General features: G+C 36.1%; 4 protein-coding genes across 8 annotated transcripts in view; 3 read left to right on the top strand and 1 right to left on the bottom strand.

The window, feature by feature from the left end:
- The window catches only part of ap1g1 (adaptor related protein complex 1 subunit gamma 1), a 25,951-nt gene extending 25,224 nt beyond the window's left edge, over window positions 1-727 (top strand). For all 3 annotated transcript variants that reach the window (XM_058781807.1, XM_058781805.1, XM_058781806.1), the window contains exon 23: window positions 1-727. This exon is cut by the window's left edge and continues 1,618 nt beyond it. The gene's annotated coding sequence lies outside the window, so the exon portion shown is untranslated.
- Window positions 728-4,826: 4,099 nt separating this feature from the next.
- Window positions 4,827-78,311, top strand: phlpp2 (PH domain and leucine rich repeat protein phosphatase 2). Its single transcript, XM_058783075.1, has 19 exons — window positions 4,827-5,134; window positions 11,019-11,296; window positions 20,191-20,324; window positions 44,187-44,377; window positions 46,451-46,576; window positions 48,311-48,465; window positions 51,955-52,101; window positions 53,556-53,786; window positions 57,232-57,434; window positions 57,523-57,583; window positions 60,050-60,145; window positions 62,516-62,671; window positions 65,412-65,612; window positions 66,201-66,363; window positions 67,525-67,655; window positions 67,820-67,933; window positions 69,828-70,022; window positions 71,101-71,332; window positions 71,728-78,311. Exons 1-19 carry the CDS (start codon window positions 4,970-4,972, stop codon window positions 72,988-72,990), a joined length of 4,242 nt encoding a protein of 1,413 aa, XP_058639058.1. The 5' UTR covers window positions 4,827-4,969; the 3' UTR covers window positions 72,991-78,311.
- A 198-nt stretch (window positions 78,312-78,509) lies between these two features.
- On the bottom strand, window positions 78,510-87,571 carry marveld3 (MARVEL domain containing 3). 2 transcript variants are annotated; one of them, XM_058783080.1, is made up of 4 exons: window positions 87,491-87,571; window positions 82,408-82,616; window positions 82,201-82,295; window positions 78,510-80,192 (listed from the first exon to the last, which is right to left on the bottom strand). In XM_058783080.1, exons 2-4 carry the CDS (start codon window positions 82,611-82,613, stop codon window positions 79,585-79,587), a joined length of 909 nt encoding a protein of 302 aa, XP_058639063.1. In that variant the 5' UTR covers window positions 82,614-82,616; window positions 87,491-87,571; the 3' UTR covers window positions 78,510-79,584. The 2 variants fall into 2 exon arrangements, with proteins under 2 accessions (XP_058639063.1, XP_058639062.1); XM_058783079.1 differs by lacking the exon at window positions 87,491-87,571 and adding an exon at window positions 82,949-83,570.
- usp10 (ubiquitin specific peptidase 10) lies at window positions 86,995-118,772 on the top strand. 2 transcript variants are annotated; one of them, XM_058783077.1, is made up of 15 exons: window positions 86,995-87,288; window positions 98,175-98,243; window positions 99,049-99,094; window positions 99,460-99,519; window positions 100,384-101,592; window positions 104,562-104,653; window positions 104,765-104,874; window positions 105,583-105,641; window positions 105,729-105,832; window positions 106,608-106,707; window positions 106,837-107,017; window positions 109,843-110,008; window positions 110,410-110,554; window positions 112,306-112,371; window positions 115,250-118,772. In XM_058783077.1, the coding sequence occupies exons 1-15, from the start codon at window positions 87,268-87,270 to the stop codon at window positions 115,435-115,437; spliced, it is 2,616 nt and encodes an 871-aa protein (XP_058639060.1). In that variant the 5' UTR covers window positions 86,995-87,267; the 3' UTR covers window positions 115,438-118,772. The 2 variants fall into 2 exon arrangements, with proteins under 2 accessions (XP_058639060.1, XP_058639061.1); XM_058783078.1 differs by lacking the exon at window positions 99,460-99,519.
- The last annotated feature ends 8,891 nt before the right edge of the window (window positions 118,773-127,663 follow it).

Below are 127,663 nucleotides of genomic sequence, written 5' to 3' on the forward strand. Positions count from 1 at the left end.
CCTTTTTGTTTTGCTGTCATTTCACTCGAGTTCTCGTTCAGAGGGCGTACTGTCGGTGTGCGTTAGTCTCTCTTCTTGCAGCTTCCAAAGGCAGTTCGCAACATTAACCTGAATATACCTCACATTGTCGTCTTGTTTTGTCTTTGTTGGCTCGGAAGAGCACTATGATTGTTTCATCAAGTCATGGAAATGCTCACTTCGTGTCCGTACCCTCACGTCATCTCTCGCTGCTCTGTTTCCTTCATCACTTTGCGTAATTACATTGGCTATGCCGCACTGAAGTCTGGTGACCAAATCAAGAGATGTTCTTTGGGCTTGGAAATTTTTTTTTTAGCAATGTTATGTATATGGAGAAAAAAAAAAAAAAGACTTCTCATTCTTTTGGCCTCTTTGTCTTTTGTTGCGATTTCTTTCGATTTCTTGGCTTTTTCTGTACATACGGAGGGCTTTTAAGATGCATCAGCTGTTTCTTTTCATCCCTTTTTAAGATCCTGTTTTCTAAGAGTTCCTTCCAGTACTGCACAGTGTATAATGTTTGAAGCTCTCCCTCAGAAAATAGTCTAATTTAACAACTTACCTGTTTGATTGATTGTTTATTGGAAAGAAAATGTACTATGTGCTGCCTGTATATTGTATATAATTGTAAAACGCATCAAACGGATCAAATCAAATAAAAATCCCATTTGAAGACCCATGACGTTCAGTTAAGGGTGTAATGTGCACATGATCTTGAGTTGGCTTTGTTTTGATTAGATGTGCGGTGGATCGCAGTCATGTACTACTGAAAGAATGAAATGCTGCATATGGACACAGATATAACTTCTCCTTTCAATTTGATGGCCTGCAGCTGATTTTTTTTTTTTCTTGCCTAATGTACCTCCCAGTTTTATATAATGCAATTTAAAGGGATAGTTCACCCCTAAAAAAAAATAAAACTGTCATTTACTCGCCCTCATGCCACTTCAAACCTATATAAATGACTTTCTTCTGTGGAACACAAAAGAATATATTTTGAAGAATGTGTCAACTGTCCAAATCAAGACTAGACTCCATTGATTTTCATTATATGGCGACGTTTTTTAGTTTCATCATCATTTGTGTTCCACAGAAGAAAGTCGTACAGGTTTGAAGTGACATGAGCTATGCTCTTAAAAATAAAGGTGCTTCAAGATGCCATTTTTGTCTAAATGGTTCCATAAAGAACCTTTAACATCTGAAGAACCTTTCCGTTTCACAAAAGGTTGTTTGTGGCGAAAGAAGGTTCTTAAGATTATAAGAAGATAAGAAAGAGATGATTCTTTGAAGAACCTTTGACTGAATGGTTCTTCTATGGCATCGGTATTTTTAAGAGTGTATCTTCAGACCTCTTTATAGTAACATTGCTACATTGAGGAAAGCTTAAAAACCAAAGTTTATAGTTACAGTTTTCCCCAAAACCATCTTTGCTGATACTTCCATGCAGTTTAGGCTCATGCATATTCCTAAACGGTCTCTTTTTTTTTTTTTTTTGAAGCACGTGGAGTTGAGGCACAACTTCATATAAAATGCTGTCGGGAAAAGCGAAATATCCCTGGTGTGAGAACATGGTCCCTGAACGTTTTTTGCCTCTTGAGTGAACTTGCATTACATTAACCGGCAGCCTGTGGTTGAGAGGTGCGTAACAATAGTAAATGGCACTGCGTGACAGCCGTTTCAAAATCGGACTTTCTGAATCTGCTGCTTTTTACACTAAGACGTTTGCGCGTTGAAGAGGGCGAAACAGCCATCTGTGAACTTGCAGAGTCTCTCAGCACCAAACGATGATTTTTTTTTTTCAGCCGCATGTGAAAAGAGCAATGTAAATATTGTCATTTCTACTCTTTATGTAAACATCCTGAAGTAATGCAAGCTAAGTTTGATTTCTCAAGTCACCACTATTCACTATATCTTGCGATACATGCACAGACCTTTGTACATTTGGAAATATACTGTTGATTCTTCAATTAATATTCATTAAGAAGCAGGTTTTCTTTCGGTCAGTCAGGGGGACTGGGTGTAACTGCTTGACCAGCTGGACTTTGTATCACATGCTTGGACGATTGCCTTCTCCATCAGAATCCCTTTGTAATCTGTAAAGGTATCGGTTGTTTTTTTTTTTGAGTGTATCTATACATGTGCCCCCTTCTCAGATATTTTACACTTGCTATTCAACACATCTGAACTTGTGCAGGAGGGGAGGACGACCCCATTGAGTCTTGACATGCTGAACTGACTCACAGTCCCATGTCCTCGAGGAACGAGGAGTGTTGGACTGAGTTCATGATGATGGATAAAAATGACATGGGATATTTTAGACTTATGCTGTGTGTTATTGTCTTTGGGTTGGAGAAAATGATCAAATGAAATAATAAAACAGTCAAACTTGATGTTTGTTGTGTTGTGTTTTGGAAATAACTAGTTTTCTTCATTTATAGCTGAACAGAATCTGGGAAACACTGTACAAAATGATCTAGACTGAGTTTTATTTCAGCGCACACTGTAGTCTGCTGTCACCCTCTTGTGTTAAACTTTGAAACTGCAATAGTATGGCAGAAGCCAATGTCTGAATTATGCAATAACTCTTCATATCCTATACTATTACTTTTCATCTTAACCCTCTGTTCGGTTCAGTTGACTCCAGTGTTGTATTTGTAAAAAAAAAAAAATCAACCTGTTATTTTCCCCTTTAAATTCTTTTTAAATGTCCTCCAACCAAAATCAAAACCCATCAGACAGTAATTATCGAAGCGATTAATAGTTCACCCCAAAATGAAAATTAGCTGAAAATGTGCTCACCCTCAGGCCATCCGAGATGTAGATGAGTTTGTTTCTTCATTGGAACAGATTTGGCGAAATGTAGCATTGCATCACTTGCTCACCAATGGATCCTCTGCAGTGAATGGGTGCCGTCAGAAAGAGAGTCCAAACAGCTGATAAAAACACCACAATAATCCACACGACTCCAGTCCATCAGTTAACGTCTTGTGAAGTATAAGCTGTGTTTGTAAAACAAATCCATCATTAAGGCATTTAACTTTAAACTGTCGCTTCTGGCGACCATAGTAATGATGCTAATTAATTGCATTTATTCATGTTTTATATCATGGGTCTGATCAGAGTACGAATAAAACCTGATTGTAGTTTTAAACTATTAAGGTCTCTACGGGGCCTCAAACAGATTGTGAAAGTTAATAAAATTGTCTTTGAGACCACAGTGAAAACCTTCTTTATCTGCAAGGATGAGATCAGGAAATGTTCTATCAATTTTATTTAGTTTCATCAACTAACAACTAAATCTGTCCACTACACTTAAAAATAATAGTTCCAAATGGAAGCCATGGAAGAATAATTTTCAGTGAAAAATTCTTAAAAGAACCTTTTTTTTTTTTTTTTTAACGTGAACATTTAAAAAATTTAAAGAGCCTTTGTCCACTATAAAGAATCTTTTGTCCGTTGAAAAGGTTCCATGGACATTAAAGGTTCCAAGAATGTAGCGATGTCCAACATGTGGGTATAAGATTATATTACATTGGGTTTTTTCACACATGACATGTCTCATGTCATCTAAAGCTCTAACATTTGATCAAATTTAGTTAGTGAGAAAATAGCTGGTTGTGGTGGAAATGACGCTAAAAAACAGACAGCTATTAGTAAATCAAAAGTATCAATTTGTGTTTTAGAGATTAAATAGCACTTCTATATGATTTTTCATATTAAAAGATTGAATTGTTCCCAAGATCAGTTTTGACAGTTTTAGATAGCCTAGTTTTAATGTGACTGTCATATAACTAAAATAGACGTCAGTCCTCGGAATATAAAAGTGGTTACAGCTGAGAAAACGGCTATGAATTCATAACCTGTTTTATGTCATTTGTTGTCAGACTGGTAAGTCCTCATTTCTTCCTCATCTTCCTGCTCAGCTACCTTGACATGTTTACAGTCACGGACTTTCTGCTTTATGCTTGCTAAAACTTCAAATTTATTTCAATATGCCTGTGATTTATAGCCTGCTAGAAAATGTATGTTCAGTTTAAAGTTTAACTGCTTCAAAACACATTGCACAAGAAGAGCTAATCATTCCAGTTTGGGTGACAGAGGTCAGTGATTCTTGATAAGAGCGAATGACTCCAAATCTCTCTAGATTTACAGACCTGATGTTCTTTTAACAGTACAGACTGATGGAGGAAGTGTCATTTATAAGAAACCCTTGAAAAATGTTTTGCACTCTAGTGTTTGCATTGCATTTACACAAATAACTACTTCTGACTGGTCCATCTCTGATGATTGTGCCAATGTAGTTTACAATCAGTGATTAAAAAAAAGAAAACTTTAGATATAATATTTTTGTTTTATATTGACATCTGTTTGGGGATATATTACATGTTACAAATGTCAATATTTTTTGGACCAGTCTTAAAGATTTAATACTTTTTTTGTTTTTTTTGTTGCTGGGATCAGAATAATCCAGTTTTTTTGTTTTTGTTTGTTTTTTTGGATCAAATGTATCCCAATCTTACAAAAACGTTTTGAACAACACAAACTGAAAATTTAATCCAGTTCAAAACCAAGATTGGATTTTGTGATCTAATCCGAATTCAGAATCCTTATTTTTTTCTTCTTTTGAACAAACCATTTTCAAGATTTGATCCAATTCGATGGCCAAAATCCTATCAGATTGCTTTTGAACAACTGGTTCCAGGTTTAAGTATTCTCATGAATAATTCAGCAGCGGAAGTGCAGGAATGGGCGGAGTTCTATGAATAATAATGAGCGCCGCCCCCTTATGTTTATTGATTGGGTTTATTTGACAGCCGTGCGCTTCAGTCCCACTATGGCGTCTCATCAAATCAGGATGGGCTTTTTCTACCGCCTTCTGTACTGGAATTTATCTGTCGCCGATTGGTATCTTACATCTGGATTTCTGTGCTGAAAGACGTCAGATGTAGGCGAAATGAAGGACGAGAAAAGCACAGCGCGGTCGCTCCTGAGCGCCGACACGGAGCGGAGAAATGCAGCCGATGTGGAGGATGGCCAGGCGGGCAGCGGAGCGCCGCTGATCCCGGTGCTGCATGAAGCACCGACAGCCCGAGCGGGAACGGGAATACGCGTTTTAAAGGTACAGATCCACCTCCGTTTAGGTCTCAACGTTGCTGTTAAGTAGCAGGGCCAAAGTACGTGTGAATCCGTGAACTGCATCGGCAATTATCTGTTTAACACTTCCACACGCCACCGCGTCTCAAAGCCTAGCGAGCTCCCTAGCTAGACAGCATCGCGCCCCGCGTCTCGAAACGCGCCTATGGTCCCGGTTTTGCTGTCTGTGTAGGCGGTTCACTGGGTTTTGTGACACGTCCTGTGATAGTAGATGGTCTAGATCTCAATGCCATCTCGATTGAAAGAGATGGTTCTCACTTTATGTCGCTTCTCCTTTTTAGTTTATTGGCTGTATCGGAATAGTTCCAGTGTAACGCCTGTAACCTGTTAGGGGGCGTCTGGCTATTTTGTAATTGCTATTTCTGTCTCTGTACACCGGCGTCAGATGGACGTCTGTGGTCATTGCGTCTCGTCTCGCTGTTTTTTAGAAACTGGCTCCCTGAGCACTGTTGACATGATGACATGATGACATTGTCAACTGAAAAAGTAGTTTAGTTACAGTTTTAAAAACGCGTCTTGAGTATGGCAAGCTGTTTTAACATGCATTACTTAAAACTATAGACCTACATTTAAAACCTCTCGGATTCTGAGTCATTCAAACCGCAAACTGGTGAATTACTACTTTTAAAGCTGTACTTGCAGATAATATAATATTGATGAAATAAAAGGCCACATAATGTATGACCCAAAAAAAAAAAAAAAGTAAAATGCAAAGACAAAATAACAAATTTTTATTAAATTGAGGCTCTGCACCCCGACATATTTATATTAAAAAAAAAAAAAAAAAAAGAGCTGATCACATGGCTGAAAACTGAAAATGAAAAAAGATATTAGTCACGATTAGATTGCTTATAACTATAGGCCTACATTTAAAACCGCTCTGATTCTGAGTCATTCATTCAACCGCAAACTGGTGCATTACTACTTTTAAAACTGTACTTGCAGATTATATATTATTGATGAAATAAAAGGCCACATAAGTGTACTTGGAGCACAGGTTCGTGACTTTGTTTCTTAAAGTCCCCCTGTGGTCAGAAATTTTATCCCTTAAAACTCATCTTTGATCATCAAAATTACATGTTTTTTTCTTGTGAAAATAATTTTCTCATGCCTTAAAATAGCTTGATTGTAACCAAACCCTTTCCTCATGTACTATACTCGGATCTATGAATATGCAAATTAACCCCGCCTCCACTCAGTTGCACCAGCCAGCGCCTCCTGATCCATGGATAATGACTGATAAAACTGTTTTTACTAGCGGACAACTACAGTGGAGACTGTAACACTCGTTAAAGTTACTTACTTGACGATGTTGTGTCCTCAACATGCCTTGAAGACTCGAATGCAGCCAAGTTTGTGATTCTTAATTGGTGCCCGTGAGCATATGCGAGGAGAGGTGGGTCTGACTCCGGGCTACTTTTACACTGTTGCTGCGGGTTATTATTCAAGTTAGTCTAAATTCACGTTAAACCACGGCTTCATGGGTTTTTTGCTCTTTTATTTTTGGTTTTGTGCTGGTAATCCGATTGGCATATTTTGCATGCAATCTCTATGCACGCCGTGTTTGTATAAATGGAGAAAGGGATATGCTAATGGTAGGAATCTATCCCTTGATGTGATTGGTTATTGAGTTTTGTGACGTAGCAAACCGAAGGCTGTTTCAAATGGCGTTTCTGGGACTGCCTTTCGGAATTTACAGAAAGAAATGTTATTTGATTCAGCATAAAATTTATTACACAAACGTTTAGGCTACAACAGCCTAACATAACTAAAAACTAAACTATGGAACATAAAAGATAATTTGAGAAGCATCTCAGTATTTTTTTTGTTCATGCAATGAAAGTAACTGGTAACCAAAACGGCTTTGTTACCAACAGTCTTCAAAATATCTTCTTTTATGTTGCGCAAAAGAAAGTAAGTCATTCAGGTTTGAAACGAAAATGAGTGTAAATGACAGATTTAAAAAAAAAAAAAAGATTTTTGGTGAACTATCCCTTTAATGTTGTTTAAAAAAAATAATAATAATAATTGTATAGCCTAAATGAAATGATACTCTAAAGAAGAAACTAAAATTGCCAGCAGGTGGCAGTAAATGTCTTTGAGTCATTCATTCATTCGATTTGTTCAAAAGGCTGATTCATTCAGGAATGAAATAAACGGCTCTCTCTGTGAATAGGCCAGTGAATCATTGGTTCACACGATTCGTTCATAATGAGGATTCATTCAGAAAGTAAACACCGCTATTGCTCACAGACGCACAACAGTTTTGCAGTGGCCTTATAGGTAATATTTTCGTTGGCAAAATTGAGCAAAAATACACAATATTGTGTTTAAAATATAACACAATATTAACTTTTTATTTACTGAACTGTTAATCACATTTGCACTTGTGCTCTTCGTGACAAAATCAGCACTTGTGTTCTCGCTGCTGTGTGATATCACTTATCATATGATATAAAAATGAGACTCGTACAGGGACTCATACATTTTTTTTTTTTTTGCCCCAATGTCTTGAATTTTAGGTAGCCTATTTTACATTTAAAGCCACAATATGTTAATTTTTTTTTTTTATTGAAATATCCAAAAACCACTAGAACAGTGTTATATATTGTGCTGACTTGTGTACTTGTATTATCCCAAATGTTTCGAAGAATGTTTAAATCCAGATAAATAAGCTATTTTAACTAGTCAAATGTATCTAGTATGATAAAACAGCACTGTTTTACCCCACATATGCATGACTGGAAGAAGCGGAAGCGGTCGACTGTGGCATAATAAAAGCTTTGCTGCTCTCGAGCCGTGTATCGCGCTCATCCTTCATTAGCAATCGCTCCAGCATCCTTGTTTCACTTCCAAGACTTTCAGCCCCACACTGCTTCATGCTACAGTGACCTTAAGTCTTTAATACGTTAGCTCATCCATGGACATGATTGCATCGGCTGTGGGGATGAAGACAACAACTCCCATGATTCCACACTCCATCACGGCGTCATCAATCTACGCCTTCATTTCTCTGTTTGTTTTGAATATGTGCCTTCTTGCATATTTTGCCTTTAAAGTTAGTATTTTAAATGTACAAATTTTTTTTCATTACAAATATATTTAAAAATACATGACAAACAAGTTTCAATGGAAATTACATTAAAATATATTTTAGTTTACCATAAAAGCGGGTTAGTACATCGGGAAGTAGCTACACTTTAACCATATTTCAAAGACAATAGAAATAATTAATATTAATTAGTTAAAAAGTGCTTGTGCCCCCCTTAAGGGGTGCTGGCGTAACAGTAATACGTTTTTTATTGACTTGTTTAATTTACATAATAGTATAATTCTGAGTCTTATAGTTTAAAAGAATGAAAATACACTTTTTTTTTTTTTTTTTTAATTTATAAATGCATTTTATTTATTTTAACTTTACTTTTATTATTCACTATATATATATGTATATACATTTTAACAATATATGACCAAAAAAAACACAATATAAAGACAAAATAACTAGAGATGCACGGTCAGTCTGCCGGTTCCGAGCCGGTCTGTTCTGACGTCACACTTATGGCGACTGATAATGTATTCATGTCGTGCCAGATGATTTTGCAGAAATAAAACAAATGAGCGCAACAGCACTCACAGAAAGTTATAGATGCATACTGCAGTATTATAAAAAAAAACAAAAAACAAAAAAAAAAAAACAGAAATTTGTAATAAAAAAAAAAAAAAATCGGAATCGAATTGTAATTGGTGCATCTCTAAAAATAACAATATGATTTAATGTTTTTGGTAATTTGAGGCTCTGCACCTCCACATATTTCAAAAAAAGAGCTGATCACATGGCTGAAAACTGAAATTGAAAAAAGATATTAGTCACGATTAGATTGCTTAGTAGTAATACAAAAATAAATACTAAAAACATACGTTAAATTCGATAGTTCTTTTAATTAAATGCATATTAAAACAGCTTGCCATATCTTGAAACACCTGCGTTCTGTTCCATTCCGCTGCATCTAGCTGTTTATGAACGCAGGAATGTGTTGTGAGTGATATGATAATGCCACGGCCATTATCTTCACAATACACCTCACATAATACGCCTACAGGAAATATGCCCGTCATTATATTCGGGCATCGTAATAGATTATCTGAACAAATTTAGATGTCAGTTGCTTCCTCCTGCCTGTGAGTGAATAAGCAGAGTTACCTTGTTGAGCTTGCAATGCTTTCCCCCCCATATAATTAGATCACTGTGTTCTTACAGTCATGCTGTCTTATCTAGTTGCTCTTATCTATTTAAAAAAAAAAAAAAACTTTTCATTATTCACAGCATTAGAATCCAATGCAATGTTCTCATTCATCAGTATTAATACATGTCAAATATGTCATTATTATTAATGTCACACTTACAGTAAACCTAACTTGACAGATGAGTGCAGATAGAAAGGATTTGATTGGAAAGAAGATTGATGGTAAGTTAGCTGTGAAATACTGCTCATTTTTATTATTACCACATTATTTAAATGAGTAGAACAAACGTAGACATAGAAGACGGCATGTATGAGAAATTGATCAAATCTGATCAGAAATCAGAGGTGATTTAGCAGTGACCTTTTATGGATGGATATTATTCCAAAATATTATTCAAAAATAGGTAAACAAATGCACAAAAAGGTTTATAAATAGAAATGGGTCACAAAAAAAGTTCTCTATTCAGTTGAGTATGTGATTAGAAAGGTTAATAATGATGAGTCATTATATATTATATTATGCTTCACTGAAGAAAGAATCAGGTTTGGAACAACTTATTATTATTATTATTATAATTATAATACATTTATTTTTTATGGTTCTTGTTCTTGTTCTTCTTTTTCTTGTTGTTGTTGTTGTTGTTATTATATTGGTTGTTCCAAACCAATATGACCTTTCTTTCTTTCTATATAAATAAATAAATAAATAAATCATTATTATTATTATTATTATTATTGTTGTTATTAATAATAATATATTTTTATGGTTTTTATTATTATTAAACCGGTTCTTCCAAACCATGTCTGTCTTTCTTTCTTTCTTTTCTTCTTTCTATATAAATAAGTGTTTTATTATTATTATTATTATTATTATTATTAATAATAATAATAATGTGTTTTTATGGTTTTTATTATTAATTTTAAACCGGTTCTTCCAAACCAATATGTCTTTCTTTCTTTCTTTTTTCTTTTTCTTTTTCTTTGTCCTCCTTCCTTTCTTTCTATATAAATAAATAAATAAATAATAATAAGTGTTTTTATTATTAATCTTTCTTTCTTTAAATAAATAAATAAATATTTATTCTGTGGAATGTAGTAGTAATTATTATTGTCATTATCATTATCATTATTATTATTTAACAGGTTGTTCTAAACCTGTATGACTTGCTTCTGTTGAACCCAAAAGAAGTTCAATATTTAGATTTTTTTGTCCTTACAACGAAAGGTCCACTGTTATTTTAGACACTCAGAGCTGTTGATGCCAGTGTGTAGTGGTTCGAGCATCATCAGAAAATGATTTCACCAGCCTTATTAATGACATGTCGTCTCCGAAGTGGTCTCGACTCACACATCTCTGCAGGGTGTTTGTGCCCTGGATAAATATTTGCGCCAGCGTCGTTTTCTGCAAGCGAAAACAAAGCCTGGTGTCTCTCAAACAGGCTCTGTGTTGCAGGGTGGAGTCCCGACAGCCACCAACTTGTGGTTACCAAGGCATGATTTCCTACGACTGATTTGGACTCAAACACTTTATTTGGCCTTATTTCTAGAAGGCCATAATTTCTCTAAAGAACGCAAGCATCATCTAATCTAGACTCTTCTCCACAGCGAAACATGAAGAGGAATGGCAGTCGAGGCTGTGTGACGAGGAAGACACGCTTCGGCTCTCGCGAGCGGGACTGGCTGAAGGGCGACGCTCAGCGAGGCTGTGTGTGTCTCTACGGGGCCTCGGAGCCTCAGCCTCCAGCCTCGGGGCCCCAGACCTCCAGCAGCGCCCAGCCGGACCTGAAGCTGGTGCTCTGCTCCACCAACACCACCGCCGAGGAGCTGTGCGCTCAGAGAGACGTGCAGGGCCTCTACTTGCAGCTGCACGGAGACTTAATCAGGTAACGCAGATGCTCAGTCACCCAGCTGTAATTTTCTGGCTAGACGAGGTCTTGTTTTGATAATAATCCTTATCAGACTCGCGCTGTGGAGCAGTCGGGCCGCACACACACACACAGGTCGGGGTGTTTATCAGAAATGATAAGGTGTATATCAGACGCTTATTGGTTATAAATGACTGGTTATGCGAGTTGTAGGGTTGGTCCTTCATTTGCACCTCATGATATGTGATCCTGGACCACAAAACCAATCATATAAGGGTCCATTTTTTAAAATTGAGATTTATACATTATCTGAAAGCTAAATAAGTAAATAAGCTCTCCATTGATGTATGGTTTGTTAGGATCGGACAATATTTGGCCGAGATACAACTATTTGAAAATCTTGAATCTGAGGGTGCAACAAAATCTAAATATTGAGAAAATTGCCTTTGAAGTTGTCCAAAATAAGTTCTTAGCAATGCATATTACTAATCAAAAATGAAGTTTTGAGATATTTACGGTAGGAAATTTACAAAATATCTTCATGGAACATGATCTTTACTTAATATCCTAATGATTTTTGGCATAAAAGAGAAATCGATCATTTTGACCCATACAATGTATTGTAGGCTATTGCTACAAATATACCCGGGCTACTTATATGACAAACAAAAACAAAACCAGTCATATTTTAAATGTTAATGATCCTCCAGGATATCGTCATCATGAACATGCTCGTCTTATCTCAGGGTTCGACAGTAAGGATGGAGTGTGAGAAGTGCACGTAATTGTATTGAACATGCATTTGCAGTGTACTTCAAATCAAAGTATATTTTTAACAAGCCACTTTTGCAGGTAATGTAATATTTATGGCATAAAAGCCTACTTGAGTGTACTTAAGAAATACACTTTCATGACTTAAGCGTTGCTTAACATGCTCAAGTGGTGCACTTTGTAATAATGTCAAATTAAAAGTTTTAAGTCATTGTTTTAAAAATCTTATGCTTTAAAATTATTTTGATGTGTGAACATACTAAAGCACATGTAAAGCGTTTTAATTTTATTATTGCTTATTTTGTAGTTATATAATATGTAATGTTATAATATAACATTATATTATAATTTTAACTGTTGTGTGTTCAATATTGTATTTATAATGTACTAAATTAAAACTTCATCATTACAAATGAGTGATTGCAAATGTATTTAAATGCATGGCGAACAAGTTTCAATAACGTTAAAGTTTATCATAAGTCCTACGTTAATATTTCTTAAGTCCTGCTTAAGAGGGTTAAAACACTCTAAGGTTCTAACCACATTTAATAGAGATATAAATTCTTATATTTCATTAAATTGCAGTTACGATGCAATAAAGTGTCTGAATTTTTTTTTTAAATTTAGTTTAGTTCAAATTTAATAAGTACTCTTTTTAAAAGAATGCTAAAGTGTGCTTTTTTCACGTGTGTTTGTTTATAAATGTTTTTGTACCATGCAAACTTTAACACTTGGTTTTCTGTGACGTTTTGAATTGTTGTTGTGGATTGATATACCTGCGACTAATACACTGATGAGATTTGTCGAAATTGTGTGAATGATTTGTGAATATTGGAAGTATTGGTTAGAACGTGAAAATTATAAACACAAGAAAAAATGTTTTATTTTCTATTTATGTGTTGCTGATAGTTTATTTGTGAAGCCTGACTCATCTCTGTGTTTATGAAACAGAAACGGTAAAAAAATTATACAGTGAATGAATTATAGTAACTCTTCTAAAGAATATTTAAAATGACAAAAAATAAATAAATAAAAATTACACGATTGTCTGAGATGCTTGATTCTGATTGGTCTACTGCTACTTCTGTGCTCAAATATTTTCATTCGATGACCGCTAACTTATTTTTGCCAATGGCAGTTTATTTACTACTTAGCTGTAAATATATAAATAATATAAATTGTATAATGTTGATATAACTACAGTGTGTACAGAATTATTAGGCAAGTTGATATTCTGGTCATATTTTTTTTCCAAGAACATTTTACCAATTCCAAACCACATCAATCTTAATAACTACTATTGATTTTGTATTTAATAATTTATAAGTGATATATAATTGTCCGTGAAGGCTGATAGTCAGAAACTTTTTATTTCAGGTGTGCAGAATTATTAGACAGGTTTTCCTTTACAGATAAAATGAGCCAAAAAAGAGATTGAACTCAAGAATAGAAGTTTAAAAAATTATTAAATGCCCATGAGAAGGATGCAATAATAGAATTAGCAAAGTTAAGGCATGACTCTTGAAGGACCAGCATCACATCCTCTTGTGCCACTGTTTGAAGAATTTATCTTCCAGAATCTGGCAGTAAGTTTTAGGAGCTGATTTTAGTTCATCTCCTATCCTGAAAAGTCTGTCTTGCAGGATTGATTAAAAATGAGCTCCTAAAACTTTCTGCCAGATTCTGGAAGATAAATTCTTCAAACAGTGGCACAAGAGGATGTGATGCTGGTCCTTCAAGAGTCACTCTCAACTTATCTGTCCATAAAGCCTATACAAAATCAGTCTTCATGTATTTCACAACACTTCAGCATGTTATTCTTATGTGAGGGCCATTTTAAAGAATTTTTTACCCAAGCAAAGTCTCTGAGAACCTGACACCTTGTAATTCTGGAGACTCCAGGAAGGTTGCAGTTCTGGAAAATGATGGTGCTGGAGACTAAATGGTTCCTGATGGTTTCTCACCTAATTCTTCACCTTAATTCTTAATTCTTTTGCAGTTAACGTGTCTTTTCCTCTCCACCTGTTTTTTCTGACCTTGCTGACCCAACGAGCATTTCGCTGCCCAATGGTCATGCCTTAACTTTGCTAATTCTATTATTGCATCCTTCTCATGGGCATTTAATAATTTTTTTAACTTCTATTCTTGAGTTCAATCTCTTTTTTGGCTCATTTTATCTGTAAAGGAAAACCTGTCTAATAATTCTGCACACCTGAAATAAAAAGTTTCTGACTATCAGCCTTCACGGACAATTATATATCACTTATAAATTATTAAATACAAAATCAATAGTAGTTATTAAGATTGATGTGGTTTGGAATTGGTAAAATGTTCTTGGAAAAAATATGACCAGAATATCAACTTGCCTAATAATTCTGCACACACTGTATATATTTATATAAAATATTTTTAAGTCTAAAATTTTCAAATTATTTCAATGTAAATTTTTTTTTTTTTAATCAATTTAAAAATGTTTTATTTTTACAGTGCAACTGTAATACGGTCTTAACTTCACTTTTGAACATTTTCAAAACGAATGATGACAATTTTAATTTGAGTGACCTGTCCCTTTAAAATCATGACTTCCAGAATTTGAAAAAAAAACAAATTTTGAAAACAGTATGAACATTAGTATTAGTGTCTTAGCAACCGCTAACGATAAGTGCACAAGAGCAAAACACCAGAATATGCAGGCGTTTGCAACACTCCCTGTGCTCTCGAGGCAGGTTTGTGCTTTCCTGTGTGTGTGTGTGTGTGTGTGTGTGTGTGTGTGTGTGTGTGTGTGTGTGTCCGCCGTCTGCAGTGTCTGTGGTGGTTTTGAAGGTGTGTCTGACAAAGAGAGAGAAGCAAGTCATGCTTTCCCCTCTCTCTGCCCTTCTGGGAATGACTGGGCTGCGGCTGAGATGGCTGAAATCACATTATTTTGCAGGAAGCAGTCCAGCCCTGAGCTGAGGTAAAGCCAGTCAGCTAAGCTGAATTAGCTGTGAGGAGGCTGCACATTAGAGCAGCTCACAGGGACATCTGCTGATGTGTGTGTGTGCGCGCTTTCTGTCCTCGTCTACTATTTATTTCACTTCAGGTAAGGAGCAAGAAACCATTAAATCCCTAAAGTGTCCTTGTCAGTTGCACTCTGCCTCTCAAAGCAAAGAGCAAAGCTGGGGCGACTGCAGAGTCGGGCTGCATGATTAGTCAAAATAAAAACAAAAGCACAATATGGCTTAATGCAATTATTAGCTACAAAGGCAACAAATAAATAAATGCACTGCGTTGTTTCGCAGTAAATGTCTGCTCTGAGTAGCATTAAAGGGGTTGTTGATATTTTTTTTTCTAGGCTTGATTGTGTTTTTGGGGTGCAGTCTAATGCGTTTATGCTTTGTTTTTTAAAAAAATACGCATTATTTTTCACATAATTTACCTTTATTCCACACCGCTCTGTCCCTTCTCTGATAAACGCCCCGATTAGTTCCTGGTTTTATGAAGCCCCTCCCTCAGAAATACACGATGGACTTTGATTGGTTAGCTGGCCCAGTGTGTTGTGATTGGCTAAACTGCCTCTAGTGCACCTTTAAACATCCCGCCCCTCAGCTCAGCATGTGCTCTGGTTGTATTGTAAACAATGGCGTCGTCAATATTGCTTATCAATTAGAGCCCGATTGAGACCCAGAGAATATTAGTGAAGAGGACCATGCAGAACCTGTGCAAGCCAAGCATGGCTCTCAATGGTATGTTTCTTTGTTTGTTGTTGTCTCATACTTTTAGATACACTGTTATTTGTAAATGCTACCACTTATGTTAGCTTCTAATATACGGTTTTACCCTGATTAAAGCTGTAATACAGCAGAATACTGGGGGGTTGGGGTTATGTCAATTTCCGGGAAGTAATTTGTTGTATTTCTAGGCATTAAACTGCCATAATTTTAAAAGACAATATCTCCGTTTGCATTGAACTTTCAGCATCATAACTTTGCAGATATTGTTTATGCTCAAAGAGCAACATTACACACTAACTAAAGTTAAAAAAAGTGAAATCACAATCAACCACCCCTTTAATGTGCATTTGGGAATTTACCATGCACTAACAATCTTCCCATACTTTTAATGAGAAGCGCTCATCAACAAAAGAGAAGCTTTTAGGGCAAAATAAAAGTTGAGTGGTTTAACATTTTTATACAGTGTTTCTCCTGCCGTTATATTAGGGGGGCCCCCTAATTTAATTTAATTAATTTAATTTTATTTTATTTTCTCTGTGGCGCCAGATCACAACAGAGGTCATTTAAAGTTACCTTTCCTATAGAACAGGTCTATACCTTGTTCTTTTATTATCTTATTTACACGATGGCATGTCATTTCTGTCTTTTATGTTGCATGGTCGCGCTCTCTGTATCGCACACAGCGGAGTTCTGCCCGATCACACACACACACACACACACACACACACACACACACACACACACACACACACACACACACACACACACACACACACACACACACACACACACACACAAACATGCGCGCACACTCCTACTCCCACAAGTATTTGTAAATATTAAGCCGCAAAACGACTATTTAAATATGAATTCTGCGTGTCTCTGTGTTAATGAATGGCGCAGATGCACGGTTTTGTTTACCACTCGTACTGAAGCGCGCATGACGCTTCCGGTGATGTTAACGTCTGCCGTCTCACTAAAAGAGGATATAAATACATGAATAATCTCTCCAGAACTGCTCTGAGAGTCACTTCATGAGCATTTAACAGTTTCATTTGAGTAAAACTATCCTCATATCATATACACACAGAAATATAAAGGTATTCACGGCAACCCGTCAAAATAAAAGTTCAGTTTAACTTGAAGGCATTGCGGCAGAAATATATTACTACTGTTCAGTAGAATGTACGTAATAGGCTACTACTATTAGTAAAATTATTAAAACCTTATAATCATACAATATTTCTTCAATGTTTTAATTGTAATATTAAATCCCCTTTATTTTCCAAAAAATAAAATTTGTTTAATTTTCATTAACTAAAAGATAAATTTAATGAATGTTTTATGCCTTAAATGTAAATACACAACACAGAATTGAGGGGGGGAAAAAAATCATAAGGCTATTATAAGAATAAATGAATTTTGTTTTTATGCTTTCAAATAATTATATATTCAAATAATAATTGCATAGCCATAAACCTAGGGGAAACACTGTTATAGTTTCAATATGCAATAAAATTGTTGTTGTTTTATTCTTAGTATTTCTTATGTTTTATTTAGTAGATTTTATTTGTATAAATAAAAATATATTATGTTGTAATTAGTGTTATTATTGTATTATGTATCTTAAATACTATTTGGAGAAATTATAAAATATTTCTCATTGTTTCTATTCAGTAATTTTTTTTTTATATTAACACAATTTTTTTTATTATACAGCAAAATTACAATAATTCTTTAGTTTTATTTATTTTTAGTATTAATACAAAAATAATTATACAGTTTTTTTTAATGCAAAATTATAATCTATTTTTATTTATTTTGAGTTCCTCATAATAATAATAATAATAATAATAATAATAATAATAATAATAATAATAATAATAATAATAATAATAATAATAATAATAATAATAATAATAATAATTATTATTATTATTATTAAATACTGATATTTTTTCTTTTACAGTAAAATTACAAAATTAATTGTTTTATTTTTTTTTATTGTTTAATTTTTGTTTTTGGTAACACTTTAGAGTAGGGAACACTTATTCACTATTAACTACGACTTTTCCCTCAATAAATTCCTAATTTGCTGCTTATTAATAGTTAGTAAGGTAGTTGTTAAATTTAGGTATAATGGGTAGGATTAGGGATGTAGAATAAGGCATTAATATGTGCTTAATTACTACTAATAAATGGCTAATATTCTAGTAATATGCATGCTAATAAGCAAATAGTTAAGAGACCCTAAAATAGTGTTTCCTTGTTTTTATTTAGTATTTGTTATATTTTTATGCATTTAATTTATAATAATAATAATAATAGTTGTGCAGCAAACCTTAAATTGCAATTTCAGGTTTTTATTGGCAAAATTGCAATATTATTATTATTATTATTTATTTTTTACCCCCAAATCCTGCAGACCATCAGCAAATCTCCGTCTGCTGATTTGGGCTTCTGCTGTGAAGGTGCGGTGCGGCCGACCCCTGCCCCGCTTTAACACGAGGACACCTGACAGGTCTGCCTGTGAGCATGTGATCGGAGCAGCTGCCAGGCTGTGGGTCACGGATTGCAGCGTTCTCCGGCCTATCTGCTTCAGAGCGCCGCGAGGATCCGTTAACAGGATTAGAGCAGTGGAATGAGATGACGATTTAATCAGGGAGAGAAAGGCGGCGGCGCTGCGCGAGGTGGACGATTATGAGGCTGGACAGTTTTAATAAAAAGCAGGATGCCGTCATGTCACGAACAGATGATCAAGTCAGATCAACACACTGATTATTTGCTTTGTTTGAAGGGAATATTGTCAGACGTCATGAGCTCGGTGTGCTTTTGCTTTCAGCGCTTTAATGAATGTTGAGATATTGAGTTGGACGAGACGTGATCCCTGTGGATTGGGATATATTATCTGTCCGGCGTGCTGGGAAAACACCCAACTCTGAGGGAGAGGCACTGCTGGAAGATGTTAGGACAGAGTCTGATCTTAAATCGAAACACCTGTGTGTTTTCACGCTTGTTCAGAGCTGTGATACTTGCATAGGGTTGTGTGTAGACCCACATTTTCACCTAAAAATTTTACTTTCTCTCTCTTCCAGGAAAATTGACCAAAACTATGAATGACTTATTGTTTGTATACAAATATATTATGGGGACCAAATGTCCCCACAAGTATAGTAATAATAGTCAATTTTGACCTTGTGCGGGCATTTGTTTTGGTCCCCATGAGGAAATGGATTATAAGTACATTGCAAGGGCACATTCAATACATGTAAGTGTATTTCACAAGAGTTTCATGAGGATTGGTAGCTGAAATAAAAAATTAATAGTAGTATTTATTTATGAAATGTCATTATAAATCCCTGATTGCTCAATGTGCCCCAGTCAGTCAAAAATATACAAATATACAGATTTTGAAAGTGAGCATTACCATGTTGTACTCATTTGGTTATTTGGTAAAAACAAACACGCATGGCAACAATTTAAAGTATATTTCCTGTTCATATAATCTTTCATCTTAAGACATTTAGAAATTTCTTAAAAGCATAGTTCACCCAAAAATGAAAATTAGCTGAAAATGTACTCACCCTCAGGCTGTCCAAGATGTAGATGAGTTTCTTTCTTCATCAGATTTGGAGAAATTTATCATTAAATCACTTGCTCATCAATGTATCCTCTACAGTGAATGGGTGCCGTCAGAATGAGAGTCCAAACACAGCTGATTAAAAACATCACAATAATACACAGGTAATCTAGTCCAGCTGCCTGTTTGTATTAAACGAACCCATCAAGACGTTTTAACTTCTTACCAAAATATGCATTCATAATTCATAATAACGCTTCCTCCAGTGAAAAAGTCAATCCCTGTTGTCCTTTCACATCAAAATCCACCCACAAATTGGTTTAGAACAGTTTTGGACCATTTTCAGTCGTGATCTGTACAGATTTCTCTCCTGATTCAGACGAGACTACTTTTGTTTTTACTGGAGAATGCAGTATTAATAATAAAGGACTTGTATTTTAGCTAGAAAGCAGCGGTTTGAAGTTAAAAACGTCTTGATGAATTTGTTTCTTATAAACATGCAGGTTTTCTCTTCTCAAGATATTAATTGGGCTGGAGTCGTGTGGATTTTGATGTTTTTGTCAGCTGTTTGGACTCTCATTCTGACGGCACCCATTCACCGGAGAGGATCCATTGGTGAACAAGTGATGCAATGCTACGTTTCTCCAAATCTGTTCTACATCTTGATCTGAGGGAGAATGAATTTTCAGCAATTTCATTTGAGTGAACTGTTCCTTTACAATGTTTTGTGAATCTGGTCCCTGGTTTTGTAAGACATCAGTTTCTGAAGTGTATTTGTCATTGGTTTATGATTTAGAGCGCTGTATTTCAGTTTGTTCTCAGCTCTGACTCTGGTCTCCTTCTGTTTGTAGGAGGCTGGACCCCTCCGAGCATCCTCTTCAGATGGTCTATGATTACCTGACTGCTATGGGCTATGAAGACCCGCTCCGTGTCCAGCAGGAAGCCGCCAACTCAGACCTCAGCTGCATGATCCGCTTCTACAGTGGTGAGTTGTGGGCCGTGGGAGGCCGCTTTCTGCTCTACTGACTGGGCCAAAATCTCAGAGCTCTGTGAACACTTTGCTGGCTTTACAGAGCAAACTCTTTGAGTCCACCAGAGCTTTTTAGTTGTTTCGTGTATGCTCGAGAGGGAAGCTTGTGCACCATTTCTGCGATTGGGTGTAGTCAAATACTACTGCACAGGTGCAAATCTGTGTTTTTTTTGTATACAACGCCTTTTCCCTGTTCTCTCTTTGGCCTGACAGCTGTGGAATGAATAATGGGCTTTTTCTCGAGTCCGGCATCAGTGTGTGTCAACATCAGTGTTGAGGGGATTGTGTCTGATTCTGGCTCTTTCTCTTCAGTCACACAAAGGATGCCAATTAAGCTTTTGTTCCAGCATCCATCATGTACAAACCTCTTCCTGATGATGTGGTTTTTTTGGAGATTGAAAAAAAAAAAAAAAGCATCAGCAAAATGGGTTTTCCTCCTTCCAACAAAAAAGTACTGTGGCAGTGCTACAACGCAGTTGTATTGGAAGGTAATACTACTGGTATTAAATGATGCCATGGCATGTACAAAACAAAGTATTGCAGTTACCATAGTATCATATCTAGATAACCATGGGTATACCGTCATGCTTTTTTCGCTGGCCATTTCTGTCAAAGAAAATCTGAGTAATGAATCAGTCCATATAAATACTGTTGCAATTTACCATTATTTTCTTTATAATTACACACGCACATATGGGTCAATGAAGTATAAAAGGAAGGCAAGTTCTTAGAAATACCAAAGACTATATAAATACCGAGACGATTATTTTTACAATGAATGGGAGAAAATGCAAAAAATGTTGTCTAAATATGCAATGTTATAAATATAAAATTAAATTTTACATTTGAAGTACTAAAATGACTAAGTACTAAATTACGAAGTAGAAATATATATTAAAAAGACAAACACTTTCCTTGAAACAGACTTTGGAAATATACTCTTTGTATTCATGTTGGTTTTATAAGGTTTTGAAAAATTTGTATACCATTTTTAAGAAATGTTTTAATTTATTGACTCAAAAAATCACGTGGTGGGACCATAATGGGAAAAAAAGTAATTTATTTTTTTAAAATATTTATTTATTTATTTATTTGAGTTTTTAGAGTTGCACCACGTAAAAATTTACTTAGCTTGCCTTGTCATAAATTGGCCAATATATGATGCATGTAGGAGGCTTATTGAACATGAGACAAAATCATGTGGGTCAAAGAGTCCTCTCTATCATGCCATTTCCTGTGACTTTAATGTGACGTTCACTATGCATTGAATGGCAAATGAGTAAGCAAGTGAGCGGTTTTGGCCACAGCTTCTGCATAAATGTGTAAATCCTAAAGCAATGTCTGAGGCATGATGAATTCAGCTCAGTGTCGATATGAATGGACTTGATTACATACAGTTTTGTTATAAATTTAAATATTGCGCAGTGTGAACATAACCAAAGGTATTCTGGTCCCCTAGATAGGTTTAAAACTAAAACTATTATGAAGCATTTTCAGTAATTGAAATAAAAGCTGAAATAAAATATAAATATTGGAAGAAAACCTTCAACTTTAAAAGCTCACACTATAAAACGATAGATAGATAGATGGATAGAAATTGGAAATGTATTCCTTTACCTTCTCTGGGTATTAACAGCTCCTTTGAATCACATTCATTTCTTTTAAAATCCATTTTGTAGTTGTTTATCGACCTCCAGGACCACTAGGTAACTTCTTGGATGAATTAGATGTGTTTGTACTTCCTCTAGTTATACTTGGAGACTTCAACATCCACCTAGATAAACCTCAGGCTGCAGACTTCCACACTCTGCTTGCCTCTTTTGATCTCAAGAGTGTTAACTAGGGCTACTCACAAATCAGGCAACCAACTGGACCTTATTTACACACGACACTGCTCCACTGATCATGTGCCGGTTACTCCACTGCACACCTAGGATCACTTCCTTCTCACTCTCTTCCTTCTCTGCTAATGTCTCCACTGCTAAAAGGATATACTATCATAATAAAATTAACAATTCGTCTAACTCTCACATGCTCTTTAAAACATTTTCCTTGCTTCTTTGTTCTCCTCCCCTGCCTTCATCAACTCTAACAACTTTGCCACATTCTTCATTAATAAAATTAAAACCATCAGTGCACAATTTTCCACACCACAATCTGTCTAGCACATCTTGCCAGCAAACATACACTCGTTCACATCCTTCTCTTCACTCTCTGAGGCAGAAGTCTCCAAATTCATCCTTTCTAATCATCCTACTAGTCCACTCGATCCTTTTCCATCTCATCTCCTTCAAGCCTTTTCTCCTGCAGTTGTACCTTCACTCACTCACATCATTAACACAGTTTAGAGAACTACAGTTTCCTTTACAGTTACGGTTACCCTTCTTCCTTTCATTGCGGAGACATGATATGTTATCAGCATGGTCCATTATGCTATATATCGAGCGAGAATAAAAGGCGTTGTTATTGTAATATTATGTGCGTTGTACTGTAATGTTTTCTCACCGGGAATGAGACATGAGGTAATCTGACAGTGTTGATGCCGTCTCTCATTGCGTTGCTGGTTAGCCTCTGTGCATTCATGTGTTTTGGAGGAGGCGTGGCTTTGGAGAGTGATTTTCAGGGAGAATGGGATCTTATGCTTTCAAAGCTAGCTTGCTATTGCTAGCCTCTCCGAATTCGCCTACCCTACCTTGCACATGTGCCACAATAACCATGGATTATTACATAATGGAAAGCTTTCATGAACTGCAATAAAATTCCCTGCGTATGGATGCATCCTCCATACTGTCCTTCCTGAGTGTATTTAAGCAGCGGCTGTTAGACACAGACTATCTCTGGGCCTGAGTAACCCACGGCTCCCCTTGGTCCGTGGCAGTGAGTAAATGCCCATCTGTCAGGGCCTCAGGGGAACGGAGACATACCATTCCTCATCCTCAGGTCCTGTCAGGGCCGTGGTGGTGAGGTACAGTCCCGCATGTCCACCTGATATATGGCCACGGAGTCTGAACGGATGACCTGCATCCTCCTCATTTGTACACTGTGACTGTGGGGACAGGTGAGACTTAGTGGAATAGAGTGCTGTGTGTTCGCTGTCCTAAAACCGTCCCAACATCTCAGAGGTGAGGAAGACAATCAATATCATATAGTTTGGTAATGGTACTTTATGACAATGTTGCATTGATCTACCGACGTCAACTATTGATATTCAGTTGTTCTTATTTTACATTGCAAGGCTTTATAGTTTCTTGGGTATCACAAAACACACAGCTTTTGAAATAGGGCTGATAATGCAGTGGATGAGAATAAATCAAACTCTATTTGTGATGATGATGATAATAGTAATAATAATGTCAGCACACCCCCAGGTGCTGAATGCTGTACTCACACATTTGTGTCTCATTCACTAGTGTTATTATTTAATAATGATATTTAAGGCCCTGTAATTTACACATTTCAGGCCCGGATGAAATTTATGGATGCATTTTCTCAGCTGGTTTGGTTGAAAATCTGTGGAAATCTGGTGCAGGTTGGATTTGAACTGGTACGATATGTACTGCAGTGTTATCAGTAGCTGAAAAGAAACAAAATATTAATAAACGATGACAAGGAAAGACTGACAGTATGTGAGAATGTAAGTTTACATCATTTGTATCAAAAATACTTTTTAACTTCTTTTAGATGTAAAACAATTACTTGAGTATGATATCACTTGTGAAAAAAGAAGTGTGTTTAATTGGGTTAAATGTGCACTTGTAGTGTACTTAAGTTTTTTTTTTTTTTTTTTGAAACTATACTTGCAGGTAATATAAGACCACTTAAGTGTACTTTATTTAGTGTATACATTCATGGGCGGTTCTTAACTAATTTAAGTATACTTTTATATGATAGTAATTAAATAAATTGCAACTTAAGTGTACTTAAAGAGAGTGCACTTTCGTGATTGTTTAACACACTTAGGTACACAAGTGTGATTTCAGTATTACTTTTAAAGTTTTTAAATGAACTAAATTACAATTTGATCATTATAAATGTGTAACTATAAAAAGTTTAATTAATGATGTATCAATTAAAGACATTAAGTATATTTTATTTTACCATAAATGCCTGTCAGTACATTCAGCAGTACACTTTAACTGTATTTCAAAGACAATAGAAGTCCTACTTATGTATATGTAACTATAATACATTTTCATTTAATTGCAATTAACATGCACTTAGTCATCATGAAATCAAAAATTACAATTGTAATATTTTTACACAGTTAAAATATTTATTATAAATGATTTATCCATGCACATAATTATTTAAAATCTGTCACCTTAAAGGCCTCAAAATATTTATTGTTAGAATTTCTTTAAAAATGACAATTTAAAAGCTGAGACTTTAATACAAAAAGTAACCTGCTCTGTCTTGTCTGTCAGCTCGTTGTCACTGTCCTCTTTGATCTGTGATGTATTTTTCACTGAGTGTAGCTTTAGAGCGCAATCACCTCAGTTCAAGCAGCACGTGAACAGATCATCTCTTCCTCTTTACTACTAGTTATAGCATGAAATAAACATGAATGAACATTAGAGTTATGTTGTCTCAACCGCAGAAAACCGACAAGACACCATAGTCCACCGACGTTAATCTAACTCCCCTGTTTGGGTTGCTTGTCGGACAAAATGTCGGATTTGGCATTATGATTGGTCAGGTCGCCTGTCGATCAAACTCCCAGCGAAGGTTGAAATCCCGCACTACATTCCAGAAGCCATTTCATTCGGATATACTTCACAATAAGGAAGAAAAGTCTATCGCAATCTCTGTTTCATGCCGAATTTAAAGGGATAGTTCACCACTGACATCCATAGTATGGAAAAAATACTATGGAAGTCAATGGGGACCAGCAAGTGTTTGGTTACCAATTTTAAAATATCATCTTTTGTGTTCACCAGAAACAAGAAATTCATACAGGTTTGGAACAACATGAGGGTGAATAAATGAAAAAAAAAAAAAAAAGTGTTATTTATATGTATATGTATATGTGTGTGTGTATGTATGTGTATATATGTGTGTGAATTATCCCTTTAAGTCCAAAAACTTTACATTCAATTCACACTTAAGTATATTCTATAAAAAAAAAATATATAATTTCCACAAGTACTCTCTTTAAGTGCACCATTTCACAAGGGATTTAAGGGACTGTATCTTTTCACAAGGAAGTGTGCCTGCAGAAGAGGGAGCAATTACAATTGAAGAGGCCATTGTGTTGAATGTGATTTGTATCATATTATGTACCAGAATAAATAGTGAGTGAACAGATGAGAGCTGCAGCCTAGACGAAACCTTTTGTGTTTCTGTTTGTTTTTATGCCTCCAAATCTCATCTTGTAAGATGATAGACAATCAAAGATGCAGAGCAGAGTGAATTTGAGGTGTCAGTCATGATCCAGCCTAACCAGTTTCATAAAAGGGTCATAAATGCTAATTTTATCTTTGTTTAGGCAACAACGTAAAATAGATGTTAGTATGTTGATGTTAACAACAAATTAGTGTATGTTTTGCGTTCATCTCTTTTACTGTGTCATGGTGAACACTGTGTTTTTATCTTTGTAAGGTGTGTTATTGTGTAATTGTTCCCAGCAGATGGTTCAAGGTACAGTGCAGCTGCAAAGAAATGGAAAGCTCCTTACAATATATTAATGTTGTTGATGTTTTTAATGCATGCTGGGATCAGTTATGATTTCTTCTAATACACCAGACAGCTTCAGGGCTTTATTTAAAATGATATAGTGACATGTTATATATGCATGCATATTTTGTGTTAATTGGGAGAGTGAGCAAGTGTGTGTGTATGTGCTCATAAACGCGTTCGTATCCCTTTTGAATCAATTTGAGAGTGCCAGAAGACTGTTGGAGAGAAATGAGTTAATAGTAGTGTAAGCCCTTAGCTGTAAAGCGTTTCAGTCCTGATCACGTCACATCCTATCTGTACACTATGCCTTACTGTAGATGATGACATAAGTTTTCCCTTTATCTAGGGAATATCTGATTTCAGGAATGGGGTTTGATGGCTTGTTAAAGGAAACAACAGTTGAGTGGCTGCTGTATTCTGTGCACTTTTGGACTAAATTTTGCCAAGAAAGATCAATGAAGAGTGAGAGATTGCTGTCCTCACAATGAGTTAAATGCTGGCCAGAGCCTGTGAGATTTGGCAGCTCGTTTTGTTAACTTGTGGGAAAAACACACGTCCAGAGTCGGAGCCAGCTCGGAGTGTGTGAAGAGCTACGGACAAACACTCAGTCAGTGGACTCTGATAATCTGGACAAAAGTTGCTCAAAATAAAGCTTCAGAAAGAGTTTTTCACAGCAATGTCATAGAAGAACCATTTGGGGTTCCACAAAAAATTAGCAAGTTCTTAAAAGAACCTATTTTTTTTTTTTTTTTTAGCTTGAACTTTTAATCTGAAGAACCTTTTTCCAATATAAAGAATCTTTTGCATGTCTCCATGGACTTTAAAAATCATCATGGAACCACAGATGCCAATAAGGAAGCTTTATTTTTAAGAGAGTACAGGGCTGGGTGGAAAATATCCACCCGGATCTCACAAGAAAACATTAACTAAGATGTGGCGATTTCACATCAGTCTGTACAGTTTGATTACTTTGAAAACATACTTAAACATATCTATCAGTGGGGCGTTACCCACCAATTTGCAAAAATTTTAAATGGTTACGAATTGTCAAGTGTGTTGAAATATTGATCTGCTTGTTTTAATCAATCTCCATTTTAAAGAGTACATTGGTTTAAATATTCACTTTTTTTAAAACTTTTTTTGCATTTTAGTTTCTGGCATGTCTGCCAGCTCAGAAAAGCTGTATTAAAAACAGTTTGTTATGGACTGTCTGAGTCTGAAACTGTCATCCAGCGAGCTGTTTCAGTTTAAAGCTTGTTGCTATGTAGATAGCCTTATTCAAATAGCCAACTATTTCGATAATCGCAATAAGCTTTGTGCTTTGTTACTTTTGATAAGAAACCGTCTCAGATTTCAAATTTTGTCAGTTTTGTCACAAATGTCAAACAATACATGTTGTTTTGATGCTTTTTAAAGTGATGTGACAGATCACTGTAGTGCCTCAGTTCAAGCGACACGTGAACCGATAATTTCTTTCTCTTTACTACTAGTTATAGTGCGAAATAAACATGAATGAACATCAGAAGGTATGTTGAAAGATAAAGTTTAGCCTACTGAAGTTATCTCATCGTGTTTTAATAGTTAGGGTCACAGAATGTTACATTTTCCTCGCAAGTCATTTCAAAGAACTCTTAGAGAAGAGATTTTGGCAAAAAATATATTCTCTAATATATATGATTTATATTTTTACCTGTTAATGATGCCGAAATGCATGTTTGAATTGATCTGTCCGGAAAGAAGTTATGACAGACACATTTAAACATTTATATTTGAACACCATATTAGATTTGGAAACCTAATGACATCTTTAGAATGAAAGATGTAAAATTAAATTTACAGTTTAAATGTTTGTATACAACTTGAGTGTTTATACACTGTAAAAAAAAAAAAAAATTATATGATCAAGTCATGGCAACTGTATGTTTTTACATTTTACCTCATCAAAACCTTTTAAGTCCAGTTTTATTTTTCAGTTTTTTTTATAACCAAGTTGATTATACTTTAAAAAAAAAAAAAAAAAAAATTTAAGGCAGCAACTGAACTTAAGTTTTAAGTTGAAATAGGATTTTTTTTTTTTTTTTTTTTTTTTTAACAGTGATCATCAGTTGAATTTAATATTTTACGTTGTTAATTTTAACCTTTAATATTAGTAATGTACCAACTGGTTTACCTGTATAATTTACGGGGTTTTTTTAAAAGAAAAATTCACATGAACCGGAAATATTTCTGAATGAATCAGTATCATATTGATTAAAATTGAGAGCTTTTGAATCAGAATCGAATCATGAAATGTCCCCATACCCAGCCCTTGCTCATTATATGCATATACTAGCATCTGCACTGTTTCATTCTTATTACTTCACTATGAATGGACAGAAAGTTACTTCAGAAAGTTACTTGACCTCAAACTTGAAGATTAATTCAAACTCAAAAATGATACTTTTCACCTTTTTAAAATGCTGTATTCTTCTGCATAGATGTTCTTAAAATTCCTCTCAAGAGCTTATTTATAGAGTGTTTGATTACAGTATATTTTTCCTCGTCAAAACACATTAGCCAGTTTCCTCAGTCCTCTCCCTCTTTTAAGAAATCCTGCTGTGGTCATGGAACAATCTGAGGGAGTGAACATCGCTACATGCTGACTCAAGAGACACTGAAGGCAAAAACAGGCCCTGAGGTCTGGACTGGTCCTGCATGCTCGGGTGTTTCTGTGCAGTCGTTACTGCTTTTTTTTGCTCTAAAGTCCCTCTTGAAATGGAATCCACTGGCTGTTGCTGTGGCTTTGCAAAAATAAATCATCTGCGGTGCTGGATTTAGCCACTAATGAGGTATTGATCTGCGAGGAGCCTTAACTTTTCAGGGGGAAGTAGATGGAGAAACTGAGCTGAGACCAGCTGAGACCTGTCTGGAGGACACGCAAACATATTCAGTGCTTTGCTGAATTAAGACTTGACATTTGTTTGAAATGGAAAATATTGAGATGAATAAATACTGAAACTGTCTGCACAGTTATGATCTGTAAAATCAAGAGAGCTGGTTGGGAATCTGAAAACGTTTGGCAAGGTGACAAGAACTTGAGAGTAATTATATTCCAATCACAGATGTGAAACTCTGTGTTTGTCATTTCAATAACACATCATCCACACATGGGAGTCTTATAGATTCTTTAATGTATCTGTATAGGCAAGAGGAGATGTGGGAAGATTTGAGCATAGCAGATCCCATAATGCTTGTACACTCAGGCGTTTCCTGCAGGAGCTCTGTGGTACAGTGATGGTATTGCAACATAATACTGTGGCAATTTGAGATTTTGATATCAAGATATCACTTAGCATAATCATTTATTATTATTATTACTACTGTTAAATTGGTCATTCTTAGAGTGATTTACTTTTAAACTAAAATAATCAATACTGTGGGTGAAAGTTATTTATTTTTTGTTTATATATATACTATTAAAATATTTGTAAATATTTTGAATGAGCTTCTTTTGTTTAGTTTCTATTTAGCTTAATTTTATGTGCATTGCCTTTTTTTTTTGCTTTTAATTTATTTACTTTCAGCTTTAATAAATTGTAATATTTAGCCTTTAATTTATTCAGCTTTATTTCAGTTAACAAAAACAATAGTTTATATTAGTGCTGTCAAACAATTAATCGTGATTAATCGCATACAAAATAAGTTTGTTTGCATAATGTGTGTGTGTTCTGTGTATATTTGTGTATATATATATATATATATATGCACATACATACAGTATATTTTGAAAATATTTACATGCCTATATTCATATAAATTATATTTAAAATATAAGCGTAACACATTAGTCTGAAATGTATTTATGCGTGTGTGTATATGTATACGTGTATATGTATGTGTGTGTGTGTATATATATGTATATGTGTGTGTATATATACGTGTATATGTATATATGTGTACATGCATACATACATGCATGCATACATATTATGAAAACAATTTATATTTTTTTGAATGCGATTTAATCGTTTGACAGCACTAGTTTATAGATAGATAATAGTTTATAGATAGTAAACAATAACAAAAAAAAAATCTCCTGGTAGTTTGATGTTGGTTTGATTGGAGGAGACATTTGATAGAATAAAAATTAAGGAAATGTCTTTCTTGAAAAGTAATTGTAATGGTTAAACTGTTACTTACTGTACCAAAATTATTTTTTAACGTTGCTGTTTTAATAAAGCAAAATGGAAATCTTTCAGAATAAAATGCATGTACCACATATTACTATATTCATGATATTTTCACGATGTACTGTATGTGGAAAAACCTATAATGATGGTATATAATGGCACTTTTTGTTGGTTGAATCTGTGGTCTGATGAGTGATCTGAGGCAAATCATAGAGGGCATACAACCCATTTGGCAACAAACGTGCTTGTTAATAATGTAGCTGTTCTCTCTTTATTGAGATCAGTCTTTTGCAGTGAATTAATACATTGAAATTTAATGCATTTGCAGGAAATAGGAAGTAACAGCAACACCTACTAGTGTTAACGCATGTATTTTTAACTTGAGACATTATAGTAATGGCTGCTAGTATTTGTCACGATTTGGTTGCATGGATTGCATCATGGCATTAATTAGCTGGATAACTCATAAAAAGGGGAAAAAAGACATGGTTGTGTCCCATTATTCATAACTAGAGTGGGGGTTCGAGTCCCTCAGGAAGGCAGTTGTACAGTCTTTACCCTTGACGTGTACTATTAGTTTGAGTCTTCTTATTCAAGATCACTGTGCTTTTCTGCTTAAACAGGGTTGGTGTTCATTTTCCTCTCTGTCCCGATGAAAATGCCTCAAAGTCCATCACTTGTGTTACAGTTTATGTTTATGTTTATTATTAGTGGGGCTTCACGCTGAGTCCTGAGTAAACCTGTACTTCCGCCTCTACTGGTCTCCCTGTGAGCCGGCTCAATCTATGCTATGTTATATGGGTTAAACAAGCGCACCTATTCATCTTTGCTCTATATGGGGGATGTTATTTCTGAACTCTGCAGGAGTCTGATCATTTCAAGACTTTGTTCTTTGATGGAGGCCAAACTCTTTGAAGCTGGTCCATGCTGAACCTCAAGGAAGAAAGTGGTACAATTTTACAATGAGAATGTGAGTTAAAGATTGATTTGCTTCATTAAAGGGTTACAAAACATAAAGCACAATTTTTGAGGTGATAACACGTATGCTTTGTTTTGTACATAATGGAAGACAAAATATTAGCATGTATTATTTTTCATTTTAAGGTGTAATTTATTTAATTTTGGTCTTTATTTTATACTTATTATGGGTTGGAATGTGTTAGATTCACACTAGATTTCAACATGTTGTTCATGAAATGTAACTTTTTCTGCCAATCAGAAGTGTTGATTGATTGCGAATAATAATTAATAAAAGATCTGAAAGCAGGAGTTTCATTTGTCCCCTGGTGTCATGCTTGCAATAAAATGCTATGCAATAATGTAAAATATATATTTTTTTAAATAAAAAAATATTAATCTTTTTTTTTTTTTTTTAAAGTGATAACATATGATCCTGTTGCACATAATGGAAGACAATAATAGGACACATTATTTTTCATTTCATTAATATTTTTATTTCTGTCTATTTTGTACTTTTTGAAATCAAGCGAATAGTGAATTAAGTGACGTAGATGTGTCAGATTCACATTGGGCTATTATTTATAATTAAAGCTAAAACCAAAGCCATAAAAAGCATTTTTGTTACTTGAAATTTTATTTACTGAAATAAAAGGAAATATAAAAAATACATTTATTTTATTTTAACTAGTTACCAAGTCAGCAATTCTTGTTCTTGTTAGTTGAAGTACTAAAATAACTAAAACTAAATGCACAAAAAAACTAAACACTCAAACTCAAAACTATATTGACATTAACAAAACTAATAAAAATGACAAAAAGCGCACAGAAAACTTACTTAAAATAAACTTAAAAGAAATCTAAATCAAAATATTAGATTAGAATAGTAGGTATGTCAATGATGCTAAAATAACACTGATTTCAACACATTTTGTATGTCTGCAGTAGGGATGCAGCGATTAACCGGTTTTACGATTAACCGCGCTTTAAAACGTCACGGTTAATTAATTGTAAAGGCTCCGCTACACCGAGTGTTTCTGTTGCACGGAATGGAACTGTTGAAACTTGCGCAAAACAAAAACAAAGTTACACTAGCGGTGCACCATCTTAAAATGCCGTGCTTATCAGAGACACAGAGGCTACTAGATTAACTATGACAGAGGAACCAAACAGCGATCCTTTATTTCCACCAGAGAAATGACTGAAGTCGATTAGTGTGGGACCATTTCGGGTACACCAAGAATGACCAGGGCGTCATTTAAATAGTGCTGTAAAAATTGCTAAAGAGCGAATACATAAGGGATAATGCACAGCTTGCCAACCTGTTCTCGCTATGCAATAAACTATTTTAATGCACGACGTGAAGAAATAGTGCGGTGAGAGAGAGAGAGCGTGTGAATTAGCCTACCTGCATCTGCGCGTTAGTTATTTAAACAGTCATTTTACCCCCTCTTTGCTGATTAATATAATGTAGCGATCCAGTCTCTATAAGCTATTTTATTAATGAAAGTCGCTGGGCAGCGTTGACAACACGTTTCTGTCCTCCTAAATGTTTGTGTGGGCAGCTAGATCTCGATCTCACAAACCAAAATAATAGATATTTTCTCAGGCCATATGTGAAATCAGATGAATAAAGATTATTAAAATGAATAAGTATGGATGACAGTTGATTACAATAATAGTTTAGTTTATTCCCCTCATTAGTAACAGTGTCCTCTGTGGGATAAAGTTAATATTAGTCTTATATTAATAATACTTAATTAATATTGTGATTTATCATCCCTGTTATAGTATTATTCATAAGTCAATTTATTTTTCACCATCTTTCCAAGTTCTGTACCTCAGGTCCAAAAGAAATGTAGAAAGAATATACAAAATGAAAACACCAAATACATTTGTGATCTATTTCCATTTGTTATTTTCAAAAGGGAAATACTGACATGGATGTTTACAGAGCAGAGGTCACGTTTTTTAATTCCAGTAGGAGAGATGTACTTTTTTTTTGTGCTGTATTATTGGTTACTGTGTTATTTCTGTTTCAAAAGGCAGCAATCAATAACACTTTAATATCTAAAGAGTGTTTATGTGATTTTATGTTGTGAAATGAATACATGCATAATAATCGTAATAATCGTGTAACCGTGATTATTCCTCAGACTATAATCGTACCAACAAAATCTATAATCGTTGCATCCCTAGTCTGCAGGTGATTCTCTGGACTCTAAGGCTATGTTTACACGACAACTATGTAGTCAAAAACAGACAAGTTTTTCCCTTACGTTTTTAAAAGTTTCACATATACACGACAACGTTTTCAAAACGATTTGTGTTTACGCATGTGCGAAAACGGCCAAAAACACTGTATTGCGGATGCCAGGCCAGTAGTTGGCGCTGTCACCTTGTTAGTAAACGGTACCTGTAGGGAAGTGACGATTATATGATGTACAGTCATGGCCAAAAATATCAGCACCCTTGGTAAATATGATCAAAGAAGGCTGTGAAAATTAATCTGCATTGTTAATCCTTTTGATCTTTTTATTAAAAAAAAAAAAAATCTAACCTTTCATTGGATAATAAAAATTTAAAATGGGGGGAAATATCATTATGAAATAAATGTTTTTCTCTAATACACATTGGCCACAATTAACAGCACCCTTTTATTCAATACTTTTTGAAACCTCCATTTGCCAGTTTAACAACTCTAACCTTATCAGGCATTATAGGAGAAAATTTAGAGAACATCCTTCATCCAGAATCACTCCAGACCCTTTAGATTCACAGCTCCATGTTGGTGCTTCTTCTCTTCAGTTCACCACTCATTTTCTACAGGGTTCAGGTCAGAGGACTGGAATGGCCAGCAGAAGCTTGGTTTTGTGCTCAGTGACCCATTTTGTGTTGTTTTTGAGGTTTGTGTTTGGATTAATGTATGGTTGGAAGATCCAAACATGGCCCATTATAAGATTCCTAACAGCGTCAGTCACTTATTGATTTTTTTTTTTATCTGTTGGTATTTGATAGAATCCATGATGCCATGTGTCTAAACAAGATGTCCAGGACCTCCAGCAGAAATATAGGTCCACAACATCAAAAATACAGCAGTATATTTCATTGTACACATGGGGTACTTTTTATCTCTGTGTTCACCAAACCCATCTTGAGTGTTTGCTGCTAAAAGCTCATTTTTAGTTTCATCTGACCATAGAAGCCAGTCCCATTTGAAGTTCCAGTCGTGTCTGATAACTGAATATGCTGGAGATTGTTTTTGGATAAGCTTGGAGAATTTTTCTTGAAACCCTCCCAAACAACATGTGCTGATGTAGGTGCTGTTTGACAATTTTTCTGGTTTTCTGACTCCGAGACTCAACTATTTTCTGCATTTCTCCAGCTGTGGTCCTTGAAGAGTCTTTAGCCACTCAAACTCTCCTCCTCACCGTGCATTAGGACGATATAGACACACGTCCTCTTCCAGACAGTTTCCTAACATTTTATGTTGATTGGAAATTCTTAATTATTGCCCTGATGGTGGAAATGGGAATTTTCACTGCTCTCGCTCTTTTCTTAAAGCCGCTTCACTAATTTGTGAAGCTCAATTATCTTTTGCTGCTCATCAGAAATATATTCTTTGTTTTTTCTCATTGTGATGGATGATTAAGGGAATTCGGGCTTTGTTTTCCCTCCTATTTATATTTCTATGAAACAGGAAGCCATGGCTGGATAATTGCATGTTCATAATCACCCTGGAGTGCTCAAAATTGTGAATATGAATGGGAATATACTTCAGAGATATTTTATTCATAAGAATTTCTAGGGGTGCCAATAATTGTGTCCAAAGTGTATTTGAGAAAAACATTAATTTCATAATGAGATTTCCCCCCATTTTAAATTCTTATTATCCAGTGAAAGGTTGACTGTATTATCCATGACTGTATAACGGTGGCATTTTTCAAAAACTTGCACTTTGAAATCCGTTTTCAAAAATATCCGTTTTCAGTCCCCAAAACGCTATTGTCGTGTAAACGAACAGGCAAAACGCATAAGTTTCGAAAATGTTGAAAAAGTTTAGAAAATGTTGTTGTGTAAACGGCCCCTAAAGGTCTTTGCACACAAAGTATGAAATTTTTGCACGTTAAAAAATAAATTCAACCTCATGTTTTGTCAATCACATTTATCAATCACACTGCCTCCGAAACTTTCGTCCGTCATAAAAAAAAAATTTGGATCAGGTTCCATTTTCTGCGTTTCGCATCCATAGCAAGCATTCTGATAGGAAAGGATGACGAATACAAAAGAAAAAAAAAAAAAAAACTGAAAAACGCATGCACAAATTTCAGATTCGGTGTGCAAGGACCTTAAAAGTTTTCCATTTGGGAGGACTAAAGTTTGCAAATGTGGCTTGAACATTCAGACGCATCTGCACTTGGCGACGCATCTGAATTGAAGGGTTTCGTGGCTCTCTCACTCTCTCTCTCATGGCAGGACTAGTAACAGCATCATCAAGTGTAATATCTGCTGGAGGTATGAAGGCCAGGACTAGATGAATGGGTTTACCGTGGGCTTTTCTAGTGTGGGCGAGCCACATCTTTGCTGTCTGGCAGCCACTGTACAGCTGAAGATTGACTTCCAGGATTGCCTGATTGGAGGACATTTAGGCGTCCTCCACTACCGAAGGCTTTCATCTGCTCTCAGACAGGCTCTTCTCCTGCAATTACGGAGAATTCCTGTGTGTAATTGAGCGCTGGCTTGTTTACCATGTGGAAAGCGTATCGTGTTGGCCTCTAATGCATCTCAGTGCATTATCACTCAGTCACAGTATTGTTCTATTAGTGGAGATTCAGGAGGAAAGTGTATTTCGTTTCTGCGGTCTTGTGGCTTGTACAGTTTTAGTCTCTCTGTTTGTGTTTTTCCAGATTGCTCACTATGATGTCCGACAGCTGAGCTCACTGAGATTTAGCACGCTAGGATAGACTCATCTTTGTACAGTCACTCGTATGTCATGGGTCATGTGATTTTCTAGCACCTCTGGTTGAATGATGGGAATGCAATCATATGAGGTTACAATTATTGTCAGGTGAAATATGTCCATCCTTGCATATCTACGTTAGATTTCCATGATAATACAGAAGTAAATGCACCCTGCATATTCAGAAGTGCTTGCTGACACCCTTCTGAATAGACAAAATGTTGGATTTGATATTCTGTTTTGATTTGAATTTCTTTATTCAGGTCAAGTTTCATTAAAAAAAAAATTAAAAGCTATTATATTTAGAAATATTTTTTTATATTTATATATATTATGTTTTTTATTTATTTATTATTTTATTTATTTTTGGACATTGTCAATTGTCTTTTTTTCAAATTTGTCATGAAAATCTGTTAATTTAGTATGACTTATTTTATAAGAAATATACTTATTTTAGTTTAAGTAATAGTAATTTTGTCAATTTTGGTGTTTCTATTTAGTTTTTTAGTTTTGAATTTCAGTCTTAGTAATTTTAGTACTATAAATAATATAATGATAAATATCTAATATTAGATGTGTTTCTCATTATTTTTTCATTTCACCTCCATTTCAGTTACTTTTAATTTTATTCCAGTTTTAAATTAAATTTCTGTTAATTAAATTAAATTAATAGTTATATAATAAATTAACAATTTTTTAATTTTATTTTCAGTTATCAATAATAGCGCACTTCACAATGCAACATAAATCAATAAATGAATAAATAATTATTTCTTTGATAGGCTATTTTCTGTGATGGATATGTTCACGTTTACCCTAGAAAGAGTAAGCTGCCATTTCAGCCTTTACTTTTGTTTCTTCAGTCATTTGAAAGCATGGTTTGCCCACAAAGCTGTTTTTAACGTCTAGATTCAGCCCAGCCACAATCAGCTGTCTTTTCACAGAGTATTTAAAGTTAGCACTTTTAGCTGTCTTTCTCCAAGCAGCGACCCTATTCCTGAATGAATCCATTGTGAGCTCACTCTGTGTCTGTTTTGGACTAGATCTTGTGTTGGTCATCCAGTGTCTTCTCCCATAGGCCGGGCCGGGCTGACGGTTATTGGTTGGTTCGTGTGGTGTGTGTTTTGTGGTGTGTTTCGTTTGGCATCAGCACTTTGGCATTGCTGTGTGATGAGCTCTCGTGTCACTGATTCCCATGACTCATTGAGGTGGTCATCCAGCAGAATGAGCAGAGACGTGCGGTCAGATCTCTGCTGACTAGGCAGGCTTTTACTTTTCTTAGATTTTTGATGGAAATGGGTTTGGTGACGTAGTGTTCATTTAGTGCCATTGCACGTGTATGTGTCGGTGCATGTGAGGACAGTAAGCTGGAAAGGCTATCTCAGTATTTTTTTCAAGGCTTTTGCTAAAATTTAATAACTGTTTATTTATGCATTTGCTTTGAAAAAGGGTTTTTAAGGAATCTTAAACTTGACAGCCATGTTCCCAAAGTAAATTGTTTAAAGCAAGAAATACTGGAAAATACAGTGTAAAATAATCAAGACTTTTTTTTCTTCTTTTTTTTTCCAATAAATTAACAAGGAAACTTTTAGTAAAACAAAAGTTAAACTTAAAACTAAAACACTTTTTAGGGATGCAGCAATATTAAAAATATGGCTGATACAATAAGCAGACTATAATTTAAAATGTTTAAAGCAAGATTAAATGTTCAGTCAAAATCTAGTGTAAAATAATAAAGGTGTGTTTTTTTTTTTTTTTTTAAATAAAGGAGGACAATTATATTTAAAAATATAAAAGGTAAAAATTGCATGTATTTTTTTCATTTATATGCAATTTTAAGTATTTATATTTTTACTAAGACTTTTTTATATATATATTTGGGGATGCAGCAATAAATGGGTGACATTTATGCATCACAAAATTCTATACAGTAATATACAGTATGAAAAATGGATATTCATTTAAAAGTTCTAAGTGTTATTAAATGATAGATTTTTCCATTAGGTGACAAAAAAGGTTATCGTTATGTAAACTTATGTAAATTACGATAAAACACCATTAAAAAATACGGTAGCCACATTTTCCTTTTTTTTTTTTTTTTTTTTTTTTTAGACTGATCTTAAATTTACAGTAAATAGTGTACATATTTCATTAGCTAAAATAATGCTAATATACCAAATTACTGAAGTTATTATTTTTTTAACCAGACAACAACCTTAAAACACAATTAAAATTCCTATGAGATCATTACAATTTCCCACTGTATACAGTGAACTTACTGTTAACCAATTATCAGTTTTTTACTGTAGCATTTTTATGTTTTGTGTTTTTTACCATTAACATTATGATAATTTTTTACAATGTAGGAGAAATAAACTTTCACAAATAAATATTTATTATTGACCAATAATGCTAAAAATGTCTCATTTTATCCTAATAACTGATATGGAGAAAATACATTGTGCATCCCTAAAATCAAGCGCATATCGCCAACAAAAATTGTTACAAATGTATCATAAATAGCCGGTCCTAATGTTTGATTTGTCCTTCAGAGGTGCAGAAGAGGAGCCGCGTGCTTTGTAATGAGATGGAGCAAAGCAAGTATAATGTGACACAAGCCTGACTCGTTCATCAGGCTAACTGCTGCATCCACAGCATAGTCCTATGAGGTGTGCAACTAGTGTCAACTTCATTTCTGAAGCATTTCTGTACAGTTTCATTGTTCATTCTTGTGGGTTTCTACCACATTGTGCTGTTTTCTTTCACAGTGCTCCACAAAATATTGCAAGGACAGCACATGTCTTTGAGATGTCATTGCAGGCTGCAGACAAAAACAAAGATGCAGTGCGACTACTGTAGTCTGATTCACAAGCAAATGAGTCTTCAGAGCCTGATCTCAAAACAAACGATTGATTGATTGAGTCAGTCAGTGTTGTTATTTTTAACTAAAACAATTAAAATAAATCTAATTGTGTATGTAATTGAAAAAATCTGAAATAAAGTAAAATATAAATATTAGATGAAAATGTAAACTAATGCAGAAAATGTACACTAAAATAACTTAAATGAAAATTTGTCAACTTAACAAATTAAAATAGTAATGAAAAAAATCTATATAAAAAAATAAATGACAAAAGCACAAAATATGACTGCAGCTTAAAAATAAATTTAAATATTAAGATTAAAAACTAACTCAAAATTGTAATGATTAGGATACTATATATATAATAGTGTATAAATAATACTAAAACTACTCTTGAGTGCTTCATTTAATGTTCTCTCTAAGTACTGATTGTTTGATGTCAGTAAAGTTACTCATTTACAATTTTTGTAATTTAATGTAATACATTTTGGTTATATTTTAATCAAAAAAGAAAACATTAAATGCTAATTTTAAACATTATTATTATTATTATTATTATTGCCAAAATTGTCTAGTGTAACATTGAAACAAACATTTTCTGTACAAGCTGCTTTTAATCAGCACAATACAAAAAAATGCATTGTGATAGCGCTATACAAATAAACATAAATTGGATTTATGTAGTGTATGTGGCAGATTTACCATATATAAACCTTCCAAAGGTTATGACCTTTTTTTTTTTTTTTTTAATGTAAAATAAATATATAATATATATATATTTCTTAGATGATTACTTGGATGATATAACATGCAGTGTAAGCAGGTCATGTGACACATTATTCTTTAAAAGGTTAAAGCATGTAGAATACCATATCACATACTGTTTTCGAAGAAATTAGGAAGTACACAATGCGCAATGTGCAGAGTATGTATTAAGCGTCTAGTTCCTCCTCTAAGTGGTTTATTACAGGCGTTCCCACCCAAACTCACGCCAGCGCTCGAGTCAGAAGTTGACATGTCGGAAAACTCAAACAAACAGAAGAGTGTTTTGAAAGCAGCACTGTGTCAAAGCGTTTACATTCTTCAGAAGGTCAACCTACACGTGCTTTACTTACAGCCGTTCTCTGCATATTAGGCTAGAATATTTTAACATCCAGAATATTGCATACTTCACCAATAAATCCAAAGATTGGTGAAGCTTCCACTCAGTTTAAGATATACTCTTATTGGTTAATAATTATTGCAAAATGCATGTTGTTTGTAATGCTCTGAAATTCTCCAGCCTTTGAGCTGCTCTACAATTACAAGCTATATTGGTTAATGATTGAGCTGTACGATGCATGACATTACTTTGTTTCTGTTCCATACTTGCTGCTGCCTATATAGAGGGTGCGTGCGTGTGTGCGTATGTATCACCATGAGCTGACCAATACATGTGACATGGTTTACTGGCAGCCCTATTCACCCGTTTCCACGTCCCACTGTGAGCTCACACTTCACACTACATATGGACTTCATTAGCACATCAGTCTCTGTGTGTGTGTGTGTGTGTGTGTGTGTGTGTGTGTGTGTGTGTGTGCGCGTGAATGCGACGTACAGACAGTTGTTCCTTAGGGAGCTCTGTCCTCTCCATACACTAGCATGCACGAGAATCCATAAAACACATTTTTAATATGAATATTAGTTAAATATGGATGTGTGTGTATATATACATTTTATTTATTTATATATATATATATAAATATATATAAATAATATATATATATATATTATTTATATATATATATATATATATATATATATATATATATATATATATATATATATATATATATATATATATATATATATATATATAAAATAAATAAATAAAAAATACAAAATTATTTATTTTTTTTTTTTAATAATCAAAAGCATCTCCAATTGATTTTTTTTTTTTTAACGTTTATTTATGACATTATGGTAGTGGTGGTGGTAGTAGTAGTAGTAGTAGTGATGATGGTAGTGGTGGTGGTGGTAGTAGTAGTGATGATGATAGTAGTAGTAGTGGTGGTGGTGGTTGTAGTAGTGATGATAGTAGTAGTAGTGATAGTAGTAGTGATGATGATGATGATAGTAGTAGTGGTGGTGGTGGTGGTAGTAGTAGTTGTGATGATAGTAGTAGTAGTGATAGTAGTAGTGATGATGATGATGATAGTAGTAGTGGTGGTGGTAGTAGTAGTTGTGATGATAGTAGTAGTAGTGATAGTAGTAGTGATGATGATGATGATGATAGTAGTGGTGGTGGTGGTGGTAGTAGTAGTTGTGATGATAGTAGTAGTGATGATGATGATGATAGTAGTGGTGGTAGTAGTAGTTGTGATGATAGTAGTAGTAGTGATAGTAGTAGTGATGATGATGATGATGATGATGATGATGATAGTAGTGGTGGTAGTGGTAGTAGTAGTTGTGGTGATAGTAGTGGTGGTGGTGGTAGTAGTGATAGTAGTAGTAGTGGTGGTAGTAGTAGTAGTAGTAGTAGTAGTAGTAGTAGTAGTAGTAGTGATGATGGTAGTAGTAGTGATGATGATAGTAGTGGTGGTGGTAGTAGTAGGTTAGGAAAAACCTTCTTGACTGTGTGAGGTTGTCAAGGCTCTTGAAACATTTATATAATTTGCCCTTTTTACTAGAGGTCGACCGATTCGTCGGTTTTGCCGATTATTCGGCACCGATAGTTGATTGCCACAACTATTGGTTATCGGCAAAAATCCATGCCGATAGTTTTCCGGTTTGCAACCGTTGCTGGAGTGGCTGAGAAGGGTCCGCTGGCATTATACAGTACGAGAGCGGCCTCTAGAGGCGGAAATCACTGACAGCACGTGTTTATTTTGACACGTGACACTGCGCGCTGCACAGAGCAGGAAACTCCAGACGCGCATTTAAATACAGCCGACAGAAAAGCCTGCCGCGGAACAGAACGCCATTCACATAGTTTTCTATTAAATTACATTATATTTGTCCCAAATCATTGTGAATGTATATAATAACTTCACCCTAGGCTATAAATTATGTATTGTGCATTTTTCAGCAAAATGTTTGTCTTTCTGTGGCTCTAATAAAGTCGGTATGCTTCATGTAGAGAGCTGTAATAGATTGCGCGTTCTCTTTCCACTTGCTCTGTTTTTTTAAACACCGAACTTCAAACTCATTTATGCCACATTGTTCATTCTTGAAGCAAACTTATGTCCGTTTGGTGATTTAAATAAATTGTTTTAGACCGCCACTTGATCTGAACGCAAAGCGTCTGGTGTGTGTGTGTGTGTGTGTGTGTGTGATACCTCTGAGTTCTCCTAGACGCAGCGCTGCGCGACTAACTTTTTTTTTTTCTTTTTTTTTTGATTAGATAATTATCAAGTGTTAAAAAATAAAGCAAATAAAGTGTGTGAGTACACATACAATATCCATATGTATGTAATTTTAATGCTATGGCCTTGTGTAGATATTTAAACAAGGCCATCTTTAAGCATGACTGTTGAAATTAAATGGTAACATTTAACAATAAAAGTCCATTCGTAGCATTAATGAAAACTGTAGAAGTATTGTTCCTTGTTCGAGTGTTTTCATTTCAACATTCACTATTAGCTACTAATAGGCTATATTTTTACATTTTAAAGTTTCTTCTTTTAACATTAGCAAATTATGAAATAACTTTAATGATCAGTATAGTAAATAATATTAATATTTTTATTCATTTACAAAGTATGATTCAGTACTGTTGCTGTTTTTTTTTTTTTTTAAATAGTAAAGCACTAGCTCTCTTTTAGTATCCATTTTGAAAACTATTGGTTGATTTAATCGGTATCGGCCAGTGTGGTCCAACCTAGCTATCGGTATCGGTAAAATCCACTTATCGGTCGACCTCTACTTTTTACTATAGGTTAGTTTAGGTCATCAAATATAATGGCATGACTCTCCAAAACATAATTCATAAAATTAATAATACTTTTAATCGTTTTAAAAGCATTTTGGTTACACTTACGATAAGGACACATTAGATAACATTAGTTATTGCATTAACTAACATTAACTATCACTAAGCAATACATTTGTTACAGTATTTATTAATCTTTTAACTATTCATTGTTCGTTAGTTAACTCACGTTAAGTAAGGTTGGCAGATACAACTTGATTTTATTAATGTATTAGTAAATGTTGAAATTAACTAAGATTAATAAATGCTTTAGAAGTATTTTTCATTGTCGGTTCATGTTAACTAATGCAGTTAACTAATCTTAACTAATGTGGCCTTATTATAAAGTGTCACCGCTATTTTAATAACATTTTAAGCAAGGATGCATTCAAGATGCAAGGAAATATGTTGTCACATTTGACTTTATGGTTACACCACTGCATTTTTGGAATTGAAACTTTACATTAAACTTTGGTATAACAGTTTTCCAAAACTATACAAAACTAACATGAATACAAAGAGTACTTGACAAAGAACTTGTCACTTGTCACGTGTGTTTTAAACCCTTTTTTTTTTTTTTTTTCATAAAGGACACTTTTGACCCATTGACCTCTACATCATTGACCCAAGATACAAAACTCTGTAGCAATTGCACAGAAACAAAAGCGTTGACAGAACACCTTTGCATTGTGGGTTCGACTTCTGTGTGGGAAAATATACCTGTTTAGTTTGATAAATGATATCTGTACTCTGACATGTGTACATGTGACACATGTGACCCTGGACCACAAAACCAGTCATAAGGGTCAATTTTTTTGAAATTGAGATTTATACATCTGAATAAATAAAGCTTTCCATTGATGTATAGTATGATAGGACAATATTTGGCTGAGATACAACTATTTGAATATCTGTAATCTGAGGGTGCAAAAAAATCTAAATATTGGGAAAATCGCCAGTTGTCCAAATGAAGTTCTTAGCAATGCATATTACTAATCATAAATTAAGTTTTGATATATTTACAGTAGGAAATTTACAAAATATCTTCATGGAACATGATCTTTACTTAATATCCTAATGATTTTTGGCATAAAAGAAAAATCTATCATTTTGACCCATACAATGTATTGTTGGCTATTGCTACAAATACACCTTTGCTACTTATGACTGGTTTTGTGCTCCAGGGTCACATATATACTGTATATGGCAGTTGGTGGACTTTTGTGTGTGTGTGTTTGCACAGAGAAACCGGTGAACGCAGACCAGCAGGAGCGGACTCTTCTGAAGGGTGTGTTCAGCGTCAGGAAGGGAAAGACGCAGCTCCATAAATGGGCCGAGCGGCAGGTCATCCTGTGCGGGACGAGTCTCATCGTTGCCTCTGTCAAGGACAGCCTGACCGGCAAGATGCACATCCTACCCCTGGTCGGGGGGAAGGTAGGGGTCCACACACACACACACACACACACACACGCCCGGGCTCCAGGAACAGATAACAGAGAGCAGATGCATCAACACAGCTGTGAATGAATGAGGATGAGGAGGGAAGGGAGGGAGACACACGACAATCAGACCTTTCTCTCCAGCATGTGTTAAAGGAACATTCTGGGTTGTTTTCCACTTTATGTCTGTGGACAGTATGAGTGGCATGCTGTCGATTACCACACACAATACTTTCAGCCCCGAATCATTTCAGCTTCAATTTATAGTAATACACTTCACGTGGACGTCGAGCGGCCCAGAGGGTTTAAAAGGAGAAATGTGTGGAGTTTTTTTTTTTTTTAGTTTTGTTTTTGTTGAAGCACTTGCATGAATTCTTCAGTTGTGATGGAGAAAGGAAATGTACTAGCAGATAAGCTAAAAAAAAAAAGCACTATATTACATTTAATTTTAATTGCAATTAACATGAAATCAAGTTTCAAAGCGTATTACATTCAGCTCACACACTTAAAGGAATAGTTCACCCAAAAATGAACATTTTTACTCACCCTCAGTTCATTCAAGATGTAGATGAGTTTGTTTCTTCATCAGAACAGATTTGGAGATATTTATCATTAAATCACTTGTTCACCAGTGGATCCTCTGCAGTGAATGGGTGCCGTCAGAATGAGAGTCCAAACAGCTGATAAAAACATCACAATAATCCACAAGTAATCCACACCGCTCCAGTCCACCAATAAATGTCTTGTGAAGTGAAAAGCTGCAAATCCATGTTTCTTAAGCTAGAGAACATGCTAGTTTCGCAAGATCCAAGCTTTGTTTACAGCAAAGGAAAACCAATCTCCTCTTGGCTAATATCGAAATCCTCCATTTTTCTTTCTAAATCTTTGGTTTGTATTTCTAATTCGTGACCGGTGTTTTGTTTTTGTCACTTATCACCGGAGCTTATGCTACATCTACGTCCTGCGTCATCCGCTGGAACGCCACTCTCTCGTGAACACGTGTACGACTAAATTTTTCTTAGACAAACGCATTGCTTCAGAAGGCCTTTATTAAGCTCCCAGAACCGTTTGGAACTCTTTTTATGATGGATGGATGCATTTTTTTTTTTTTTTTTTTTTTGGGCTTCAAAACCTCAACCACCATTCACTGCCATTATAAAGCTTGGAAGACAGCAACTTTTTTTGATATAACTCCGATTGTATTTGCCTGAAAGAAGAAAGTCAAATACCCTTAGGATGGCTTGAGGGTGAGTAAATCATGGGGTAATTTTCATTTTTGGGTGAACTTTGATGTGAGAGGACAACAGAGGATGGACTTTTTCATTGGAGGAAGTGGACTCATATGTGACCCTGGACCACAAAACCAGTCATAAGGGTCACATTTTTTTAAATTGAGATTTATACATCATCTGAAAGCTGAATAAATAAGCTTTCCATTGATGTATGGTATGATTGGACAATATTTGGCCGAGATGCAACTATTTGAAAATCTGGAATCTGAGGGTACAAAAAAATCTAAATATTGAGAAAATCGCCTTTAAAGTTGTCCAAATGAAGTCAAGTGCAATGCATATTACTAATCCAAAATTATGTTTTAATATATTTACAGTAGGAAATTTTGCCAAATATCTTCATGGAACACTATCTTTACTTAATAACCTAATGATTTTTGGCATAAAAGAAAAATCAATAATTTTGACCTATACAATGTATTGTTGGCTATTGCTACAAATATACCTGTGCTACTTATGACTGCTTTTGTGGTCCAGGGTCACATTCTATGGACTCGTATTTTAGTCAGAATCGATTGGTTTAAAATTAAAACATCTTAATGATGGGTTTGTTTCTTACAAACACTCAGCTTTTCACTTCACAAGAAGTTAATTGGATGGACTGGAGTCGTGTGGATTACTTTATTCCTTTAAATATATTTTTGAAAGCATGTGATTTCCATAATATCTGAATCAACACATATTTAGGCAGAATAGCTGCTTCTGAGGAAGAACTAAAAGTTTTTCCAAAGCATGTAGTGTCTGCATTACCAACAGTTTCAGCTTTCTTGGCTCAGGTGGAGGAGGTGAAGCGGAGGCAGCACTGTCTGATGTTCAGCTCCGCCGGACCGCAGGCTCAGACCTACTACGTTAACTTTGACACGCTGGCCGACTACCAGCGCTGGCATCGGCAGGCTTCTAAAGTGAGTGAATGTGCTTTATCTAATCTAGACATGCATTAAGATTTCATTAGCAGACCCACAGTGATTCAACAGCCGATTAGTGTTTTCTCTTCTGTCAGTTTTTCAATAAAAAACCCCTCACAGACTGTACGCGTTTGTATTTTCCGTACTCGCCGCCTGCAGTGAACAGCTTTGCTGAAACAGCTGTCTGTGTTTTTGATTTGTGTTTTGAACATGCACATTTATTGTCCTGAATTTGTATGTTTGCTTTTTTGTTTGGTTTCTCTGCGCTCGGTTGGTGCTCATTCGTCTTAATCACCTCATTAATTGGCATTCCAAACTCCGACTGCATCTCTGGGGTCTAATGAGGTCTGATCAGCTCTGGAGAGCTCAGCGAGCTGCCCAACGCCAGAACCGCCCTGAATAATGCAAAACGCATTCTGGACAATTGTGTGAGAGGGTGATCCTGCGGTAAAGGGCTGTTTGAGGTGGCATGATTGATGAGAAAGAGAGCGTTTGTGTGTGTTTTGTTTCTCTAATGTGCGTCGCTACAGCCTTGTGCTGTGAGGTCTGATTGACTCCATAATAAAAGAGCCTTTCAATTCAGTTCAAGTCATTGTTGACTAAAACTAAAATGATTGAAAAATTATTTTTCTCGATTGAAATAAAGCTGAAATAAAACTTAAATATTAGATGAAAAACCTAAACCTAAAAAGCTAAAGCTGAAATAAAACAGTTTTTAAAGTAAATATAGTAAATGCATAACAAAATTGCTAAAACTGAAAATATAAAAATAAAAGCTAAATCAGAACATTAATATTATAATTGTATATAAATAATAGTGAAATAACATTATTTATATACTATTATATATTATATAACACATTTAAAGTATTATTTATTTATTGTACCATGTGCAAAGCTCTTAAAAATCAACAAAAGTTATGATTTTCTGAAAATGTCAAGTGGCACGACTGTTAAGTAAAACATTAATAACATTTTCCGTGAATATATTTTCAAAAGTAAAAATGTTTGTTTATTTATTTTACAAATCATGCATTTTTAGAGTTTATGGTAATTATTAGTAATATTTTAAAGCAAAGTTGATTTGTAAAAATATTTTTTTACAAGTTGAAATTTTTTTTACAAACGTCATGAATTTTCAGTTTGCTTGTTGTTGTAATATTAGTAATATTTTTAAGTAAAGATGCTTTACCATTTTAACCCTTTTTTAAATATATATATATATATATTTTTTATAAATAATAATAAAAATCAATAAAGATTATGCTAAACTGCTTCTGTATCATGTTAAGACTTTATTTCGTTTTAATCCCAAGGCATTTTGACTGAATGATGATTTTCTCAAGCAATGATGATTTTTGTAGCTTAAACATCTGATTGGATGGGACCACATTTTAATGTAGCTGATAAATAAACTGTTTCTAAAAGATTGTAATTCTAATTATTAACCCTGTAAAACCTGACATGAAATAAGTCAAAAACAGTTTATTGAACTGATAGACTAACCAACTAAATAAACAAATAAATAAATACATGTTTGCTTAACATTGGTTGTCTTCTGGTCCACCATTTAATTCAAGCAATAAAGCATTCGAGCCAAGGCCTTGCAGTACACTGATTTTCCCGTGGTTATGCTTTGCGTCATGCGTAACCTTATTTTGATATTAGCCGTTTAGCAGCATATGGGTGTGTAGTAAAGAGTGGGATGTTGATGAGGTGTGTGTTTCGTAGGTGGTGTCTCAGACTATCAGTCTGGTGGATTTGTCCTGCTACAGTCTGGAGGAAGTGCCCGAGTATCTCTTCTACTGCCAGGACATCACACACCTCAACCTGCGCCACAACTTCATGAGTCTGGACGGCCCTGGAGGACTCATCAACTTCAGCAGGTGAATTCAGCATTAGATACAATCTTTATGCTTGGTATATTACTGTTCAGTGGGGTTTCGTGATGGTTTTGTCTGCTGTATGGAAATTGTGGACAAAGACAGCAAACAGAGCTAATGTTTTCCTGCTAGGTGTACTTTAGAAAAACCTTTCTTGAATGCTCTTTGCATAATCACAAACTTGTGCATAAATTTAGGCTGTAGTTTCGGTGGGGATCTGGTCTCTCGCTGCGCTGCTGTGCACACAGACTCAATGTAAATGGTAGAAGAGCTATTCGTTCTGTACATGCTCTTATGTCAATGACAGCCGCTTCTGTGCAAACACAAGCAATAAGAGCATCACTAAATGGGAACTTACAGAAGAGATGATGCTATTACACGTTAATCATCGACTATGATTGGTGGTGTTTAAAATGGTTATCATTAGATGACGCAGCACTAAACAGGCCATGTGTATTTCTCTATGCAAAAGAATTGTCTAGGTCATGTTTCACCCCAAAATCAAGAGAATAAAAATGTATAAGAAGCCTAAATTGTCCCTAATTTTAAAAATCAATCTTTTTTGTGACATTCCTTGACAATTAAGCCCCAATAAATATTATTATTAACGTACTGAATCGTCCATCTTGTATCGATCGAGAAAGTTACTTGAAAACAAATGTTTACTTAAAATATAAAAACATAAAGTTGTCTTATTTTTCATTTTAGTTGATCTTAAAGTACTAAAGTAACTAAAAACTAAATAAACTAAAACTAATAAATAAAATAACTCTATATACATATTTTAAAAACTGATAAACTACAAAATGGTTGCAACTTTAAAATGTTAAATTAAATTAAAGTGAAAATATTACAAGTAAAATGTAATTCAAAATCGAACTCTCTCTCTCGTGTGTGTGTGTGTGTTTATGTGTATGTATGTTTATGTGTATATATCAGTGATACTAAAATTACACTTAACTGCAAAATTCCAGGAAATGAACATTTGAAAAAATGCAGCAGCCAATTAACATGGTTACATATTACAAAATTAAAATTGTTCACATTTAAAAAAATGTGAAATCTAGAAATATTGTTTTGGCAACTAACTGAAATAAAATAAGTTTAAGTACTAAAACTGTTAAAAATAAAGATGAAATAAAAATAAAGCAAAATTTAAAAGACTGACAAAAGCAGAATCATATTACGGAAACTAAAATGAAAAGGAGAACTGAAAATATAAAAATAAAACATCATTGCCATTAATTCCAGATTAAGCACCTTATTTTATTTGTTTATTTTTGGAGTGACGCATAACTCATACATTTTTGTTTCATGAAAGAAGCTTCTCTGTCATGTTACTACTTGAAAACATTCAGAAATCTTTGCTCCTTTACGCCTCTCCTTTCTGGTCTTTTCTCCCTCTCTCTCTCTCTCTCTCTCTATCTCTCTCTATCTCTCTCTCTCCCTCCCTCTTTCTCTCTCTGCTTGTCTCAGCTGTGTCATATATTTAGTAACTGTGTGTGGTGGGCGGTGCAGGATGCGTAGGCTGATAGCGTGTGTGTGTGTGTGTGTGTGTGTGTGTGTGTGAGAGAGCCGAGAGCTCAGCATATGTTCTGAGTCAGGCTGCCACCTCCACGGCTGTGTCATTGCCTTTCCTCCCATCCAGATCATTCGCTCATATTCATGTTTGGTGCTGTAGTGGTTTTTGTGTTTTTGTGGTGTCAGGCGGTTGCTCTGGGCTGGACGAGCGCTCTTTGGCAGTCATCCGTCCATGAAGATCCCTGTCTGACGGCGTCATTTGCCTGTGGTAACAAGGATACAAAGGCCATTGAGCCAGTACCCGGAAGCAGGAGTGTGGGAAATCAGGCAGGAGAGACCAGGACAGGCATGCAATTATGTCACTCGGTTTGAAACAAAAGACTTTGGGAGTAATAGTCATTTATACCGCAAGTGGTTATTTTATTAGTGCACTTTGCTAAGCCATCACTGTTTCTGTTGCTCATATTTATAGATTTGAGCAAAGCCATAACCCTCAGCTCGTCCTACGCTGTTTGTGCTACAGACATGAATGAGATTTAAAACCAAGCCGCTTGTCGAGGAGAGCTGTGCTGTTACTTTTCTATGGGATCAGACTTTCAAAAGTTTTTGGTCATTTGTTGTTGTTATTTTTTTGAAGGAAAGAAAGAAATTAATACTTTTAATCAGCAAGGACAATTTTATTGAGTAAAAGTGACAAGACATTTATAATGTTGCAAAAGGTTTTTATTTCAAATAAATGCACAAATAATCCTTTTTATATATATAGATATATAGATATATAGATAGATATAGATATACATATATAGATATAGATAGATACACTTAGATATATTAAAAAACTAATAAAACTGACAAAAGCACAATAATATTACTAAAACTTAAAAATGAAATCTAAAAAGAGAACTGATGATAAAAAATTAAATAACACTTGTCCAGGTCAGACATTTAGAGGTCAGTAGCATTTTATTTGTTTATTTTGGCAAATGAGGATTTATTTATTGATTTGATGATTTTATTTATTTATTTTAAAATGTGCAAACATTCATTTTGTTCATACAAAGGGAAAAAAAATATTTCTAGATATTGATATTAAATCAAAGTATTTTTTTCTGTTTAATATTTTTGTGGAAACTTTTTTTTTTTTTTTCAGGACTCTGATGAATAGAAAGTTTAATTTTTTTTTTATTTTTTTTTTAATCATTTGTAACATTATAAATGACTTTAGTGTCAGCTTTGATCAATGTAATGCGTCCTTGCTGAATAAAAGTATTAATTTATTTTAAAAACAATGGCTTTTAAATAGGAGTGCACATATATATATTCTACCTTGAATGTTACTTTTGGACTTGAATATGCAATAATGGAGAGATGCATTTTACAGTATATGGCAGATTAGTTAATTATTTTTATTTTTAATATTTATAGAATGTTTGATGTTTTTCTTGTTCTTTAGTCGATTGTCATACCTGCAAAATTCACTGAAAGAAAATCTCCCCATGGGACAGTAAATATGGTCTCCCAGAAGAGATATTGTCTACATTTGGATCAAAACTTTTCAATCTCCATTGAACATCTTAATTTGTCTCCAGGACACGTCTTTACAGAAATGCACCATAGTTTTATGCTAAGATTCTACATTTATTAATAAAATTATTTTATTTAAGCAGTAAAAGTATTAATAAATAAATTTGCTGTTAAAAACTTATTAGAATCAGTTATTATTAATAAATGAGTGAATGAAATTAAACAGAAGGACTGACTGATTGAGATCCGGTGTGGTCGTGTGTTGGCTGTGTGGTGATATTTATTTATTTTTTCCCTTAATTGCTGGTCTTGTATAGAGAAACAGTTTGCTTGCTCTCTAAATGCATTTGATGCAAATCCATTACGCATAAGTGTTTCTCGTGTCTCATGATAGTCATATCATCAGGAAATAAGCGTGTCCATTAAGAGCACTGCATATTTCCGCAGATTTGCCCAGCTGAGGAGCTTAAATCTTTCTCACAATGGGCTGGGCGTCTTCCCGGAGTCGCTGTGTGAGATCCAGACCCTGACGGAGCTCTATCTGTCCTGCAACGGCCTCAGTGCCGTCCCGGCCCGCCTCGAAAACCTCCAGAGGTCAGCACACATCACACACAACACACCGTCTGCGGCTGCTCTTTTGGCCAGAGTTTAACTACATAATAATATACGGTTGTTTGTTTGTTGCTGTTGCTGATCTAAAACAGAAAACTTGTGCTCGTTTAGTTGAACTCAAATTTCAAGTCCCTGATCCTTTTTGTTCCTGCCAAAGTGACCTCTCTCTTTTTGTAATCAGCTTGAAGTGCACAAATGTGCCGTGTAGGTCATTTGAAAAACATTGCACAACATAATGAGAGCGATTATGGGTTATAATCTAAATAATCCTTTGATTTGCGTGATTGTGTTTTAAAATATTCTGTGCTTTATAGCACTGCTGCTCCTGCAATTACAGTCAGCTATATTCAAGTGTGCTACCAAAGAGCCTGTCAAACAAACTTATTTTTTTCCACCTAAATGAGCCAGTGAAATGCATGAAGTTCAGCCGTGCATATTACGCTAGCTGATTAAATCAAGCATAAAAATCAGCCTAGTTTTACTGCCCTCAGCTCAGCTTCATATAGGAGGTGCTCTGAACATGACGGAGGCCTGCAGTGGAGTCTTACTGAATGAACAGGATAGTGCCGAGCATACCGGTCAATATTACTGCCCTGAAAACAATCAGGCTAATTAGGCTATATTATATACAATTATATAATAAATGTATTATATTGTATTGTATTATTATGTTATATTATATATTATACAGAATGGATGAAATCTCTAATTATGTTGCTTTAGTAAGTGTTGTTAAATTTATTATATATTATATTATATTAATTGGAATGAATGAAATCTCTAATTATGTTACTTTAAGTTAACCATTATAAAATGTATTATTATATTATATTATATTATATTATATTATATTATATTATATTATATTATATTATATTATATATTATATTATATTATATTATATTATATTATATTATATTATATTATATTATATTATATTATATTATATTATATTATATTATATTATGAGGATTAATTTAGTAAAGCAACATTCTGTGAGGCAATGCATTCTTGTTAAACATTGTTTTTAGGTGTCGTAAAGTGGCATACATCAGATATGACGAAAAAAGACACCAGTGTTCCATAAATAATTACATTTATTAATAATAATATTTATACGTTTGGCAGTTAATAAAAAATGGTTCATATAACAAACATAGTTCTTCAGCATAACTGTAACTGTAGCATTGTAGATTTGCTATATGGCCAAAAGTGTGTATTCATAAAAGGTCTGGGACAAGGATAAAACAAAAACATTCTAATCCCATGGAATGTGATTTTATGTTATAAAAGAAGTTCAAATCTGTTCATTTTAATAAAACATATCCATGCCTATAAATATAAACAATATTGACAGCGATGTAAAAACTAGCATCTTTAATATCATAGTAACCGCTTTCTAATTTTCTGGGTCTGTTTGGCTGTGATCTGCTCAGCTTACAGACGCTGTGTTTGGATGGAAATCGCTTGGATTCTCTTCCGGAGGAGCTGGGCAGCCTCACACAGCTCTGCAGCTTGGGACTGTCCTTCAATGACTTCCCTCACGTCCCCGGCGTGGTGGAGCGCCTCTGTGCCCTGGACAAGCTGGCGATGGCGGGGAACAGGGTGGAGACTCTGGATCTGTGCAGCCTGCTACGAATGACTCACATTAAGAGTATTGATTTACGGTGAGCCATTAGAAACATCTCTCCATATCTATCTATGTATCTCTCTCTGTGCGTCATGCTGTCGGCTTTACCTGCCTCCATCTCCTTCTGTTTCTCCTCTCTCTCTCTTCTGTCTGTCACCTGTCTGTGTGTTATTACTCTCAGCTCAGACTTTATGCATAATGTAGGATCAATATACAGTAGTAATGTAATAAGATCAGCTATCAGTAAATCACCGAGGTGACAGCAGCACAGCTCTGTCACACGCAGCCAGACTACAGCACTCAAATCTGGTGCTTTTGCACAGTATTATGACCAAAAATGCCCATTTTTGGCAGGAAAAGATCATCTGTCTGACATAGAAAACAGCAAACTGTGGCTGGATGCTTTACATGTCTTATATGGCCAGTGAAATAGATCATACTACAATAATAGATTGATGTAAAAAAAATTTTAAATAGTAACATGACTATCTAGCAGAAAAGCAGAAAATGTTTACAGATACTGATTGTTCACAGACATAACTCAGAAAACAAAGCAGAATGAACAGTTCGAACCAGACGTTTTCCTACTAGTTTTTTTTTTTTTTTGAAGAAATTAATACTTTTATTCAGCAAGGATGCATTAAATTGGTCAAAGGTGACAGTAAAAACATTTATAATGTTACAAAAATACTTCTATTTCAAATAAATGCTGTTTTTTTTTTTTTTTTTTTTACTTTCTATTCATTAAAGAATCCCGAATATGTGTGTATGAATATGTGTGTATATATTTCACTTTCCACAAAAATATAGCAGCACAACTGTTTTCAGCATTGATAATAATGATAATAATAAGAAATGGTTATTGAGCAGGGAATCGGCATATTATTAAGATTTCTGAAGGATCATGTGACACTGAAAACTGAAGTAATGATGCTGAAAATTCAGCTTTGCATCACAGGAATAAATTACATTTTAAAATATATTCACATAGAAAATACTTTTTTAAACTTTTTAATAGTATTTCACAATATTACTATTTTTACTGTATTTATTAATCCAATAAATTAAGCCTTGATGAGCGTAAGAGACTTTTCTCAAAAATGTATATTTAAAAATAAATGAATAAAAAAACAGCTTTTGAACAGTAGTTTATTCTTCTGAATAAAATCTGAATATCTTTCAAAGATTTGATGTCACGAAGACATTTTAATCTTATTTTATGTTTAAAAGCACTTATGAACTAAGCTTATCATAACACACATCATACCCTGTATGGCTTTACTTCCAGCTTCATAAAACCAGATGATCAGGATGGAAATGGGGATTTCGCTCAGCGTTTGGCATTTTAGAGTGCAATATGCATCAGACGGTTAGTAAACGTGCTGTGGGCGTTCTGTGGACCGACCGTCTGATGCTAAGGCTGCCCTGTCACTAACAGTCACGATTGCTCTTCTCATAAAGCCTGTGGTTTTCATGGCAGCTCACAGTCTGTGACTCACCTGAGAGAGAGAGAATGAGGTTTGTGGATTTTCTGGGTCCTGACTGCACCTGCTGTGGATTATAAATGCAGCCAGGCTCATAACGCAGAGCTGAGCTGTCGTGGGAACTCGTGCCGGGCCTCAGAGAGAGACCGAGGCGTCTGTCACCTGAACAAGCTTTAAGTTTTTCTGCTGGATTATCCCACCGCTCAGATTCCTCACATACTCACCCATCTCATGGGCAGAACGAGTGCAAACAACAGATGTGAGCGGGAATTCGAGTTCATGGGGGGCTTCGACTAAACAAGAAAGGTTTAATGCGCCTATCATTTGGCCCTGATCGTCATTAGCCAACTGTGGCGTCTCTCATAAATCGCACTGTTAGGTTCAATGCAGGGGAACGCGGATGAAACATTGTGAAGGTCATTGCTGGTTCTTTCAGGCCTGACCTCCACAAAATGTCACCTAAACGTCAAGTCAATATGCATTTATATATGTAATATATGGAAGAATATTCAGTGCATTTGCTGTTTATAATATATAATATATAATATAAAAATATTAGCTAATAGATTGGGGTGAGTAATATTTTTTGTTTTGTTTTTGAAGTCTCTTATGCTCGCTTACACTTCATATATTTGATTAGAAAATACAGTAAGACTGTGAAATATTTTTGCAATTTAAAATAACTGTATTAATTTTAATATGTGACCCTGGACCACAGTTTTTTTAAATTGAGATTTATAAATCATCTGAAAGCTGAATAAATAAGCTTTCCATTGATGTATAGTTTGTTATGATAGGACAAAATTTGGGATACAACTATTTGAAAATCTGGAATCTGAGGCTGCAAAAAAATCTAAATATTGAGAAAATCGCTTTTAAAGTTGTTCAAATGAAGTTCTTAGCAATGCATATCACTAATAAAAAATTAAGTTTTGATATATTTACAGTAGGAAATTTACAAAATATATTCATGGAACATGATCTTTACTTAATATCCTAATAATTTTTGGCATAAAAGGAAAAATCGATTATTTTGACCCATACAATGTATTTCTGGCTATTGCTGCAAATATACCCCAGCGACTTAAGACTGGTTGTGTGTCACAAATATATATTAAATCACAATTTATTCCTGTGATGCAAAGCTTCATTACTCAGCATCATTACTCCAGTCTTTGGTGTCACATGATTATTCAGAAATCATTCTAATATGCTGATTTGCTGCTCAAGAAATATTATTATTGCTGCTTAATATTTAGTAATGTAGGTGTAACATTTTTATATACATTTATATTCGCTATTAGTAATATATGTAAAAGATCTGCTAATATGCTCTCATTCCCTTTTGGCAGTTAGTGCAAAATTAAGCACACCTTTATTATTTGTAAATGTATTTTAAATTCTAGAAATTATATTTGGCATGTGTCTGTACACACTTGTTTTTTTTTTTTTTCCTGTGACGTTATAATTACCCTTATTCTGGATTTCTGATATGTAAAATCTTATTTTTATCAGACTGGAAACTGGATTTTTATGAAATCTGACTTCTCCTTCTCTGACCTTCACGACTCAAATGAATCAGTGAATCGTTTGTTGAACTTGTACATTTACATTAACTGTTGGAGCAAACTGATTCACTGAAAACATTTTTAATATAAATAAATTTAATATTTCAATATTGAATTACATTATAGCAATATTGAATAATATGGAGTTATTTAATATAATTCAGTATTTAAAAAAAACGCAATGTAGCATTTCCTTTTTTTAGCTGCACAAGCAAAATCTACACTAGACTTATTTTCTGAGCTTAAAATAAAAATACAAAGATAACAAGTACTCGATCCTTGGTGTCTCTGAGCTCCTCTCTGTTTTTATTTTTTTCTGTCCATATTTTTATTCATTTCTTTGTCCATCAACATTATATTTGCCGTTTGGATTCTTCACTTGGGTTGATCTTGAGTATATTTGCAGCTGACATTAGGCCTGTGTTTGTAGGTTAAATGGCCTCCGCTGTGTTAAAAGCGACACTCTGGAGCCAGTAAAACATCTCACGCAGCTGGACCTGAGAGACAACCGGCTGACGTCTCTGGACCTGAGCTCGGCCTGCAGTCTGGAGACCCTGCAGTGTCAGAGGAACCAGCTGGGAGCCCTGACGCTCAGCGGCTTCATTCTGCGCACACTCCACGCCAGTGACAACCGTGAGTACAAACCTCCACAGCATCATTTCTGAACCAGAGGATTCCATTCTCAGGCCTCACCTTGTGTTATCACTAATATCTTTCATAGGTCTGACCACAGTGAACATCTACCCTGTTCCCAACCAACTCACACACATGGACCTATCAAGGTAACTGACATTCATTTTGTGCATATTGTGTTCGAATCAGTTGTGAAACAAACATTTCTAACAGCAAATATTTCTTCTGTCCAAACTAAAAGCAAAAATCTCAGCCAGCATATATGATGTTTAATGCACAAATTTGGACCAATGAAAAATGTATTTTTGCATGTTATGGTTCAGCTGGTTAATAAATGTTAATTGAATAACAATAATCACAACATTTTATACAAAATGAGCAATATTACCCGTAAAAAATAATAATTAGTAATCGCCAGTATCTTTGTAAACTAAGTATATATTATGTTTTACATATATCATAGTATGTCTCTGCACCAGTGTTTTTAAGGTTAACTAAATGGAAAGCTATTTTTAATTAGTTTTTTTTTTTTATTATTTTTATTTTTTTAAGTAAAACTATTTTTAATAATATTTTAACTAAATATTAACTTTTGTAAATTGAAATATGGCAGAAATAAAATAAAATATAAAAATTTGATTAAAAAGTATCTTTGCAACTAACTAAAACTACATTTACATTTAGTCATTTATTCAAAGTGACTTACAAATGAGGACAATAAACCAACAAAAGAGCAATAATATGCAAGTGCTATGAGAAGTCTCGGTTAGCCTAACACAGTACACGTAGCAAGGGTTTTTATATGCGTGTATATATATATATATATATTATATATATAAAATTAATCTGCATTGTTAATACTTTTGATCTTTTATTTAAAAAATTCACAAAAATCTAACCTTTCAGTGGATAATAAGAATTTAAAATGGGGGAAATCTCATTATGAAATAAATGTTTTTCTCTAATACACATTGGCAACAATTAACGGCACCCTTTTATTCAATACTTTCTGAAACCTCCATTTGCCAGTTTAACAGCTCTAAATGTTCCCCTATAATGCCTGATGAGGTTAGAGAACACCTGACAAGAGATCAGAGACCATTCCTTCATCCAGAATCACTCCAGACCCTTTAGATTCACAGCTCCATTACGGTGCTTCTTCTCTTCAGTTCACTAATTTTCTACAGGGTTCAGGTCAGAGGACTGGAATGGCCAGCAGAAGCTTGGTTTTGTTCTCAGTGACCCATTGCTCTGTTGTTTTTGAGGTTTGTGTTTGGATTATTGTATGGTTGGAAGATCCAAACATGGCCCATTATAAGATTTCTAACAGCGTCAGTCACTTATTGATTTTTTTATCTGTTGGTATTTGATAGAATCCATGATGCCATGTGTCTAAACAAGATGTCCAGGACCTCCAGCAGAAATATAGGCCCACAACATCAAAAATACAGCAGTATATTTCATTGTTTCTTTTTATCCCTGCATTCACCAAACCCATCTTGAGTGTTTGCTGCTAAAAAGCTCATTTTTTAGTTTCATCTGACCATAGAAGCCAGTCCCATTTGAAGTTCAGTCGTGTCTGATAACTGAATATGCTGGAGATTGTTTTTGGATAAGCTAGGAGAATTTTTCTTGAAACCCTCCCAAACAACATGTGGTGATGTAGGTGCTGTTTGAATTTTTATTTATTTTTTTAAGGTTTTCTGACCCCGAGTCTCAACTATTTTCTGCAATTCTCCAGCTGTGGTCCTTGGAGAGTCTTTAGCCACTCAAACTCTCCTTCTCACCGTGCATTAGGACGATATAGACACACGTCCTCTTCCAGACAGTTTCGTAACATTTTATGTTGATTGGAAATTCTTAATTATTGCCCTGATGATGGAAATGGGAATTTTCACTGCTCTCGCTCTTTTCTTAAAGTCACTTCACTAATTTGTGAAGCTCAATTATCTTTTATCAGAAATATATTCTTTGGTTTTTCTTATTGTGATGGATGATTAAGGGAATTTGGGCTTTGTTTTCCCTCCTATTTATATTTCTGTGAAACAGGAAGCCATGGCTGGATAATTTCATGTTCATAATCACCCTGGAGTGCTCAATATTGTAAATATGAATGGGAATATACTTTAGAGATATTTTACTCATAAGAATTTAGAGGGGTCCAATAATTGTGTCCAACGTGTATTTGAGAAAAACATTAATTTCATAATGAGATTTCCCCCCATTTTAAATTCTTATTATCCAATGAAATGTTAGATTTTTGTGAATTTTGTTTAAATAATAGATCAAAAGGATTAACAATGCAGATTAATTTTCACAGCCTTCTTTGATCATATTTGCCAAGGGTGCCGATATTTTTGGCCATGACTGTACATACATACATACAAACTAACTAACTAACTAACTAACTAACTATATATATATATATATATATATATATATATAAGTACTTACACTATAACATGAACATTGTAATGCAAATATGACCAAATGTTGCTCAGCTCATTTACAAGAGGCTCAGCGTGCTCCAGTCATGTCCTTTACCCTGCTCACTCCTGTACAATGCTAATGCTCTGATGTAATTAGCCTGGAGTTAATTCCCATCCTTCCTGCAGGAATCTCCTGGAATACCTGCCAGACTGGGTGTGTGACAGCAGGAAGATTGAGGTGCTGGACGTCTCCCATAATCTGCTGTCTGAGCTCCCGGCCAGGTCTGTGTGTGTGTGTTCAGATATATATGGTTTTTGAGGACACAAATGTGTATAATGACTTGGGTACTACAACGAAAACATGGTAAACGTGTCCCTGTAAACCAAAAGGGTTAAAAAACATACTAAATGGCATTTTATGAAATTCAAAAAATTGCCAGTAGTTTTCTGTGAGAGGTAGGTTTAGGTGTAGGGTTGGTGTACTGTAGGGTGATAGAAAATACAGTTTGTACAGTATAAAAACCATTACGCCTATGGTGAGTCCCGTAAACCACAAATACATGTTTGTTTGTGTGTGTGTGTGTGTGTGTGTGTGTGTGTGTAGACTGCCATGAATTGCATTTGCATCTTCCCCAGTTTCCAAAAAGAAACTGTCCTCCTGTTCCCCCAGACTCTTAATGTCAGCATTTTGTACTTATTTATTCAACAAAAATTGCCCATTTGATATGACTGATGTGGGTTAAAGTGACTGTCTGGCCAGACGGTGGATCTGAATAGAAACGGGCCGGCGTTCATCAGCAGACGCTTGATAAGGCCACTCTGCTGTCTCAAAGCAAAGTGATGTAAACGCCAAGCAGATGAAAGCACCATTTCCAGCTAATTCCACATTAACATTCAGTCATTTGCATCTGAAAGAGCTAAAAGCCATGCACAAATGAGATAATATGCGGCTTGAAGTTTGTGTCCCATTTGAGACTGTGAGTGCTGCATGAAAATGCTGTGTTGCTGTTTTGAAGGAATGGTTCACCAAATGTCATTCCAAACCCATAATACTGTTATACTTTCCATGAGAAGAGAGAGGTTTTTTTTTGAGACTTCATGCAGCTACATTATTGACCATGTCTGTCAAGCTCCAAAAAGAGCAAAAAAACCCAGATGAAAACGGAAACGTGTTATTTACTGAAAATCTTCATTTGCAGCTCTCACATGCAATTCTTCATAGCATAGTCAATCTAGTGTGCTTGTTTTTGGTTACAACAAATACAAGAACCAGTGACTAATGCAAATTGTATCTTTTTTTTAATAAATTTTTTTATTTGTATTTTTCCAAAAAAAAATCAGGTGTAAGTATTTTAGATTATATTAAATAATATTGTATTTATAAATAATATTTTATTATTGTATTTTTATTAAAATATATAGTATTCTATTATTATATATTATTATAATATTTTATTATAAATAAAAGGTGTAAATAATATTTTAGTGAAATGTCACTTAAATTTGTGTCTTCCTCACACAAAACTATTATTTGGCTTCAGAAGATTTGAAATATAGTTGTGTGTGTATATTAGGGCTGCATGATTAATCAAAATGAAACAAATTGTGATATGGCTTTGTGTGATTATTATTATTATTTTTTATATATATATTTTTTTTTTAATTTTTAATATAATTTTTTTTAAGATTTATTTTGGGTGTTTTTGCCTTTTTTTTTTTTTTTTTTTTTTTATTGAAAGGACAGTAGTGAGACGGGAAACGAAGTGGGAGAGAGAGGGGGGATGGGATTGGGAAAGGTCCGTGAGCCGGGACTCAAACACGGGACACCCGAAGCGCAACGGCACTGCATGTCAAATGTGCTGCCCACGAGGCTCTTGGCACCGGCTTGTGTGATTTAATCAAATAAATACTGGCATCGTTTGTTTCAATGTGACATAATTATATAATGATAATTATTATATTATTATAATTACATAATTATATATTATTATAGTATTTTTCTTAAATACTCATTTTTATTTGACAGTAAAATATTAAAATAGTAATGAAAATGAAAACTTGTTGTTCACTGAAAATCTTCAGTTGCAGCCATAAATAGAAATATTGTAATTTTACAGTTGTACTGTAAAAAAAAAAAATACTGATTTTTTTTGGTTTACAGTTGAAAAATTACAATGATTTACTGAAACTCTTCAGTTGCAGCTTAAATTTAGTTTAATATTTTAATTTAGTATTAATAATTATTTGTATTATATATTATTAATAATAATAATTATTATTATTCTATTGATTGTATATACTTTATTATTATTATTATTATTATTATTATTATAGTCATATCGATTTTGCAGCCCTACAAACAATCACAACAAACCTGGACATTTCTTTCATTTTTTTTTTTACATTTTATTTTATTATAAATCGCAATTGCAATTTTTATCAGATTTTTAAAAAATATTAGCAGATGAGTTTTTATTGACATGAGGATGAGTGAATAATATTTGCATTTTCATTATTTGCTGAACTATCCCTGTAAAGGCGTCTAGGCACTGATGGTTTCAAGACTGAATTTCAGTGTAAAACCAAAAACAGTGTTTTTTTTTTTTTTCTTATGAAGTCTCTCTTTCTTTCTCTGTCCCTCCTTGCTTTCAGACTTCTCAGCAGTCTGAGTCTGCGTAAACTGCTGGCTGGTAACAACAGGCTGGAGAGACTGGCTGACCTGCTCGACCACATCCCGCTGGAAACACTCGACCTGCAGCACAACAAGTTGCGTGAACTGCCAGAGAGCTTCTTCTACAAAGCCTTAAAGTAGGTCACTCCCTCCTCCTGCCCTCTCTCTGTTCATCTTACTCTCCGGGCTGTGCTTTCTTTCTTTTTTTCTCGTTCTCTCTCCATTTTCCTTGTGTTTTTCCTCTCTGTTTCCTGCAATTTTCTGCGTGTGGCAGGTGCAGTGCAAGCTGCAGCTGCGTCTCTCTGCTCTGTGGACCTTTAGCCCTGCTGCTTGAGCTCTTCATCACACCTCCTAGCCTTATACAGGAACTTAGCAAAACACGGATTCTCTGAAAACTGCTCTTTGGAAATAAAAATCACTAATATATTACAGATATATACTCAGAGCTACTTTGAAAATGTAGCTACTCATGATTTAAAGTAGTTAAACTGAAGTCAAGCTACTAAAAAAAGTATCCAGCTACATGCAAGTTATTTAATTGGGCAAAGTCTTTTTAATTATATATCAGATTTTTTCATTTATTATTTAATCAGAGCAGACCCAGAAAATGAAATGGATGAATCATGATTAGAATGGCAGATTTACACTTAAATTTACCCCTATGAATACAACTCAGAATACTAGAATATTAAGTTGAAAACTGGGTTATTATAGTAAACTAAAAGTAAAACAATAAAAAAACATTTGTTACTAAAAATAAAATGAACAGTAACTAAAATAAATTAAAATAAAATATACTAAATGTAAACATTTTATTTCAGCTAGTTGCCAAAGCAACATCTCATTTTCAGTTAGTTAACTTGATTTACTAAAATAATTAACCTAAGACTGAAATTTAAATAAAAAAAACAAATGTTAACACTTTACAATAAATTTCCATTAGTTATTGATGGTTGACGCATTAACTAACAATGAGCAGTGCATTCTTTACAGGATTTAATGTTAATTAATGGAACCTTACTGTAAAGTATTACCAAATAACATCCCTGGACACGTCCTCTTTTTGGACCTAAAAAAATGCGTCCGGCCGGAATTTCTAAATCACCCAAAATGTCCGGGATTCAGCTTTTGCTTTCTACAGTCGCCATTCATTGTGTGCGTTTTTTTATTAAAGCCCTGTGTTCTGTTTTCTTAATCCCGCTCCCGCTGAATTTCTGACCATTACCGCCTGCTCCCGCAAACATTATAATGTTGAATATAATTTTCGCGCATCAGTTGCGGCGGGTTGATTTTCTCTTGTGGGTTAAAGGTTTGAAATGTTGCGTAAATTACATTTGACTTAAAGGGATAGTTCACCCAAAAATGAAAATTCTGTCATCGTTTACTCACCCTCAAGTAGTTCCAAACCTGTATGAATTTCTTTGTTCTGCCGAACACAAAGGAAGATATTTTGAAGAAAGTTTGTAACCAGGCTGTTTTGGGGCACCATTGACTTCCATAGTAGGAAAATAAATACTATGGAAGTCAATGGTGCCCCAGAACTGCTCTGTTTCCCACATTCTTCAGAATATCTTCCTTTGTGTTCAGCAGAACAAAGAAATTCATACAGGTTTGGAACTACTTGAGGGTGAGTAAACGATGACAGAATTTTCATTTTTGGGTGAACTATCCCTTTAAATGCTTGTATTGAAACATTTTACATTCTACCTATGATAAAAGTGTGGTAGAAGTTAAGTTTTGTGAAGGACTGCCACTGGTAGGAAGCCTCTTAGCTGTGTTTATGATCAATCTGCATAACGTTGACTGTAAAATATGTATTTTAGGTATGGAGATTACATATTTTGAGTTTAGATATTTGGGATATGGTCATTGCGCTACTTTGGGGGCTACTTTAACCCCCCCTCAAACCCTAGTTTTACTCAAATCAGATGGTAAAATGCTCATGAAGTGACTCTCAGAGCAGTTCTGGAGATGTTGTTCATGTGTTTATGTCCTTATTTAGTGAGACGGCAGACGCTGAAATCTCTGCGAGAGTCACGCGCGCTTCAGTCTGTGTGTAGTAAACAAAACCGCGCGATAGAGAGCAGACTACTGCGTACGCTTTCGAATCGCTCTCGCAAACACTGATCAATCTGAGCCGCTTCTAGTCGAACACACCTAGTGCTGCAGGCTTATTGGCTCACTGACGTTGGTGAGATTAACCACTTAGGTATCGAAATTTGGTACCGAACGACAAGACGTTTTTCGATACTCGATGGTAGAGGCAATTCGGTCGGTGCCTAAATATATTTCACTATAAAAATATGCATGACCATGTTTAATCATTGTATCCGCTGCTTGCACAAACGATGTGACACAAAAATTATTTATATTTGAATATTCGATTTGAATTTTTATACATTTTTAAAATATATTTAAAAAAAAATTTATAAATATGTTTTAAATATTTATAAAAATATAAACAGCTGAACAACAGTACTGTCGGGCTCCTTGGGAAATGTAGTTTTAGTTAGTTGCTGCTTGCAGTTAGTTAGTTACTCCACAACACTGGATCTACAGCAGCACAGAGGAAGTGAATGCTTCTCCAGAGCCTCTCATGGATGTGTACAGGAGGAAACGGCTCAGCGAGGCACAGTAATATGAGCCAGAACTGCCCGCAGCTCTTCCATTTCCTGTGGCTTAATTTACTTGTCATCCATTAAGCATCTCTAATGCTGAAAGATGTGCAGCAGCTCTGAGGCTTTGGTTGTATCCAAGATGATTTTTGCTTTATAAACATGCTACCAATTTTTTTTTTTTCTTTTTTTTTTAAATGACATTACTTGTACTGTGTGTAAACTTACCAACTTGTCTTCCCTTGTTCTTCTTGTCTACTAGTTTAAAGTATTTGAATGTGTCTGCCAATGCGCTGGAGACGATCCCACCGAGCAGCCAATCGGAGGAGAGCCTCAGCACCCTGCAGGAGCTCTATCTCACAGGAAACAACCTAAATGAGAACTGCGCTGCTCTACTGGTGGGGCATCAGAACCTGCGGGTCTTGCATATGGCTTATAACCAACTGCAGTCCTTCCCTGCTAGGTACGAGACCTTGAACTAGTGTGCTTCCATCGACAGGATGGGAGGAGCCTATTATTCAAATGATATATGACCCTGGAGCACAAAACCAGTCTTAAGTCGCTGGGGTATATTTGTAGCAATAGCCAACAATACATTGTTTGGGTCAAAATGACCGATTTTTCTTTTATGCCAAAAATCATTAGGATATTAAGTAAAGATCATGTTTCATGAATATATTGGTAAATTTCCTACCGTAAATATATCAAAACTTCATTTTTGATTAGTAACATGCATTGCTAAGAACTTCATTTGACAACTTTAAAGGCGATTTTCTCAATATTTAGATTTTTGTTTTTTGCACCCTCAGATTCCAGATTTTCAAATAGTTGTATCTCAGCCAAATATTGCCCTAACAAACCATACATCAATGGAAAGCTTATTTATTCAGATGTATAAATCTAAATTTAAAAAAATTGACCCTTATGACTGGTTTTGTGGTCCAGGGTCACATGGGTCACAAATGTCACATGTATATCAGTATATCAGTGTTTATGGCCATGAATTGTGCTATTGTTCCTTTCTAAATGAGCTGCCTTGTTATATTTTCAGCAAGCTCAGTAAACTGGAGGTCCTGGAGGAACTGAATCTGAGTGGGAACAAGCTGAAAACGATCCCCTCCACCGTGTCCAGCTGTAAGAGACTGCACACGCTCATCACCCACTCCAACCATATCAGCGTGTTCCCAGAGGTCCTCAGCCTGCCTGAGATCAAGGTCTGTGATGTATCATGACAGGACATGTGAAACGCTGCCCATAAATATTGGAAGGATCTTAAGAGTCATCAAGTGGCAGGAACAAATGAATATCTAAAAATGTAATGCATGTATGGATAGCAGTTGCAGTAATTCAGGTTACGAAAAAAAAAGGTTTACTAGTTATCAACGTTCATAGACATGATTTAAATGAAAATGTTTGAATAAAACATTCTAATCAGCATTTTAGAATGCTTTCTGAAAGACTAGAGTAATGGATGGAAAATTCAGTATTTTCAATCAAATAAATGCAGTCTTTGTGAGCATAAGAGACTTCTTAACAAAAAAAAAAAAAAAAAAAAACATGAAATCTCAATTATTCCAAACTTTTGACCAGTAATGTATAAATTTGAATGCTACATCTAAATAGAAATGGTGAGAACATGCAAATTAGTGACACTTCATTAAAATTTTAACCTAAATTTCTCCAAATTGCATGTTTAACTTCAATTTAGATGTAACATTTAAAGTTGTTTAAACACATTGTTTAAAAGTTTTTTTTCTTGTTTTTATTGTGTATATATTATAATATTAATATTATTGTGAAAACCTCACTATTTAAAAAAAAAAAAAGAAAAAAAAAAGCTTGTTTAGTTAAGTCTGGCAAAACTTTTTGTCCCCCTCTAAAAAAAATATATTTATATATTTTATTTCTTTTATTTTACAATACATCTTTTTTGTTTTAATATATTTATTATATTCTACGTTATTTTAAATTTATAAGCTTATTTAGTTATGTCTGGCAGAACTGAATTGTTTTTGTCCCTAGATCCAACAAAACTGAGGAGTAGTTTGTTATACACTTAATTTTATTTTACATTATTTTGCATACTGTTTTTTTACTTTTTGTTTACTTTATTTACTGTATTTTACAGTTTGCCAAAATTGAACGATTTTTCTCCCAAAATCCAACAAAACTGGGCTGTTGTTTGTTACACACTCCATTTTATGACAATTTTTATTTTACATAATTAAATAAGCTTGTAAAATGTCAAATAAAGTCAATCAATTGAGTCTGGTGAAATCGAATCACTTTTGTCCCCAAATGCACCAAAATTGTGCTGTTGTTTGTTACAGTTTATTTTCATGAACTATGTTGTATTTCTTCTGCTCTGTGTGTAGCTAGTAGATGTGAGCTGCAATGAGCAGACAGAAATCCTGTTGCCGGACTCTCTGCCTTCAACACTGCAAGAGCTGGATCTGACAGGCAACAGCAGCCTCATGTTAGAGCACAAAACGCTCAACCTCTTCAGGTGAGACGCTACAAACAGCAGTCCTCCGTGTGGGACACACAGTACATTACGCAGCTGATGAATATTAATACGTTCTGATACTCTCACAGACCCAGGTGGTTAATTGCTTTTTGTGTTTTTTTGTCTTTATCTCTCACACCTCTGTGTGTCCTCCTCTCTTCCAGTCACATCAGTACTTTGAAGCTGGACCAGAAGCCAGCCGTGACCGCTGGAGATGCACAGGGCACATCCACCCTGTGGGATCATGGTTACGCTGAGATGTGTGGGCAGAGAAACAAGTGAGCAAAATCTGAGGACATGAGATTCACAGATTAGGAAACGATGAGTGTGTTTGTCAGTGTTGGTTGAAGGAAGCCCCAATCAAAAAATCGAGTTGTTTTGCAGATTACATCCCCAACCCATAATTCTCTATTATATAGTGAGGAAATATTGAAGAAAAAAGTCAAATGCTAGCAGAAATAGCCAGTTTCAATCAATTTCAATTCAATTTTTCAATGCGGTCAAATCAATTTCTGATTAACCCTTCCCTAAACGTCACGCAAAAAAATTAATTAATTTAAAAAAAAATTTCTTGGCTTTCTTGGCCAGAGTGAATCAGGGCTGGATTCATGAAACATTTGCAAGAATAAAATTTTTCCTAAGTGCTGTTTTCTTAAGAAATTAATATTTTGTTTTCTCGAGTATGTTTGAATTCTCAAAAATGTTTTTCGGTAACACTTTACAGTAAGGTTCATTAGTTAAACATTAGTTAATGTATTAACTAACACGAACTAACCATGAGCAATACATTTGTTACTGTATTTACTAATCTTCGCTAACGTTAGTTAATAAAAATACAGATGTTCATTGTTAGTTCACAGTGCATTAACTAATGTTAACAAGATTTTAATAATGTATTAGTAAATGTTGAAATTAACATTAACAAAGAATAATAAACGCTGTATAAGTGCAGTTTATTATTAGTTCATGTTAACTAATGTAGTTAACTAATGAACCTTATTGTAAAGTGTTACCTGTTTTTCTCAAGTTTGTTCTTAAGCCGATACAAAAGAATTCAAATTCTTAAAAAGAATCTTCTTAAAAATCATTGTAAATAACGTCTTAAAGTTAGCATAACTTCCAACTTGTCTTAAATCCCAAAACTTAAGATGTTTAATGAATTTATTGGGTTATTTCAAATATTAAGCATTACAACATATCACTTGCTAGGTCGTATATGTTACCGTATAATACTGACACTTTGATAATGGCCTAACTACTATGATTTCTGACTTTCTTTGGAATGTAAAGGTTCCCTTTCTGAAATGAGACACCAATGATTGATAATGTAAACAATGATCGGTCAGGATTATGCATGACAAGACTTGAAATTTGAAATTCAGCAACTATAACAAACTTGTTAAATAGGAAGGCAGGGTGCTGAAGTCCCATCAAGCCAGTCTCAATAGTGTGTGCTCTTATGATAAAATCATGTAATCTGCAGTCAGTTTAAAAAAATAAATTTTTCGTTTAGTTGATCAGAAAGTCTTCTGCAACAGCTGCTAATCATATACCACTAACAATATTGTCTTCTTAAGAACAAGAGGATTGAGTGTTTTTCAAGAACTGCACTTGAGAAAAATTCCAAGAAGTTTGTAATCATTTTCCTAAGAAATTTTTTAACTCCTTAAGAAGATTTTTGAGAATCCAGCCCCAGATGTTTTGCCGATCTGACCCTGAGACGACCAATAAATACTCGGATGGCATAAAAACAGTTGGCATTCTCAGAATAATTGTAGCATTGGATTTCGCAGATAGCGAGGCAAGACGCAGCAGGAGGGCTGGTTTGAATGCAGAGTGCATCCCATAGGCTTAAACGTCTTGTTTCTACATGTTTAATGTGACCTCAGTGTGCTTGGCTCCCCCTGCGAAGAGCATTACCTCCACAGTTTCAAAGCAGTCCGTCTCAAATATCGCACCCTCTCTCTGTACCCTTCATCCACCGAGGGGGGCCACTTTTGTGTGTTTGTCAGAGAGAGAGAGTTTGTGTATGTACCTATATAGGTGTATCCATTACCATTCAATGAAATGTATTTGTAATGTGATATTGTACACTTTGTAAGATTTTGGTTGGGTGTTGGTTTCATCAAGAGCATTTGTTCCATTGAAATCTGCTGTTTTACCTGGGTTCAGGTTGTGTGTGTCTGTGCTGGCCGTGGATCGCTTCGGGGACAGTCCGGAGGCTGCTTATGGGATTTTTGATGGCGATCGTAATGAGGAAGTTTCCAGGTTACTGCAGTGCACCATGGGAGATGTATTGGCAGAGGAGATACAGCACTCCAGTGTGGACAGTGTATACATGTGCAACACTTTCCTTACCTCTCATAGGTGTGTTTTGCACACACACACAAACACAAGTTGATTTGATTAAGCTTTTTTATTTTTATCCATAAATCACGTATGCTTCAGTTCATCATTCCATCTCTGGAATACTTGATTCAGTCATGACATTCTATCAATATATTTGTATAATATAGTACTATCTATTTATACACTGGTCTACTTTCTAGTGTCACTCTGCATTCTCTTTCTTATCACATAAGTAATTTAAATTTCATATCCATTTATTTATTTGGTAAGTAGTCATGTAATGAATGGGATTATGTTTAGTCAGTTGGGCATTACTTATGTAATGCTCAGCAGAAAGTAGTTAATGTACATTTAAATGTCATGAAACTGTCAATCATATTCTCATACATTTCTAACTGTTGACTTTTTAAGTGATGCACCTAATGTTTACGTAAACATTTAATTTTTATCAATAAAGTATCTCCAAATAATTTTTATGTGAAGTATATTATAATGTGAAATATCAAAGGAAAATATCTTTAAATAATAACAAATTGTGTATTGCAACTATGGTGCATTCAAGTCCTTATGGAAAATGTATATTTACAATTTGGGAAGTCGTAATTACATCATTAGGTGCGTTTAAACGAGCTTGGTTAGAGCAAGATGGCAATTCAGCAAGATTTTTTTTAAACTCTACTTCTGCAAAATAATGAATGCACATCAAGTGTTTTTTGTAACCTATAAGTCATGATATATCATTATGAAGTCATTATCTAAGACGCACTAATTTCCCTGTTTAATACTTTAAAGCTGCTTTGACACAATCTGCATTGTAGAAAGCGATAAAATTAATAATTGTTGTAGAGTACTACCGTAGTTCATATATGCAACTTAAAACGGTTAGTTTTATTGAAAAAGAAAACCATTATTGCATCCACCATATTTTGTCACTGATGCCCACAACTTTGAAAGAAAACTCATTCGCAATTACAACTTGCCATTCAGCTTCTAAATATGACTTAATTGCACCATAGTTCAGACAGCTTTGAATTTAGATTCTTAGCTATATGAATAACAAATGCATTTCTCATATTGCGTTGTGCATTTTTTGCAGGAAACTTGGCATGGCAGGCCAGAAGCTCGGGGCCTCAGCTCTGCTCTGTTACATCCATCACGAGTCCTCCGAGCCTGGCCGCTACTTCAGCCTCACTGTGGCCAACGTAGGCACCTGCCAGGCTGTACTGTGCCGTGATGGGCAACCTCTTGCCCTCTCAAAAGTTTTCAGCCTAGAACAAAGCGCTGAGGAGATGGAGCGTGTCAAACTGGCAAAAGCTATTATCACCGAGGTATTGACTCGTTCTCAGGTCATCCCATATACCTTAGTCAGGTTAGATGCCATATTGAATTGTATGTAGATGAAAACCAGGCTGTGAGGGATAGACTTACAGTCAATAATGGCACATGCTGTATAAACTCTCTTATGGAGTACTGATTTTTGGAGACGTTTTGTCAGTTGAATAATTGGTATGTTAAACAGCATTCTTTGCAATACCATTGAAGGCACTTTATCCCTCACCGCTTAGCCTTGTGTTCATTCCTGTCAAAAATTAAATATGGCTCTACCCTGACTAAGGTCCAAAAGCTAACTGGCTGATGCATCATGCTGTTTATTGTAAATATGGCCATGAATGAGAAGTAGCAGCTTATTTGTGTCTCTAATCATTTGACTCTTGTGCTGTAGGATAACAAGGTGAGTGGAGTGACATGCTGCTCACGGTTACTTGGCTGTTCCTACCTGTTTCCTTGGGTGCTTCCCAAACCCTGGGTGCACACAGAGCCTCTGTGTTCCCAGGATGAGTTCCTGATCCTAGGAAACAAAGCACTCTTCCAGAAGGTTTCCTACCAGGAGGCAGTGAGCACTGTGCTGGCTGTCAGAGACCCCCGTGCTGCTGCCAAAAAGCTCTGCACGCTGGCACAGAGCTATGGGTGCCGGGATAACGTGGGAGCAGTGGTGGTCGCTTTGCATATCGGAGAAGACAGCTGTACATGTGAGCCTCCTCTCTCGAACACAGAAGCCCGAGGGCCACCTTTACCGATCTCTGTGTCCCCTGGTGACCCAGCCACGCCGTCATCTAGCAGTGGCATTGCCTCGGAGTTCAACAGCGAGATGTCCGCTTCGGAAGTGGGCAGCGAGGCTGGGTCCACAGCTTCGGACGAGCACCCCTCTTCGGGACCAACAGCTCGTCCGGAGCGCCGCTGTAGTTTGCATCCCACTGCTACCTTGTGCAACACAGGGCCAGTGGCGAGCTTGGGGCCAGGGGCGCACCCGGCTCTATTCCAGCGGCAGCCTTCCAGCGCAACCTTTTCAAGCAACCAGTCGGACAATGGACTGGACAGCGATGACGAGGCTCCTTTAGAAGGCGTCATCTCAAACGGGAGCAAGCTTGAGGTGGAAGTGGACATCCACTGCTGCGCTTTTCAGCTGCGCTCCGGACCACCGGAAAGTCCCAAGGACCTGGACGGCCGGCATGATTTGAGGGGCTCGGATTATCCCAACAGCAAAATGCGGCGGCAAAACAGCGTGGTGGTTTCTGCCACCAACGGCTGCCTGCTGGCCGTGTGCGGCCGAGAGATCTCAGATCTGAAGAAGTCTCCTTCAACCTCTAGTCTCTTCGGGAAGAAGCTGTCTAACGGCTCCGTAGTGGCTCTCGAGGACAGCCACAATATTATTGAGGTAGCACTGGAGGCCCCAAAAAAGAAGTCGGGATATTTTGCCGCACCAGCCCAGCAAGACCCGGAAGACCAGTTAATTATACCGCCCAGTCTGGAGCAAGATGTGCGGGAGCAGCTGAGAGGCCAGAGCCCTGTGGTTCCCGGGCCGCCGCCGGCTCCTTCAACGCCTCCCTCAGCGAGAGACCCCAGCTGGGACCATCTTCAGCCCACCGTCCCCGGCCTCCACCCCACCACCATCCTGCAACAGGACGTCTACGACACAGCTCTATAGTTGGTGCAAGAGGACCGCACCATTGGAGCATCTCCGCATCGTAGTGCCACATCAAAGAGGCTAGCACGCTCGAGATAATCCAGTTCTTATTTAGCGCCGTCATCACGTGTGGGTCCATGCATGTGCATTCTTGGGCTGATCCGAGTCAAGAAGGGAAGGGTGGAAATGGGTGGAAATGTCAGAGCCGATGAAATCTTGAAGAATGTGGGCTATTCCTGACCAAAAACCACAGCATGGAGCTGGAGTACCTCATACATCACCATGCGCGAGTTCATTTCGACATTCGCCCTTTATATCAAAGGTCACAGGCTTACGTAGGCTTCAATGATCACATTTGCCTTCTGGAGGATAGATGCTATCAAGCTAAACTGAGACCAAAAGATGAGAAAAGTGCCTCTTGAAGATGGTTGAGGTTCCGAGAGCCTTTACTGTTCCGGTGTAAGTGCAGTGTTGTTCTCCTACCTTCCCATAGTGGCGACTAGTTGGTAATCTGCACTTTTGAAGTCTGTGAGGAATATTTCAGACGGATCTCTTCCCCATCTGACCTGCTGGAAACATCCCGCTCCATTTCATGGAAAGGAGTGGTGGTTGTTGTGGAAAGATGTGTTGTTGAAAAATACCAGAGCGTTCTCCGCCGCTCCTGATCTCCTCTCTTGTATGCATACGGGATCTCCCAGACAAAGCCACGGGGGTCTCTGGGACCCTCTGCACAATTGAAGAGTACAATGAACCCAACGTAACATTCAAACCCTGGAGAGGGAATCGGTCTAGTGATGGAGGTCAGAGTGAGATGGAGACAGAAACTACATCCAGTGCTCAGTGGAAGCATCGCCACACCTTTAAGGTCATTTGGGGAGCAGAAAGACCTCACAACCTTGTCTGAAATCATAACTTGAGCTGTCTCGGGTTGTTTAGAGTACTTGAAGTTTCGAGTGTGCCATGACTACATGACAGAGCTCGTGCTATACAGCCTTGGGCCGTGAATGCGTCATCGGGTCTTTGTAGTAGTGTGGTTTTGCTGTTGATCTGAGCGAGGTTGGGATATTTTCTCATCTCATAATCAAGGAAAAAAATGATCAGCTGACATTTAGGTTTTTTTGTATGAGAGGTACTGGGTAATATAATATCATGTGTTGTGCAGTGTGTGTGTGTGTGTGTGTGGGTATGTGTGCTCTATTTTAGCCATGCATGGTACGTATAAGGAAACAGGCTGGTTTGAGTTTGTTTTTTTATTTGAATCAGGAGACCTGAGGAAAGAGACTATATTGGGTCATTTGAGTTTGTCATTGCCACAATCACAGTATCAGGGAATTCTGAGCAGTACAACACTGTGCTCATGGTTTGAGGAGACATCTAGTGGTGTTTATTGGAAACAACAATGTTGTTTTTTCAGGGTTTTCCCTGGAATGAAGTTCCTTTTACACAACTCATTATTACATTTAAAAACTTTTTTTTTTAAATAATAATAAATAAAGAATTAGAGAATTAAAATTAGGGACAATCAAGTGCAAAGCCCATTGTTAATTGTTAGAAAGCCCTTTTTTTTCTTTTGCCTATTGTAGGGCATTGGGTTGTATTAAATTATATTTATTAGGTGCACTCTCATAATTCATTAGATTCAATTCATTCATAGTCTTTAGAAAGGAAGCAACAGTTCACATTGACACTGATGCACTTCAAATATAGAAATTGAATCTCATAGACGTCTCAGCATTGGCATGTTTAAAAATTTGTAGATCATCAACTTGAAACTGAGCTTAAGTCTGTTGCATGCTCAGATATTATGTTCAAGACATTTGACCTCAAGATTAAAGAGATTAATTTTGTGAATTATAACCTTTATAAGTGGACATTTTGAGTGTATTTTTTTTTTCTTTAAAAAAAAAAAAGATATTCTCCATGGTCAGATGGCAATGTTCGTAGTGCCAAACTTGCATACAGATTTGTGTTTGCTATATGTAGGAGAAAAAGCTGCCATGCAACTAATCTGGATCCCCGTATTTAACATCCAGGAAGGTTTTGAATTGAACTTTTACTGCCATTAACTTCAAGCATTAGAGAGATGTTTGTGTTAATTATAATTGCCTACAGACCTGAAACTGTAGCTCTTGTGCCAAAAGATACGTAGCAATGCTACTTGAAGGGAAGGTATGTTATTTTGAGTATTTCGTTCGTCCCTCGGGTGCTACTGAGAGCTGTAGCCAGTGGCATGGACGCAGCAGCCCTGCATGACTCATTGTTTTTTTTTTTTTTCTATCATGGCCTTAAAGCAGGTTTTCCACAGTCTTTAGTGTTTATAGTCCAGTTCTCTTTTTTGCACTCAAAAATGTGAAGTACAATTTTCTAGAAATTGATCTCTAGATTCCCTAAACCATTTAGAGCTGTATGCTTAAGTGCATCAAGTATTGTTGTACAATCTTATAAAGTAAAAGGGTTTTACACTGTATAAGCACTTTGTTCATAGCTCAGAGAATCTATATACATAGACATATTTAAGAATTGCATTTTAGCTATTGTTGAAATGCATAGAAAATCATCATTAGGCTTTGTTCTTTTAGGTATTTTTTTTCTTTTATAACCCCTGAAAAATGTAATTTCTTGTAAATGTTTGGTTGAAAGGAGAGATGTGGTTATTGAGGCACAACATGCTGATTCTTACTGTGCTAAGAGGCAGAATACAAGCATTTGACGGCTTGCTTTGTTTGCAAGATGTAGTCTAAGTGTTATTAGCTATAGAAGCGTTTCATCCCTCGCAGTGCTTTAACATTATAAGGAAACGGAAATGGAAAGTAATATTTTGAACCGACATCACTGATACAGCCACTTTATTACCACTTCGAGAGCACCTTCAATAGACCTATACAACATGATGCATATCTGCATCGTACTTAAAAATGATATATGCAACAATCATACGGTGTCTAATTAGATCAATATTAATCTGAAAATTGAAGAACAGGACTGGGGAAAATCCATACATTTGTGTATGTCTGTGGATGTCAAGTGCAGTGCTCTGTTGTGAAAATAGTGCGTTTCTTCAGCCTAGGCAACTATACAAGTTGCTTTGCCACGTAGACAAATGTTGTATTTTATATCCCTTTAACATTTGTGCTCTGTGCTCTCCTGGCCAAAACATGTTGAGGTGAAACTCACGTTTCTGAAAATGTAGGCAAAATGCAATTTTCCTTGTTGTATTATTCAAATAGCCATTAAGTTTACATTCATTTGTTAATGGCACGGCGGAGGTGATTCTTAAAGGAACAGCAGACCCCAAAATCAACATTGTTATTATTTATGTAATTCTATGTTTTTCCAAACTTGCCTTCTGCGAACACAAAAGAACCAAACTGTTTTGGTTACCAACTTTTCTCAAAATATCTTCTATGTTCCACACAAGAAAGTGAAGTCATAGAGGTTTGGAATCACATGAGAGTAAATAAATAACAGAAATAAAATGTTTGGGTGAACTATCCCTTTAATTATATGCTTAATTGGAAGAACACAAAGCACAGTTATACAAATATTCCCGCTCACATAAAATATTAGACTTTTCTTATATTTTAGTTTAACATTTATAGGGCATTTTGGGGGGTCTAATATTCTATCATGGAGCATGAAGTATTTTGGGTACCAGCTTACTTAAAGCCTGTATGCATAATGCATTATAACTTTTCATAAATAATTGTAACCAGAGTTTAAAAGCATTACAATTTTTAAAAGTTTGTTTTTCCTTTGTTTTAAAGCATTATGTGCAACAATGAATAGATAAATATTATAATTTATTATAACTGTGGTTATAATTATTCTTAGGCTCATAGAGTGCATTACAAGGCATTTATAATGCATATATATATATATATAAGCTTTAAGTATTACCGTACTTTTTTTTTTTTTTATTATTATTTTTTTTTTTTATGTGATTAAGTTGATTTTGTTTGCCATTAGTGGTGTCTTAGTTTGGGCATTGCACTATAAAATGTTCTCGTTAAAGTTTGAAGTGTTTCAAAATGAACACCAGTTATTAAAAACAGGTAAAAGTTAGCTTCCTTTTTACAAGTTCTGCGCATTACTGAATTCTCTGCAACTTTCTCTGATTTTTATAACTGGCTTTGCAACTTTTGTGTGAACATTTATGCAGAACTAAAGGAAAGTTTTACAATGCTGCATAGTGATTTCGATTTCCCTTTAAGAAGATAAAGACATGATTTCACACAATGACGAGCAATTTGAGAAGTTAAAGGTGATGTGTGCCATTCATATGTTCATTCCTGAAAAAAAGTGTAAACATTCTGGATTCATCAAAACATCTGTGTGTTTTTGTTCAACATGGCAGCCAGTGTCAACCAATGGTGTAAGCTTAGGGGCGGGGCTAACTGTTTCTCTGACCAATGACAGATGAGGGAAGTGTTCAAGAACTTCCATTTAGTAGAAAATGACACACATCACCTTTAAATACTCGTTACTTTTCTGCTTTCCCAAGTTCTGACTCCACCACCCACGTTTTATCCAGTGAGGTTATCAGAAACGTGCTTCATCCTTTTTTTAAATTTGACCGAACAAGAAAGCATTTGTCTTAAGTCTCTTTGTAAATCTGCGCAGTGTGAGAGTTGCTGTTAGCGCATGAAGCGTGTGATTGTGGTTTTACCCTGAGAGAGATGAAAGCTGCTTTTGAATGCAAAAACGCATCTTTATCTGGCGTATTCATTGACATTTTTGCACATAATCACAGTTCGTTCTGGACAGATGTGGATTGAGATGAAGTTCCTGTTGTTGACATGTGACCAAAGTTTGATCTTGTCATCATTTATGTACATTTTGTTTTTAAGAGATGCTTTAATATTTCCCCTCAATGCCAAGAAGCTGAGGTTTATTTTTGTACTTCATAGTTTCATGCAAATTTATAGGTCCTCCAGTGCAGAATCTAGGATTTAAGGGTTCTATGGTAAACTGTCACCCATCAAGGTACTATCTTTGAAGATACTAACTATTCATGTATTTAATGTGAGAAGCATGCCCTATATAAATGAATATAAATAAATATAAATATATATATATAAATAATATATATACATAAAGAATATATTATCATGTGATTATTTGTATAAAATATTAACTTTTCTGTTTATAAGAAATTGTTTTAATATCTGAAGCATAATGTATATTCTATTTTTAAGTTTCTAATTTAGCATGCAGTAAACTGCTGAATATTTTCATTGTGTTAAATTATTGAATTGTTTTTAGTTTAGGAGATCATTTGAGTTGTTTTACTGATTTAGTAAAAGGACTAAATGCGAGCACTTTTGCTGTCTGTCAGCTAGGACTGTACTTTTTAGAGTGGGTGCTGGCTCATCATTTCATTTCAGATGCTGCTATGCTTAGTTTTGAGCAGAAAGCTGTATTTTTAATTAACTTTTCAGCCAAGTAGCAATAAAAATTTTTACTGTGAAATACGTGTCTTTGATGCCTCCGAAGTCCTTTATGGGATGTATTTGCACATAACTGATATGCATGTCTCAAAATACTTTAATATCTACAGTTGCGTAACAGACACACATATAAAGAAGGAAATGATCTTGCTTAATATGTTAAATTACAAACTGTGAACTAGGCTCACTGGCACCAAAGATAATACAGACATTTAAATGAGTATGTAATATATACAAGGCTTCTGCAGGTTTTCATGATGGTAAATTTTACACCAAACAGAACATTTAGAAAATAAATTGAAGGCAACTAAAGGCAAGTATGTTCTCTGAATGTAAATGTCTTGAGAGAAACCCAATGAGTTGTATTAGCCATACATAAGTTTGAAAGTACAACATCCAACCGATCTCCATCTTTTTAATAAATTTTACATAAGAATAGCTTAATAGCCCAATCACTAGAATATGGAAGTTACTTTTACTGTACCTTCTGATCACACTGCAAAACAGTGTTATTCATTTTTGTTGTTTTCTGGTGCAAATGTCTAAAGATTCTTAAAATCATGATACACTTACTTCAGAAACCAAATGACGTTTTCTGTGAAATTGATCAAAATGAAGCGAGTTTATGGTTAAAACAAATATCTGGCTCAGAAAACCAACTTAATTTAAAGGGAAAACCAGTTTTCATACCTCATTGACATTTCTTCTCGTTTCAAGCATAAACGCTTCAAATATTTCAATATTTTAAGACTTTTACATTTGCATCTCAAGAAAACGATTTACAGTAAGAATGTTTAGATATTTTTTGCCATGACTTTATGAATTTACCACTTTCAGATCGGATTGAACACCTTAACTTGTAAAAGGATGAATAAAGACTTTAAAGACCTGCAGAAACCCTAATAAAGTAATTAATTTTGTGTTTTTTTAATTCAACACTCAATATATTGTGTGTTTCTTTTTAATCAAAGAATCAAATCTAATGTTTGTGAAGAATATATGGAAAAAAAGTATACATAATATAAAAAACTTGCAAAGGTCCTTCATAATAAAAACTCTTTTTGAAAAATGGAAAAATACATATCCTTCTGATACTGTAAAAATACTAACCAAAGCATTTACACTGGTGTAGGACCTTCTGTGCTTTCCACATGAAATAGCGTGACCTTCACAGGTTGTTGTCTTCTGCCGGCCTCTGCTTCATCTTCCTCACTCGTATGAAGGCTCTGATGGCCAACACGGCGCTTAGGGGGAATATAATAATCCCCAGAACACCAAACAAGCCTCCTGCTATGTCTGCCCCATTGAGATTGCACTCAAATCCTCTGTGACCTTTGCTGCTGTACATGGCTTCCCTCTCTTTACAGATGGGGTTGTTGTAGATCTCCTGCAGCTTTATGAAGTAGAAAGCGACGGCAGGAATAAAACCGAGACCTATGAGCACATCCAGCAGGGCTTCAGCCAGCAGCAGAGGAGGGAAACGGTAGGGCATGCGAAACACGCCGAGGGCCAGCGTGGCACAAGCGCAGAGCATCAGCGCCCCGCCGCATGCCATGCTGTAGACGTAAGGGGGCAGTTTGAGCTGGTAGAACTGATCGTCGAGCTGCTGGACCTTCTGCGCCTCGGCTCCGGTGAATGCGTTGGCTCCTCCGTAATAGTACTGGTACAAACCGCCTAGGCTGGCGATATCCCGATACCGACCCGAGTTACTGTGGTTCACTCCAGCACAGATGACAATCAACAAGCCTAAGAAGAACTCCATGGCCTGACAGATGCCTACAGGACAAGAACATATGCACATTAAAAGAGATTGCATAAATATACAATATTGTTCACAAAGTTGGGATCAGAAAGACTGACTAGAAATACATTTATAATGTTACAAAAGGTTTCCATTTCAAATAAATGCTCTTACTTTGAACTTTCTATTCATCAAAGAATCCTAAAATAAATCTATCACAGTTTCGACATACTTATTATCAGCATATTATGACTTCTGATGGATGATATGACACTAAAGACTGGAGTAAGGATGCTGAAAATTCAGCTTTGCCATCACATATTATGAAATAGAAAAGAGTTCACAATGTTACTATTTTTACTGTATTTCTGATCACATACAGTGGTGGCCGAAATGATTAGCACACTAGTATTTTCACCAGCTAAAAATGGTTTGAAGTCAGTTATTTCTATCTTTTGCTGTAGTGTTTCAGTAGGAAATAAACTTTCATTTTGCCATTAATTGTGATAATCCAGTTTTTGTTTGCTCCACACAGAGATCTGATCATCATCAGTCTGTCTGAAGAAACTGAGACAGAATAAATCCAGAAGAACTGTGGCAACGTCTCCAAAATGCTTCAAGAAACCTTCCTGCAAAGCTCCTGAAAAACTCTGCTCAAGTGCACCGAGGGCAAAAGCTGCTTTAAACGTAAAGGATGCTCACACCAAATGTTGATTTAATTTAGTTAATTAATAAAGAAAATCAAATTTACGACATTATTTTTGACGGCATCCTCATTTTACAGCATTTTTACACAAGTGCCTAAAACTTTTAACAGTACTGTAGCTTTGCAGGAAGGTTTCTTGAAGCGTCTTGGAGACGTTGCCACAGTTCTTCTGGATTTATTCTGTCTCAGTTTCTTCAGACAGACTGATGATGATCAGATCTCTGTGTGGAGCAAACAAAAACTGGATTATCACAATTAATGGCAAAACGAAAGTTTATTTCCTACTGAAACACTACAGCAAAAGATAGAAATAACTGACTTAAAAACCTTTTTTAGCTGGTGAAAATACTAGTGTGCTAATCATTTCGGCCACCACTGTAAATGCAACCTTGACAAGCATGAGAGACTTTCTGCAAAAACATGTAAATAATATTACTGACCCCAAGCTTTTGAACGGTAGCGTATATAATACAAATGGCTTTCATTTCAAGTGCAAAACCACTTTAAATAAAATTCTAAATCACCATTTTTACACTGCTTATAAAAGTATAAAGGGACATGCGAAAGCCCAGTATAAAAAACAAGCATAGAAAGAAATGAAGCAAAAGCATACACAATGTGTGTATATTGGTCAAAGACGAGACGACTTGTTTTGGTTTCCGCATCAAATAAAACCAACAAAAAGTTAATTTATATACATTGGAAACATATTAAATGCAAGTCACGCGTCTATGTTAATGTTTCAAATAACTTTTGAGTCAAAATATTGGTGAAATGATGTTCCATCATCATTCAGTGCAGCAGATATATTAATGTAAAATTGAAACAACATACTTATTCTGACCTGTACTTATTAAAATACATAAAATAAATTTTAAATGATAAAAAAAACGTCTTGTTTTTGACAAATGTTAAAACCTAGTGGTATGCAGGATAGTGACAAATATTGCTAAATATTTAATATTACAGTTAATGTCATCTAATGATTCTTGATAGAAGATTTTTTGATATGCGATATATTTTTGGTAACTACCGAATTACATTTGAGTTGGTGTCTTCAGTAAACTGTGGCAAAAATATATGATAGTCATTATTTTTTGCTCAGATATTGTATTTTGTTTTTAATTAAACAGGACACATTCTAATGTATGCGGGAAAAAATTAAAGCTGTATTAAACTTTTATTGCAAACTCCTTTTTGTCTTATATCACCACCTAGTTTGCTACCATGATTGGTGACTCCTCCCCCCAAAATTAAAAGATAACTTCACTCTTAATTTCTAAGCTCACTAGGTTAGCAAGAGACCGTTTCAAAGTAGCTTCTCAAAGTGAGTTTACCTCTGCTAGTTGTGATGTATTTTAGGTTGTAAAGTGTATGATGGTGGGGTTGACTGTCATCATAGTATGAAGATGATGTCTCGGTGTAACTGGGCCTGTAGAAAATATCACAACAAGCAGGGCAGAAAGTCACAGCATGCATGCATACTTCTGCTAACAACATAAATATTTTGTAGGTGGGACAGAGACATCAGAATCACTCCTTACACTCCCTGACTATGATATTGGGCGGCCTCGTACACACGGGGGTCCCTTTGTGTGTCAGCATATCGTTGTTTCTCTCGGTGGCTTCGTGATCTGTCATCTCCATCAGGTGTTCTCCTGTCCTCTCTGTACCTCCTGTCCTCATCTCTCCTGTCTCGACTGGAGTAGTCTTTGTCCCTTGTGTGATGTTGCCGGCTTGATTCCGGCATTGCCTGAGAAATAAGGAGATTTCACAAATTTCATGGGTTTAAAACTTGATGCATCTTCATGCAGGTTCACGTGAATAATAGTGAAACCAACATGACAAGTTGTTACATTGTTAGTTAACTGATGTGGTTGTGGTTTATATATTGGAACAGCCTTTCAAGAAATGTTCTCAGTTTAATCGTATTACTTTTATAAAAGTATTTCTGTAAAGTAAACATTTTATCTAGTCGCAAAGATGGTCTCATTTCCTGAAACTAATCACCAAAATAAACCGTACTAGGTAACGAAAATTTACACGTAACTCGGTAATGAACCAATTAATTAACACAGAGCCTACCTTTTACTGAAATGGACGAAGTAAGCAGTGATTTGTCAGGGTTTCGCTCAGGTTTCTTGTGTTGTTGTGAATGTACACACACCTGTGAAACCTGTCTGACTCTGACTCCGCCTCCAGAAGCGTCACGACGCCACACCATTATAAATACAGGTTCAGCGCGAGATTGTAAACCTGTCTTTGAGCTCTTTTTAAGGAGAATTATTTTAATGTGAATGCTATGAAGGCTGTTAGAATTTGCTCCGCATTTAAAGTCTTCGTATAAGAAATCTTATGTAAAATAATGGCCCTTTATTGCATTTTTTTGTCGTTGTTTTTAAAAAAAATATATTTAAATATTTGCTTTATTTATTGTATTTTATTTATTTTTTACCATGTTTTACTTTTGTTATTGTCTTTTCAAGTGTCCCTACTTTTGATATGTTGTGTTTTGTATGTTCCTGTTTTCAGCAATAATAGGCTAATAAAATGATTGTTGTTCGTCAAAATTTCTAAATAAATATGAACCATTTCACTAACGCGGGGCGTTAATAACTTAAATGTTAGACCTACAGTAGGCTACTTGATTAGTTGTCCTTAAGCTTGTGTAGTTTACTAAAAGCAAGAACGAGTGCTAGAAAATTTGTGAGAACATAGATCAAAGGGCATAAGTTTGAACCAGGAAGTAAAGTTTTGGGCTAATCTATTAACAATTATTTTAATTAATTTGTAAAAGTTGCAAAGAGAAAGCGTTCTATCATTAATATATTAGAATTAGTATGTCCCAAATCATAGTATGTTTAAAAAAGTATGCCAAAGATTCCCGGATGGTCTACTACTTCCGGTTAGAATTCGAAGTGCAGATCGATGCACGCTCTAACGGCTAATATTGCCCACAACACATTGCGCTGTGGACGAGGATTCGATTAGAACTACAAACACGCATAAAAAGTGTTAAAAAAAAACTACAAACATGGCGGATATGCGCGACGGGTAGGGAAAGGGATTTGAGTGCTAAATAATCAATGTCTAACCTGATAAAAAAAAATATTTATTTAATATTATCCACATTATATTTAATATGCAGCAACACTTTGAACTTTTATAATGATATGTTTGGTCATTTACTTTGAAATGCATCATTATGCAAACACATGAGCAGAGTTCTCGGCATGAAAGACCCGCGATGTGCTTCTTTATTTCTCTCCAGTACGGTAGGAAATCAAATCAAACGAAATGTGGATGATGTTAACTGTGACAAGATGATTGACAGGGCAGTTTAAACAGTTACAGGATGCGTAACTAAGCAACAGAGCGTCCGTTAAAGAAGCAGCTATGACGAAGCATGTCCCAAAGCGTGCCTACTATTCTGCTACATACTCAAAAGTTTGTATACATACTTTTTCTTCACAAAAAGAGTACATACTTTTAGGGCATCGTATAAATAGGCGGATTGGGACGCAGCCAGTTTATATATGTCATCACGTAATGGTGACGTTAATAGTCTACGCAACGTAAATATTGGGTGGTTATTAATATTACTTTAAAGGACCTTCTCATTTTTCTCACTTAAGGATAAATTGCCTTCAAGTAAGTTTTGAAGCCGCTGTATTATTTAAAAGTAGAAGTTGCTAACAAGTTAGGCCTACATAAGAACTACACCTGTTGTCCAGTTCCTCATACAGGTAAGCTTACGTCCTTGTGGTAGTTGTAGTCCTTAAACAGAAAGTCGTTAATTTATTCATAAATCAAAAACAACCCCATAGGAAATGGTATTGCAGGTTTTAGGATTACAAACTAAACTCCATTCTTTGACTAACTTTTATGGTTTAACTGAGTGAACGCAGCAAGAACATTGGCAGTAAAGAAAAAAAAAAAAAAAGGCATTAGGACTTTAAACATTTGTCAGATTTACAATGTGTTTATTATATATACACTTTTGTTTGTATTTTGTCTTTTTGTTTTTCTTAATTGACCCTGGTGATTTTTTTTTTTTTTAATTGGATGCTTGAGAAAAACAATAACAATTGTCATCATGGTCAAATCATAACAATACAACATAAGTCCATGGTCATTCAGTCTTTCAGTCCATGCAGAGGAAGTGCCAAGTCTTTAGCAAAGCCATTGCTCTTATTGCTTTTAAGTTTGTAGAGAACTCAATAGATTCAAAATACATTTCATTTCAAGTTTGAATCTTAAAAAAAAAAAAAAACACACATTTATGAATAGGCCTATGGTATTTAGCTAATAGGAAAATAAGAATTATGAAATAAGTATCACCTTTTTTTCCACATCCATGAAAACCAAAAATTAAATTTCTATAACTCAAAATTAGGATTCACATAACATTTCATAAAATCAAGAATGTCACACCAAAATGATGTTGTTTAAGAGCACTTCCAGGCTAAATGTAGCCTAATTAAAGAAGTTTCAGGGCTTTCTAAACAGAAAGAACAGTATATTGTTCTTTTAAAGCCATTAATATCAAGTCTTGTAAGAGAGCACTTATCCGGGTAAAATCTATGAATCAGCTTAAATATAATTTCTCTCATTTTGTTAATAAAGCATTTTTTATTACAGGTATAAACAAGATTAACTACAGCAATTAGATACAACATCGGATGGCTAAAAGAAATAATACAGGAAGACAACAAAGGATAGGCTATGTATAAAAACAGTAAAACTAAAGGTACAGAGGTAGTAACTCAAATTATGTAACATTTAGATCATTAAACAGTTTCACAAATTTGACACTTTTTTGTTGTTAATGTTAAGTCGTAATTAGGTAATTAAAGTCACAAAGAAAATCTTGTAATTTGGGTAATGTTGAAGAAAATTTACATTTATGAATATAATATTTTGCAGATAAAATAAATACATTTCCTATACATTGTATATTGTGTTTACAATGAGAAAAATAAGAGAATACATCACATAGTGAAATCGATGTCTAAATTGGATTTTGTAGCAAAGAATTTTGAAAAGTCAGAACAAAATTCTTTAACAAGGGGGCATTTGAATAAAAAGATGATCAAATGACTCAATGCTGAAATGACAGAAATTGCAATTCAAGTGAGCATTACCGAATTTTGATGTAATCTCATTACTGGGGTAGGCTATATATGCAAAATTTTTAAATGTAGTTCTTTAACTTTAACTTATTTTTAAAAATATAAGGTAAAAGCTATGATTTTATTCCAGTTAATATTATCTATTAAAGATAATAGATTTACAAAAAAAAAAAAAAAAATCCCCGAGTAATAAAGTATTTGTGAGGTAATGACTAAAAATGCTTACAGGAATTTTTTTTTTTTTTGAGTACAAAATCTGAGTATAACAAAATGGCCTTAATTAGTATACAAAAAAATTATATGTTATGGAAGGCTCAACACAATAGAACCATATTAATTCCAGACAAAGCACATAACAAAATATTCCAAAACACATAACAAAATATAAAAATAAGAATCAAAAACAAGAACGAAAAGAAAATAATAATAATAAAAATATAATTACAACAAATTATATAATACAAACAAATTAAACAGTTTCACTGCCTTTGGATTTTTCATTTTACTAAGTGCATCTGAAAAGTATTTTAGATAATTTTTAAACACAATAAACAAGGGAGAAGATTTAAAATATCGACATTTATTTATAAAATATTTTGCTAATAATATAATATTATTAATAAAATCATACAAAACAGAGCACTCTTTGGTTATTCCGTACATTACATCTTGTAAGGTTAGAGTGAAACTATCAGCAACCTCACACTTCTCTACCATCCAGTCCTGCAATGCTTTCCAAAAAGACTGAGACAAACTACATGTAAAAAATATATGTTCTGTATCTTCAAATAGCTACATGTTTGCATAGATAAGGCACGTTTTCAAAATTAAATTTTGAGTGCAGAAATTTATTGGAGGGATATATATAAAATTTAATATTTTAAACTGTATTTATTTTACCTTGGGGAGAATAGGAAATTTTAGATAGGCTGTTCTGAAACATTTAAAAATGCTTACAATAACCCAATGCGAGTTTTTAATTTGCACGTCATTTTGGCGCGCCCGCCCTCAGCGCACGCACACGATCTCTCAGGGCGCGCGCTCGAGCAGCACACACAGGCGCGAGATAAAGATGGCGGCGACGGTGGGGGAAACGGCGTGATATGCTGGAGTAGTAGCACTAAACCTGAGTAAATCCACCGTATGACAGACCATAGCAAAATGGAAACCATGTCACAGTAGGCGTTTACTGGTAATACCAAGTACTACAAACTCACCTTTCCCCCCGAGACAACATTCATCTTGTGATTGTGGAGAAATCTCACCGGGAGCATGGCTTCGCACAGCAGCCAGGTAAGAAAACACTTCTGCCTCTTTTTATGTAACGTTTTAGCTCATAATGGCGTGCAGAGTGTGTATTTTGTCTCGTGCTGTACGTTACTTTCTGTCGGAGTGTGTTTTTTGGCCGCGAGTTTGTGTGTGGCCCACGCGCTGCTGCAGCGGCCTGGCCACGCGTTAATAACGGTCATTAGCAGGCGAGCGTTTGTGAACCTACCGCGCTTTTGGCGACGTTTCTATCGGATATCCCGTGTTTACCCCCCTCCACTGAGTACAGCAAAAAGGTATGGAGTGTTTCTACAAAGTGTCTCTAGTTCAAGCGAGTTGAAATAGAGTCGTGTTGTGTGGCTAATGTAGTATAATAGGCCTGTTGATTGGGGGCGGTATCGCTTCCTGTCTTCAACCTCATTCAAACTCTTTCGTTTGAGTTTTTCTCTTGTTTATTGCGCACATGCCATCCATTACATCTTCAGTGACGGTTCGTCACTGCTAGAATGTATTTTTAGCAGCCTCAGAGCCTTTTTGAAGTCTGCTAACTTTAAACGAGGCACCATGTAGATGCTACATCATTGTAGCTCTAACTGTTAGCCACATGCTGGACGATAGCCTCTCAATAATGCTTTCCTTAAGGTCCTGTATAAACGAATTGCGTTTAATGTTCTAAATAGGGCTGTCATTTGTATGTAAATCGTGTGCTGTCTTCAAGTTTGTCACTTTAGTAAAGTTAAACAGCTTGTAGCTCTGCTTTTGTGTTGGGTTGCCATATGGTTGAAATGGGGACAGGTTCTTAAGTATGTGAAGTTATGAGTATTTCTGGTCACTGGAAGATGCTTGGCTGCTGATAAGTGCTGTAACAAGCAATCTAGATGCATGAAGCACGAGGTCCTGTCAAAGTGTTAGTTAGCCAGGCTACCTGTCAGTGTTCATGTAAACATGAAGAATATGGTCATTTTCTCTTAATTTTGGCATGTTTGAGTTGCTTTTTTCACCTGGTTTCATGTTAAAAGTAGCTTTATGTAATTGTTACAGTATTGCTAGGTTTATCATTCACATACCGTCACTGCCATGTTCATAGCAAAGTTCTCTTTAGATATGAATACGCACTAGCGGTTGGCCGATATATCACCAAGATCAATATATCAACCTATATTAAGTTTTGTTTATTTTTTGACAGCACTTAGAACGTCAGATGCACTGAAGATCCTATTATTATTTTATAGTAATAAAAAAATAACACTATATACTTGCCAATAAACTGTCAACATTCAGCAGCATACAAATGAATGTAATTTAAGGAAGTCTTTGGCTGGTGATGCATGGCACAACTTTGAGCAATTTTGTGCAAAATTTCTATTTGGATACTTTAGATCGGTCGTGGGCCCTGTCTCACCTGGTTGCCCGCTGACGGCAATATTACCCAAAGTTGGGTTTCTCAAAAAGTTGCCCTGTGTATCATCAGCCTTTGAATATCTAATAAATATTTAATCCCACGATTAAATCCTCTGAAGTGTGTATTTGTAGCCTCCATAAAAACACACATGCAATGGTCTGATGGAGAGTGTCATATTCATGTCATTCTCTGTGTTGTATATGTTACCCTGTCATTTTTCAAAAAAAAGTGTGTGCAAAGACTTTATTTATATATATTATATATTGCAGAATTAAAATCTGTGCCTAATTTGTTGTTCCTGGTCAAAAATGACCAGCCTGTTGAGAATTGCTTATAAATTTTCTGTGCTATATCACCAGATCTTGAATAACTATTATTATTATTATTTATTGATTTATTTTTTTTATTGATTTATTTAGTGTTTGTTTTTTAGTGGATCATTTTTGTCAATGTTCTTTTTTTTTTTTTTTTCTTTGTAATAGACTTTCATTCATTTTTGATTTAGACAAGGTGGGATTAAAAGGATTCTACAAAAATTGAAAAATTATCACAATTTATTTTGGGAAGTTATCATACACTGTGTGACCAAAGTTGGCAAGTTCTAGTCGATTTCGATAACATGAACTAGCAATTTCAGGGGAAAAACTCTGGATCAAAATGATCAGATCAAAACAAAGAGGCTTCAGTTGCTTGAGTATCAAGCAAATAAAATTTTTGTCTTGGTAATTCATTTTAAATTTTAATTTAGTAAATATGTGAAATACATTTTTGTTTTGTTTTTTTGCAAATGTTATTCATATTTTTAAATTGAATAGCGTTTAGTCATCTTTATATAGGCCAACAGCCACCCTGCTGTCTGAGATATTGGCATCGGCCTTCAAAAAAGCCATATCGGTTGAGCACTAATATGCACCGCTGCATTATTTTTAGTCAACTGGTTTACGTTGACTAACTGTAACTGCTGCGACTGCATACACAAATGTCAAACAGAAGTTGAGTTAACGGTGATTTAGAATAAATTCACAGCCTAGTTGGAATCCCACTTCGAGTAAACAATAGTTTCCAACGTACTCAAGTGCATGCTTGACATGCATGCTGCTCTGTACCCTCAGATTCCCTTGGCATTGGTCACACTTTCAACCATTACAAAGCTTTGTGAGCCGATGTGTCTATTAATGGTGTGTGACAGTCTTTGCAAAACAATGTTTATGAGGATTAGGCAATGTTGGATTGAATGTGTGAGATGAATTTGATGAAGACGGGTCCTGTAATGAAAGAAGCGCCCTGAAAATGGAAGTTGAATGTACTTTTGGATGTACAATTCTGGGTGGGGCGGTTTGATGTGCCAAGTTTAGAGGATATCCCTCAGTTGTAGCCTGTTATAGATAAATGGGGGGGAAAAAAAAAAAAAAATGCAGGCAGCTGATGGGCACTCTCCAAGTATGATGACATCTGCTTTAAAAGCTCAGTGAGCTGGCATGTGGGATGATGGCACCACAATTGAAATGGTTCAACAGGATTTATGGCTAGCAGCACAAAAGTAAAACTTTGTTCATCTCCTTCTGAATGTGTATGTGTGTGTATATATATGTGTGTGTGTATATATATATATGTGTATATATATATGTGTGTGTATATGTATGTGTGTGTATATGTGTGTGTGTATATATATATATATATATATATATATATATATATATATATATATATATATATATATATATATATATATATATATATATATATATATATATATATATATATATATATATATATATATATATATATATATATATATATATATATATATATATATATATATATATATATATATATATATTGCTCTAAAGAAGCATTAGGGGATATGTTGAATCAGTAATTGGTTTTAGGGCTGACTTGATGCTTGACCTGCGTTGATTTGACATTATATTGCTGGCCTGAGCAATATAAAGGTCTTGCCATAGCATAAAAAAGAAAAGCCATATCTGAATGCTTTTGGATGTGGCAATAGTTGTTTGTGGTGATGGGAGAACTTGTTATGCGATTCTTTTTAAGGGAAGGTCTGAAACAAGAAAATCCAGTGACTTGTCTGGTTTGTCTTTATCTGTGGGGGGGATGACACATTTTACATAAAACCACATTCATGGCAGCTCTTTCTTTATCTTCATAAATGCGGTTTATCAGTTTAACGTACTGGAAGATAAGGTCAGTTTTTAAAACTACTTAAATTAAGCAACCTATCATGTTAAAGTCAGCATGGAACTAAAGTTGTGATTGCTTTTTATTCCCTATTGTTAGGTGTATCTGAGTGAAACTGCTTCTCAAACAAGTAATGTAGGCATGGTCTTGATTTTGTCTATGCCGTTTAGGGTTGGGCCGATAGACGATGCTATCGTCCATCCCCGATGGCTGATAGACATCGTGATGTTGACCCGACATCGTATACCGCCCGCAATCCGCCGAATCCCAATACCGTGTTCGGGAAAAAAAATGACGTACTACGGAACCCAAAAGGGAATAAATACGAGATGGAAGGAAAATACATATTTCAATACTTTCTCTCGCAGTTATATCATTGGGTAATTATACTGTATATAACTGCCGGCATCAGGGAGCCGCTATTATGCCTAGCATTGGAACTACTTTTGAATGCACAATTGCCTTTTAGTTTCACTTTCGAGATTCGTGATCGCACGTACACTGTTTATACAACTGAGTGGCAGTACTTACCGCACATTTTACAAGATTAGATGTTTGTCAGTGGTGCTGAGGATCTGCAAACCATTCGCCATCGTCCTTGTCATCTCTCCTTACTCCATTTATGTAGTAAGTGAAATTTATATAATAAATAAATTTTATATATAAATAAAATTATTTATATATAAAATATAAATAATTCACATCGCGTCCACCGCGATGTTTCACCGTAGACATCGTCCGATGCCAATTTTGTAGACATCGCCCAACCCTAATCAATATTGATTGGATTGTTTGCTAATTGATACAATCTCATGTGAGTGACAGGTTGCTGGAATGGTGGGATTTTTGTCCTGCCCTCGAACCGGTGCAAACGTCATCAGAGAAGGGATGTTGTTGGTGAGGTGAAGTGGAAAAAATGTTTTTGATTTAAAAGTTATGAGGGCACATGAGTTGAAGTATGTGTGGATAAATAATTTCTAATCACTGCAGTATTCCATAAACTAGTAAGAATTGTCAATTTTGATTTCATGGTGACTTTAACACTTCCTCACTTGTGAACATCATCCATGGCTCTTTCACGTTCATGAAAGTGTGTGAGCGTGTTATCACCAGAGCATGTTGAAATAATGCAGATGGCTAATTTGTGGTAATCCCCAGTCCAAATGAACAGCGATGGGGAGCTTAGTGTGGTACGTGCGGCACGCCTGTGGAAAAGGGGCAAAGAGACATTCTTTCTGTTGTGATTGTACTCGCCATCCAGAGGCCATTGGATTACGGCTTGCTGTTTGTCCCTTGTGGTGCCGTTTCAGCAGTGTAGGTCGTGATTTGCAAACAGTTACATGTGCTTGAACTGCAGTTTCTTTTTTTCTTGCTCTCCCTTTTCATGCAGCTAGTGGTGAATGCGAAGGGGTATTATGTGCACGCTTGCAGAGCCTGTTGAGTTTTTCTATCTTTGACACTTTCAGTTCACCTAAAGACTGGCATGAACATGAAGTTACTGAGATGTAAACTTTTAAAAAATAATTTTATAGTTACTTAATGGTCAGTGTTGTGATTAGTCTTAACTAAATTCAGGAGTTTTTCAGTTACACTGTTAGTGCTTGTAGGATTAAGGTAATTATAGCCTTCCCAGAAAAAGCAGGTTATCTGCAGGATGGTCTAACCATTATAGGACCAGATGCCATGTAATAAGATGAGAAGGCTGTAGGCCTGCAACCAGTTGCTAGCCTTGGTTAAGAAAACCCTTAGTAATAATGACCAGTTACTTCAAGGGGGTTTCTGAAATTAACTGAACTCTAGAACTGCAACTAAACACAATTTTGATAATCATGTAATAAGTCTGCACTGTATGTGGCAATAGCAGTTATGAGGGGTGATACTAGGATATTTTATTCCATTTAAATGGGGGGAAATTTGGAATAAAACTTGACGACAGTTTCGTTTTCAATATCATAACTAATATAGTAGTCTTAAATATCTAGTTGCTGAAATGTGAGGAGTTTTTCTTGCGATGTTACAGCCTCTCATGTACATCCACAAAGCCAGAGCTTTCCCTATCCAATCTTTTTTTCCCCTTGTTCTTCCGTAAACATGGTGTCATCTCAAGAAATATCTGCGTACACAAGAAGCCACTGAAACAACTCAAAACGATGTAGTATACATGCCAGACCAGTATGTGTCGCTGTAATTCCAACACAAAAGTTATTAAAGCTAATAGGCTCAGTAGCTTCTGCAGCACAAACACAAGCATGTAGTCTGCTGTTGTTGTTACGTGACGTAGCAGTGTCTGACTTGGGTCGGAACGTGGGATGACTTTTTCTTTCTTTTCTTTTTTTTGGTACATACTTGAAAGAATTGATGTGCCCATTAACAAAAATAAGTTTATAAGTTTATTTGTTTACAGCGGCAAAGCACATTAATAAACATAACTGTAAATGTGCCAGAATTAGCCAAAAAGGCTATTTTTCATCTGTAGACCCTTGACAGAATGTTAAGTCACCCTAAAACAAAGACAGAGTATCATTACACACATACACATATGAAAAAAAAAAATATATATACAGAAACATAAATGCACAGTAAAAATCACTACTAAAATACAAAATATAAGTAAATTTATCTAAATTAAAAATATGAGGGAAAGGAGAGAGAGAGAGAGAGATGGCAACAGGAGAAGGCAGCATAGCCAAGAGCAATTAGTACAAGGAAGTCTACTGTCAAGAATACAATACTTATTTTGACAGTGCTGAGTTGTCAGTAACCATTTAAGATGAAACTGAAAAGAACCAAAAGTATGTAATCTTCTAATTGTTGATTTCCATTGTTGAGTTCCATTCCCTTGCAGCTTTGACTAAAAAAGCAGACTGACTGAATTTACATCTTTTGAGCAAAAAAAAATCACTTTTGTAACAAATTCTCCACGTTTAATGATATGCTCTTCAATATCCAATATTTCTTAAAGATGTTTTATTAAATTATGCTGGATTATCCTAAGTTCTCTTAGGAAATGATATTACTCAGACTGACCGAATTGCCTCTACCATCGAGTATCAAAAAACATCTTGTCGTTCGGTACCAAATTTCGATACCTTTGTTAATCTCATCAACGTCAGTAAACCAACAAGCCTGCAGCACTAGGTGTGTTCGACTAGAAGCGGCTCAGATTGTTCAGTGTTTGACATCTGCAAGAGCGAATCGAAAGCGTACGGAGTAGTCTGCTCTCTATCGCGCGGTTTTGTTTACTACACACAGACTGAAGCGCGCGTGACTCTCGCAGAGATTTCAGCGTCTGCCGTCTCACTAAATAAGGACATAAACACATGAACAACATCTCCAGAACTGCTCTGAGAGTCACTTCATGAGCATTTTACCGTTTGATTTGCGTCATATCATTTACACAGAACTGTAAAGCTCACAGCTTTCCTGTAGCTCAAATAGTAGAGCATGGCGCTAGCAACGCCAAGATCATGGGTTCGATTCCCAGGGAAAGCAAGAGCTGATAAAATGTAAAAACTGTAACTTGAATGCAATGTAAGTCGCTTTGGATAAAAGCGTCTGCTAAATGCATAAATGTAAATGTAAAGGTATTCACGGCAACCCGTCAAAATAAAAGTTGGGTTTAACACTGCGGCAGAAATATATTACTATTGTTCAACAGAATGTGTATATACAGCTACTATTAAAATGATTAAAACTATTTTAAGTAATGATCGCACGACATTTCTTCCATGTTTTAATTTTAATAGTAAACCCCCTTTGCCTAAATATATAAAGTTTGATTTTCAATAATTTAAAGATAAATGAAATTAATGTTTTATGCCTTCAAGAATAAAGAATAAATTTGAATAAACTAAATTGTTTTTATGCATTTCAAATAATTAGACATACTACAACACAATTTAATAACAATAAAACATATGGTGAAAGGAAATAAAACGCCCACTTATGAAAGTGGATAAAGATGTTCAATTTATTTAAGTCTTTAACAACCTAGAATGAATGAATAGAAATTATGATTCTGTCTGAGTGTTTTCAAACGAAGACGCACTAGTGTAAATGTAGTCTAACAGATGTGTAAACTATTTGAACTTTATTAAAACTACAGTATTTGCACTGATTTATTGTGTTGAATATATTTTGTTCCTTTGTGCAGTGGCTCAGGAGATGAAGCTTTGAGTCTGTATAAATGTTAACAAGCTGAAAAAATAAAACCAAAGTTTTTTGAGAATGTAATCTTGTTAAATCTGATTTCATAAAATTGGTATCAAAAAAAGTATCGTTCAGGAACCGGTATCGAACTCAAGGTATCGTTATCGAAAAAATGTTAACGTTACACAGCCCTAATGGTAATGGATATGACAGTGTTAATGTATTTGGTCTTGACAGAATAGATCTGCTATGCTGCCCCTGGGTGGTATACAGGTTCATACCGAATACCGGTGTTTATTTTTATATGAACTTTTAATTTACCGCAATACTGGTGTATGTCGCTTAAACAACGTTTGGAACACGGCACAACTGTTTGAGAGGGGTCCCTTTTTCGCTGTTGCACTGTGGTGAGGGCACCGCTGTATGTAAGTGTGACCTTGAAGATGAACAACCCTCTACAATGTGAGTAAATCACCTGCATATGTGACTAAATCTTCACTCTGGGTGACTAAATGATGTCTAATATTAGCCACAGGCTAATAAATTCTCAGATTTTACTCACCAGTGTGTGAGTTGGAGGCTAAGTATAAGTTTCACTTGCCGAACACTGACTGTGCGCTTCAGAGTTTCACACTCCATCAAGCGATCTGTGCTAATTTTCAGTTCATCTCAATGGATGCGCGCACCTGTATCTGATGTACCGTAAACTCTAGTGTGAAGGTGCACGACTCGTCATCACTTTCTCACATACGCACAGAGAGAGAGAGAATCTTGCATAACATGCAGAATTGACGCATTACCTGTAAATTATTTTCTTTGTTGTATTTTCCTGTCAAAATAACATTCCTTTGGAGTCCTTCAGCTTTTAAGAACTGTTGGGTTCTCCGGTAGTGGGTAGGACTAATTGCGCAAACGGCAATCTCATTGGCTGGCGCTCACCTATTATTGTCCCTGTTTTGATTTCAGCAAATCAGCAACGTAATTAATATTCATGAATCCAGCAGCTCATTAATCTTTAGTGCATTTTTTTTTTTTTGTTATTGGTAGTAGAATTTGTAGTTGTTATCTTAACAGTATTATTATTTATTTTTATTTTATTTTTTTTTATATAGAAACACTAAATGACAAACTATCTTCTGTTAAAATGACAATTTAAGTCAATCTACTGCAGTATTTCCCCTCTCAGTCAGTAGAAAATGTTAACACCCGGTCATGCATGAGAAAAAAAAAAAATACCGTCATTTACCATGACATCGGCATAGTTTTGAAAAATAAAGGTGAAATTTTTGGTCATGCCGCCCAGCGCTGCTGCTGTTGGTTACTGCTGTAGTTTTTAGATTATTGCTGCTGCAAACAAGTATAGGAACTTGCTACTTCCAGTGCATACGGCGATACGGTGCTGTGAGTATTTAAGACATACTGCTGCTGAGATGGAGTTTGAGACGCTCCACACATGTAAATGGCAAGTTTCTGTGGAAATACTGTGAACGAAGCCGCTGTGTGACGCACATACTTAACCTACACGCATGTAAATAAAGCGCATATACTGTATTAGAACTGTATCGCATATAATTAATGAAGTCGTAGTGTTTGTGAATTCACAATTATGCTTAATTATGATTTTTAAAGGAGTTTAATATATCATGCAGCGATTGCAGCCTTGGAAAACAGTCTCATGTTTTATGGATTCTCGTCTGTGAAATGCACCACCTCCGGTATTCCCCCGGTTTGTCGACGCGAGCAAAATGAAGTCAAGGTTTTTTAAAAATCGAATAGTTGAATAAAATCGATGAATCGTGCCAGCCCTAGTCAAATTGTGTTGTTCGCTTTATTCAAGCGCTTCACACTGGATCTCACAGCACTGTTCAGTAGTCGTGTGACCGAAACTCATCAGCGAGTAAACGCATCTGCTCCAGTGAGCTCGCGCCGCGCCTCTGTTTGATTAAGGTCAGGTTAAAGTTACATTTCAAATTCATCTTGAGACCCCTATATTTTGATCAGTTCTGTTTTGCTGTTCAGCTGCTTTTATGTGAACGTACGCTTAGAAACATGTGATTGGCCTAATCTTGCTTAAGACACAATAAGCAAGTAGTCATTAATTTTTTTTATAAGAATTAGTTTTTGCACATTCTTCTGCTTCAAATGTGGCGTGCATCATTTGAGTTAAAATTGTCTAATGTTTCATGAGATTGTGATTGAACAATAAAAATCTTTGTTTATTTGGAGAATTAAATTTGGGAACCTTTAAAATTACTGTCAAGGTATAATGTCATGTGTTTTCTCATCTGACCAGTATCCCACATCAGGAGAGAAGACTTGCTATTGCAAAAAGCTAGCATGACTAATATGCGATTGAAGCTGTGGGATTTGGAGGTCAGGAGACTGGCAGTAATCGGTGTCGATTACAGATAGCATCTTGACCCATTGGTAGCATGGGAAAATATATTGACGTGGTAAAAGATCCACATATTCTACTGCTTTTAATTTCCTATTGTGCATACATTGTTCATATAACACAGTTACTGAATTGGTGGATATTTGCTGCATCTTTTGATGTCAGTTAAACTTCTCTGACTTGTTCTGTTGTAAACCACATTTTCAATTCATCTGGAGTACTTGTTTAGTCTAAGGAATTAAAAGTCAGATCACAGGTTGTGGCAGGTCAGCACACTAAAAATCTATCAGTGTAAAAACCTTTATATAATACCACAATATATTCAGTAATGTTTAAACGTCTGTGCTCAAACAATGTTACACATTGGCCAAAGTGAGTGCTTGAAGGGTCTCTCTCTGCCATTGCTTTGCCCTGTAAAGTGGGACACAAGGGAGCCATGTTGCCATGCTGCATGACTCATCAGTTTCCAACTTGCTCTTTACTTTCACCCAACCTGATGTTGCAATCATGCAGTAATGATGGCTGCCATGTCCTCGCATACCCTCATACACAGTGCTTTAATTGTGTTTTAATAAATAAGTGGGCTGAATTTAATAATGGACTCATTGTGGTGCTGACTGACGCCAGAAAGACCACCTCAGTGTTATAGTGTGACATAATTTTAGTAAATTGTGTTTGCAATTAACTTGAAGTTAAAATACCTAACAATCATTAAGTGACGCCTAACATTATGTGCTTCTGTTTGATTATTTTTTATTTTTTTCACAGTACATCTTTGGGGAGTTCAGCCCAGACGAGTTCAATCAGTTCTTTGTGACTCCCCGCTGTTACGTTGAGGTAAAATAATCACATACGTGAATTCATCCTAAACACACATTAAATGTTAAAGGCTGTCCAAAGCATTCTTTAAGCTTTTTAGAAGTAATTACATTTACTGTATTGTCATCTATAATTTCCTTTATTCTCAAAATAATTGTTACTATAAAGATATTGTGATTAGGTAGAGCTTGTTTTTGTAAGTTTCAAATATGTAAAATAACAATTTCCACTTTTCCCATTCTCATGTGCAACAGTTAAGCACAAAATTAAAGTTAACTTTCAAAATATAGTATTTGCCATTTTCTACCCTAGTTTCAGTGTTTAATTTGTTTCTTTCCAAATTAAATGTTAATTTAAATGTGCAAGTTCAGTTGAAACTGAATTTACTTTAACACTATGCTTTCAATGTGTCAGTTAAAAATGTAACATTAGAGCTAGTGTAGGAAATGGTGCATGTAAGTTTACTTTAAATCTTGCTCCAATTTGTTACACAAGGTATGGTAAATTTGACTTCAAATACATTTCCATTATGCATGGTACATTGCCGATGTTATGCCACTGTACTCTCCATCCACCTTTTCCCTCCTTTTCTTTTGTACAATAAAAACACAAGTCATTGTTATTTAGCACACTACATCCTCCGTCTATTTTGGTTGTAAATTATGCTCCAGCCTTTCACTCCAATGTACGTTATAAAAAAAATTGTGCCTGTGTTTAGTTCAGATAACATGCGTTTAAATTTGTAGGTTATAAAGGTTTGTTTGTGTGTAGACATTTTATTGACTTGATGTGATTGAGTGATCTCATGTAAATTTCTTATCAGCTTCCCCCCTTCAATGATAAAGTCTCCTGCGTCAGCCATTCCTCAGGTAAGATCAAAGCCTCACTTTGAATGTTGCTACAAGAACTGATTCAGAAATAAAGATATGAGTTATAGATTACAAGATCCTTAACCACAATTACTGTCACATAAGCACGCACAGTGGTTTTCATGTATTATGCATTAACCATAGCCTACATCACACATGGAAAACATATTTTATAATATTCATCTGTCCTGTTCACATCCTAATACTTAATTGGTAGAATGGTCTTCATTCATCACTGAGTTGAATATAAACCTCCTTAAGGCTACATGCCCATCTCTGTAGTTCTAATAATCTTTCCCAGGACAGTATCATATTGCCCTCTCAGGTAGTTGTGACCTTCACCCTCATCTGTATCAATTATTTAGGAGGTTACTGCACTCCTGCTGTGCCTTACATAACGGAATCATTGAGACGGCAGGTTTGTGGTGAGTTTTCGGTCCACTACACAGTGCCTTACTCCTCTGTTTTTGTTGCAGAACTCAACACTCAGGTCTTAAACACTGACAGCTTTCTAAACCTTCCCCTTTATCAACCTTAAACCCTTACTTCTTATTCTTGCCTGTCCATTTAATCTTTGGAGCTTTGCATGCCTAGGCGCCAGGCCTCTTGTCTGGCGCACATACGCATCTACCTGCAGTGCTTGGAGTTGACGGGAGGCTTTTGACATTTTTATTTTTATTACTTTTCTGGAAACTCTCTTCCAAAAGCCATCACATTTGGAGAGTGGACTAAGAATATGACTTCTGTGACCGTCTTTCAGGACCTCTAACTCCACCTGAAAATGTGGCAGTCTTGACAGTCCACAACCTGCTTATGAGTCCGTCCTTCATGCTTTCCTAAAATAAAACCTCTAAAATGAATACTAACAGAGGATGTGGTCTTATCTATTCATTTATCCATTGCTTGGGATCTTGTTCCCATGATGACTTCTGGTTGCTTTGATTTCGCTGATTACTGGCTACTTTTAAGGCTCAAAGTCTTACAGTAATTGTGACTAACGCTGTTTCATTCACTTCAAACTTTCCTTCACTGCTTAGTCTGCACAGTTCAGTACCACAACCACTTTATATGTGTCCAATCAGATTTGTTGTATTTAATTATTAACTACATGATTTGTTGTGAATACAACTTTGTTCATATTTTTATCCTTTGGTGTAGAGCTTGTTGAATAATCAAGTTAAGGTTTGTAACTAAAAACCTTAAAAAACCTCTAATTCCCTGTAGAAATGCCAGTTATGATGAGCCTTTTTACATGTACGTCAGTCTAACTGAGATGTTTTGATCTACAGGAGAGGATTACCAGCATATCGAGTTTGGCGTGGACGAGGTAATGAATGCGGAGCCTGTGGCAGTGAAAGACTCGCTGTACAAAGTCTCCAGCACTCTTAATCCTCAGGCCCCTGAGTTCATCTTAGGCTGCCAACCATCTCAGAAGGCCCTTCCCACAGCCACGCCGGTCGCTGATATCCCAGATGGTGCCGACTTCAACTCCCTATGCTGCGGCAACTCTGAGACCTCAGTCCTGGGTGGCCACCAGGCCTGCTCGGACAATGATGGGGTTTCGGGTGGCTTGGGACAACGTAAGAAAAAGAAAAAACGGCCGCCGGGATACTACAATTACCTGGAGGGTTCCAACAGCAACAGCACCGGTGTGGCCACAGATGGAGTCGGGGCCTCAGGCCTGGTTAACGGACATACTCCAAATGCTCCACTCATGTGTTCAGAGGACATGGTAGGGGACGTGTTATCTGAGGCTGAGCTCATCCCCCCAAATTCTGTAACATCCAGTACATCCACACCCCAAACCGCCCCTCTTTCCCATCAGAGGACTTGTGAAAGCCCTGACAATTCGACATTGGACTTGATGAGCAGAGCTGCCTCTTTGTCCGACAGAAACGGTGCAGCTTCTTTGTCTACTTCATCTTCGTCCTCTCAGAGCAGCGGGGTGGCACAGAGTGCCAGGACTGCAGAACAACATGCAGAACCCCCAGCTCTAGAGAGTCCAGTACTTCTGGGTAACGGAGGGCACAGCTCCTCTCCACCATCTCCTCTTCCCCCTGCTGCTGCTGTGGCCACCCCCACAACCACAATTCCTGCTACTACTGATGAGAGGGAGGCCGAGGGCTCGGGGGAGGCTAACGGGCTGCCAGAGACTGCCTCGGCTGCCGGAGCCGCCGACGGACTCCAAGACCCGTCTGAAACGGGTGAGGTGCAGTCAGCTTCCTCTGTAACCCCTCTCTCCTTAGACTCTGAAGTTCAGCCAGTAGTCTCGCCCGGTCCCCCTGCAGCACCTGTGGCCAACCCCCCGAAATCCTGGGCCAGCCTCTTCCACAACTCCAAGCCTCTGCCTGGAGGTCCTCAGGCTTACGTTGAGGTAAAGAGCATGCCTGCTGTCGTCGCGTTCACTCCGGCTGCCTCAGAGTTGCCTGAAAAGGCCAATGAGGTGCGCGAGAGCCCTGTCCCCGTGTCTGAAGACCCCATGGCCCCGAAATTGGCAGGTAAAATGTGACACATTACAGTGTTAGAGGTTTTGAGTCCACAAAGAATGTTGTACTGCACATAACATCTGTTCATCAACTGGTTAAAAAATGCTTGCTTGCTTGCTCATTCATTTGCATATAGGGATAGTTCATCCAAAAATAAAAATTGTCATTTACTCACCCTCATGTTCTTCCAAATCTATCAGACTTTTTTTAGTCTTTTAAAACTGTCTAGTAAACTTAGTAAAAATGATCCATGTGATGAACAGATTTAATTTAGACATTTATTCACAAACTTTGGTAATTACACATACATGGGCATATAAAATATGGTAAACAGAAGTTCTCATGCAAGCACATTTGAGTTTATAGTTCTGTGTATGTGTTGATCAATTTATATTGATCTAAATTCTGTTCATATAAAGTGATAATGTCTCTTTAGAAGACTTTGATTAAACTGCTTGATTCATATGAATTACATTTACCATGGCTTTAACTTTTTGATGGGTCAGTTTTGGGTCAACCGACTTTTAATGGAGGGATAAATATTTCTTAGATTTCATAAAAAATCTTTATTTCTGGTTTGATAAGGATTCTTATGGATTTGGAGCAAAATGAGGGTGATTATGACAGTTTAAATTTATGGGGTGAACTATCCCTTTGTGTTTTTGTCATTGTTTTAAATTCAAATGACAAATCTTGGTTCAGGTAGAAATTTATTAACAATCTAAAATGTCAGTGAACTAACTTGTTGGCTTATTTAGAATTTAAATGTTCAGTGTTGATCTGTTTAAATGGAATCACATCTTCAATTTCTGAAAAGTTTACCCAAACCATGTGCCATTCTGTTATTTATATCTGCCTTTGAAGAATCTTCACACAGCTCTTTTGCCTACAATGACTGTTTGTGACTACGTCTGTCAAGCTAAAGACCAAAAAAAAAAATGAAAGTTGTTCATTCATCTAATGTGCTGTATTCCACATGAATTCAGACATTACTATTTTCATATACTGTTTTTCCACCTACTATATAGTAGGGAAGTATGTACTTTTGGATGCAGCCAAGTGATCTCTTGCTATATAGAAGGAATCTGAGTAAATGTTCCTTAGATTTCCCTTTTGTATTTCAGAAAGTTAATTTGTTGAAACTATTCCATTTGATTCTGTGATTCATGTTTCTGTCCACAAGATGGCAGCAGCATGTTTTGCTGATTTGCTGGCAGCACCCATAAGCCCCCTCTGTGGTTCCTAAACACTTCAGACAGGTTATTACAGCCTATTTGCTCATAATTCTTTTAAAAACCACATTTCCTCATCCTGTTGCTCAAACTAATCATGACAGATCTTGAGAAAAGGCCCACCCAGGTACTGTGTTTACCCATCATATTTCCAACGTTAATGCTCAGAAAGAGAATTTGTGAGAATCCCAGTCTGTCTCCATCTGAAGTACAAAAGCAGGGTGGTTTCTCATCTAGAGCCTGAGTGCTGATTTGCTACAATGGCTACTGCTCATTTAACAACTGTGACCTGATTTCATGACCTTGGAACCAATCACAGGGACTTTCCACTGTATCAAATCCTCCTTTGGATTTCCTCTGGTGCTCCTCAAATATGAGAATTCTTGCGCAAGATAACGGTGATAATTTCTCTGACTTATAAAACAACTGCCTGGTGTGTTGTGTAGACTTGCCGTATTATGATTGGACACATTCTATTGATCTGGCTTATGTGGCGCTCAAACATTCAAGACCCTTCTCCTGAGTAAATGCATGTTCTGTTGCATAACAGGAAGAGCGTCTGCTTGATTGATGGCATTTATAAGACTATATTTCAGATGTTTTTCTTCAAGGCTCCTAATGGAGATGGGATTTATGATCTTGTGAATGTTTTTATTATACATATATTCTTGTGCAAAAAAAGGTGATTGTGAAACAAGTGTCTTTCCGTCAGCATTCCTTTTTGTCATTCGCTAATCTCTCTTGATGTAAGACACTTGGACGGGCACTAAGTGGAGAGGGATCTCAGCTCTTGTCCTGACCATTGGCTGCCCTCGTATGTTAGTTTTAGTTTTCAGAGTAAATCTACAGGGTGCCATTATGCATTTTTTTTATTTTTTTTTAGGCTCTCCAATTGGATTTCTGCTCTAGCTGCTGTTTTGAGTTAGTCGTAAATGTGATGTGACCTGGTTTAAATCTATCCAGCCAGTCACACAAAGCTGCAAGCTAAAATTAATGTTTAGATTTACATGACCATTGCTGACTGTTTACTGCTGTAACTACTTCATGTTATGTGCAGTTCATCATTATTGTAAATCAAATCACTTTTTTTTTTTTTTTTTTCTGATGTCACCAAATAGCTACTTTTTTTAAACAATCCAGTCAATTCCCTGTTTATTTATATATATATATATATATATATATATATATATATATATATTTATTTTGTTTAATTTTTGGTCACAAGTAAAATGGGTTGTTATTTAAGCGTCCAGACCAGCTTGTCAAAGAAACATTAACGCTTTTTAACCAGTGGAAGATAAAGGGATTGCTATTTTCAGTTCTGCTGTGCATGCATGCCACTTTAATTCTATTCCAAAATTGATAAATTCAGATTTCCACGTTACCATGGGAGCTGTACCATCATTTCAGTCTCCCTTCCTAGACGTGGTACAAAATTCTCCTCATTTTTGCCACAATTGGCTTCGTGTGCATCAGTCACATGTTGCAAGGTTAGAGTGATGGACATCACATCTTTTTTCTTACTCTTAAGATTGACAAGTGTGTCTAGATTTGTGTCTTTTAGACTGTGTATCTAGTTAAATTAATGGAAAAACTTCTCATGTAAATGCCCCCCAAAGAAACGCTCACTCATACAAGGCTTCCTAAAGACAGGCAACCCACCTATTACTTCATCTTGAAAATATATAGTTTCGTACATCCCTAGTATTTCATCCACAAACATGATTCATTTTTCTTTCCATTTGTCAGAATTGATAGAGAATGTGAAGTTGATACACAAACCGGTGTCTTTGCAACCAAGAGGACTGATTAACAAGGGAAACTGGTGCTATATCAATGCTGTATCCTTTTTCTTTGCCTCAGTTCTTCCAGTCTTACTGATGTTGCTTAAACAATACTGAATTAAACAAGCTGTCTTGTCCTATTTATTTTTCCTTGACACTGAGCTTTAGACCCTGCAGGCCCTGATTGCATGTCCCCCCATGTATCATCTGATGAAGTCTATTCCCCTTTTCACTGAGACTCAGAGACCCTGCACATCCACACCCATGGTGGATAACTTGTAAGTTTTAGGCTACTTTGCTGTCCTAATTATTTCTTTTATTACACAATGTGTTGTGGATTAAGTCAGAACTTGATATTTGAAATTGTTTACTAGCTTTAATTGCTTGAACTACATTAGACAAGTTGGAAATAGGCACAAGTGATCTGTTTTAAAGTTAGGTTTTTTCTATAATGCAGGATTGTCATATGCCACCACATCCACAGCATACATTGGTTTCAAACTTCATTGAACCGGAAATTCTCCATTCAGAATAAAACATTACAGGTTTTGAGGTTTTTGTTTTTAACTGTAGTGAAATATGAATTGAAGCATCTGTTCATACACTGATACCAGATGTATCGTTCATAATAGATAAGTCTTTTAGTTTGCCTCCAAGTTTCAGATTAAGATGGAAATATGAAATATGTGGACTTGACTGCAGCTGAACTATTCTGATTGACTTCGATTAATCGACATAAGTTTTTGCAAAACGTAACAAATGCACGTCAAAAAAGTAACATTTTCTTGGACCAAATGCACTTTTTAGTGCTTTCTGCCTACTCTAATAAATTACTATTGAAAAAACCCCCCAAAAAACTTTACTGCTTTTAGGCAATTAGGCTCCAAAGACTTGGGCTGTGTCGTGCAATTTATTGCATGCAATGAAATTAGAGAATAACTTTTTATTTGTTTCTAATATGTTGACCATAATCCTTTGTCTTGCAGTGTTCGGCTTGTGAATGAGTTCAGCAATATGCCTGTCCCTTCCAAGGCTAAACAGCAAGGTAAAGTCTTTCCAGAGTTGATTGATTAAATCTTTACTCCCCGCTCTGTATTTATAGATTATTTATTATTATTTTTTTCTTTTGTAGCTGCTGGAGAGAAGATAATGAAAGATCTTAGAGTGGGTGTTCCTTTTGAACCCACATACATCTATAAACTCCTCACCCTCATCAAATCTAGCCTTTCTGAGAAGGTAAGCGTTATGAAGACTGGCCTGTTTTTTAATAAAGCCCATTAATAGTGGGATTTGCTAAATCTCGTTCTTCGAGGGTGCCTGGTGGTACACATTGTGAATGTCTCTTTTATCTTAAGAAAACTACAAATCTAGTTCGTTATTTTTGGTAGTAATTGCCACCAACAATTTACTAGTTGGTCATCTTTCAAGTCAAAATGATAGATACTCGTGCTCAACACATCCAAGGACAAGACCTTCCTGTTCCACTTCTTTTTGTATCTGTCTGCACATTCACTAACATTGAGGAATGAGTGTCTAATGAACAAGATCAAAGCTGAAAGATAAAGACCTCAGTTAATGAGCTGAATCTTTGGATACACAGTCTTCCGGATCTGTAAGAACAAGAGTATATCTGAGAATACTACCTTTGCGGACAGTATTGAGAGGACAGATGGCATCAGGGCACAGCCGAATTGGACACTCCTTTTGGAGATGGTTTTCCACAATCCTACATATGCCATTTGGCAGTTGATTTTGAAAGAACAGCAAATTTATTCTTGTTCCATATGCGTTGCAGTTATTGAATTAAATTATAATGTGGTCTCATTAGTCATTAGGTTTTATGGTGCCTTGGAAGCCACTGCTTTCTGAAAGGAGTACCTTCATTCAAAAGCTTAGTCATTGTCTGACTGGTAACTGGTTTTGTTTGGAACAAAGTCAAAGAGTGAGGTGTGGTGGATGAGTAAAGTCTGGCACTGTTAGCATGCGTTAATGATCTCTGTTTTTCTCTCAGGGTCGCCAGGAGGATGCGGAGGAGTATCTTGGTTTCACTTTAAATGGACTGCATGAGGAAATGCTGGCACTGAAGAAGCTTATCTCTCCACAGGAAGAGAGTACGTTCCCTTCTTATTTCAGTATCAATTGCAAGGGAAATCAGGCTCTTGACTGGTGTCCACTCTAGATAATACTCTATTTCTGACTGCTTCATATTAACTACATTTTCTCTTTCTGCCTCTGAGCAGAAACCCCCACACCAAATGGTCCCGAATCTCAGCCTGGAGTGGAGGAAGACCCTGCTGAGAAGGAGGAAGAAGGCAGTGATGATGAGTGGGAACAGGTCGGGCCCAGAAACAAAACCTCCATCACCCGGCAGGCAGATTTCATCCGCACTCCCATCACAGACATATTCGGTGGCCACATCAGGTAGGCCTTGAGTGCACATTTCCACATCAGCTATTGTCAAGCTGGTACTCTGTGTATCTATAGTGTAGAAGCTCCTATATGCTGTTCTGCACAACTTAAAAAAAAAAAAAAAAAAAAAAAAAGGCCTTAAAGGCTTGAGAACCACTGCTGTAGAGTTGTAATCCTCATAACAGTGGCTTTATGAGACACCTGACCTCTTTGACACATTGAACCACAGAGGTAGACAGATATGCAGCACTTCTGCAAGAAAAATAAACTTGTGGATAAGAAAAGCCATTGGAACCAGGAATGGGTTTGGCCTTTTCATTGGCACCCACTGCACACTGTGGTAAGACACAAGAGCTGGGTGAGTGTGGTGCCATCTTCAGCCCATCCTGCTGTCCTGATGCTCCTCCAAGCTGTGTGGCTATAGCCATTACAAACAATTCACTGCAGAATAACAAACCCTGTGGCTCACCACCACCGCCCAGCTAATTTAGGTGGCTGCAGAAATGCAGACGCATGAACGTGTGGGGGCGTCAAGGCTTAAATGAAGCCTTTTCTCTTTGCGTTTGGCGATATGGTTTGGCTATGGTGTCTTTTGTTGACTGATGGAGAATTTAATTGCGTAGCTAAACCTTTCTTTTGCTTTCCTGTAAGAAACCTAAAGTTTTTGGCTTTCGGATTCATAATAGCATACTATAATTTGATGGACTGTGATGGTTTTAAGTCCTCTAGGGCTTATTACTTTTTAAAAAAACTTTTCTTTTCAGTTGTTTCTCACCATGAATATAGCAGTGGTAGCTGTCATGGTGCTTCGTTATAAACTAACTTAGTTGCATACTTTCTTCATTTTGCTAGACAATGATTAATTTCTAGGGATGCACGATATTATATTTTTGCTGATATCCGATATGCAGATATTTATGAACTAATTTTAGCCAATGCCCATATCGATATATTTCCTTTTGTTTGGAAACACCACCAAGTCTCTCCCGTGCAGAGATTATAAACGCATTATTTTTAATTTTATTTTGATTAGTTTTTAACAAAAACTTAGAATTAAATAAGTTTTTTTTTTTAAATTTTAGTTTTTTTATGATGAGCACATTGAAAGCTTTGAAAATAACTACACTAGTCAACATTTGAAGTGGATCAAAACCTTTCATCAAAGTTGTCCTAAAACCAAAACAATACCCGTTCTTGTCTTAGGACAACTTTGTTTTGTTTTTTTAAATCCCAATTTTAAAATCCCCTTTCTCAAATCGGGCCATTCTAAGAGCCCTGTCAGAATGACGTAGTTCTGCGCAGGCCGCTCCCACGATAGTTGATTGACAAGGCCGTCTTACCTTAGACCCGCCCTGAGTGAGCTGTAAACTGTCCGACCGCCATTGTTGACTCCGGTGCAGGGGAAGACAAGATGTCTCCGATTAAGCGAATGAGGTGTTTTTTTTGTTGGATGTAATAATGAATATAGCAGTCGTCATTTACTCCTGACATCTGAGCCGCTGAAGACGCAGAGGATTAACATTACTTTCGCTTTGAAGTGAATGCGCCAATCCCAATCTGCCTAAATGCATTTGTTTGCGCGAATCATTTGTGATCCAGCTTCATCTACAGAAGAAGTGAGTCTAAGGGTTTTTTATGAATCTTTGCAAATCGCCTTTCCTAATAATGTGCTAGTTAGCCAGTTTCGCGGCTAAAGTAAACCGTACTGCTCGTCACCCCATGGAAGAGAGGGGAGGGGTCAGCAGAGCTCATTAGCATTTAAAGCAACATGGACAAAAAAACTTGCTGAAAACAGAGCTGATTTTGACAGGGGGAAAAAAGGTGTTTTTTACACTACCGTTGAGATTTTAACCAAAGTATGTTGGGCATCCGATGACCCCTTTAACATTTGTAGATGGTCTAAAACAGGGTTCCTCAAATCTTTACCTGGAGGGCCAATCTGCTGCACAGTTTAGCTCCAACCCTGATCAAACTCACCTACCTGTGATTTTCTAATGATCTTGAAGACTCTGATTAGCATGCTCAGGTGTGTTTTGATTAGGGTTAGAGCTAAACTCTGCAGGAGTTGGCCAGATTTGAGGATGCCTGGTCTAAAGCAAAAGCTTTTAGAGCTCCTTGTATTTAAGTTTTTATAATCCACTTGAAAAATTGAATGTATAAATCTGTATATATACACAATTTTATTTACAAGTGTCATGTTTGTTTTGTTTGTTTTTTTAATTCATGCAAGCAATAGCTTCTGACCTATCAATCGAAACATACTCATGATTTTATGACATCAAATACTGCTTTATTTAATTAGAAACACAATCTTAATATGATTTGTGTAGTTTACTTTCATTTTGTTACAAGTAGGCAAACAGTGCCCCCTAAGTAAATAAAACGCCTTACCGAACAGGCATTAGGACCCGGGGGAGGCTGCCGCTGCTGCACATGCTAGTGACTGGTTTATTCTATTATTCATCGGAGGCATTATGTACGTGCATTCTCAAATTAAATGCGGCAATCCAAAACTGTGAATCTGATCGCATTTAGACAAAAGTTTGCTTCGAGATTGACCACACTATTGATGTGATTTTATAGCTAGCACACCCTTAGCACATGCGAGTTATTAGTCTTATCAGCAAGGCATATCGGCAATTTTTTTTCATATCGGGCCAATGACATTGTTTACATTTTAGGCCATTATTGGCCAATTACGATATATCGTGCATCCCTATTAATTACTTTTAATATTGTTTAGTTTGACCTTTTTTCTTTTAACAGGGAGTAGTGGTTTATTAATTAAATCTAAAATTGGTCCACTTTTCTAAATGTTTTTTTTTTTTTTTGGATAGATCTGTGGTATACCAGCAAAGCTCAAAAGAGTCAGCCACCTTGCAGCCCTTCTTCACGCTGCAGCTGGACATCCAATCAGAGAAGATCCGCACAGTTCAAGAGGCCCTGGAGATACTGGTGGCGCGGGAGTCTGTTCAGGGCTACACCACTAAGAGCAAGCAGGAGGTGTGAATCATTAACATTAAACATAATCTACCCACAGATGTTTACATTAGTTTTTCTGTGGGCTGTTGATGTGGCTCCCTTTACTGCTGCATTGATGTTTTCCCTTGACATCTAAGATGGATTTGAATACCATTACTGTAGCTGACCACTTGAGTTAGAATTGTATTTTATAAATATATTAAACAATGTGAAACTTGTTCCTCATTTGGGATGTGCAGTTGTTCAAATATTTACTCATGGTGCCAGAGCTCAGGGCTGGTACTAAGGAATAAGAAATCAACCTACAAATGGCTAATTATGGCTAACTCTTCATGTCTAGATCGGATAGGAGAAAGTATTAATGTTGATGCTGATGAAGTTGAAACCTGTGGCTGATTTCCTAAACTCTTTTTCTGCTTTAGATTGAGATCAGCCGGAGAGTGACTCTTGAAGAGCTTCCTCCAGTGCTGGTGCTTCACCTCAAGAGATTTGTTTTTGAGAAGACCGGTGGATGTCAAAAACTGATCAAGAATATTGATTACCCTGTTGATCTGGAGATCAGTAAAGGTGCTTATTTCATTTTTATGAAACCATTTTACTGCTGTCACATTTTAGCAGGTTTCACCATCTACTAAGTTAGATGGCATGATTTCAGTTGCGCTTGTTCTTTACTGGGTGATATCCGGAGAAAAAATTCCTGTTTTCCACAACCCACTGTTGCTGCCTGTCATGTTATTTTTATAGTAACTTGTAACTACTAAATATTTGGAATAATGCTAAAGTAAAACCTTTACAAAGCATGTTATAAGCTGACCGTGCCATGCACATCTGAGATGTTTGTATTACTTTGTAGTCTTTATTAGGGATGGGCGATATGGGCTTAAAAATATATCACGGTATTTCTGGTATTTATTGCGATAACGATATCAATGACAATTCAGGGAGTCCTGTTTCCATAGAGAAAAGTGTTTTTCCTATTTTTACCCAAAATATGGTGTTGTGAGCATTACTGAGTACACATGTAATGCAATTACTGTTTAATTCATACTGGAAGCCGGAGGGCGCCCTTGTGCAGAAACTCCACATATCCATAGCAGATGTAATTGCACTGACACGCTCCAGGAAATCCCTAATTTGGACAAAGGTATCCAGTTATTGCTGAATAAAACGCATAACGGAGAAATTTTAACTGAGGAAACTTGAAGACAATAAACATACGATTGCACAAAATATATGGTTTATCTGTGTTCAAGCAATCTTGGGTAAGGAAAGTATATTTATAATGCAGTGCTAATCGACATAGCTTTTATCACTGTATATAATACTATCATTCTGTAATATCAAACCACGTCTGGTCACAAAAATAAGTTATTTCAAACACTTGACTGTTAATCGACTATTAAGTTAATTTGGAGAAAAAGCACATCAATAAATATCTTTGGACAACAGGTTTGTAAACAGGCTCATACACATGCAAAACTGTATTGCACATGTGCTACTGTACTACATTTATTCAGACAGATTGTTTTGTGCGCTGTACAGCCCTGACCAAACCAGTTCCAGATTGTAGAAGGAGCTCCTCATTTAGTGATAAACTCCTCCTCAATTTCATGTCTGCCTTCTGCGATGTTGCTCTTCACTGTTGCGCACAGAACTATGTCAACAACTAGACTTTATCGTTATTCTCGCGGGAAGACTAATTCTTATCGTGGGGAGAATATTTACCGGTATATCGCAAACGATAAGATATCGCCCATCCCTAGTCTCTCTTCCACACACATTTTCCTCATTCTGTGCGTATGCACTGTGCAGGTCCACTCTCTATTCTTTACTCAATTTCACTTGAGAAACCTCTTTATTTTAATGGATTGGTCCAAGACGATAAGCCATTGTTTTGAAAATCTGGTGAGTGTGATTGTTTATGAGCAAAACTCTACATGTGCTCTCAATTCTGCTACCCACGAAGAGACCAGGTTCACCACAAAATATGAACCTGACCAAAATAAACAAGAGCACTAATTGAGGGAGCAGCATAAAGACTTCTCGATTGTGAATGACTTCCTGCTGATTAAAGGAGGCTAGATGTCACTCACTCCAATTGGGAGCCCAAAAATACCAGTCTGCATGTTAGTTTATCCGGACTCGATTTAGAACAACTTCTCTGGATTCAATTTATAAAGTTTTCTTCTTGCACTGAGTGTTTCCTCTCTCTTTTTGTTTGATGCTGGTTCTCAGAACTATCAAATGGATTAGTTGTTTAAGTTGGCCAACCGTAAAAACTGCTGCTGCATATTAAAATGATTGATCATGATTTTCAGATCTCTTGTCACCGGGGGTTCGGGGCAAAACTCTGAAAGGCCAAAGAACCTACAGGCTCTTTGCAGGTATGTTGGTTTTGTTTTATTCCATTGTTATACTGCATCTACACATTTAAGTCTACTCTTGTGTTTTGGTCCATTCTGTCCAGCACTGAGAGACGTGACTGGTACCATGTGACAACAGCATCTCTGGTGCTTCAGTGAGCTGGAAGTTAAAGTGTCATGAAACCCCCCCCTGTTTCAGCACTGGTCTTCCACACCTTAGATCTGAAAAAAAAAAAAACCCTCCAGAAATCGGTGTGTAAAACTGTGGGAAAGGTGGGAAGCGGTACTTTTGCTGTCATACAACGGTCGATCTGTGCAGCGTACACTGCCAAAACCTGGTTATTTTTGGCAATTTAGAAATCCTAGGCAGAACGTGTCCCTGGAAAGTGTTATGTCTGGTCACCTTAGTTTACAGAGGTGAACTGACAGCATGGAAGCTGTTTCATGAGATTTGAATTCTCCGCTGTAATACAACCTCATGCATAATACAGCGCAGTGATTGGATCGTAAGACTTCATTCTTATGAATAATACTGAGGAAAAACTCAGAAAACTGACCAAAGCCACGGCAGCCAATCACCACTCCAAATTAACGCATATGTCACTTTTCGTGACGTTGGGTTAACTTTGCTTTTTGAACCCGGAAGAACAAAATTGCTCCAAAAAATGAAAAAATAACCACTTTTCCCTGAATAATAGACATAATGACTGCTATTGTTTTCACTGATGAGAATCAGAATGAGCTTTATTGCCAGGTATGTTTACACATACGAGGAATTTGTTTTCGTGACAGAAGCTTCCACAGTGCAACAGAACTGTGCAACCTGTTCATGTGTTAACATCTCAAAAAATGTGTTTTAGGGTTTTGTGAAACTTTAACTTGCACAGGAATGACACTAATGCCGGGTGCACACGGCATGATTTATAATTGTAGTTTACGATTGTTGCTTGTCAGACTGTACGAACATGATGATCATGTCACACTGTGGGATCTCGGTTATCATTTAAAAGGGATAGTTCTCCCAAAAATGAAAATTGTCATTAGTTATTCACCCTTATGACGTTCCAAACAACTTTATTCAATTCTTCTGACCTGCATTACATGGAGGGCTGAAATGTTGGCCATCATGAACAGTCTATGAAAGGGCGGCAATACTGGTGTATTTAAGAAGGCAGTGTGTAAGCAGCACTACACACCCACATGAAAACAGTGGCGCAACCAGTGTTTATCACAGCAAAGGCAACATATAGGAATTCCATGAGCGGGGGACGGGAGCACCGAAGTTTATGCGGTTAGAAAAAATGTCTAGCATTAATTATCATTGCTTGTCTTGAAAAACGAAGACAGTTTGACGTTGCTCTGCAGAACAGAGCCTGACACTGCCAGAATTTCATCTGAGGTAAAATTTGTTCGCAGCGGTCATTAATTGGCTGTCGGTGAACATGATCAAAGACTACAGATTTTAGTCTTGGAGGAATCATTTAGTATTTGAGATGTCTCAGATGGCTAAAATTGTAGCGTGTGCCCGGCTTAAACTTTACTCGATCTGTTTTCAGATCTTTGATGGCTAAGAATTTAAAAAGTTCTGCTGAGTCACAGGAAAAACTACTTTTAAAGAAATGGGGGAAAGACATCAAGGCTTGTTTGCTATGAGCTTCTGTACACACTGATGTTACCTAAGAATGGCCCTCAGCTATATAGCGTGTGTAAAATCCCCTGCCCTAATGATTTGTCATTTGGACCTTTTCCACAGTTAGATACTAATCTGGTTTATATGAGCTTACCTGACAGGCCTGTGCACAAATACTTTTATTATGTCTTCCAGCAAGCTGTCATCAAAACGTACACCTCCATCCTTCCAGCACCTTCTTATTTGCTGACTAGTTAGGTTTTGTCTTTCTCTTCTCTGCCCCCACACATGACATACTGACCTGTTTAAACACACACAGCCTTCCCTTACAGGGGATGTTCACCTTTTTCCCCACCTCCGGGAGTGAATTGTTGTTTATTTTTCTTTCTGAGGGGGAAAAAGTGGCTCCCTGCTTGTCAAAAAGTAGTCTGTCCAGCAACTCCTAGCAACAGTTGCCATACCAGTAAATTTCCCCGAAGCCTATTTTCTGAATGTTTTCCCATGTTTGAACATCTGGTAAGAGTGGAAAATGGAGAGATTGTCTCTAAACTTTTCATTTAATCGTCTGTGATATAGCACACATGATATTTCACCTTTCCTTACCGTAAACGTTACTGGCAGCCAAGCATTTACTGTAACAAGTGTTGAATGTGTCCTATCAAGTCAGCCAATTCTGCCAATTTTCCTGTGCGATTGATGTTAGAGCGCCAATAATTGTCAGGCTTGTTGTAGTTTACACTGTCGGAGAAGAGGTTTAAGTTGTATAACTGTAGTTATTACACTCGCTATATATTACAATTTTTTTCTATAAGAACTACGTAGCAATGCCGTTTTTTTGTATTTTTTTTTTAATGCTGTACGAGTGAAGTGCTTCTAATCAATTTTTCTCTATTTGGAACTCTGTAGATTCAAAACAGATGATTCATAAGTGTTACATAATGTGAAGCCGTTTTGCATTGAAGCCAAACTTAAGTCAAAAACAACAGTCAAGGGAAAAATAAGTCAGGAATGTGACTAATCCGATCTGAATTCATTATTAAAAAGCCAATATATGCACACCTGTAACCGCACGAGTTGAATTGTGCAACATTTGTTTAGCTACTGTAAACATCTAAACTTCTGCTGCCTCTTGATTTATTTTGGACACATCTGGCTCTGTATTTTCACACAACTGCAAAGAAATATCTAGCATGCTATAGGAGTGGCAGCAAAATCTATTGGTGTGAATTTGAGTTTTGTACATGCTGAGTCCTTTGTGTTTTCCCGCAGTCGTCTATCACCATGGGAACAGTGCCACGGGTGGCCACTACACTACAGATGTCTTCCACATCGGTCTGAACGGCTGGCTGCGTATTGATGACCAGGCAGTGAAGATCATCAATCAGCATCAGGTGGTGAAGCAGACTGCAGAGCGCACTGCCTACCTGCTGTACTACCGTCGTGTGGACCTGCTGTAGAAACCATACTCGTGTACACAAACTCCCTCTCCCTCTCCCTCTCCCTCTCCCTCTCCCTCTCCCTCTCACACACACAAACATACACACACGTACATTTAAACACACGTTTACATGCAGACACGCACACAATCTCTCTCTCTCTCTCTCTCTCTCACACACACACACACACACACACACACACACACACACACACACACACACACACAAACAAACACAACCATGTGTCTCAACAGGAACACTGCCCAACTTCACGATTGTCCTTTTCCCCTCAACCCTGCTATTCCAGAGAGCCAGCTTTTCCAACTTTTTTTTTTTTTTTTCTTTCTTTGTCTTTTTTTGGAAGAGGAAAAGACATCAGACGTATCTAAAGACTTTCCTGTAATAGTGTTTTCCCCCTCTGCGTGGGTCTGGAGAAGCTGAGGGGAGAAATGTTAGCACTGCAGAACGTTCCAGTTTGGAGAGACAGACCTGAATCACTGCAAACGTCCACAGCCTCACGTTTGACTTGCCAGAGTGGATCCCGGCTGAAAGAACTCAAACCAGTTGAGGCTGATGGACTGCTGGAGAAAATCATTCTTTTTCTTTTTTGTTTTTGTTCTACTTTTTTTAAATGGCATAGGAGAAAATATGAAGTGTTTTGCCTTTTAGCAAGAGATGATGTCAGCCTAATTTGCAGCAGTTAAGTGGAGCCTGTTAAATTCTTGACTAGAGCATCAAAGTGGCCCAACACCAGCAAGCTACCAAAATTTGTGTAGATCTCAATGTAGGAGTTTGTCGACTCCCCAAGCGAGACACTCCAACTCCACCAACACCACCACAACCTCTTCTCTCCCCCATTTCTCTGATGCTTCGGATCTAGATTACACTTGAGTCATGGGAAAAACAAAGATGGCGGGTGGGAGAAAGGGTGCTGCAGTGTGCTGAAATGGTAAAAAGCAAAACAAGGAAAAAAAAAAAAAAAACCCAACCTGAAATTGGCTTCTTGGTTTGAGACCTTCAGTGTGATTTTTGGGTGTAGGATTAGAATGACTATCTTACAATTTTAATGCGCTTTAGGACATAAATGATTACAAAAGCTTTGTGCACGTTAAAATATAAAACCGGACGATTAAAAAAGGCAGATGTGCGTCGTCAGCACATTTCTTGCAGATATTTAAGTTTTAAAAGTATTAAATGCAAAAATCTGAAACTTGGCGGCGGTCACCTTGATCAGCTCCCTGGGGGGGTTGTGCTTGTTCTTTAGGCTTTTTGTGTACTTTCACACGTTCATGCTGGTGAGATGCCAGAGATGTCCGATACTCCATCATGAACATTGACTCGCATTCATTTTTTGTGCCCTCTCGCCATCTTTCATTAGTTCTGTTTGTTCCTTTCCTGTATCGTACGAGTAAAGTGTATCCGCTGTCCACTGGCTGCCTTTTGATGTCAGTAGAGCAGCAAGAACTGAGCCACTCCTGCCAACTTTGGAGAGGGAGCTGTGTTGAGATACATCTGGTCTGCATCTCATTCTGTATGTTAGCCCGCTCCGAGCAGTCAGCCTGTAATATACATGTTGAGGCTCTGTGTGCAGCTCTGAGGATAATATCTCAGAATGGGTAGCAAGAAATGTCTCTTACTGCAGTTATTTTGCTGTGTCGCACGAGGTGAGATCAGCTTTGCCTGACGAAGCCTGAAGTGCGACCGCAGATGCGCACAAACAGCAAATCATGTTTGCGTCTGTTTTAGAGACCTTGCATCATCAATATTATACCCGATTGTATTTTGTTCATTTAAAAAAAAAAAAAAAGTTTTTCTTCATTCCCCATTCGCATATTTTCTGTTCCGTTTAAATTGATATATTTTGAAAGGAAATGACCCAAGGTTAAAGCACAACAATGAATAAAGTTATACAAGTACTATGCTTGACCTTATTTCATTTGGATTTTTTTTTTTTTTTTTGGTAATTTAAATTCAATATTCCACATAATAAAAGTATCACTGACATGAAGAAAAGTTATTTTTTATTTAATGACTAACACGGTAACTTTGCTCTACTTTCCTAGTCCCGGAAAGGATAGACAGGCTTTTTGCATTTTCTGCACTGAATTGGGTGGAAAATCTTGTTAAACAGAGCTGAGATTACTACAAACTTTGTTGGTAGCTGAAGTAATCATCATCAAATGAGCTAAGTTGTTAAATAAAAGTGGTTTGAATGATGAGTGTTTGAAAACTCTGCACATATTCTTGTTCATCACCCTGTTACTGAATATACCTCTAATGACAAATAACTTTTTGGGAATGTTTCAGTCTTTACACTCGATGTATCCAATCTTTACACAAGCGATACGTGCATTTTTGCCCTTCACAAATGCGCGCACTTTGTGTTGTTGGAGATTTTGTAGAAAGTCAACACGTCGCTTCCAGGAACAGATCCTTTGAGCTGAGCTCTTCACACAGTCCTGCCTCTGACCACAGGTTAGGCTGGTGTGAACTCATCTTTCCACTCTAGAAATGCAGAGCATGAATTTCACATCCATCTGAATGAGCTTATTTTATCCCAGCAACACGAGCACAGTCGGAATCTTCCCTCGAATCCATGTAATCCCAGTTTTTATTGTCATTTCATTTACAGTCATTTGAAATGTTAGATTTTGAGTACATAAAGGGTCGTTTTTCTTCCTTTCAATTGCTTGATTACAGTTGCCAAGTCATGCTTTACCGTGTGCCCTTTTGAACTTCTTGAATTTGGTTTATTTGAATCTACAGAAGGACACAAGGAACGCATCCCCCACGTGAAACCAAAGGATACAGAACTTCTATGTAAACAGACACTGATGCCGCTTATGATTGCTAGAAGATAAAATGTACAAATTAAGTTTTTTGTTTTTTTTCCCCCAACCTCCCAAACTTTGTCTTCATATGCACCATTCAAGAACTTGACCTGATTTCAGTTGACATGCTGACTCGTCACCTGAAACATCTTTTAGAAAAATCACCACTGTTGGTTTTAATGTGTTGACGCCTATTTGGTCACATCTGATGCACTCATTATGTCTTGTTTGTTTCTTTTGTCTGTTTCAAGGTGGAGATCTGGTTTTCATGTATTAGTTCGACTCTTTGAGGTGGTTTCTTTCTCTTCCTTGAGTATGTCGGTCAGGGAAAGTCCTGGTGTATAGTTCAGATGCTGTCTGTCTTTTCGGTTTGTGCTTCCTAACCCTTGTGTCTGCTGAGATCTTGATGCGTTGGGAAATTGAGCTAAATACAAACTATATGCTGTGTCTCATCCTTGGCCTTCAGCCTTCTACTTTTGTCAGCTGTTCAAATAAACAATAAATTGTGGCAAAGCTTTATTTCTATAGCAGATTCAAGTCCAAAGCCTTTCAAACGAGGCTGTTCAATGTAGTCTTTTCCATCGCATGTTGCCCCCTCTCTTGAGGAATGTGCAGCGTAACCACGAGCAAACATGAAATAAAAAGAAAGCGATTCTTGCAATTCCTCCTTAGCATGTATTGTAAACTAACCCAAGTAGGTTGAATTTCAAAAGTGCTTTCCTTTGTGTGTTTTTCAACATTTCTGCCATAGTTCTTATGTTCTCAGTCTGGCCGTTCTGCATGCACTTGTGGCTCAGTTGGCTGCCTGTTCGTCCAGTGTGCAGTTTCTGGGCTATGTGGCCTCATTGTTTGTCTTGTAAAGGCTGTCTCATCACTTGTAGGAAAAGAGCTTCTCCATACAGGTTTGGTCGTTGCTTTTAAACATGCAATCAAATGTGGTATTTTCTTTGTTTATCTCATAATATAGTTTAAGATTCGTTACAGGGGCTGCAAGCTAGAGTTGGATTGGGTGATCAAAGCCAGAATGTATTGCATATCCATGCATGTCCTGGCACTGATCTTTTGTTTGGTCGAGGTTACATCTGTATATTTAAAGTTCCGAAAAAAAAGAAACACGAACACTACATGAAGTTCACTGCATTAGATAATGTTGCAAGCCAAGTGGTTACTTTTATAAATGGCTCATGCACTTAAAGCAAAACCTGTTGATTATATATTTATTAATATTATTTTATTTTAATATGCACACTCCTGTTCAAATGTTTGGAGTTTTGAGATTTTTGTTTGTTTTTGAGAATTGTGCTATACAATCAAAAATGCAATCAAAACCATAATTTTGTGAAAACTTTTACTATTTAAAATAAGTTTTCTATTTGAATTTTTTTTACGGTATAATTGGCTCCAGTGACGCGAACCTGAGATTTCAGCATCGTTACTCCAGTCTTCAGTGTCACATGATCCTTCAGAAATCTTTCTAATGATTTGCTGCTCGGGAGTTATTAAAATTTATATATTTAATATTTTTTTGAAAACATGATGCAATGGATGAATAGAGAAGTTTAAAAAGAACATTTATTTGAAATAGAAATCTATTGTAATGTTTTAAAGGTTTTTTTTGTCACTTTTTATCAGTTTAATGTCATTGCTGAATAAAAGTTAATTTATGCAAGAAAATAGAATATGCGTGCACACACACACACACACACACACACACATATATGTATGTATGTAGGTATAGAAATGGCCAGTAACAGTGCCACGTGTAAATTGTGATTCTCTATATGCTGTTCATTTAGATTTGGATAGTTAAAAAGAATTCAGTTAAAATCTAACACACAAACTAAAAGCCACAAAACCTTGTCTTTGATTTCGTTGGGGTCCTTAAAAACATTGCTTTGTAACTTGAATCCCCACCATCGCAGTTATATGTTGGCCTCTGATTGTCTTATAATGATGTAGTATTACTTCATGATTGTCTTGGCTGCTTGAACAGACCTTAAAAGAATTCTGTTTAGAGATCTTTTACAAGTTCTTACAACAATAAATTGTCTTGGTGCTGCTGACCATCACATAATTAGCATTTGACATGGAGCAGTTCCCAATTTCCCCGTCCAGGGTTGGCACTAAATCCGGCGCACTCAAACAAACTGCAGGCATTGAGTCTGGAGTGCGCAGGAATCTTAAACATGTGCCTCAGCCCAAGGAGAACGGCATATTCAAAACAGACAAATTGTTTCTAATGCCCATGTTACAGTGTGGATCCTGGCACAGTGAAACGGTAGGCGTTGGGACTTCGGGTTGAAATGAACATTGTGTTTAATGTACTGTTTCACTGAAAACACCAAATTCTAAGTGTTTTTTTCTTCCTTGGTCAAGTATTGCTGAGCTGTTAGAAATGCCAAGGGAATAATGACTCTTTTTCCTTTTAGGTGTTCATATGTGGAATATAATTCAAAGGAATGACTTAAAAATGAAAAGACCCTCGTCATTCCAAGCAATGTTATTTTAGTATCATTAGGGGCTTTTGCTCTGGGTGGTGATGGGAACTGTGAGAACTACATTTTACCCTAGGGCTGTTTTCTTAGTTGCATTCGCTCCGCCAGTAAGAATGCTGAAGTGATGTAAGCCGGCCAATGGCAACGTCATTTAAGCGCAACATTCAACTACGTCAACAATTGGAGGATGGAGGACAGAGAAATGACCATTTCCATGTTTGTGTTAAAAATATGTAAACTGTTTACACAATAATTGCTTTAAAATGTTCCTCCAGTGCGAAAGCCCCTATTGAGATGCTATTAGTTTTTATTAGAGTATTTTTATTTATACATATAAAAAATTTAATTTTCCAGTTTCAGGAATTTTGTTGTTGTTGTCATTTTTATTAGGGTTAGTTAAGTTTTAGGTTGTTTGGGATTATTAATGAATGATCATAACCCTGGTCCCAAACCTTTGGTTCATCACAAATGAAAATATTTTTATGAAACCTGAGAGATTTCTATCTAGAGCCAGGCTTCTTGAATTGGTGTTCTTTTTCCATGCAGTTTTCAGTATTTATAAACTACAGCATTTCTTAATATCTTGATTTGCCATTTAATTAAATTTTTTGTTTTTAGCTTTCATTTATTTCTATTCCAGTTTTAGTAATTTAGTACTTGCGTTTAGTTGCCAAGGCAACATTCCTAATAATCTAAATTTATTTTTTTTAATTGAAGAATTGTTTCATTTCAGATTGAATTCAATTAATGTAAATCATTTTTATAGTTCAAGTTAACAATAACAGCAGTTCAAAATACAGGCTTTTCTGAGCCGACGATGTGAATGTAAAAAGGCAGCAGGTAGGTAAAAAAAAAAAAAAAAAAAGTCTGTTTACTGTTTTTAAAGGAATAGTCGACCCAGAAATATAAATTCTGGCATCATTTACCCTCATGTCATTCCAAACCTGTATGCATTTTTTTTTCTTCTGCTGCTAAACACAAATGAAGATGTTTTGAATAATGGTGATAACCAAACAGTTCTGGTTCCCATTCACTTCTATTGTATTTCAGTGGAATTCAATAGGAACTGAAACTGTTTTGTCATCAATATTTTTGGGTCTGACTGGTCCGTACCGTTATACCATTGCCCAATACTAACTGGATTTAATAACTAATGTGGTCAGTCCTTGGTTTCAGCCTCAATTGCTCCTTTTAGCCGCTTTTCTGTCTAGTGAAATGCATCTGTTGTAATCTTTTCCTATTTTAGTCTTTCCACTGCCCTCATAGAGATCTAGGTCTGGTTTCTCTTCTTCAATTGTTCTCAAATCATGGAGATTTTCTTCCCATCTCACTACTTACTGAGAAGGTCTCCAAACTTTACTGCTGAATAAACATTGTAGGGCAATGCAGCTTTCACCAAATAAACAGCTATCCGTGAGGCTGAGGTAAGTTTGACCCCATACACCTCCGGTCAGCATCTGGACTTAAGCTTCACTCGGTCAGGGTCACGGCTGGTGATCTGTGCAGAAAGAAACATTGGCAATTACATTCAGACAATCACTGATCACATGATGAGCTGCAGGACTCACTGAGGATGTTTGTGTAATGCCGTTTTCTGTTCGGTGTTTATGTGCAGATATGGATTACCAAGGACTGTTGTTCTCCAGAATTGAATCAACATGGGATGTTCTCAGAGGATTTTAAGTCACCGTGACCTGTCATGAACTAAAATCTTGGGTGGAAATCAAGGTTAGCACCTGCTAGTGGATGCATGAGGAATAAATACTCTTGAGTGGAAATCTGCTCGCTGTATGTGCTCATTATGAAATATGCCTTGTGAAAAGAAGTGTGCTTAATTGTTTTGAATGTGCACTCCAAATATTAAAAGTATATTTAAAACAACAACAACTGTAGATAATATTCATGAAATAAAAAGCCACGCAAGCAGTGTCCACTTTCACGGTTCTTAGGTACACTTTTAAAAAGTGCCCTTTGTAATATGGCAGCACTTTAAAGAATTGTATTAGCAATCTTTTATCACGTTTTAAAGTACACTAATTTTGATGTGTTGACTAACATACTAAAGCACATGCAACGTGATTATAATTTAACTGTAGTGTGTTATTAGATTACATTTATATTTGATATTTTAAATGTACTAAATTGCAACATTATTACAAATGTTATTTAAAAGCATTGAAAAATGTTTCAATAGAAATTACGTTAAACAATTTTTATTTTACTATAAATGCTTGTCAGTTCATTTTTTTTCCACTTTAACCATATTTCAAAGACAATAGAACTAATTATGAAATTTAATGTAATTAAATGTCTGAAAACAGTACATTCAGTTCACACTAAATTATATTAAAGAATACTATTTCCATTATAAGTGCTCTTTTTAAAAGTATGCTGAAGTCCTTTTACCACAAGGCACATTTTAACATTAAACATAATATACTTTAAATGTCTTACATAGTATTATTCTATTGTTTGTGTGATTTAGCATGTTTATCTAAGAAGATAATGTGATTATTTTTAATCGTTTAATTCTTGTGCCGTGCATTATACAAACTCTGCTGGTTACTGTATCCCATAGTGTTCTGGCAAATGCATGTATTCTATGCATACAGAAAACTTGTACACACATCATATTCTACACAATGCAGAAATTGCACTGCTAAACAAAGCAGCCACGGTCCCAATACAAACTAACACTCAACCACGTTCGACAAGGGAATTGTTGAAATCCTGCCTGAATATATAAATTGCTGAATCAAACGTCAGCGTAATTGAAACCAATCATAAACAGTTATTGTTTTTATGCTCCTGAAAGCCAATAAAACATCTTTATATGCCCAATTGTGATGTTGCCATGTGTGGCTGTCCATGAATCACAGCTTGATGCAAAGGAGCCAGTACAAACACAATGAAAAGGAAGCACCAAGGACACCCCTTTACGAAGCGTTCGGGTTCGAGTGCCAAAAGAGCAGCCGCTGTGTTTGAACGGTCGACTTTTACTGAAGGTTTCTCCGGTGACGCAAAAAGAAGTGCGCTGGTCCTCGTGTTTCCCCCCCCAGTAAGAAACATTGTTAATCAGTTAATGGCTGAGCCTCAAACTCTGCTATATAAACCTGAGATTATGGCTTCCCCTCTCACCGCTGAGCTCTGGGATTGTTGTGCTTGGACTTCAGAGTGTCACAGCTCAGTTTTCTCATAAAAGAGAATAGGATTCGAATACACAAAGCAGGAAATGAGTCTGGCTTGGAAGAAGGTAGCATGCGGCTGCTAGGTCAGCATTACTCTACCGGTCACTACAACACTGCTGCACAGAGACAGATTTCATATTAATAAGACATTAATAGACCAAATGCAGTTAGGGACTGTGCTGTATATTATATGGAGTAATTTTCCATGTCAATAACATGCCTTCATTTCAATAAAAAGCCTGACATTAAATAAAAGACTGAATTAATCATTTATTTATTTAAATTGCATTTTTTTTCTTCTTCTTTTTTTACATTCTTGGACATAAGAATCATTTTAAAAGTTTGTTGTTGTTTTTTTTTTCTCAAAGGCCCAAACTCAGAAAAAGAATATGCAATTTGCTGCAGATGCTGATATTTATGGCCAGAAAGTAAGATGAAATTTTGAATGTAAATCTTGTAAATCAATGAAATCTATAACAGTATAACAGACTATTTGTGACCCTGGAGCACAAAACCAGTCCTAAGTCGCTGGGGTATATTTGTAGCAATAGCCAAAAATACATTGTATGGGTCAAAATTATCGATTTTTCTTTTATGCCAAAAATCATTAGGATATTAAGTAAAGATCATGTTCCATGAAGATATTTAGTAAATTTATTACCGTAAATATATCAAAACTTCATTTTTGATTAGTAATATGCAGTGCTAAGAACTTCATTTGGACAACTTTAAAGGCGATTTTCTCAATATTTAGATTTTTTTAGAAAAAAACAAAAAAAAATCCTCAAAGCATTGTTTCATATTTGACGTTTTACCATGTTTTCCCTAAAACTAAATGATGTATGGATAATCAAGTAAACCTAAATTGCTTTAGTCCAGTAAATGTTCATCTTGAAATATTATGTAATGTTTTTCTTACATTTACTTCAAAAAAAAAAAAAAAAACCTGTAAAAAGACTTGTAATCTACGAGCTGAATTATACAATTTTACAATTATACTAAAAGTCCTTTTACTTATTGTAAACTATCAATGCAGTGACAGAAGGCTGTGGAATATTGTGTGCAACATGTTTGTCAGCAAAGTTTTGATCATGTTAATAAGTTAAAGGCCTAATAATATGATATATTTGGCTTTATAGGGTTAAGATGTCTTCAAAGCGCATGATGCTTTGGATTCAGAAGTTGTCAGCCAGTTACTAATCCTATTCTGGTTCATATGATCCAAAGTTGCACACCCTTGTGCCAAATATCTAATCCCTATATCGCCTGATTGGAGGATGTGAAATATTTGGTGGTGGGCACACATCAAGCAGATCCATCTGACTCAGCTTTTTCAAACACCAGGTTTCTTTGCTTACAGCCACATTTATTTGTTGTCGACTTCTATGGAAAAAGCATTTCAGAGTGCCAATTAATTGCCACAATTCAGCTTGTCATATCCTTCACTGACATGTTTACTACAGCTTTCAGGTATAGGCAAGCATATAGATGTCACTGATAAGCCATTAATGCACTATTGTTGCTTCAGGGGATTGTGGAATGAGTTGTAAATATGAAAAATGTAACGGCAGAGTGAAACAATATGATGTATTGCCCCACTTTCACCTATTTCTCAAGAGCAATAAGAAAATAAGATACATAACATATGAAACATAAAATATTTTCTTAAGATGTGAAATTAGTATTCTTGTATATACTCTATTCTCTTCTGATTTCCCTAATAAATGTAAAAGCACGTATTTTTCATCATGCACACGTATTCATACAGTATTGTAATTTTTGCTCGTTTTATATTCTTTAATTAAAAAAAACAAAACACTGATATGAACAAGTCTGTGTCAACAGGTCATAGCTGTAGTTGTTTTACTGCTACAAATTGGGAAAAAACATTTGATACATGTTTCTGTCCATAATTTATATTTGTCCTGAAAAGAGAAATTCTTTTTTTTTTTTTTATCCAAACTTTATACACATGTGGCCAGAATTGTTGGTACCCTTGGTAAATATGACCAAAAAAAGGCTGTGAAAATATACCTGCATTATTCCATTATCTTTATTTAAAAAAAAAAAAAAAAAACAACTGAAAAATCTAACCTTTCATTGAACTAAAACGATTGAAAATGGGGGAAAATCTCATTATGAAACAAATGTTTTTCTCAAATACACGTTGGACACAATTATTGGTACCCCTAAAAATTCTTATGAGTAAAATATCTCTGAAGTATATTCCCATTCATATTCACAATTTTGAGCACTCCAGGGCGATTGTCAGTCCTCTGTCCTGTGTTTCCTGCCCTCTTGTGTCCTTATATGGTCTTTTTCCTGTCTAGTTTGAGTATGATTCTGTTCAACTGTGTGTGTTAATTATCTTGTGTATATTAGTTTTCGTTTGGTCTACTCGTTACGTTCCTTGTGTTCCTGTGTGTCCCAGCCTTGCCTTGTTGTGCCCTGTTGATTTGGATTAAAGTCTGTATTTTGAGTTTATCCTCGGCTCCTCACTTCCCTCGTGTGTGTGCACCGTGACAGAAGACCAGACCTAACCGAAAGTAAGCGTCGCCCCCTTTTCACTGTTTTGTTTTCCGTTTTTTGAAAGTTTTTGTTTGTTCCTGTTTGTTTTCCCCCGCGGCATGGAAGTCGCTGCTCGTCCTTCCGCCATAGCCTGTGGATAAGCATATTTTGATGTCAAGCCCACCGGCTATGGCTCACTTCAGCTCCAAAGTTCGCTACAGTGTCCTGACCAAGAGTCCAGTGCGGGCTCCAGCCCCTGACCAGAGTCCAGTGCAGGCTCCAGCCCCTGACCAGAGTCATTTTAAAGTCTTGTTGTGTCCACAGGAACAGTTTTATTCAGCTTTGTCTTGTCCATAGAGACTCGTCTGGGGCAGGCGACTCATCTAGTAATGGCTGCGGAGACCATTCCCTAGCCGCCTGCCTCTCCTGTCGCTAAAATGGAAGCAGTTCCTTAGTTAACCCTGTGAGGGCTCTGACTCCACATTCAGCCAAAGGAGGGCTGTGGATCTTCCGTCATGCCCAGTAAAGGACCTCAGATTCCAAGCCTAGCCCAGAGAGAGCAAAGTTCCGGCGGTAGCCATGGCCTCCTGAGCTGCCTGCACCGCCATGGCGCCCCGAACTGTCTGTCCGTCTTCCAGAGCACCCACCCCCGGGAGGGGGGAGTTATGTCAGTCCTCTGTCGAATGTTTCCCGCCCTCTTGTGTCTTTGTATGGTCTCTTTTCTGTCCTTGTTTTAGTTTGAGTATGATTCTGTTCAACTGTGTGTGTTAATTAGCTTGTGTATATTGGTTCCTGTTTGTTCAGTTAGTTTTCGTCTGGTCTACTCGTTACATTCCTTGTGTTCCTGTGTGTCCCAGTGTGTCCCAGCCTTACCTTGTCGTGCCCTGTTGATTTGGATTATTAGCGTTAAAGATAATTGAGCTTCACAAATTAGTGAAGTGGCTTTAAGGAAAGAGCTAAAGCAGTGAAAATTCCCAATTTCACCATCAGGGCAATAATTAAGAATTTCCAATCAACATAAATGTTAGGAAACTGTCTGGAAGAGGACGTGTGTCTATATCGTCCTAATGCACTGTGAGAAGGAGAGTTTGAGCGGCTAAAGACTCTCCAAGGACCACAGCTGGAGAATTGCAGAAATTAGTTGAGTCTCAGGGTCAGAAAACCTTTAAAAAATATCAATATCAACCCACATCTACACCGCATGTTGTTTGGGAGAGTTTCAAGA

This window comes from Onychostoma macrolepis, chromosome 07 (assembly GCF_012432095.1).
Source record: "Onychostoma macrolepis isolate SWU-2019 chromosome 07, ASM1243209v1, whole genome shotgun sequence".
NCBI lineage: Eukaryota > Metazoa > Chordata > Actinopteri > Cypriniformes > Cyprinidae > Onychostoma > Onychostoma macrolepis.

What these genes read in the sequence shown, in the direction of transcription:
- phlpp2 (XM_058783075.1), top strand. Translation starts at nt 4,970, where the DNA reads ATGAAGGACGAGAAAAGCACAGCGCGGTCGCTCCTGAGCGCCGACACG. An exon ending in CGGGAATACGCGTTTTAAAG is followed by an intron (nt 5,135 to 11,018) that starts GTACAGATCCAC and finishes TCTTCTCCACAG; the next exon opens with CGAAACATGAAGAGGAATGG. An exon ending in GGCATCGGCAGGCTTCTAAA is followed by an intron (nt 46,577 to 48,310) that starts GTGAGTGAATGT and finishes TGTGTTTCGTAG; the next exon opens with GTGGTGTCTCAGACTATCAG.
- marveld3 (XM_058783080.1), bottom strand. Translation starts at nt 82,613, where the DNA reads ATGCCGGAATCAAGCCGGCAACATCACACAAGGGACAAAGACTACTCC. An exon ending in CAATATCATAGTCAGGGAGT is followed by an intron (nt 82,296 to 82,407) that starts GTAAGGAGTGAT and finishes TATTTTCTACAG; the next exon opens with GCCCAGTTACACCGAGACAT. An exon ending in ATACATCACAACTAGCAGAG is followed by an intron (nt 80,193 to 82,200) that starts GTAAACTCACTT and finishes CTTGTCCTGTAG; the next exon opens with GCATCTGTCAGGCCATGGAG.
- usp10 (XM_058783077.1), top strand. Translation starts at nt 87,268, where the DNA reads ATGGCTTCGCACAGCAGCCAG. An exon ending in AATCTAGCCTTTCTGAGAAG is followed by an intron (nt 105,833 to 106,607) that starts GTAAGCGTTATG and finishes TTTTTCTCTCAG; the next exon opens with GGTCGCCAGGAGGATGCGGA. An exon ending in TGATCTGGAGATCAGTAAAG is followed by an intron (nt 110,555 to 112,305) that starts GTGCTTATTTCA and finishes CATGATTTTCAG; the next exon opens with ATCTCTTGTCACCGGGGGTT.